Here is a 144,179-nt window from a genome sequence, read left to right on the forward strand (position 1 = left end):
GGGACCTAAGATTTTCATCGACATAGCTACACTAAAGCTATGTAGCGTAGGTATGACAAATAAAAGCCTTAAATCTTGGTATAAAAAAACATTGTCCGCGTCAGATTTTCTTTCTTTTTCAGTCACATACCTCCAACAGATAGTGTGTGGCTCTCTGTTTGACTCAGGCCTGTTGCAGAGCTCTCAGCGGAGCAGCTGTACTGTACGTCCCACTGTCAGAGCTGCTGATGGACATTATGACGTACGCAGCCTCATGCACGCAAGTTGGCTTTCCATCAAGAAACCAGGTGAACGTTGGTGATGGTACGGACATGGTGGAGCAGTAAAGCATCGTGAAATCTCCGACACGCACAGATTCAGGTCCTTTGATGGCCATGTTGTCAGGTCCGTCTGTAACACAGCAAAGAGTCACATAGAGGCCTTTTGTGGGCCTTAACCAATGTTGACTTTTGGCTAAAAATGTATTAGGTGTATGTATTGAGAACTCCAAATCCCATTGAAAGTAAGTAAAATGAAAGTATGTACACATTGTAGAAATACTATTAAGCTTATTTAAAGGGGACCTATCATGCAAAATGCACTTTTCTACGTCAGAAAACACAACCCTCTCTCTTTTCCTCCATTCCCAAATCTCTAAAAACGGGGCTGCAACGGGTCTGATACAGACTTGATTCAGTGCACACAGATAATGGGAACAAACACTTCATTTTATATATTATATAAAATATAAATTTACAAGTAAAATAAATACCTTTGTCATGATAACATTTCCGTCTCTATTCTTCTCTGTTTTCATTATTTAAACTGCTGTGCTGATCCTCATTGGGCATTTAGACTAGGGCTGAACGATTAATCGATTTTAAATCGAAATCACGATTTTAAATGATGCGATTATCAAATCGCAAAGCCTGCGATTTTCTTTTAACTTCTTTTTTTTTATCCATCCATCCATCCATCTTCTTCCGCTTATCCGTGGTCGGGTCGCGGGGGTAGCAGTTCCAGCAGAGAGCCCCAAACTTTCTTTTCCCTGGCGACATCAACCAGCTCTGACTGGGGGATCTCAAGGCGCTCCCAGGCCAGCGAAGAGATATAATCCCTCCACCTGGTCCTAGGTCTACCCCATGGTCTCTTCCCAGCTGGACGTGCCTGGAACACCTCCCTAGGGAGGCGCCCAGGTGGCATCCTAACTAGGTGCCCGAACCACCTCAACTGGCTCCTTTCGACGCGAAGGAGGAGCGGCTCAACTCCGAGTCCCTCCCTGATGACCGAACTTCTCACCTTATCCCTAAGGGAGACACCAGCCACCCTGCGGAGAAAACCCATCTCGGCCGCTTGTATCCGCGATCTCGTTCTTTCGGTCATGACCCATCCTTCATGACCATAGGTGAGGGTAGGAACGAAAATGGCCCGGTAGACAGAGAGCTTTGCCTTCTGGCTCAGCTCCCTTTTCGTCACAACGGTGCGGGAAAGCGACTGCAGTACCGCTCCCGCTGCTCCGATTCTCCGGCCCATCTCACGCTCCATTGTTCCCTCACTCGAGAACAAGACCCCGAGATACTTGAACTCCTTCACTTGGGGTAAGGACTCATTCCCTACTTGAAGTCTTTTTTTTAATAATTTTTTTTAATTTTTATTGTGTGTCAGTCATCCACACCAATCAGAAGTGCTGTGCTCCACATGTACCAGCCATTATTAATCAATCAGAAGTGGCTCATGATAGAAGGTGATAGACAGATTGATCCAATCACCTGCCAAGTGCTTCTGAAAGTGCCTGCCCTTTCCAAATGGCTTCCAATGGAGCTTTCCTAGATGGTTTCTGAGTCAGGTTAGTAATGCTCCATCACATGTTTCTATTACAGGGTGAATCTTAAACTGAAGCTTGACTTTAAAGCAACCCAACGAAAGTTTCATGTAAGTTTAGTTCTTTCACTCGTAGCTCGGGCTGCGGGGGTGCTAGAGACGGGAGCACGTTGATACGACCTTCCTCGCCGGAGTTATGGCCGCATTTTTACAATAAACTTCCGTTGGGTCGCTTAAAAACAAATATCGCAATTCGAATCGCAATCGCAATATTTGTCAGAAAAATCGCAATTAGATTTTTTCCCAAAATCGTGGAGCCCTAATTTAGACCTCTCTTTTGCAAACCTATGCTGATCAGATGTGAATTGTGTTATTGAGTTTTGGGTAGATGAGCATTAGACCCATAGTTGTGTTTAACGTCCGCCATTCCTACTATTACATTAATGACTTTGTATGGAGCCTGAGAGAGATTGCCATCTTATCTCAGGTTGTAGCACAAGTCCCTTTGCCATAAACTCACATTGGATGAAGAGATCCATCGACCGGCTGATTTCACTTGTGGCACCATTCGACGCGTTGCACCTGAACGGTCCCTGGTCGTAGCGGGTCACATTAAATGGGGCGAAGCCTGCGAGCTAGTTCAGGCAGTCAACTCGAGCACTTATGCTGCATTCATACATAACGCCCCTTGCCACTCTACAACCAACCAAACAGAGTCTCCTTAATATGCCGCTCTATTTAACCTGCAGATCTCTCTCCATACATTGCTTGCTGCTGCTATTGCAGCAGCAAGCAATGTATGGAGAGAGATCTGTACAGAGATGGCTACAGCCTGAGACGTCTCATATCTCAGAGTTTTCTCGTTGAAGGCCTGACAGCTGTAGCTTCCACTTTGATTTATCTGAACGTTCATCAGACTGAGATCTGGTCCAGTATCAGACAGCAGGTCTCTATTCAGAAACCACTTGAATACAGCAGAAGGTTTGGAGTCAGCTGAGCAGGACAGGCTGATGTTTGACACTTTCTCAAAGTATTCTTGTGACGGAGAAAGCTTTAAAAGGGTCTTTTCTGGCCCAACTGCGAGAAAAAGACATAAAATGGTATAATCAACGATATAATAACAGCAGCTTGAGCGAAACAGCTTCCAGCTTGGCTCAGTGTGAACGGGTCATTAATGTTAAGTGTGCCGTTTAAAAGCCGAGATGCATCATTAAACTTAATACAGCCTTCATTTACTCAGCACCAGCCAAACACTGCAGCTATCAAACAGCAAGGAGCTCAGTAAACACATTTAGATAAACTAACCTGACATGACGCCTGTAAAAAGTATAAATCAAAGCTGGGCTTGCATTGAAAAAACAACACATTGTGAGGATTTGTCTGATCTTGTAATTGCAATACGATATGATTTTTAGCCTTTACAGACCATTGACATATGATTTACGTATTTAACACACTACAGGAAAGGTAAACCCCCGAAAGCACAATAGGGCCCCTTTAAAGGTCTTTCTAGTGTTTTCATTCAGATGCTGTAACTTTAAAGAATACTCACAGCTGATGTCGAGGCTCAGGTCTGGTGTAGTTACTGAAATTATTGAACACATGACAAATGAACGGTCCCTGGTCGTAGCGCGTCACGTTAATTATATTGAGAGTGGATCCTTCATCAGTGATCTGAACTCTGTCGCTCAGTGTAACCTCAGAGCTGCTGTTCAGCCAGAGGAAGGAGAGGAAAGATCCAGAGGAGGAGCAGGACAGACTGACGGAGCTGCTGAACTCTGACAGATCTGTGCTGCTTGGTGTTATTACGACATCTGAGATGTGTGCTATGGGTGGAGAAAAAAAAAGAAAATGTTGGGATTAGAAAATAAGATTGCAATTGCAAGTAATTTGTTTTGACTTGTGTTGCCTGTTTCTGTAGAAAAGAATATCACATTCTGTAACAATTATGTGTCCAACAAAACAACTATACAGTCTTTAAATAACTACTTCTGACTTATTCAATTAATCACTGTTTAAAACTAAAAGCCTAAAGGTCTACTTATTTTAACCAACAGCATTACAATAAGTTATTCTCCCTAACCTACATTTGATTACAAATACAACAACAACACAATTACATCTCCAAGTAATTATTTCTGTATGAAATCAAATGAAATGTAGGCAACCAAACAATATCCTTGCAATATTGATATGGACGTATTTCATCAGAAAGATTGTGATATTTTTTTTCCTTTATATCCACAGCCCTATCTCCAACCTTTAAAGTGACTTGTTCACAACAAACACCCATAAATGCTACTTATTTTGGACCCAAATCAACAAGAAGTAATTCTCCTCAACTTACATTTTCGTACAGAGACAGCTACAGTCTGAGATGTTTGATTCATCAGAGTCTTGTTGTTAAAGGCCTGACAGCTGTAGTTCCCACTCTGACTCATATGAACGTTCATCAGACTGAGATCTGATCCAGTATCAGACATCAGGTCTCCGTTCAGAAACCACTGAACAAAGGCAGGAGGTCCAGAGTCAGCTGAGCACGTCAGGATGATGTCTGATCCTTCGTCATAGTATTCTTGTGACGGAGATATTATCAGATTTATATTTTCTGGCCCGACTGTGGAGGAACATTCAAAGTTATGTTTACCCATAGAAATATAAGGAAAAAAAACAAGGAAGAGAACATCACAGATAAGTGCTCGGCAATATTTTGATAATAATATTATATAAATATTGTAATACACGGCTAGTTGACATGTTAGAATATAGATATTGTGATATCATTATATGGCACAAGTGTTGTCTTTTTCTGGTTTTAAAGGCTACTTTACAATGAAGTTTTGTCATTTGTATTGTTTGTCTTTGCCCTCTAAGTCTTAGCAATATCACTGATATATAGTGTCTTATTTTATTCATTTTTACTTATTCACCTACATATTGTCCATACATTTACTTTGTTCTAAATATTTAAACTCATTTTTTACATACAGTATGAATAAAACATGCCTTATTGTATCCCTCCAAATGTGGCAGATAAATAAAGTTAATATTGAGGGAAAAGTACACATGAGATGAAGCTTGACTCAATGTTTTGTAAGAAGATGTTCGTTAGAAACTCACAGACGATGAGTAGGGTTACTGGATCGCTGGTGACCTCACTGACAGGATTAGATGCATGACAGCTGAAGGGTTCCTGGTCGTAGCGGGTCACATTAACTATAGTTACAGTGGAGTTCCCATCAGTGATCTGAACTCTGTCACTTCCTGTAACCTCAGAGCTGCTGTTCAGCAAGAGGAAAGAGAGAGGGGATCCAGAGGAGGAGCAGGACAGACTGACGGAGCTGCTGCTCGACTCCAAAATGTCTGTCGAGCTGGCATTTACCTTTACACTGGATACTGGTGCTGTTGGAGGAAAATATATTCATTATTATTTGGACATTTTAGGTAATGCAAACATTCCTAACAAGGGCTGGACATTATTCAATATGAGCATTTGTCCTCTATATAATTGATTTGCCCTTTTGTGTTGCTCTCCATGAGCTTTCTTCAGTTTCTTTGCATTAATTGTGGGAGTTGTGTTTTCCTTGGCTGTCTTCCCCCTGAGACAAATGTGTAATGAGCTCAGCTGGCCTCATTCTTTGGGAACATAACGTTGCTGAACCTAGACCTGACCAACTGTAGCAACCATTAACACTGCCCTCAAAGGCTTGTACGGTGGCACTAGGCATGATGATGGTTCACCACTATCCTTCCAGGTTTTATTAATGCGTTAACCTGATTTGAGTAGTTTCAGCAATCTTCTAAATTGTGTTCTTTGCTTGATAATTTGATAATTGCCAATAATGGCGCATTTCCACTGCAGCGGGTAGCCCCGTTTAAGCGTCTTTAATCGTCCTCAAGCGGCCAGGCCAGTTTTTGGTGGCCTTTCCATATAGCCTAGTACCGGCTAGCGGGTACTTTTTCCCTCTTTTTCCGGCCCCATAAAATCGTGGTTCTATCAGGCCAGGGCCAGGGCTGAACTAGTGACGTCAACACTCTCGACTGCTGATTGGTCAGAGAGAATCGTCACAAGATCGTGCGCGAGATCATCCCTAGCGTCGCATATATATATAGAAGCAAGCTTGCAGCATTTTTATACACAGCATTTTTGTTAACGGAGGAGCTACAAAAATGGCAACGTCAAAGAAAAGCACACCGTGGTCGACCGAGGAGGTGACGACGTTTCTACATCTCATTGGGGATGATAAAATCCAGCCGGAGCTCGACGGAACAACAAAGCCGATCGCCCCGCCTACACTGCATTGCTACCCCAGGTCCTAAACTGTAATGGAAATGCGCCACGGCCTCGGACGGCCAGCGAGGCAGCCCGAGGCTTGAGCGAGGACGTTAGGGACGCTTAAACGGGGCTACCCCACTGCAGTGGAAATGTGCCATAATTTGACCCTTCTGAAACTGATTAACATCCTTTCCCCGACCACAGGATATGTCTTCCGACATGGTTGCTTAAGAAATGACATGCTCCTCACCGCATCAGCGGGGGTTAAATAACTTGTTGCTAGCTGAAACATATTATTCACTGCAGTAATTATCCAATGGATGGCTCTTACCGATTTGCTTAGCTAAATCCAGGTGGTGAATTTTTTCTTTTTGGTAAGGCGAGGCAAGGCAAGGCAAGTTTATTTATATAGCACTTTTCAACACAAGGCAATTGAAATGGCTTGTTGAAGTTATGAAATCATCTTTATCTTAGAAGATTATATCCAAAAAAACGTACTCACCCAGTACAGTTACAGAAGAAGGCTGAGATGTCTCATATCTCAGAGTTTTGTTGTTGAAGGCCTGAGAGCTGTAGCTTCCACTTTGACTCAGTGTGAGCTCTGGTCCATTATCAGACAGCAGGGCTCCATTCAGAAACTACTGCAACTGGGGAGGGGGTTTAGAGTCTGCTGAGCAGGACAGGAAGAATGAATGAATGAAAACTTTATCACAGACTCAGGGTCCAGAAAAAAGACAAGACATTACATATAATAAATTACATACACAGCATAAAAATAATTTATAGTTTAAGAATAATTTAAATCAGTGTCCTACAAAGAGACAACTATACCAATGTCTCCACAGCTGCGATTGGTAGCGTGTAGTACTAAACCTTATGTTCAATAAGGCCAAGAGGATTTCATTATCAGAGTCATTAAGCCGGCAAATACATTTATACATAAGATTTCTTAAAACAGCTTGTAGAGTATTGACTCCTGCAGCCACAAACATTTCACTCTTCAGCAATATTCTCATGGCATCATTATAAACTACTTGAAGTTTCCGTAAACTTGCTTTTCTGTAGTTTGACCACAGATGTGCCGTATAGAGACATCTTCACTCCATCTGTACATGCACCAAACTTACGTAGGAGAATGTTTGCTTGTGCATACATCATGCGGCATTGCCTATAAATATCTTCATCATCTGTCATTTGTTCTGTAATAAAGTGTCCAAGATATTTTAACTTATTACAGACACTAAGATTAATATCAGACAATTTAAAATCAGGATATTTAAGACATTTATCCTCTTTGGTTCTAAAGATCATGACAGCACTCTTACTGGCGTTGTATTTGATGTCATGCTCCACACACCATACACAGAACAAACAGCAAGAAGCTGCTGAAGACCAGCGCTAGATGGACTCAGCACAACAAGATCATCTGCATACATAATATGGTTCACTAGAGTACTACCAATCATGCATCCAGTATTACAGGCTCTCAGTCGCTTGGACAGATCATCAATATAAAGGTTAAAAAGAACTGGGGACATAATTCCACCTTGTCTGACACCATTGCTAACCCCAAATGGGGCTGAGACCCTATTGCCCCATTTGACTTGCATAGTCTGGTGGCCATACCAGTAGACCAGAATTCTCACAATGTATTTGGGCACACCTCTTTGACTCAGTTGAACAAATAACTTCCTATATGATTAACACGATCAAAGGCTTTAGAAGCATCAATGAAACACATAAGAACTGATGAGTTATTACCTACTTCCTTTAAGGCGTATATACACAGGTCAGTGCCATGTTTAGCCTTAAAGCCATGGTTATCTGTTGAGTTAATAAAGTCATCTAATCTGTCCAGCAGAATTCTTTCTAGGACTTTTGACAGTATGCTGGCTAATGCTATGGGCCTATATATCTAGGCTTCCCACTTTACCAGCTTTGTCCTTAATAACTGGCACCAACAGAACAGACAACATTGAGTCTGGTAACAAGCCATGACTCATAAAGGCAGTAAAGCAGATGAAGAAGAGCTATCTTTACACTGGCATATTTAAGATGTTCAGCAGAAATATGATCTACACCACTGGCTTTGTTGTCCGACAGCTTGTTTATAGCTTGGCACACCTCATGTGGCATTATCACCATTGACTCATTGTTATCAATATCATCTACCCTATACAGTTCACTTTAGACACAGTTGAATAAGGTACTATAATGCTGTCGCCATAACTCCACAATGTTGTCTGTTCCGGATGTTCCGTGAACAGTGCATAGTAGAGATATTTTGCATTTATTAATAGCCCTCACTTCTTTCCAAAAATCCATAACATTGTTACTTAGCAGCTTCTTAGCCATGGAATCGGCCCTCATGGCTTGCTCATTTTTACAGATGAAGCGAATAGCATACTTGTATCTTGCATTAGTAAGCTTCTTGTACTCAAATACAGACCCTTGTCTGGGTCTGCCTGCCATAGCCCATGATTTGGTGGCTTCACAGGCTTCAGCATGATACTCAGCTACATACCTATTCCAGCCAGGCCTGATGTTATGTGTCTTATTGTTACTTTTGTAGTAAGGCTTACTGCCTTCATACAGAGCACTTACTATATCATTGTACATGGAGCAGATATCACCCCTATGCTTTGCATCCTTACAATTAACATCACTACACATAATTGCATCTCTAGGTAGATGAATATTAGTTAAGGATGTATCCGTCTGAGCATAATAGGATGTAATGTCTTCCTTTGTGAGGGTTGACCAGTCTAGTTTTTCTGTTTGAGCACTATTTACATTTCTGGTTAGCCCAGGTAGATGTTCGACATTTATTGACATAGCAACAGGTATATGATCAGTCGTTGCTGTCCCATACAGAATGCTCATACACTCAAGTGAAGCATGTGCATCAGCTGTACTAATACAATGATCAAGCCATGACGTAGTATGCCAGGCTTAAGAAGACATCTGACCCCTCCTTAAAGTAATCTTGTAATGGAGATTTCTTTAGATGTACAGTGCCTTGCGAAAGTATTCTTGCCATTTTTCCTATTTTCTTGCATTAAAACCAAAAATAATATAATATTTTGGGGGGATTTGATGGCAAGACCCCACACAAAGTCAGTCAAAATTGGTGAAGTGAAAGAAAAAAAGAGCACGTTTTAAAACATAACAAAAAATGTAAAACTGAAAAGTGTGTGCATATGTATTCACCCCCTTTGCTATTTAGCCCAAAAAGAGTCACACAATTATTGAAATTAAGTTCACCTGTGTGCAATCAAGTGCCTCATTATCTCTGTATATACAACTGTTGTAGAAGGCCTCTGTCTTCCATACCACAGCAAGTGGCCTTTCTAAGCAAGAAAACGACACCAGGAAGACTAAAGGGCTCTCCAAACAGGTCAGGGACAAAGTTGTGGAAAAGTATGAGACAGGGTTGGGTTATAAAAAAATCTCACAAACGTTGAACATCACGAAGCACCATTAAATCCATTATTGTAAAATGGAAAAAGTATGCCACGACAAGAAACCTGCCAAGAGAGGGCCGCCCACCAAAACTCTCACACCGTGCAAGGAGAGCATTGATCAGAGAGGCAGCAAAGAGGCCGAGGATAACCCTGAAGGAGCTGGTAAGCTCCACAGCAGAGAGAGGAGAATCTGCACACTCCACAGAGCTGGGCTTTATGGAAGAGTCGCAAAAAAAAAAAGAAAACATGTTTGGAGGTCGCCAAAAGGCATGGGGAAGATTCCCCAAACATGTGGAAGAAGGTCCTGTGGTCGGATGAGACTAAAATGTAACTTTTTGGCCATCAAGGTAAACGTTATGTCTGGCACAAACCCAACACCTCTGATCACCCTCAGAACACCATCCCCACAGTGAAGCAAGGTGGAGGCAGCATCATGTTGTGGAGATGTTTTTCAGCAGCAGGGACTGGGAAGCTGGTAAAAATAGGAGTGATGAATGGAGCTATGAAATACAGGGAAATAGTTGAGGAAACTGTGTTTCAGTCTGCCAGAGATTTGAGGCTTGGGCAGAGGTTCACCTTCCAGCAGGACAATGACCCAAAGCATACTGCTAAAGCAACGCTAGAGTGGTTTAAGGGGAAACATTTAAAAGTTTTGGAGTGGCCTAGTCAAAGCCCAGACCTTAATCCAATCGATTAGGTAAGACCTAAAGATGGCTGTACACGAGCGGAACCCATCTAACCTAAAGGAGCTGCAGTTTTGGCAAGAAGAATGGAAGCAAATCTCAGACCCCGGCCACACAAGGACGAAAACGGCTAAACGCATAGGATTAACGCAAACGCAAACAAGCTTCCGTCCACACGCAATAGTTATCCGGATAGTGTCTGTCCACACGAGACCGCTCCGTTTAGCTCCAACCGCTGGAGAAGCTGCAGTACATATGCAGGAGCCTGTACGTGGCGCTGTAACTTACTCCACAAAAGCAGCGAAGAAGCATGGTTGTCATGGTTGCCCTTCTGGTTATTCTCCGCGGTGGGGGCCGAGGGAACCGGGCAGAGTTTTTCGCCAGTCAACGTGTATTAAAGTTTAAACCTTCCGACAAAATTATAAAAGTGCCGGTCAAAGGTCTTCTTTGTTATTTATTGAGCTTTAAAACAAATGAATAACGACTCTATATAATATAATAATAAAAATACACGGAGCCTCTCTTTTTCCTCCCTCTCTTCGGACAGCGTCAGTGTCTGTTTCATGCAGCAGCTGATCCAGTAATGAGTGACCCGGCCGACAGTAAAAATACACATATTTATAACTAGTTTAGGTAGTTTGAGAGGTGTCTCCGTCCTGTCAGATTAGACTTCACTCGCGTTTATGTCCATATCGAGAGAAAGATAAATAATCTGAATTCAGTGTGCAGTTTACAGACGCGGGGGTGAGCAGCAGAGGTGGGGAGAGGCGGGGCTATTGCGCAATCATTATCAGAAAATGATCGCTGAAGCTGCAGTACATATCCACAAAAGCAGCGAGTAAGATCCCCCCGGATGTGTAAGTCTGCTGTAGATGTTGCACAAAGAACTGTAGCATGGTCAGTAGCGTCCGGAGCACGATAGCAACTCTGCGATCCGCCATTGTTGTTGTTGTTGGTGGCGAAACACATCAGCAATGGCGCGGGGTACGCGGAGGTGAGCAGCAGAGGTGGGGAGAGGCGGGGCTATTGCGCAATCATTATCAGAAAATGACCGTATAGGTCGCACACACGGAGCTGTTTGACCCCCCAGAGCGTTGCGTATGCCGTTCTATCCACCTTGGGACCCATTATCGTTTCCTCAGTCGTTTAGTGCCGTATGCGGTCGTCCTCGTGTGGCCGAATGGTCTATATGACACTAAACAGTAACGCAAACGGCCGTTTTTGTCCTCGTGTGGCTGCAGCCTCAATGGAAAGATGTGCCAAGCTTATAGACATGTGCACATACCCCAAGAGACATGCAGCTGTTATTGCTGCAAAAGGTGGCTCTACAAAGTATTGACTTTAGGGGGGTGAATAGTTATGCACGCACATGTTTTTTTATTTTTCATTATTATTTCTTGTTTGTTTCACAATAAAAATATGTTTTGCATCTTCAAAGTTGTAGGCATGTTGTGTACATCAAATAATACAAATTCTCCAAAAATCAAATTAAATTACATGTTTTTATGCAATAAAACAAGAAAAATGCCAAGGGGGGTGAATACTTTTGCAAGGCATTGTATATTCTCTGATCCATCTGATACGTTCATAACAAACGTAACGTGGGAGAAAATATGTTTCTTGAAGATATGTAGAAAATAAACGTATTTGAGATACGTTCATAACAAAAGTAACGTGGGAGTATCATATGCACGCAAAACTCGGCCTCAGATCTCAATGGGAATGGTTAGCGTATCATATGCACGCAAAATCGGACTTCTGCGTATCTATTGCACGCATTTCCAATGTGTAAAGTCGTGTCATTTGTACACAGACTGAAGAGAGTGGGTTGGTGAAGAACATTACTTATCGCCGACATTTAGATTTAAACAACAGGGAAACAGCTTCCAACAGAGAGAGAAATGTCTGTCGATAATTAATAGTTTCTCTTTGATAAATAAATGAATAAACATTTTAAATAGAAAGAGCTCACCTGAGATGACTTCCAGGATGATGAAGTGTATCACAGCTTTTTCCATGTTTTCCTGCAATAACATCAAACAACCTGAAAATGGGATGACAGTCCTTTAGCTTTGCTTTGCTTATTTCAGATAAGACAGAACAAGGCAGTACTTTGTGGGCGGGGTGTTACTATAATTCTGCCTCTAAAAGGTTTACCTTACCAGAACTGTTGTTGATCATTGACAGTGTACGCAACAAGCAATTTATAAATGATCCTTAATAATTCATTGAAAAGTTGCCTCTCGTAAAAGAGCTTGGTTTTTATTACGTCAAACAGCATGTAGATACCATGGTGCTGTGGAGTGATACCAGACATGATCGCAAGATTGACCGGGTGGCTTTTCTCCCACTTTTATAAAGTTTTGTTATTGCATCTTGCACCAAATATGTTTAAAATGACACAAAAAAATGTGAGTGTTTATTCATGAATTAACACATTATTATTTGGTAAACATTAATGTATACTGGAACATCAGGTAAATTAAAAAAAGCATTGTACTTCAGGCCATTCTTTTTCCAAAATGTAGGATAGTGTGGTGTCTAGACCTTTATTTTGGAAATTGGTCCATGCACAAAGCATTGTGGGGATTTAAACACCGCGGAGGATACACATCTGCAGCCTCGACATTTCCCGCAACGAAGTACGCCGCACGCCTCGGTAGAATTCCAAGTAGCCTGAACATTGGAACAGTCCTTCGGCGGGACTCGATGACGTAGTATCCTTGAAGTAGTGGCTCTGGAGCAGCCTTCCTCGACATTGAGAAACACCCAAAGTCTGCCAGTCATCCCTTGATCTTGCTAAGTATATTTTTGATAGACTCTTTGTGTTACTTTTTTGAAAATCCAAGTAGTTGTTTTGTTTAGCGTTTTTGATCTTATAGTTTATCAGTTTTGATCCTCCTAGTGAGTGTTTTGTGTTTTTGCCTTTTTATTAAATACTTTGTTAATCCTGACCTGTTTCTGGTATCGTGCATTTGGGTCCTGATCCTTGTGTCGTTCATAACAGATAGCAGGTTTCAGGAAAATCTCAATCATCTCAAGGCCTTTTTAAAATGAAGTATACACAACTATGGTTTAACCACTGCTTATATGGTGGCAGAAGCAGCAGCGTGTTTATACATTAAAATGTAAAAAGTGGAATAGAGAATTAACCATATCAAATATAAACAATATCAAATATAAACAATATCAAATATAAACAATATCAAATATTCTGGATAGTTAAAATGTTCTAGGAAAATTCCCAAATACTGCAGTAGCAGGAATATAGGCTCATAAATAACAAAACAAAATAATGAGCCATGCTTTGTGAAAATATCATAAAACTTTAATTTGTTCACCTTGAAGACCTGATGGCAAGTAGACAGCTTGAGAAATTCAGAAATGTATCGTGTTTTTAAAATAAATCGATTACAATGACGCAATCACAACATTTCATATTTTCAAAACGTTTCCAATGTAGCTGTGTTTAGGTAGTTTTGGCCGTTGTAGCGGGTAATGTGTGAAATGATTGGGACTAAGATATTAAAAAAATTGTTTGATTGTTTGCTATGAAGTTACCATTTTTTTCCTCTAGTGACACCAAATCCGAAATGTTTCATTTATCCTGTTAAACATCTTAAGATCGAGATGATAAATTGCCACATAATTAGTTTGACATTTTATTCTTACATCTTTTCTGTTACCACTCTTCTTTTACTTAAAGGTCCCATGTCATGGCCATTTCTACTGATCATATTCCATTGTTGAGGTCTACTAGAATAGATTTACATTGTTCAATGTTCCAAACTCACATTGGTCTCTCATACAGCATCTCTGTATGGTAAGTGTATTCTCTCTGTCCTAAACGGCTTGTTGGAGCTCCTGCCCCCCCCTCCCTATGAGCCCACTGTGCTCTGATTGGTCAGCTCGCCCTCTCTGTTCTGATGAGTCCACCACCGTTACAGCGGAACATCAGTGATTATGTGTTACAATGGCGTTTGTTAGCAACCAGAAAATGACATCAGTAATAACAAACAGATGAGACTGCTGTGTGGGGTCTGGGTGCCGTGTTGGCGGGACGTTGCGGGCATACTTGCCAACCTTGAGACCTCAGAACACCCTCTCAGACTTTCAGTCGTGCGCGCTACTAAAGAGACTTTCTACCATGGAAACCAAACAATGGTGTAGCTGTATTAAAGTCAGAGTGGAAACAGTCGTGAGTAAATCTGATTTTGTCAGAAATCGGGAGAAATATGACCCCGGGAGGAAACCGGGAGAGGGCAGTGAAACCGGGAGTCTCCCGCGAAAATCTGCTGCGCCCTTTGGGGCTCGAGGAGCGGACAGTGTGAGCTGTATTACCGGTGTCGTTTCCTGGTTGCTGCGTGGGGTCTGCGAGACAGCGAGACATCGCGGAACTCAGCCTGAGCACACACACACACTCACAGCCAGGCTGTTAGCCACACAGTTCGCCACACACTCACAGCCTGAGAAAAGATAAGGCTGACTGGCTGAGTGAGTGTGTGTGCCGGCGAAACTCCGCAGAGTAGCGCGGCTGAGAAAAGATAAGGCTGAGCGAGTGTTTCTCCGCGATCCCAACTCGTCTATTACCAACGTTCAGGGAGCTCTATGCAAGTCAATGGGACTCCCTGATAGTTGAAAATTGACGCCAAAGGTCCCCCCACTGCGTTTGATAGTGACGCCAAGGGATCCTGGTGTGTGAGGAGCTCCACGGATTGGTCCATTTGGACCAATTGTTCCATTTGGTCGTCGTTACATCACTTAGACCAGGAAGAAAGAAATAGAAAAAGAGAAATCTCCAACGAGGCGTTCTGGGGCAGCATAGACAGGTATTTTCTGTGTTAGAGTTTTACTCGCTACAGGGTGTACTTTGAGGGTTTTTGACTCTGCAGACCGTTCACATGCATAAAAAGCTACATAACACACAAGGGGACGGGTAATACATGGAAAAGCATGTCATGGGACCTTTGATTGATGGTATCAACTTTTTTATTTTCCTTTTCAAAACTAAATTCATAAACGCAAATAAACAAAAACAAAAAAAGGCCATAAGATAAAAGCTGAATCTTACACAAGAAATGAAAGATTTGTCTATTCATGATGTCGAAACTTAGTTCAAACATTAATTATTTTATTTATTCATTCATACTGGTCCTTACATCCTTTTTAAATATGTTTTCTTTTACTTTAATTAGGTTTTATACCAGCCTGTCTGACACATTTTAAATCCAGACCTGCTGCAGAACGTCTCTCATAGGGTTATGTTTTTTATCGCACATTGTCTGATTGTATAATCACATGCGCCATTGCTAGAGTCTGTTGATATGCTGTCCAGATAAATGTTATCACATTTAGGGCCGCTTTGTCTTTATGTTGTGAAGTTCTTCTTCCTCTGAACGGCCTGTTGGACGAGAAGTGAAAAGAGGGAAGTGTCAAAGAGCTTTGATCAAGTGTATGTTAGAATGAGTGCTCTGATAATGTGGTTCTATAGTGGTTCCTTCAGATTAACTAAGTTACATATTTCTACAGAAACCTTTGAACATACATATAACATATCTTAAAACGTACCTTTAGCACAAAGAAGACGGCTGAGTCTATACACTCTCGTATATCGCTGAAGTGTTCTCATACACAGCCTCTTCTAGTTCTAGGAGGAAAGAAAAGTGTTAATACATCTTATTTTTAATACATATGTACAATTTGATCACATGATTACTAACCTTTAATATCAGATTGTGGTTCAGCTTTGTTGTTGTTTCTGATTGTGTTACTGCTTTGTTGTTGTTTTCTAAAAAGCAATGATAAAATACAGACATGCAAACAGATCCACTCAATTCAAACTGTTACATTTTATTACACAGACTGCAGTTTAGTTGTTTCAACTTACTTTGTGTTATAAACGTAGTACCCTCCACCGACAGCTCCAATGACGACTAAAACAGCGATTACTATTCCAGCGATGCAACCACCCGAACAGCCTGGTGGTGCTAAAATAAAACAGGAGATAAAACATGACTTTTACATCATTCTGTAAACGGGAACTGTCTCTTCATCTCATCATCCCTGTGGATAAAAGGCACAAATAAACACATACTGTAAGAGCAAACAAAAGCTCACAGGCACAGAGAATTTAAATAGATAAAATCATAAGCACTTCTACAGATTAGAACAACATGTTGATTGTTTGATTTGAGTTTAAGATTTTGAGAGATGTTCCTTAATTCTGGTTATACAGGTGCCGGTTTTATAATAATGATAATGATTTGTTGGAGCCCGCTAAGATGTGTTCCTTCTGATTTGAATGTACTCTTACTACTATCTCGCTACCTGTATATGTTACGGTCAGTTCATGGACCGCTGATGATTTTCTCTCGGTTATATCATTAATCGCTTCACAGTAGTAGTTCCCACTGTCAGATAATTCAGCGTAATCTTTATAAATCACAGCAGAATTGTGTATCACTGTCCCTTTCAGCGTCCAGGTGTAAATGGCAGGTGGTACAGATTAATTAGCAGGTTAATTTAAATGTGCCTCCAACATGAATCTGACTTGGACTTGTGATTTGATTTGACAAGATATTCACAATAGTGGGAATTTATCTCTTCAAGTTTAACAAAGGTTTTCTCTATCTTTTTTTAATTGTTTTTTTACATATTTTAAAGGGGACCTATCATGCAAAATGCACTTGTGTACGTCTTTTATACATGAATATGTGTCCCCGGTGTGTCAGGGAACTCACCAAGTGTCAGAAAACACAACCCTCTATCTTTTCCTCCGTACCCAAATCTCTAAAAACGGGGCTGCAACGGAGCTGATTATTATTTGAATTGTTCTGACGTCAGAAAAGGGGTTCTCCACCTATCAGGGGAATGAGAGACCGCTCGAAAGCTGTAGTACATATGCCAGGCCTGTAAGTGGCGCTGTTGTCTGCCACAAAAGCAGAATCAGCCCTTGCAAAAACAGGGCTGGAAAAGAGCAAATAGAGCGAAATGAGGCATGGCTAAAATGCATGATCTGTTTGGTATTTTGAAAAAAAAACTGGTATGGCCCTACAGTACAATATATGTTTCAAATATAGCATGATAGGTTCACTTTAAAGCAAGTTGATTTGAGTACACCTTTCTTACCACACCTATACTGTATGCATTAAACCTCTCAATGCAAACTTACCCAGTACAGAAATAACTGAAGGCTGAGACGTTCTAGTCGTCTCCTTTTCTACTAATTCCTTAAGGCCAAATATCTGTTTCTTTATCTCCTAAATCGTCCTTTATATTAAACGGCTAGACACGTTGTCTGTCTGCAGGGCACGAAGCATAGGACTTTATTGCTTTTTTATTTATTATAAAGACACATTATTTTGAGTAAATATTTTAACCAACACATATTATGCTAGTGGACACTATCTTCAACTATTTCCACTAACCGTCCTATTTCAAACTTACCCACAGAAACAACTGAAGGCTGAGACGTCTCATATCTCAGAGTGTTGTCGTTAAAGGCCTGACAGCTGTAGTTTCCTCTTTGGTTTTGCTGAACGTTCATCAGTTTGAGCTCTGGTCCATCAGACAGCAGGTCTCCATTCAGAAACCACTTAAACTGGGCAGGAGGTCCGGAGTCAGCTGAGCAGGACAGGCTGATGTCTGATCCTTCCTGATGGTGCTCTTTTGTCGGATATTTTGTCAAAATAGTATTTTCTGGGCCATCTGAATTTAGCAGCAACAAGTTAGTATTCACAACTGCATTGTTATACATATACAAGGATATTGTTTGTATTATTTAAAACCCATGCGTGAATAAAACTAAACAAGGTAAAACCCACTTAAATCAGACAATTATCTAAACTCTGATTGCACCTAGATTGGATTTGGTAAATATACTGAGCATGCAGGTTAGTAACTCACAGTAGATGGTGAGGTCTAGTGGAGCACTGTTTCCCTCACTGAAAAGATTGAACACATGACACCTGAATGGTCCCTGGTCGTAGCGGGTCACATTAACTATAGTTAAAGTGGATCCTCCATCAGTGATCTGAACTCTGTCACTTCCTGTAACCTCAGAGCTGCTGTTCAGCCAGAGGAAAGAGGGGAAAGATCCAGAGGAGGAGCAGGACAGACTGACGGAGCTGTTGAACTCCACCAGCCCTGTGCTGCTGGAGGTTACTGTTACATTGGAGACTGGTGCTGTGGGTGAAGCACAACACATATCATATATTTGCCACCAGCTCATAAAGGTACTGAAGAATAACACCCTGCAGTAGCTGGGAATCAATCCAGATATATAAAAATGCCTGGCTGCACATTGCCACTAGAGGAGATACTCTTTCGCTCAAGGACCAAAAACACTATTTTGGCATTATACAAACTGTTATGCACAACAGAGAGACATTCAGATGTTGTTAATATGTTGTCAACAAGAAGTAATTCTCCTCAACTTACATTTTCGTACAGAGACAGCTACAGTCTGAGATGTTTGAGTCATCAGAGTTTTGTTGTTGAAGGCCTGACAGCTGTAGTTCCCACTCTGACTCATATGAACGTTCATCAGACTGAGATCTGATCCAGTATCAGACATCAGGTCTCCGTTCAGAAACCACTGAACAAAGGCAGGAGGTCCAGAGTCAGCTGAGCACGTCAGGATGATGTCTGATCCTTCGTCATAGTATTCTTGTGACGGAGATATTATCAGATTTATATTTTCTGGCCCGACTGTGGAGGAAAACAAAAAAATATATGGTTACCCATAAATTATAGGGAGTAAACGGCAGCAAAGAAAAACATCACACATAAGATCTGGGCAATATATTGATACTCTACCGAAATCATGACATTACTGCTGTGTTGCAGTAAAGTGGTGGAATTGTCTTAATGATTTATAATAATAATAATAATGCATTTTATTTATATAGCGCTTTTCACAACTCAAATACGCTTTACAATATGAGGGAGGGTGGACAAATAAGGACAGGCAAACAAGTAAGTATAGTAAAATAAAAAGGCAGTCAAGAGGAAGTTGATTGAGAGGGGGGGGGGGCTTATGGGTAGACGGAGTTGAAAAGATGTGTTTTGAGGCGGGACTGAAAGACTGTGAGGGACTCAGAGTCACTTAGAGTCACTCAGTCATTTATGTTTGTACTCACCAAGTCATTTTATCTACATTACTTAATTGATTAAATATCTCATTGTGTAAATATTTTTTGAAAGCACCATATGTCACCCGTAGATTATTATATTAATATCTATATTGAGATATTTTATAAACATCCATATCTCCCAACCATACTACAGATAAATAATGTTTTTTGTTGACTTATTACTTATTGACACCAGAAATGTTATTTCTTATAAAACTATTACATTTCACATACAGTATGAATAAAACAAAACAAAACAATTTAAAAGAAATATGCCTCCAAATGTGGCATAATTAATGTTAATATTGAGGGAAAGGGTACTCATGATGACATGAACCCTGACTCAATATAAATACTTTTTTAATTGTCTGGGATTTGAAGGAAAAATAAAGGTTAGTAACTCACAGATGATGAGTAGGTTTAGTGGATCACTGGTTCCCTCACTGACAAGATTCGTCACCTGACAGCTGAATGGTCCCTGGTCGTAGCGCGTCACATTATTTATAGTTAAAGTGGATCCTCCATCAGTGATCTGAACTCTGTCACTTCCTGTAACCTCAGAGCTGCTGTTCAGCCAGAGGAAAGAGAGAGGGGATCCAGAGGAGGAGCAGGACAGACTGACGGAGCTGAACTCCACCTGCTCTGTGCTGCTGGGGGTTACTGTTACATTGGAGACTGGCTCTGTGGGTGAAACACAAGTCATATTTGCCACCACCTCATCAATTCATACAACACTAAACAAGATGCAACATTTGAAATGTTCTCTCACCTTTTATGTTCAGTATTGTGGTCCCTGACTGTGGTCGTTCTCCAGGTAGTAAAATGGTTACTGAGTATTCTCCACTGTCAGTTAGAGACAGGTTCCTGAGCTCCAGAGATCCAGTAGACATGATAAAAGTGACCCTGTCTTCATACTCTGGTGCAGGGAAGTTGTTAACATTCCAAGTAAATATATCTTTAGCACCAAATTTCCAGTTCACTGATTGAAATGGTGTTCCTGGAGTCAGTGTTGTGGTGAACATCACTTTCCCTCCCACAGCTGCATTCAGACCGTCTGGCAGCACACCAGCTCCTTCAGTTAAACCTGGAGAGAGACAGAGAGATGGACCCACTTTAGAAATCATTCACAACACAAATCTGCAGCAGAAAAAGTAATATTTGTGCTGGAAGCTCATAAACAGTTTATCTGGACGTGAAAAGACCATTTTAAGTTTTAAGTAATCTTCAAGTTACTAACCAGCTGAAGTAGTTGACATGTTTACATGGCATAAACCCCTCCCTTATGTGAAGAACATTACTTATCGCCGACATTTAGATTTAAACAACAGGGAAACAGCTTCCAACAGAGAGAGAAACTTACTGTCTGTCAATAATTATTGGTTTCTCTTTGATAAATAAAGGAACAAACACTTTAAATAGAAAGAGCTCACCTGAGATGACTCCCAGGATGATGAAGTGTATCACAGCTTTTTCCATGTTTTCCTGCAATAACATCAAACAACCTGAAAATGGGATCACAGTCCTTCAGCTTTGCTTTGCTTATTTCAGATAAGACAGAACAAGGCAGTACTTTGTGGGCGGGGTGTTCGTATAATTATGCCTCTAAAAGGTTTACCTTACCAGAACTGTTGTTGATCATTGACAGTGTACGCAACAAGCAATTTATAAATTATCCTTTTATAATTAATTGAAAAATGGCCTCTCATAAAAGAGCTGAGTTTTTATTACGTCAAACAGCATGTAGATACCATGGTGCTGTGGAGTCACACCAGCCATGATGCAAAGATTGACCAGGTGGCTTTTCTGCACTTTTATAAAGTTTTGTGATTGCATCTTGCACCATAAATGTTTAAAATGACACACACAAATGCTCACAATGGGAAAACAATACCAGTATCGCTGTTGGGTGTAACTTTTCATAAGATGCTTGTTGCGTACACTGTCAATGATCAACAACAGTTCTGGTAAGGTAAACCTTTTAGAGGCAGAATTATAGTAACACCCCGCCCACAAAGGGCTGCCTTGTTCTGTCTTATCTGAAATAAGCAAGACACTTCACCCCAAATTGCTCCTGTGGGGATTGTCCACAGTACTGAATGTATGTAAGTCGCTTTGGATAAAAGCGTCTAACAAATGACACGTAATGTAATAAGCAAAGCAAAGCTGAAGATCTGTGATCCCCTTTTTAGGTTGTTTGATGATAATGCAGGAAAACATCCTGGGAGTCATCTCAGGTGAGCTATTTCTATTTAGTTCTAGTAACGACCAGGGGCGGATCTACCGGGGTGGCAGCTGGGGTGGCAGCTGGGGTGGCAACTGCCACCCTAGAAAATAGTAGGGGTGCACCGAATGGGAAATTCTTGGCCGAAACCGATACCGAAAATAGGAAACAGTTGGCCGAAAACCGAATGCCGAAAGGCCGAAAATGATTAATAGAAATATATATATATAATGTATACATTTTTTACCAATGTTGTTCAGCTACCTGATTATGGAAATAGACATGATTATGGCAAAACTTAACTTAAATAATAATCACTATTATGGGTCCATAAAACATTTATTCAGCACTTTTGAATGCATACAGTACATTTATATATGTCATGTATTATTGCTAAAAAACATTATATCGCAGTCTTAGTGTCGCCAACTCGTTTCTAATATGCAAAGACAACAAATGCGTCTATGATGTATTTTCGATCAGACGAGATCTCTCTCCCCCGTCTGTGTGCGAGGGGGCGGGGCAGTTTACACACACGCAGCTGCTACATGCAGCGGAGCACACTGCGGAGATGGTGGAGAGAACGCGCTCCGAGGTGTGGTTAAACGTTACCCGTCTCGATGTGGAGAATACTTGTTACCATAAGTGCAATAAGAGTTTAGCATGTAAGCACGAGCAATTTGTCTAAACATTTAGCAAAAGTGCACCGCATGCAGACGGAGGAATGTACCGGGTTCGACCGTCTTTCTAGCAGCTCTGTAGCCCCATCCACGAGTAACGTTTCCACGTCAGGTGTTATGTATGCTAGCAGCAACACACGGAGTTAACTACATTATACAAACATGGGTTAATGATTAGAGGTAGGCTAACTGAGTTATTTAGTTTGTTAAAATTTCAGCTATTCTGTTTACAGTCTGTCATCAGATTATTTAATACGATTTGTTAAAGGCTCAGGGCAATCTCGATGACAAAGGTCAATGTTCCCCCCCCTGTGAGCCAGCCGCGAGCATGGTCGCCGCGTCTTTATTACGTCATCACAACAACACGTTAGGTTACCAACGTAAGTCTGTTCTGACATTCGGTGATATTTTTTCGGTGCTAAACCTTTCGGCCGAAAGCCGAAAGGGCCTTTTTAACCATTTTCGGCCGATAATTTTCGGTGGCCGAATATTCGGTGCATCACTAGAAAATAACCTTGCCACCCCAGCTGCCACCCCAGTTGGCGTCTTTGTATTGAAAGAAAAGTTGTAACTCATCGGACATTTATGAGAGAAAATCTCTAATGTCCGAGTGCAAGTGAATGCATGCGAGCAGGGTCGGCGTCATGGGGGGTCATTCGCGGGCCATGCCCCCCCAAATGAGTCACTGTGCCCCCCCAACGCAGGGTGGGCAAGCCTTATTGCCACTTTGCCGTTTTTTTTTTTTTAATCATATAAGTTTAAAACGTTTCCACCAAAAGTTTTTTGTGTGAAATACATCAGAAATAAAGAATACACATTTGTATTCTTTATTTATTCTTTATATGAAACACAGCCTGAGGTGTGCTCACTGCTGCTCTCTGATTGGTGTGTTGCTTGACCAATGACCCCGACTTTTGTTTTGTTATCATTACGTGGCTGTGTGTTTAGATGAAAGCCCAGTGGCGATCTGTCCATCTGTTACACTGATTATACAGTAAAGCCATCGAAAATAATATGATATACAGTACAGTACAAGTACATGGGTCTATGTGTTTCATTCAAGCTCGGCTCTCTGTGTGTGGCACGAGCGCATTTTGTCAGTGCGCGAGCGGTAACGTGGAATATTGTTGTTAGCATCTGGTTAGCTAGCTATGCTAACGGATATAAAGAGCTGTTTCTACACCAAGGTGGAGGAGAGTCCTCTCCTGTCAGACTGAGAGGATCTTATAACGTCAGCTCAGTGAGGTAAAGGACTCTCAGTGTTTAGATAGTTCACTTTAGTGTAAGTTATCTCAGTGGGTCTCAAACGGTTTGGTGACCATTTATGTAAACAAGTATTTGCGAGGAATAGGCTACCTTTATATGATCATTATAGTCATTAAAGAATAAGAGAATACATGAAAAACGGGTATGACCTACTATAGGACAATAACACAAGAATACCATTTAAAAGGGGAGTGATTTGTAAAATATCCATAAAGAAAAAGTAAATCTGTGTACAGTTCTGTTTCATATGGATGTTGAGAGATGTATCCATAGATCTCTTCATTTTGCTCTCAAAGTGCACCAGATTGATGCATTTAACTTCAATATTTTAAAAATAATCTTCCCGGGGGAGCTTGCCCCCAGACCCTCCTAGAGGAGGTTAGGTCCACACCCACCTAAAACATGTTCACATGGATAGGATACTAAATACATTTGCACACTTTTCATATGGTGGCCTATGTCCATATGTTTCTGTTTTGGTGGTCGTGCCACAACCGTGCATGTATGCACAGGTCATAGGTGCGCTATAAAATAGCACTACACCCCTGCAATGTGTGTGAAAGACAATAAACTTTACAGCATGTTTTTTTTAATTGAAGTTGCGTTGGTGTTTGTGTGTTGGTTGTTGACGGCAGTATGTGCCCCCCCTTGGTAAATGATTGCCCCCCCATTTGATTTGTTCTAGAGCCGACCCTGCATGCGAGTCTTGTATCCCCTCCCTGGCGCAAGCTTGGAAATATGATTGGCGGCGATTTCCTTTGAACGGAGGGACGGCGCAAAACGAGAAGCATTCGGACTCAAGTACACTGAAGGAATGAGGTATTTGCGGTTTACAATGACAGAGAAGAGACTGTCGGTTTGGCTGTACTCAGCATTGAATCAAAACGCACTAAAGCTTTGGATCTTAATAAGTTTGTGAGGCGTTTTGCTGATCAAGATGGTAATTGCCGCATTCAGCTGTTAGGCATGCCAACTTGATGCTCTGCTCACGGATGAGCATAAACAACTGTTAAGATGATGATCTTATGTGTGTATCTTATATATATTTTTGCTTTGTGAAAAAACAGTTTTAAGTCCTGAGAAAGTCAAATAAGACGTAAAACTACACTGCCCAGCCAAAAACAAGTAACCACTTTGATTTAACTAGGCCAGTAGGTAAGGACTTTCCACTGGATAATAACTGCAGCGATGTTTTAGCTGAATACACGTTTTTTGATGCAGTTAGTCACTTCTTTAATGTTTGTTCTTTCTGATGTAAAGTCAAGGTTGTAACTGTTTGCAATAAAGTCGTGGGGCGCTGAACTGTTCCTTTGAATCTTTTGAATTTTGATACATGATTATAATTACTTGCCTTTCAAATTTGAAGGAGGGTGAGCAAGCATCTTGAGGAACATTCATCATTAACTCCTCCAAAAAATATAGTTTATTCAATAATAAATGAATATGTGAATCATAAAAGTGATTGACAGCTGATAGGAATAATATGATTGTTAATATTATCATATTCATACAGACACACATCGATGAGACAGTTAATTAATGTACTTATTGCAGCAGTCTGCATAGATTTGGTACCCCTGCTGGTCTAAGAGTGAAACAAACTCATTCAGTTATTGTTCAGTTAAAATTCATTAAATCATGTCTGCCACCTTATATATTTATATGTAAGGCTTTACTGATGTGCCACAATAATGTCACCTATGTTATTGAGTTAAAATATTAATATTGTGACTTTCCAAGTTAACATTGATCGTAGGGCTGTGCGATTATGGCAAAAATCATAATCACGATTATTTGGGTCAATAATTGATATCACGATTATTTTGACGATTATTCATTGACCATTTATTGAACTTTAAAACAAATAATATTTTACCAATAAACAAGATCAACAAATATGTTGGAGCGCACTTCCAAAACCATACTAAACATATATTAATATGATAAATAAAAATAAATTAGACCAAAATAAATTAAATCCAATATGTTGCAGTGCACTATCACAACCTACTGAAAACTCCTTAACATATAGCCAACATTTTGGTAAAACATATTCAACATATTCCACTCAGTTAAACGTTGAAGGCTGGCCAACCGTCATGGTCCAGAAGTAACAGGAAATAAATGTTGAACTACAATTTAAGACCAAATAAAAATGTTTAGGCCACCATGGCAAATGCTGGTAGGACTGCTCATGTCATCTCTTAAAGATTGTTCGCAAGAAATACCAGCCTGTTTACATGGTCTAGTTTCAGAGATGAGCAGGTGACGATATTGCCACCTGTACTGAAGACCCTCAGCCACGCCCCGACACAGGGGTGACGCCGGCCAATCACAAAGCTTTGATGCGTTCAAGTGCATTATTCTGGCACAGGAAGATTATGTTACAGGACATTAACGATAAAACAGAATATTGTTGTTCTATTTTTAGACACATCTTGCGATCGACTGGTTGGGCACCCCTGGGCTAGACCATAGGTCTGTTGTGGTAGCAAAGTAGGCAGCTGAAGCCACATCTCTCTCAACTTCCCCACGGTATTTGTCATATAGCGCAGGCAGCGCAGACCTGCTGAAATAATACCGAGACGGCATCGCGTAACGCTTGTCCAACGTGTTGACAAGTTGCTTAAAGCCCTGGTTGCTAACAGTGCTAACTGGGCACATATCTTTAGCCATGTGGAATGTAATGGCAAAGTACTTTCAAATAGTGGAAATAGTTTTACCCTTCTTTTTAACGAGTTGCTGCTCTTGTTCTGACATCTTCGCTCGCGCTGAACACTCACAACACATGTCACTCCCACGTGGCCGAGTGGGCTTTTAGGGAGGGGCGAAAGCGCACCCAGCAAAATAATCGTATTTTGTCAATTATGCTGTTTTCATAATCGTCGCAAGCCATAATCGTAATCGCGATTAAAATACGATTAATTGCACAGCCCTAATTGATCGATATGACTGCGATTAAATCAGCATACTTCTGCCAGGGGATGTCACGCCTCAAAATCTTCTGCCACCCTCTTGCCACCCCATGAATATTTGTCTAGATCCGCCCCTGGTAACGACTAAATTCTGTATCCAAAAACAAATGGTGAAGGCTGTCCTTTTAGAGCCCCTCTCACCCCTCACAAAAGGAGGGAAATGGTTTAGTCCTCCCCGCACTAGTTGTGGTTAAGCCCCGCCTCCCAGCCGGTGCGTCTCAGCCGCTCTCACATGAATGCAGGAGGGAAAATAACCCTCTGCTTTCGGCTTTTAGCGCATTTAAAAACGTTTAGGATTGAATTATATAAATAAGGGCTATTCAAGTGTTCGTACTGGAAAGTCGATTTACCTAAAAATATTATAAGATTTACGGACCACTCTTTCCCAATGTAATTCAATGAGAATTTGCGCCTGGCGAACTTCCTCAAGGTTCAAGGTTCAAAGCTTTTATTAGTCATACGTGCATAGCTACAGTGTAGTTATCACGATGACAATCTTAGGTCACAGGCTTCTCCAACAGTGCAACACAATAAAACAGATAAACAGAAAAAAATAGTGCAAGTAAATACAAAAGGAAAGATTGTAAAAAAGTGAAATAGTGCAAGTGATTGGAATGATATATTAGATACATAATTTCTAAGTAGCAGCCAGATTAATGTTATGATGTTGTTTCAAGTTCAGGTGTTTAACAGTCTTATGGCCTGTGGGGTGAAACTGTCCCTGAGTCTTGTGGTTTTAGTCCGAATGCTGCGGTACCGCCTGCCAGACGGCAGCAGACAGAACAGTTTGTGGCTGGGGTGATGGGGGTCTTTTGTAATCCTGAGGCCTTTCTTCCTGAGGCGCTTGCTCTAAACGTAGATAATTTAAAGAAGAAGTAGTGTCAGCTAATGATTTTGCTAACAAGAAGACCCCTCATGTGGGGAATGAACTCCAATATCATCAGTTCCATAAGATACATTAGAGTGCGAAGTTAGACATTCTTCATCTTTTTTCAATAACTGCAAGATCAATCATATTATCCAAAGCATAACTTGCAAATATTTTTCAGCTTTCTAAAGTTTAAATTATTTAGCTTTTTGGCATATATGCCTTTTGATTTTGTGTGTGTTATTGTTTATGCAAATAAACATGACTTGTGAAGTCTTGTTCAGTTGACTGTTATTATGCAGTATAGTAAGCCCCTCTCAATGTAGTGGTTAGAAAACTAAGATGGTGTTTTTTTTCGTTTTGTCTAATGAAAGCTTTAGCGCAAGTTCAATAAGGAAGACCTAACACGAGTCACTCACACGTCACTCTATGGCTCCCTTCCCCCCTCATTAAATACGAGGGTGTCACCCCTCAGCAGCCAATCGCTGCACATGCTAAATTCCTTAAATGCCTGCTCTTCCTCCCTGTCAGTTGTCATTGCAGATGATCACACGCAATGGTAGTTGCAATACAATACTCCTTCTCGTGAGAAAAACCGTAAGAAACAACTAGCTCAAGATGTCCAACTCGGACAATTCGGAACACGAACCTTATCTGGAAGTCTCCGATCCCGGTTCGGCTCCCCACAGCGGCTTATCAACAGAGGCAGACTTCCTCATCGCCCGGCTCCTGCAGCAGGGCTTTCCCACAGCCCCAGGCCTCACTCTCTCTCAGCTGCGAGAGCTCTCGGACCAGGTCTCCAGCGTAGCTCCCCAGTCCGGGGCAGCAGCTCCAGTCAGCTCCCCAGAGAGCAGGACGAGGCCGCAGCCGCGGAGGTAAAAAAAGGGCAGGAAGTCGAGCCCTCCAGGATCCCGTCCCCCTCCAAAAATCCACCCCTTCTCAGGCTCGCCAGGCAGGGAGTGTCACACCCCTTATGGAGAGTAGCGCGGCCGGCTCCCTGCAATCCCTGGCTAGCTCCATGATAGCTATCGATGCTCGCCTCCAGGCTCTGGAAGACTCCGCCACACGAGCATCAACTTCCGTTGCACTCAGGTACTAGTTTTAACGAAAATGTTTGCACTCACCCTTACACAGGGTTGGGTTGTAACGGAATACATGTAACGGTGTTACGTAATCAGAAGAAAAAGGAAAAAAATCAGTATATTCAGCTGGTGTTACATTTGAAAAACGAGTAATCTGAGTGCAGTTACTTTCGTAAACCTGAAGTGAATACTTATTGGAATTATTGGTGGAAAGTTTCCTCACAATATGTAATATTCATTACCGGCAGAACCGTGTGCACAGCGCTGCAGCGTATCTGCGAGCGAGAGATGCAGCGTGTCCGTGAGGCCCCGCCCCGCACGCAGATGAGAGAGAGTTATCTTTCAAAACATATTGGAAGGTAGAAACGGAGATGTTTAGATAAAACGTGGAAGATAACGTTTATGTAGCATTTATTTATTGTCGAAATGACGACATTTATAACGGGATCAAATCTAACTGAATGGCCTGCTGCTGCCGAATGCATGGGGAAAGTAACTGGGAAAAGTTTTAAAAGTTATTACATCGTTTCAGATAATAAATAATAATGATAATGCATTCTATTTAGGGGCGCCTTTCAAAGCACCCAAGGACACCTTACAATGCATAAACTTTTCCAAGGAAAGGTTTTAAGACAGTACAAAGAATGCAGTCTGGGTGAGTTTTTCTTTTTATGTGCGGTGCAGATGAGAGAGCTGTGCAGAATGACACTAAAATGTTGTGTTTGTGCTCTTCATAAGCCATTAAAACAGTCAAATACGTGTCTCCCGTTCACCAAAACATACCCATCTGTTATGGAAAAGAAAGTATTCTAAGAAGAAAGAAAAGATAAAAAGAAGAGGAAAGAAGAAAAAGAAGAGGGAAGAAAAAGAAAAGATGAAAAGAAGAGGAAAAGAGAAGAAAGGAAGTATTCTAAAAGTAATCAGCCACCGGTACCGGCGGGATTGTGGTTAGTTTCTGATGCGCAGAATAAAAATCTGGCCCACCGCATATTTTTACAGGCCCACCCTAAAGTACATTTCTGCCTACGCTACTGGTCCGCACAGCAGCAACAACCAATCACATGAATCTCTTGCCCCCGACACACAAAGCAATAGCAATGTTAAAACGAAGTAAACTGGAAGAAAAAAAAAAGAAAAAAAAAGTCCCCAACAGGCGAAAACCTACCAGTTTCACCCACTGTCTCTGCCTCCTCCCTCCATGCCATGCGTTTGGAAGCTGTAACGCACGCCACCGTGTGGACGGGCCATCACAGTGGCTCTGCGCCAGAAACATAAATAAAAAAAACAAAAAAAACAAAAACATTCTGGAATATCACCCCTCCACTCCCATTAACATCCCTCAGCTAGCAGCTGCGCTATCTACTCACCCAGATTCCGTGTTTGATGACTATCTACTGTCAAGGCTCTCCCAAGGCTTCAGGGTAGGGGTCCTCCCATCTCCCACAGTGACTTTCGTAGCAAGAAACTTACAGTCAGCCGCTAAAGAACCCAACATAGTTTCCCAGCTCATCGACAAAGAACTTCTCAAAGGATATATAATCGGTCCTTTTAGCACCTCCCCCTTCTCAGTGTTCCGTTCAAATCCCATCGGAATAGCCACACGTAAATAAAAGGCTGATGTTCGATCTGTCCGCTCCCTGCTACGGCCCATTCTGCAGCGTCAATAGCATCATCCCTCCAGATCAGTTCTCCCTTCACCATGCCTCAGTGGATAATGCAATAAAGATGATCAAGTTCACAGGGCACGGAGCTCGGCTCTCCAAAGCGGACATTACCGATGCCTTCAAATCATCCCCATTCATCCGTCTCAGTGTAACTTGTTCGGTATTAAGTGGGAGTCCAAACTCTATCTTCGCCGTTCGCCTGACCTTCGGGTGCAGAAGCAGCCCCCGCATCTTCAATTCCTTCTCGGAAGCGCTCTATTGGATCCTGCCGAACATCGTCAGAATCCCCTCCGTCCTTCACCTACCGGACGACTTCCTCCCCATAGACCCGCCACAGGACAGCTCAGGGATCTCACTGGCCAAGCTTAAACACCGCTTCAGGAGTGAGGTGTCCCTCTCTCCAAAGAGAAAACGTTAGGTCCCGACACACGCTTAGAGTTCTTAGGCATCATCCTCGACTCCATAGACATGAAGGCGTCTCTCCCCTCCGACAAATTGCAGCGCATCCGGGACATCACCAAGTCATACTGCGAGCAACAAGTTATCACAAAACAACAGTTGCTCTCCCTTCTCGGACACCTCAACTTCGCTATGCACGTCATCCCCCAGGGGTGCTCGTTCATCTCCCGCCTCCTGGACGCAGCATCAGCGGTCGACAACCTCCATGACTGCGTTTTCTTAGACGAAGGCTGCCGCTCAGATCTTCGGTTCTGGTCCCTCCTGCTCGCCCACTGGAACGGAGTTACTTTCTTTTACGATGGCCTCGTGCGTTCCTCTGACTCAATGAGGTTCTTCACGGATGCCGCCCATCCATGGGTTTTGGGGGTTTCTTCCAGGGAGAGTGGTTCGCAGGGTCATGGCCCCGTCAATTTCTACCTCAAGCAAGTTCTCATTAAATCCGGCCTATCACCCATATCATACCCGGGGCATTCCTTCAGGATAGGTGCAGCCACCTCGGCTGCTAATCAAGGTCTCTCTACCTCATCCCTACAACAACTAGGACGGTGGTCCTCCTCCGCCTTCACAACCTTCATTCGTCCGGACATCAGCGCCGTACGGGCTTCCCAAAGATCTCTTAGACCCTAACTATGGTATCTATGCATATAACTGGTGGTGGCTCATAAACACATTCATAAGTATACATGTCTCACTAAGGTACCTGATATTCAAACTGCATTCCCGTCCTAGTCCGCGGGCCCCGCCCACAGGGAATAACGTCTCGTCTCATGCGCACCTACACGTAACGGGCTTCATCTCCTGGACACAGGTATCCAAATCCCAGGCCCTTGCTCAAATGTGTCAGTGTAAAATGTATATCCTGCAAAGTCAGGCGTGGACTCGGGCCACCGTACACTTCGGTGTCGGGGCTCCAGGCCACAGTACACTTCGGTGTCAGTTACAAAACAAAGGAAATAAAGAAGGAGGAAAAAGTAAAGAAGGAAAAGAAAAATATATATCCTGCGAAGTCAGGCGTGGACTCGGGCCACCGTACACTTCGGTGTCGGGGCTCGAGGCCACAGTACACTTCGGTGTCAGTTACAAAACAAAGGAAATAAAGAAAGAGGAAAAAGTAAAGAAGGAAAAGAAAAAGATATATCCTGCGAAGTCAGGCGTGGACTCGGGCAACCGTACACTTCGGTGTCGTGGCTTCGGGCCACCGTACACTTCGCTGTCAGTTACAAAACAAAGGCAAAAAAGAAGAGGAAAAGAGTAAAGAAGGAAAAGATAAAGATATATCCTGCGAAGTCAGGCGTGGCTGAAGGCCACCGTACACTTCGGTGTCAGTTACAAAACAAAGGAAGTAAAGAAAGAGTCAAGAAGGAAAATATATAGCCTGCGAAGTCAGGCGTGGCGGAAGGCCACCGTACACTTCGGTGTCGTAGCTTCGGGCTACCGTACACTTCGGTGTCGTGGACGTTGGGCCACCGTACACTTCGGTGTCAGTTACAAAACAAAACCGTTCGACCTTCGGGCGGCGTAGTCAAGCCCTGCTAGCCAGGCAGGCGACCCGCAGGTCGTTTTCAGATAAGACCAGCACTAATTTCGGCAGTCAGAGTCTCAGCATGACCCGTAAGCTCCGGCAGTGATTACGGCCATTAATAGGGGTGTAACGGTTCACATAAGTCACGGTTCGGTTCGGTTCGGTACAACAAGAAAAAGCAAAAAAAAGTCCCAAATGCATAATTCCAGGTTTGTTGTTATTTATGTTTGAACAGTAGTGCAAGTTTCAGTTTAAAAATAAGGAACTCTGACATTTTGAATAATTAACTGTATTAAACAGTTCAAAACAAACCACACACAGTACCACACACCCTCAGATGGCCATATTATCTATAATGGCTGATGTCAAACAAAAAGGTTTCATCAAGCTGTAAAACTAAAAAGAATGTCTTGAAAATCATAAATAATAAGAAAGTGTTTGAAGCCGTTGAAAAACATATGCCAAAAGCTTCCGTTATTTATTTTGGTCTCTCGGCTCTCATGTCTATTGGCTTCTTTAAAAACAGCGGGGATCAGCTGTTGAACTGCGGCTGTCTTTTGCCGGGATCCGGTGATTGGCAAATCTGGGTGATGCCTTCTGATGTGATTTAGCATGTTGGCGTGTGTTGCCATTAGCATACCGCACCGCTGTAGAACAACGCCGACACACCGTCCTCGTCCGATCCACCACTCGCACACTTGATCGTTATTGTAGTCCACAGGGAACCCGACATGTTCCCACACAGCTGATTTAAAAGAAGCAGGTGGGTTCTAGCTCCTGTGTGTTATCTGAAATCGCCATACACAACTTTTCTTCTTCTTGTATTTTGTTTTTTTTGTTGTGTTTCTTCTTGTTCATTTGTTGTTTAAGGGCGGCTGGCAAACAGCTTTTAGGCGCAATACCGCCCCCTGGATTATATATAGTGTAATGTATACTGCCCTGAAAGACTTTTTTTCCACTCGTAAAAAAAAGGTGTATTCGTCGTGTGATTGCATGTGCCGAACCGTGACGTCCGAACCGTGACGGTACGGGACGAATACGGATACCGTTACACCCCTAGGCCCAATGCCGCTTACATATGTTAATCTATTATCTTTCATTCCCAGATCACCAGTCACCCCACAAGGTAAGCAACTCAGTTCATCTCAGTATTTCATACTTCACTGGTTTTGGGGATTTCATCGGAGCGGTTCTTTCCCTCCTGAATGATTATCCTGCAAACCGGGGCCTAATCGCCAAACACCATTCCATTCTCCTGTTGTATTATCATGGCAATCATTTCATTCATATGATGTGTAAACAATAAATATGTAATTCTTACATCACGTCTCTCCGGTTTGAAATTAAAGCTTTAGCGCAAGTTCAATAAGGAAGACCTAACACGAGTCACTTACACGTCACTCTATGGCTCCCTTCCCCCCTCATTAAATACGAGGGCGTCACCCCTCAGCAGCCAATCGTGCACATGCTAAATTCCTTAAATGCCTGCTCTTCCTCCCTGTCAGTTGTCATTGCAGATGATCACACGCAACCCGCCTCCACCCCTCTCGCCTCCTGTCTCCTTCAGGACAAAGCTAAACCTTCCTCCTTCAGACCGGTCTCACCTACTCATCACCACCACCAGTGTCTAGACCCCGGGGATTTCATCGGAGCGGTTCTTTCCCTCCTGAATGATTATCCTGCAAACCGGGGCCTAATCGCCAAACACCATTACATTCTCCTGGTGTATTATCGTGGCAATCATTTCATTCATATGACGTGTAAACAATAAATATGTAATTCTTACATCATGTCTCTCCGGTTTGAAATACCGTGGGAATGATACATACTTAAATCAACATGAAGAATGTTCTCTTAAGCATGACACTCCAAGCAAACCTCACTTAACCATAGTCAATTAATTGTAAACTACAGTATGTTGAGGAAAGGGTTGAAATGTGCACAGATTATTATTACTTTTATTATAATTTAGTTCTACTTTAGTTAATTAGTGACTTCCCTAATAACCGCTTCAGATGCATGTGTACAGTTGTTGGCTCAGTAGTAATTTGTTAATACATTTTAAAAGGTGCATTAGAGACATGGATCAAGAGAGGAAGGGGCCCAGAGATAGCTTATGTATAGGGCCCGGAGTTTTGTGCTACGCCCCTGGGTGGAGGTATGCCCATTATTTAAAATGTGTCAGAAGAAAAGACAGGAATGTGACGGTAAGGTGCAAACTGTGTCCAGGCCAGAAGCTGTTATCCACTGCTGCAAACACAACATCAAACCTCTCCAAGCACCTGCAGAGGCAACATGCTAACACGAAGCTAGTAGCTAAAGACCCCCGATCCAGAGTGATGATGTTCAGTGAGTGCCGACTCCGAACAAGCAGCAAAATCTAGAATTTTCACCGTTATTACGTAACTTGTGTTATGTCTTCCTTATTGCAATAGTAATTGTGATATATGTGCACATGTAGGCCTAAGTTTTAAGTTTTGGCTATAGGCTGTTGCTGAGTAACGCAAAAGTAATGTAAAGAGTAATGTAACGAAGTAATTTAACTTTTTTTTAAAGTAATGAGTAATATGTAATACATTACTTTTTTTGAGTAATGACCCCATCACTGCTGTTGGGGCTGGTAACATCACAGTTTGATACGACTAAACATTTAGGGATTTAATTATAAATTAAGACATGTGTTCAAAATGTCAAATTCAGAAAGCATTGTACTCCAGGCCATTCTTTTTAAAATGTAGGATAGCATATTTCAGGTAAATTGGGGAATGTCCAAAGGCCTTTTAAAATCAAGTATACACAACCATGGTTTAACCACTATTCATGTGGTGGCCGACAGGTACAAACACACTACCATGATAACAATACAAAACAAAAGCTCATCATATTAAGCTAAAATAATATCTTGCAATGTTAGACATACAGTACATTCAAGGTTAAGATCTTTCTATGTCATTATGTTTGACAAAATAATGAGCTATGCTTTGTGAAAAATATCCTAAAACTTCAATTGTTGCACATAAAGTAGACACCTTGAGAAATTTGAAAATGTATCATGTTGTATTTATAAATCGATTACAAGAACGCCATCACAAAAATGTATAATTTCAAAATGTTTCCAATGTAGCTGAGTTTAGGTATTTTTGGACGTTGTAGGGTCTATGGCAATGTCTGACTTTGATTAGGACTAAGATATTAAAAAACTGTTGCTATAAACTTAACATTTGAAGATCTTCTGATTTATCTTCTGGCCCTACTGTGTGGTTGAATTTGTTATGGTCAAATATCTAAACTTAAATGTCACAAATAAGAAAATGACTTCAGTGATCTATTGACTTTGTCTCTAGTGCTACCAGCTACCAGCTAAAGATTGGAATTATAAATTGCAACAAAATTAGGTTAAAATGTTATTCTGACATATTATCTGTTCCCACTGTTCTTTAACTGAATTCATGGACTCAAATTCCCTCTCAATTCCTTTTCAATACAACATTCTTAGTACAAATAAACATTAAAAAACACATACAAACAAAAACATAAAACGTCATTACAGCTGAATCTAACACAGGAAACTAAACATTTGTCTATTCATGATGTCACACCTTATTTCAAACATTCACACATTTAATTATTCATTCATACTGGTCCTTACATCCTTTTAAAAACAATTTAATTAGGTTTCATACCAGCCTGTCTGACATATTTACAATGGAAAATGGAAATGTTTCTCTGTTGTAGTCGACTGATCCACCACTCGATGTCACTGTTGTTATGTTGCATTAGTTGTAAGGTTGCAGAGTTCTCAACATTAACTTACCATAATGCTTTAAGATAAGGTTAGTTTATTTATATAGCACATTTCAGACACGAAGGCGATTCAAAGTGCTTTACAAAAACTGAAATCAATTATAAAACTAAATATATTGACCAAAAAGACAAATCATAAAAGAGATAGACATTAGTTAAACAGAGAAATTGTAAATACACATAATGCTGTAAGGAGTGCTGAAGTGCAATATTAAATCATATTTAAATGACCTCGGGGAAAACAGCATAAGAAGCAAGGTTTTACGCCTTGATTTGAATGAACCCAGGTTTGGGGCGGACCTCAGATTCTCAGGACACGTCGTAGTTTCCAGAAATTGTGTTGTCTGTTTTTACAATGGCGTTAGCTATTTTAGCAGTTAGCCTCTCCACTCAACTTCATCAACAAAAATGCTTATCACTGATGAGGTAAAAAAGTTAAAACGTCATTTTCTGCAACAATGTTTTCGTTAGTCTGGACTTAACACCAGATATTAAACTAAACATAAACACGCTTAACCCTTGTGTTGTGTTCAAAAGCTGTTACCGTTTATGGTGTTCGCAGGTCAATTTTGACCCATGATTTATCTCATTCCAAAACACACACAAAAAATGACTATCATCCAATATTGTTTTAACTACATCATAACTAACTTATAATGCATTCATAACCCTACAATCCTGTTGTAATGTAATGTTATGGCCCAAAACACATCACACCACATATTGCACACGTGCATGTGTGTGTTCAGGTTCAAGTGTTAGTGTACATATTCTTTGAGAAAGGTCGAGTTCCCGTGGGGGGAGGGGGGCAGAGGGAGGGGAGACCAGGTGCATGTTGCGAACAATTATTGTTACAGTGGATGAAGGAGGTGGGGGAGGGGTGTCTAAAGTCAAAGATGAATATTGATTGGGCCAAATTTGACCTCGAGTCACCCAAAACAATTCTGCTGGGTCTCCCCAGACCCCAACACCAAATTATACACTTTTAGACCTTCAGACTTGGCAAAAATGGTCAAAATCTGTTTTGTAGTGTTTATATAGCTGTTGTGGAGGATATCATGAAGCCTTGTTCCGATACAAAAAAACTAGAGCGTAGTTATTATATAATTTGAACTTGAAACGGGTCACGGGAGACCCGAGCACAACATATGGGTTAACTATCAAACTAGTTTCACTGCGTTGTTTAGTTTACATTTAAGAGGTGAAATTCATGGTATTACTGCACTGTAAATGTAGTGTTTGCTGACACATTAGAAAAAGCATTTAAAATAATAATGTGATAACATTTCAGGGCTGCTTTATCTTTATGTTGTGAAGCTCTTCTTCCTCTGAACGGCCTGTTGGACGAGAAGTGAAAAGAGGGAAGTGTCAAAGAGCTTTGATCAAGTGTATGTTAGAATGAGTGCTCTGATAATGTGGTTCTATAGTGGTTCCTTCAGATTAACTAAGTTAAATATTTCTACAGAAACCTTTGAACATACATATAACATATCTTAAAACGTACCTTTAGCACAAAGAAGACGGCTGAGTCTATACACTCTCGTATATCGCTGAAGTGTTCTCATACACAGCCTCTTCTAGTTCTAGGAGGAAAGAAAAGTGTTAATACATCTTATTTTTAATACATATGTACAATTTCATCACATGATTACTAACCTTTAATATCAGATTGTGGTTCAGCTTTGTTGTTGTTTCTGATTGTGTTACTGCTTTGTTGTTGTTTTCTAAAAAGCAATGATAAAATACAGACATGCAAACAGATCCACTCAATTCAAACTGTTACTTTTTATTACACAGACTGCAGTTTAGATGTTTCAACTTACTTTGTGTTATAAACGTAGTACCCTCCACCGACACATAACACAAACGAGTCATAACTAAAGGGCTTAGGAACATCTGGAGAATATATAATAAGAGCAGGCCCTTTGATGAACATCAACCTTTTGTAGGTTGAGTAAAAGAGGTTGTTAAACACAATGTCTACACCATTCCAGCTCCACATTTTCTGTCTGATATCTTCCAATGTGCTGATCCTGAATCTTCCTCCTGCCTGGTTTTTGAGTCAAGCTTTTGGGTCTAAACTTGGAGATACTGAGCCATCACCTTTCCCATACTTGTAATTGAGTATTACTATGAAAATAGGTTTATGTTATATACTTAAGATCTTTTCCACTTACTTTTTGTAACAAAGGAAGTAGCACACAATAGCAGCTACAACACCGAGGACGACTAAAACTCCGATTACTATTCCAGCGATGCAACCACCCGAACAGCCTGATTGGACTTGAATAAAACAGGAGAAAAGAACATGATTTTAACATCATTCTGTAAACAGGAACTGTCTCATTATCTCAAAATGCCTGTGGATAAAAAGCATATCACATTTCTCCCAATAGGATATTTAATAGCCAGTTATAAAAACCTATAACATGATTCTGTTAAGAGTTGTTTATGTTGTTTAAAATGCATTTAAAATTACCATAAGCCCTCAAGTCCAGGCTTATTTTCTTCTACAGTTCCTGTTCTATCGATGGCATTAAAAGAAAAGGTATAAAAGCACATAAACACAGTTAAAGCGCATTAGCAGAGTGAAAAGACAACAAAAATAGACCCTAAATACATCAGAAAAGCACATGCACAAGCACGGACAAACCTTACCGCAACGACAATTAGAAAAGGAAAACACACAACAACAATTAAAATAAGGAGAGCATGTCTGATTGTTTGAGTTGATGTTATGTTCCTTAGATCTTAAGGTACGTGCTGCCAGTTAGAAGAGTAGTTGTACTTTTACTGAAAGGTATTTTACAATCCCCTCTGCTAGTCCTTCTAGTTAACAAGATTTTATTTTGTTTAATAAAAAAGCAGCGTTCAGTTATTATGCTCCAAATATCTGGAACAAACTCCCAGAAACCTGCAGGTCCGCTGCAACTCTGACTACTTTCAAATCCAGGCTGAAGACTTTTCTTTTTGTCGCTGCTTTTATTTGAACTATTCATATCTTAGACTGCACTGTAACTTTTATCCATGTATTTTGTCTTTTAATGTTTATTTTATTATCTTTGCTTTTTAATGACTGATTTTAAATGCCATTTTCTTAATGTCTTTCGTTTTTTGTAAAGCACTTTGAATTGCCTTGTGTTGAAAGGTGCTATATAAATAAACTTGCCTTGCCTTAATGAATGTATTGAACGGAGAGGGGGCTATCATTTTTTTTAAAAACACATGTAAATTATCTGCAAATTGATCATGTTTTCTTAGTTTAAAATAATCAAAATTGATGACAGAAATTTGAGTTTTATTGCATTTTTTATGTTCGTACTGACTTTAATATGCTCCTACCTGGCCCTGGCTCTGGCTCATGTGTTACGGTCAGTTCATGGACCGCTGATGATTTTCTCCCGGTTATATCATTCCACGCTTCACAGTAGTAGTTGCCACTGTCAGATAATTCAGTGTTGTTTTTATAAAACACAGCAGAAGTGTGTATCTCTGTCCCATTCAGCGTCCAGGTGTAATTGGCAGTTGGTACAGATGCAGCCCAGCAGGTTAATTTAAATGTGCCTCCCACATGTATCTGACTTGGACCTGTGATTTGAACTGTTTCTGGTCCATCTGGAAAACAGATATTTGGAAGTATTTATTGTTCAAGTGGACTCAATAATCTGAACGTATCATTGTGAACAGTAGAGTTATAGTTTGTTACCTACAGTTAACTATCATGGAGTAGTTTGCTTCCTCGCTGCTGAGGGGGTTGCTGATATTACAGGAATAATCTCCTGTGTCGTCTTTACTCAGACTGCTAAAAGACAGCTCTCTGCTGTTGTCGGTGAGGGTCATGTTTACAGTCGGAGTCAGATCTAAGCCTCCCTTTCTCCACTCTCTGGTAAAGACAGAGCCAGCAGCGTCACAGATTAATCTGAAAGAGTTCCCCTCAATCGGCAGGTTTGATGGAGATGTGACAGAAGCGCCGGATACTTTCTCTGTTGGGCAAAAGATCACGTGAAGATATAAAAGCAGGAACAAAAGAAGTTGATTTAATGCCTGAGTTAATAAATATAAAAGGAACAGTTCCTCTTTATAAAATGCAAACATTGTTCTACTTCCCCCTGAATATATACGTAACATGCTGAGTGTCTGACTGCCAACAGTCTTTTTTAAATGCATTGTTTTGGACAACCTATCGCTCAGAAATATCATATACTCTATAACTATACTATATATACAACTATATTCTTAGGAAGATAGTTTGTCAGTTTCCACACTGACTAACAGAAAACGGCTTCATTATTTGCAGGATTTATTTTACAACTGAATCAAAACATTGGGAGTTAAAGGAATCAAATGTTATATTAAACTGCTAGACACTTGGTCTGTCTGAAGGGCACGAAGCACCTTTAACCAACACAGATTATGCTAGTGGACACTACTCTACTGTATCTTCAACTTTTTCCTTTAACCGTCCTATTTCAAACTTACCCAGTACAGAAACAACTGAAGGCTGAGACGTTTCATATCTCAGAGTCTTGTTGTTAAAGGCCTGACAGCTGTAGTAGCCACTCTGACTGATCTGAACGTTCATCAGACTGAGATCTGATCCAGTATCAGACAGCTGGGCTCCATTCAGAAACCACTTAAATACAGCAGAAGGTCTGGAGTCAGCTGAGCAGTTCATGCTGATGTCTGACCCGTTCTCATAATATTTTTGTGGCTGAGATATTGTCAAATGCGTTTTTTCTGGACCATCTATGTGGCATACGGGGAGTAAAGAAATGCATTAAATTAATGCTGGCAGCTTAAATACAATGTTACGTGACCACTTAGCTCAGTGTGAAGCCTCATGAAACCATCAACTTTAAAGCAATGTGCAGAATAACATGTATGCACATACTGTATGAGTAACTCACAGTAGATGGTGAGGTTTAGTGGATCACTGGTGCCATTACTGACAGGATTGAACACCTGACACCTGAAGGGTCCCTGGTCGTAGCGGGTCACATTAATTATAGTTAAAGTGGAGTTTCCATCAGTGATCTGAACTCTGTCACTTCCTGTAACCTCAGAGCTGCTGTTCAGCCAGAGCAAAGAGAGAGAGGATCCAGAGGAGGAGCAGGACAGACTGACAGAGCTGAACTCCACCAGCTCTGTTGGTTCTGAAGTTACCACAACATTGGTAACTGGTGCTGTGGGTGGAAAACACAGGGGGTTTACTTCAAATGCGTTTTTTCTGGACCATCTATGTGGCATACGGGGAGTAAAGAAATGCATTAAAGTAATGCTGGCATCTTAAAGACAATGTTACGTGACCACTTAGCTCAGTGTGAAGCCTCATGATACCATCAACTTTAAAGCAATGTGCAGAATAACATGTATGCACATATGAGTAACTCACAGTAGATGGTGAGGTTTAGTGGAGCACTGGTTCCCTCACTGACAGGATTAAACACATGACACCTGAATGGTCCCTGGTCGTAGCGCGTCACATTGACTAAAGTGAATCCTCCATCAGTGATCTGAACTCTGTCACTTCCTGTAACCTCAGAGCTGCTGTTCAGCCAGAGGAAAGAGAGAGAGGATCCAGAGGAGGAGCAGGACAGACTGACGGAGCTGTTGAACTCCACCAGCTCTGTGCTGCTGGAGTTTACTGTTACTTTGGAGACTGGTGCTGTGGGTTAAAAAACAAAAACAATGTTTAAAGCTGCAGGAGAATATAACACTGCAGTGGCTGGGAATAAACTTCATGATTAAGATGAGATCATTCATATTCATGGCTGCATATTGCCAACAAATTGTTTTTACCTATTATCTTATGACAATGGTTCAAGGACCAAAACGTTTATTTGAAGGATTTTAGAAATGCCATGCACAATAGAGGGGACTTTAATTTCAGTTTTTGTTAATGTTTTGTCAAACTGGCATTGATTTTATTAATCTGTTATTAATCTGTAATTTTTAATGTTAGTTCTTTATGATAAATGTTCAATATGATGAAGTTCAATTTGGCTAATCTAGAAAGAATACCTATATCACTGAATCCATTGTCTCTTAGTACATATTTAGCATTTGCTGAAATGTACGAGACGTTAGATGTACACCAAATAAATCTTCAAACTCAAAGTAACAAATATGTAATATATTGTTGATCACAATTTATGGAAATACCATTAAAATAAGCATATTGTTCATCAACTCAGTGGAGAAGTGACTCACAGTAGATGGTGAGGTTTACTGGATCACTGGTTCCCTCACTGACAGGATTAGAAACACGACACCTGAATGGTCCCTGGTCGTAGCGCGTCACATTATTTATAGTTAAAGTGAATCCTCCATCAGTGATCTGAACTCTGTCACTTCCTGTAACCTCAGAGCTGCTGTTCAGCCAGAGGAAAGAGAGAGAGGATCCAGAGGAGGAGCAGGACAGACTGACGGAGCTGAACTCCACCAGCTCTGTGCTGCTGGAGGTTACCATTACATTGGAGACTGGCTCTGTGGGTTAAAAAAATAAAAAAATATATATTATAAAGTTACAGTATAAGATAAACACTGAACCAGATGGGAATCTCTTGTTAAGATGACATAATGAACATTCATGGCTCCACATTGAACGTTTTTACCAGCTCCTTCCACAAAAAAGGAGCTGGTAAAATTAGAATTTTTCTACATTTTTATTTGATGATGGTGAAAAGAATAAAGGGCCTATATCATTGTTTACTTGCTCAATCGCTACACAGCATCTTCATTCAGCAGAGAAAGATATGCAACATGTGAAACTTTCTCACCGTATACGTTCAGTCTTGTGGTCCCTGACTGTGGCGGTGCTCCAGGTATTAAAATGGTAACTGAGTATTCTCCTCTGTCAGTTAGAGTCAGGTTCCTGAGCTCAAGAGATCCAGTAGACATGAAGAAGGTGATCCTGCCTTCATACTCTGGTCCAGTGTAGTTGCTACCACTGAAAGAAAATACATTCCTTACACCAAATATCCAGGTCACTGATCCAAAAGTTGTTCCTGGAGTCAGTGTTGTGGTGAACATCACTTTCCCTCCCACAACTGCACCATGACCGTCTGGCAACACACCAGCTCCTTCAGTTAAACCTGGAGAGAGACAGAGAGAGGGATTTACTTTAGAAATCAATCAAAACACAAAACTGCAGCAGGAAAAGTTATATCTGTTCTCTATGAAGAAACTCACTCTTTTAGAATTAGCTTTTGAGGTATTTCTAAAACCTAAGTTTAGCTGCAAGCAAAAACAAAACCTCAGAATAAAGTTCAGTGAAAATAATGCTTAAACCCCTTATGTGAGAAATGTTTCTTCCCACAGACATTTAGATTTCAAAGACAGGGGAACTGCTTCCAACTGAGAGAAAACTGACTGACTGTCAATAATTAAAGGTCAAACTTTGTTGAATAAATAACCAAACACTTTTAGCTGCTGTAGAGTATTAAATGCTAAGAGCTCACCTGAGATGACTCCCAGGACGATGAAGTGTATCACAGCTTGTCCCATGTTTTTCTGCAGCAACATCAGATCATAGAAAAGAGATCATACTTTAAGAAGGCTGATTTCCATATATGAAGGTAAAACAAGGAAGGAGTGTGTGCAGGTGGGGTTTTTTCCATTTGAATACCTCTGAAAAGTTACTTACCTGAACCGTTGATCATTTACAGAATATGCAACAAGCTACTTTGAAAATAATCTTTAATAATTAATTATAAAGGTGAAGTAAAAGTTTATGGTGACAAAATTACAACCAGAGAACATGGTGCAGAGGAATCACACCAGTTACATTTCACCACGGGTGTACAGTGGCTTTTTGCCCCTCTTGCTTTGACTAAGGACTTGTTCATAGTCGACTTTCATTTGGTCTCAACTACATGTTTCAAAGTTTAAAAAAAACATACATGTACAAATCTGGCAAAGTACTCAAAACAGCTTCTGTGATAGTTCCCACTACAGTGAGTATTTCATTTAAGAATGTCAAGGAGTTAAAGTCCTCTCAAATACAACATTCTTAAATGTAATAGACATAAAAAACAAACACCACTCCCTCAAATACAAATATTCTACGGAAATTGACTTTTATATTGGTCTCTAGGTCGGAGCAATAATCAAGACTTCATTAGTTTGCCATGATTGTCATGTTGGATATGCTCTTGCTTTTGTTTTCTGTGGGATAATATTAATACCACAGTAGTATATGCAAACATATTTACACCACTAGAGGACAATGTCTTGCAGCTTTAGAGCCTGAAGCTTCACTGGGTTTAACCATAGACTGTATATATAAAGGGTTTAACTCATTAGGCAGAAACGTTGTACCTCAACACGAAGGTAGTTCTGCATTTACTCACTGATATGTTGAGAACGGCAAGAGGCTCACATTTATCAGGACAGTCAAGTTTGATGGCTGACATTTCTGTGGCTGTTCATATCTCACAAAGATACATCAATGGATATGTTAGCTTTACTTTGGATAATCTCTCTGGTTTCTATAGGTAAGAATAATATATTTTGTTGAAGTTTTCAATCTTCTGCTATCTTTCCATTTTTCTATATTTTTTTTAACGTCAATTTATTGTTAAAAAGTTGTTAAAAATGAGTTAAGCTAATAATCTCGAGGTCTGCTTTTCATTATTGTGTTAAACGATAGCATCATAAATAGCAGACCAAACGCATGACTGATAAAAGTAAATGGCTAAAACAAATAATTGCTTTACAGTTAGCATGTGATAGAGGTAGTATTACGATTTTATTACTTATATGCATACAAAAAGTGATAACATGTTCATAGTATTTAAATGTAGCTGTTCTAAAAATCATATGAATCAAAATGTTGATTGATTGTTGACCCAGTGGCTTATTTTTCCAAAGACCTCTGTCTGTCTCTCTCCAGGTTTAACTGAAGGAGCTGGTGTGTTGCCAGACGGTCCTCTGAACGCAGCTGTGGGAGGGAAAGTGATGTTCACCACAACACTGACTCCAGGAACTACTTTTCAAATAGTGAACTGGAAATTTGGGGGTATTAGGGATATATTTACTTGGAATGTTAAGAACTTCCCTGCACCAGGGTATGAAGGCAGGATCACCTTCTTCATGTCTACTGGATCACTGGAGCTCAGGAACCTGGTTCAAACTGACAGTGGAGAATACATCGTCAGCATTTTTCCAGCTGGAGAACCATCAAAGACAGGGAACACAAGACTGGACGTATACGGTGAGAGAAAGCTCCACATGTTGCATCTCATTTAATGCTGACATTATGCGTAACAATTGAGCATGAAAACAGTTTATGAGCATGTTCTTCTTTGTACAATTGTGAGAAAATAATGAGTGAGAAAATGTTGGTTTTGTTGCGGCAGGAGCTTGTATGATGTTTAATGTTCAGCCATTAATAATCAACACCTCGTTAATATGAGATTCATTATCAGCCTCTGCAGTATTGTCTTGTACTGTAACTTTATAAAATATTTGTTGTGCTTCACCCACAGAGCCAGTCTCCAATGTAATGGTAACCTCCAGCAGCACAGAGCTGGTGGAGTTCAGCTCTGTCAGTCTGTCCTGCTCCTCCTCTGGATCCTCTCTCTCTTTCCTCTGGCTGAACAGCAGCTCTGAGGTTACAGGAAGTGACAGAGTTCAGATCACTGATGGAGGATCCCCTTTAACTATAACTAATGTGACCCGCTACGACCAGGGACCATTCAGCTGCCGTGTTTCTAATCCTGTCAGTGAGGGAACCAGTGCTCCAGTAACCCTCACCATCTACTGTGAGTCACTTCTCCACTGAGTTGATGAACAATATGATCATTTTTAATGGTATTTCCATAAATTGTAATCAACAATATATTACATATTTAATTACTCTGAGTTTGAAGATGTATTTGGTGTACATCTAACGTCTCGTACATTTCAGCAAATGCTAAATATGTACAAAGAGACAATGGATTCAGTTATATAGGTATATATTCTAGATTAGCCAAATTGAACTATAATAAAGAACTGACATTAAAATTACAGTCTGAAAAAACAGATTAGTTAAAGGGGACCTATCATGCAAAATGCACTTTCAAACATAAATATGTGTCCCCGGGAACTCACGCAGTGTCAGAAAATAAAACCCTCTCTCTTTTCCTCCGTACCCAAATCTTTTAAAAACGGGTGTACAACGAGCGGATACAGATTTCCATCCGAACTGACGTGTCCATCCGAGGTGACGTCGGCGGACCCACAGAAAGTTGATATCAGAAACAATGCCTGACGTATTTTGGAGGTCTTTGTTTACATTAGCAAGCCTCGCTAACAACTCAGAGCTAACCTGTACTGAACAGCATATGTTTAAAACGCAGGAAATAAAAAAAGAACTCGCCTTGTGATAAACCTGCAAGAGAAAAAGCATTTGAGCTCCATACTATTTCAGAAATAATCCTTGATGTGGTTTAAACAGGATGGCGTTTTATCACAACCAAATGTAACTTTATCTGCGGTAGAATTCTGATCAGGCATTAGCTCTGCCTCCTCTTATTTATTTATTTCAAGCTAAGGACCCAAAATCTACGTTTTTCTAACATGGCTGCAAAAGAGGGGTTTGAGCAGTATGAGGCATGGACACTGGGTGAACTGTTTGGTATTTTGAAAAAAATACTTCACAGACATGTTTTATAAAGGTATGGCCCTACAATATACTTTTCAAATATAGCAAATATAGCAAATATAGCACTTTAAATCAATGCCAGTTTGACAAAACATTAACAAAAACTGAAATTAAAGTCCCCTCTCTTGTGCATGGCATTTCTAAAATCCTTCAAATAAACATTGTTGATCCTTTTACCATTGTCATAAGATAATAAGTAAAAACAGGTTTTTTTTTTGTGGCAATATGCAGCCATGAATATGTATGATCTCATCTTGATCATGAGGTTTATTCCCAGCCACTGCAGTGTAATATTCTCCTGCACCTTTAAACATTTATTTTGTTTTTTAACCCACAGCACCAGTCTCCAATGTAATGGTAACCTCCAGCAGCACAGAGCTGGTGGAGTTCACATCTGTCAGTCTGTCCTGCTCCTCCTCTGGATCCCCTCTCTCTTTCCTCTGGCTGAACAGCAGCTCTGAGGTTACAGGAAGTGACAGAGTTCAGATCACTGATGGAAACTCCACTTTAACTATAACTAATGTGACGCGCTACGACCAGGGACCCTTCAGGTGTCGTGTTTCTAATCCTGTCAGTCATGGCGCCAGCAAGGCAGTAACCCTCATCATCTACTGTGAGTTACGACATGCTCGATTTTTTTACTTTCTTTGAATTGCTGTTTTGTTTTCCCTTACATTCAATTGGCCCATAAATTATTTATCTGACAATATTTCCTTTACAAGACTCACATGTGGAAAGGTCACACAGATGTTCATTTTTGGAAATCCCTTTTGTACAGATGTTTCTTCTGTGTATAATATATATATATATATACACATAATTCAGTTATTAATGCATACTAACTTTTTGATGTTTCTCCCCTAATTTCAGATGGCCCAGAAAATGTTAATTTGAAAATATCTCCGCCTCATAAACCCTATGTGGAAGGATCAAACATCAGCCTGAGTTGCTCAGCTGTCTCCAACCCTTCGGCCCACTATACGTGGTTTCTGAATGGGGGCCTGCTGTCAAAAGGATCGCAGCTCAATCTGACAAACAGTCAGACAAATCAAAGTGGAAGCTACAGCTGTCAGGCCTTTAACGACAAAACTCTGAGATATGAAACATCTCATCCTGCATCTATCTCTGTACTGGGTAAGTTTTGTGCAAAGAAATACAGATGGCAAAGATGCGTATCTGAGAATAAAGCATTAGATACGTAAAGGATAATGTGCAGGGGGCACTGCGCGTTGGGATCCTGCTCACTTTTTTTAAATAATTGATCGCCTCGCTGCACATTATCCCTTTTATTACAAGGCTACATATTACATACAAAATCATGACCCACAATATTGATTGATCGTATTGCCAAGAACAAATAAACATTTGGGGAAGAAAAATTAACAACAACTACATATGTTTGCAATTAAGATAGATCTGCAATCTTTGCTCGTACAACGATGGCTTAAAATAAAAATGCATGAAGAAGTACAAAATACTTCCTTTCAGGCTAGTAGCCGAGTGAAGATTGTGGCTTGATATGGTAGCTGACTGTTACAGTGGCTCAAAACATTTTCATCAGGAGAAATCCGCTGCATTTTCAAAAACGATGCACATTAAGAAAGATCTTCACCAACTTGACAAAACATGTGCAGCATTTACTAAAAGCGCGGAATAACCAAAATACTGTAAATACAAAATTCTGCAAATAAAAAACGCAAGAAGCTCAACGGAACACTAAATAGTGATGCACACAGTTGGGACCGGAGTGCTTGTTGACGTTCGTGGATCATAAAGTTGGACTGTCACTGTTGTTAGAAAGCAACCGTTGTCATTGCTTGATTCCTAACCTATCCAACCATGTCATTTAAAATAAACTGACAAGACACTTACAATTATCAAACAGTCTAACTCTGCTAAATGTCAACAAGTGCCCTGGGGCCTCATTTATAACACTGTGCTGTGGATTCACGTGGGAAGGTTGCTTACGTAGTAGACATTTAAAAAAATAGGTACAGAAATGTTCCGTCATTTTCCGATCCACAAAACATTGCGTACCGGCGAGGTACGCAATGTTTCTTGATGAGAAACTGTAAGAAATGATCGGGGAATCCCTCCGGAGTGGAGTCATGACGACTGGATCTGAATTATTTTGTGTTTGTGTTCCAGATGTCGATCAGCAACTATATATCCATAATCCACCAGTTAAAGGAAATACAACTAATGTGTTGTGTTATATTAGCTGTACAATTTACCACATATGGTGTTCTTAGTTTCCATACCTCCTGTGTTTTACGAGCGACTTATCAAGTAGGCTATTGGCGAACGGCACAAAACATGATTAAACGTGATAGTATATAAAACCATGCTCGTATCTACAACCTATAAAAAAGCAAAAGGGCGTCAGTTTAAAGTAATTCTGTCCTCCTGCTTACCGCATCATTTATGAGAATACATTCCTTAACAAGAGAACATAATCGAGGGGTGATCAACAACATATCCGTATTTATTTATTTCTCCAAGTTATGTTTTTGTGTGCACTGAGGAGTCTCAAACAGGCGTTTGTTTAATCATTTTAAGATTGGCTTTAATCAATGTTTGAAAATGAATTCTTCATATATGATAAATGAGAGGTAACATTTTATTTATGGTATTATTTCCACATATGTCTCTCCATTCTTCCTTCTGCCAACGGTGTCGCAGTTTCTCGTCTCTCCCGTTGTTGTGCTTAGTGCGTACGCATGGGTTAGAGTTTGCGTGGAGGACCGCACGTTTTCCCGTCAAGTTAGTTTTTTATAAATCGCAAACATTGCTTAGAAACTGGCGTACGCCATCTTTTGAGCGTATATCCCTTTATAAATGAGGCCCCTAGTCCCGGCTGCTATTTGCAGCATTTAGTTTATGCAGCTATTTCCGTAATGTTTTCGTGAATGTTTTTTTAAATGCTGTACATATGTGAAAATGTTTCTGCCATTGCATGTGTTTTGGCACATTTGTGTTTTTATATTTGCATAAATTCTGAAGCTGTTTTGGGCCATTGTGGTGTGTTTGCCGCTATCGGCCACCATAGATAGCAGAGGTAACTAAAGGGTTAGGGGTTAACACTTATAGTTTCATGTCTTGTTACATAAGAATAGACCATATTTGTTAAGTGTTATTATGGGAGAATTACTATTCTTGTGCTACTACTGCCTTATTTGGCCCATATTGAGCAGAGCATTTTAAGACCGAAACTCATGTACAACAACTTCCTTACTTGCAACAAATAAGCACTAATGAGAGGGTTATTGAGGAAAAACTCTCAACTAATGACCTATTACTTGTAGAATATGGTCATGTAGAATAAGGCATTAATAAGTGTTTTATAATGACTATTAAACAGCCCATATACTGCTAATATGCATGTTACTTAACAACTAGTTGATGGTGAATGTGTGTACCTTAATATAAAGTGTTACCCATTTTTTTTAATGCCATCAATAGAACAGGGACTGTAGAAGGAAATGAGCCTGGACTCAATGGTTTATGATCATTTAAAATGCATTTTAAACAGGGTGAACAATGCTTAACAGAATCATGTTATAGGTTTTTATAACTAGCTATGAAATCTCATATGGGGAGAAATGTAATATTGTTGTTATCCACAGGCATTTTGAGATAATGTGACAGTTCCTGTTTACAGAATGATGTAAAAATCATGTTCTTTTATCCTGTTTTATTCAAGGCCCACAAGGCTGTTCGGCTGGTTGCATCGCTGGAATAGTAATCGGTGTTTTAGTCGTCCTCTGTGTTGTAGCTGCTATTGTGTGGTACTGCTTTCATGACAAAAAGTAAGTGCGGAAAAGATCTTAAGTATTTAACATAAACCTATTTTCACAGTAATACTCAATTACAAGTTTGGGAAAGGTGATGGCTCAGTATCTCCAAGTTTAGACCCAAAAGCTTGACTCAAAAACCAGGCAGGAGGAAGATTCAGGATCAGCACATTGGAAGATATCAGACAGAAAATGTGGAGCCAGAATGGTGTAGACATTGTGTGTAACAACCTTGTTTACTCAACCGTGTTGATGTTCAACAAAGGGAGTGCTCTTATTATATATTCTCAATATGTTCCTAAGCCCTTTAGTTATGACTTGTTTGTGTCATTTCACAATGGAGCCGCACCTCGACACTGTACAACTTCAAAGTTTAACATTCTGTTTTTGCAAGGTATAAATATTTAACTGTGATGGAATACTGTATATGATATTCTCCTCCTTCGCGTCGAAAGGAGCCAGTTGAGGTGGTTCGGGCACCTAGTTAGGATGCCACCTGGGCGCCTCCCTAGGGAGGTGTTCCAGGCACGTACAGCTAGGAAGAGACCAAGGGGTAGACCTAGGACCAGGTGGAGGGATTATATCTCTTCGCTGGCCTGGGAGCGCCTTGGGATCCCCCAGTCAGAGCTGGTTGATGTCGCCAGGGAAAAGAAAGTTTGGGGCTCTCTGCTGGAACTGCTACCCCCAAGACCCGACCACGGATAAGCGGGAGAAGATGGATGGATGGAATATATGATTCACCACCATGAGTTAAAGTATGGTGAGACTCTTATGGCGGTTTTCCACTGCAGGGCCTCACACGGCTTAGTAGGCATAGGCGGCACGTGAGGCTCAGGTTTGGGAAGGCTAAATAACTTTTTTTTGTACCTGAAGCTGCCCGCCTCCGGCGTCTATAGAAAAGAGATAAACTCAGTGAAAGCACCGCCTGCTGACCAATCAGAGCTCAGTGTGCAGAGTTTAAATCTATCAAGTCATATTAGGCCTACAGGATAAAGGAAATACAGTTTAAACTGCCGTAGCCTATGCAGAGAAGACGCCGACGTGTCGCACTTGTCATTCATATCACATCATCAATCAGATCATCGATCATATAATATCACAATATTTCCTTATCTGAGTCAGCTTCTCGAGCCGTATCTGGCCGTGCAACACTTACATTGTCACATCAACCCGGTATCACGGCAAGACGTGAACATGTGACGATTTACCATGCTGGGAGACGTGAAGATGTCACGATTTCGTCCCTTCAAATGTGACAGTTATACGGTATTGTTAACCCATGTTAACCAGTGGAGAAATAACCAGAAATGCCAAGCAAATGCTACCCCGACGTAATGATTTATTTTTTAATAGTCACACTCGATTACGCCAATTTTCTTGTTTTCCCCAGCTGGTCGACACCTCTTTTAGCAGAAACAAAGGCTACATTAATGTATTAAATCGATGTTAATACACGCGTTTGGAAGTGTGGATGTGGAATTAACGGACGTGATGTTGTGCGATTGAGTTGCCAGGCAACAGCTTCGGTTCATGTTAATTTACAAACTCTTCAACTATAACCGTAGTTATATTTAAAAACATGTTAGAAGGCCTCACGAAATACTTTAATGCACAATGTAAATGTGAAGGAATGTGTGTATAACAAAATACATCGGTGATAAACGAAACCGGAAACAGACGTAGGCAAGATCCTCAGCTCGATGATTGGATGGATTAGCCGCAATGCATGCTGGGATTTGGTGTTTATGTGATGTGAAATCTGAAAACGTTTTTTAAAAATAAAATAATACTTTATTCCGAGTGTGCTTGCTTTTCTCTTTGAAAGTCATCACATAACGGCATTGTAATACACGGTTCGGCTGCATTAAATATTACACATCTGCCGTAGTTCTGTATTTATAGAGCCCTGCTGAGAAGACTTCTAGACAAACAGGAAGAACTGCAGCCAAAACTGAAAACGTGACGTAGATCATAAATATATCAGCAATTAAACAACATCTTACATTTCTTTTCACACAATACGTCTCCTTGCAGTATCAACACTAATTCGGCTGACTTTTATATTTGATCCAATTGGTAGATAGGCTGTATTTACACCATAACCGTGCAGAGCTGATAGAAAGGGACACCTGGTGGTTGAAGAACGTTATTGAATTTTATTATTTTATTATTAGATATTAATAGGATCCCTATAAAGTATATTCATTACTCGTTATTCTCTGCTAATAGTTAATTAAAGACTGTATATAATGACTATTTTGCACATCCCTTTCAAGATTTTCTAAGGTTTATTGACATTTCATATTATACACAACTACGGTGTAGTTATGCAATGAATGAAAAACTTGGGTCGCAGGTTCCTCAACAGTGCCTTACAAGACATCTATCAATGTGTGCCTCCATCATTAAACTGTCATTCTGCAAATGTCTTATACTATCTACATACATCTTACAAGAGTATAATACATATGTATAATATCAGTTTAATAATAAACAAATAAGTGCTTAAACATAGTTAACATTGCAGGAAAGCAATATATTAGACGTTAAGTACTTTGTCAGGCTTAATATTTATCTGTAGATACAAATGTCACTGTGTGTGCTGTGTGCTCTGCATGTGTGACCATTAAAGAGGGTTTCATCCCTCCCAGAGCCATATAATAGAATTATCTCTATATGGCGCTGATCTCTCCATATTCTTCTTCGATAACCCCAAAGCTTTTTTCTTATTCAAAAGAAGACCTTAACCTAAAGTTAAGACTTTCTATCAGCTCTACACCGTTATGGTGTAAATATAGCCTATCTACCAATTGGATCAAATATAAAAGTCAGCCGAATTAGTGTTGATACTGCAAGGAGACGGATTGTGTGAAAAGAAATGTAAGATGTTGTTTAATTGCTTATATATTTATGATCCACGTCACGTTTTCAGTTTTGGCGGCAGTTCTTCCTGTTTGTCTAGAAGTCTTCTCAGCAGGGCTCTATAAATAGAGAACTACGGCAGATATGTAATATTTAATGCAGCCGAACCGTGTATTACAATGCCGTTATGTGATGACTTTCAAATAGAAAAGCAAGCACACTCGGAATAAAGTATTATTTTATTTTTAAAAAACGTTTTCAGATTTCACATCACATAAACACCAAATCCCAGCATGCATTGCGGCTAAACCATCCAATCATCGAGCTGAGAATCTTGCCTACGTCTGTTTCCGGTTTCGTTTATCACCGATGTATTTTGTTATACACACATTCCTTCACATTTACATTTTAATTTACATTAAAGTATTTCGTGAGGCCTTCTAACGTGTTTTTAAAATATAACTACGGTTGTAGTTGAAGAGTTTGTAAATTAACATGAACCGAAGCTGTTGCCTGGCAACTCAATCGCACAACATCACGTCCGTTAATTCCACATCCACACTTCCAAACGCATGTATTAACATCGATTTAATACATTAATGTAGCCTTTGTTTCTGCTAAAAGAGGTGTCGACCAGCTGAGGAGACAAGAAAATTGGCGTAATCGAGTGTGACTATTAAAAAATAAATCATTACGTCGGGGTAGCATTTGCTTGGCATTTCCGGTTATTTCTCCACTGGTTAACATGGGTTAACAATACCATGTAACTGTCACGTTTGAAGGGACGAAATCGTGACATCTTCACGTCTCCCAGCATGGTAAATCGTCACATGTTCACGTCTTGCCGTGATATCGGGTGGTGTCACATATACTGTATGCAGAAGTATTATTTTAAGCAACACATTAAGTTGACGAAACACTCAAATGTAATTAAAGTCAGATCCACTCGTGTCTGGGGCAATGATATCATAAAACTGTTGTACGCATTCACCTTGCAGGTGCAACTGTCTGGCTTGTATCCTGGATTATATGTTTAAATCATGGATGTTTAAAGTTCATATTTGTCTAATATTAGTTTACTTTTCATTAATGAAGTATGACGCTGCGCTGTCAATACACTTGTCCCTGTTTGTGATTGGTCTAATGTAGTTAACCCCGCCCCTTTCACGTGAACGCGCTCTCAGCTGGAGAGAGAAACCCTGGCCGTTTCTCAATTGCGAGGATGCTTGCTTGGTAGCACATGTCTTCCGAGTCACTTGCTTCAGAAGCGAGGCAAGAATCCTTCCTGGCATTTGGAAAACGAAGAGTGGAACAGGCTAGCAAGTGTGCAGGTGTGCGTCATATGGGAGGCCCCGCCTTACATTTTCCGCCACAGATTTGGGGAAATTTAGACAAAAGTTAAACAAGTACAAACCACAGACTGCCTGTGTCATGGCGAATACAGTCGCTGGTTAATTTATGTCTGTATAGGCCGTTGTTGTGAGTGTGGACGGTCGGAGCATATACAATGTTAGCTTAGCTGATCTCCATTCAGAAAACACACATTTTAAAAGGTTTTTCGGCTGCCGTCTGTCTGCAGACTTGTCAAAGCATTAATTCATGGTTTTTACTAACCGGTATCAGTATATTGTTACTTCGGCATCATTTTGAAACGTGTATTACAATTAAATCACGGTCAAATATGTTCATTTTGTTGTAGTTGTAGCCCCCTTGCCAGCGATTCTCTCTGACCATTCAGCAGTCGAGAGTGTCTACGTCACTAGTTTAGCATATTCAGCCCGGTTGTTGGCCCGGTAAGAACCTCAATTTTGGAGGACCAGAACAAGGTGAAAAAGTAGCCCTGAGCCGGAACTACCCCTAGTGGAAAAGCAAAAAAAAGCGGGCCGGGTTTGGCACGGCACGCTTAAACCGTACGAGGCCCTGTAGTGGAAAAGCGCCATTATAGAGCTCTACATTACTGTTTGAAAGTCTATGATTGTAAATCATTCGTAACAAATACTTTCAGGACTATATATGCAGATCAAATGAAAGTTACAACTCTTATGAAGAAATAACTACTTTCTCTATCATGCATGCAATACCAACAACTAGATATATTGCTGATTGTATCATTATTGTGTTGCTGAGACTAATGACTAATGTTCTCTCTAAACAGAAAACAAAAGAAAAAACGTCCTGCTGAAAACACCAACACCAGAACGGGTAAGTCTATTACGTGTAACATGAGTTTGTGTGTTCACAGATGTATTTGTCCTTCATTGAGTTATTCTAAGCTTTGTTTATGTCTCACGCTATAAAGGAGTTGAAGGCCAGGACAACGGAGCGTACACAAGAAGTCAGGTAAAAGTAATCAGAGTCATTTACATGCTCTGCTGGTTACTAAGATAGTTTGTAAACACAGTGCTGAACATCAGACTTTGAACCAGGAATGAGATATTAAGATGACACAATGAAGAATAAGTGAATATGTGTCATTACATCAACATTATAGAGATAGCTTATCTTGTTAACGATTTTGGAATTTTTCCGTTTACCTCCTTTTTTTTGCATCAAATGTGATGTTTAGTTTAGTTTATTTGTTTATAGTGTTGTGGACAGTCCCCATTGATCAACTGTCACAAAAAACAGTAAATGGGGCAGCTTTAGCCCACATTACTAATTTCCAGCTGTTGTCCCCGGCCAGATGATAATAGACACTTTAAATCACAATACATCAACAGCATTAGTTATAAAAAAAAGATGAAAGACAAGTAGATACGGGTCAGTTTAGCAGCAGCCTTCTGCTTTGTATCGGCATGCACATATATCACGTTGTCATCGGCATATAGGTGTGTTTTCACATCAGGACAGACAGATGGCAGGTCAATAATATATAAGGTAAAAAGAAGTGGACCAAGTATTGAACCTTGTGGTACTCCGGTGCTTAAGGCTGGAGAGAGTTGATTATAGACGATAACATGCTGACGCCTACCACTGAGGTATGATTCAATCCAATGTAACTGTAAATGTAATCTTACATTAATTTTCTTTCTTTTTATTTTTCCTAGGAGTTGCACAACGCAGATGTCCGTTTTACCAAAAAGAATAACGGGGAAACAGTCCAGATGGGAGACCAGAATAAACCGTCAGACTACGCTGAGGTCAGAGTGAACAACAATCCTCGTGCTGCTGCGTCCTCTCTCCCAACCTACGATGCTCACCTACAGCGCAACAAGAGGCCGGCTCCTCACCCTGAAATCACCGAACCCTACGCTCAAGTCCGCAAGAACTGACCACACTGGATGAAATGGATAATGTGGGGGGGGGGTCTCACTGGAAGCAGCTAATATGAGAAACCTTCACTTTCCTCTCAGTTTTTCTTTTTTTGAATGGAGGACTCATTTGCCTTGAGTTAGCTTCTCCAAAACACTTTAGGATTAAAGAATGCTGATTTCAATATATGAAGGTAAAACAAGGAAGTAGTGTGCAGGCGGGGTTTTCCCATTTTCAATGGTTCTGAAAGGTTTACTTACCTGAACCGTCGATCATTTACAGGGTATGCAACAAGCATCTTTGGAAAAATCCTTAATAATTAATTAATAGGTTAAAGTAAAAGTTATTTGAGGGCTTCAGTAATCTATTTACGTTTTCTCTAGCACAACCTACCAATCACCAATTGGAACAACCAATCTTACAATTTATTTATCTCAATAGTTATCACTGTAATAAACCGTGTTTAAACTAATCTTATTGTGCAATATTAATTTGTACATTCTGTTCTTGTATATATATCATATTTTATTTACATGTATAATGTATATAGACTTCTTTTTTTTTACTCTACTGTACTGTATATGTCTTACTATGTTGCATTGTTGGAGAAGCTCGGGACATAGGAGTTCATTGCCATTTCTACGCTGTACACTTATGTGCACATTCGAACCTTTGAATTTGTGACTGAACTGCAGCACGTGAAAGAAAGTCAGAATTCTGAGATTTTCCGAAAAAACTGAATTATTTTTTATTAAAGCCAGAATTCTGACGTTTTTTCTCAGAATTCAGACTTCCATCTCAGATGTCCGACTTTCAGGTCACGATTGTCATGCGGGGATGCTGTTTTATCATTTTATCATCATTATCAAGTTTTCTTTGGTCAAACAACAAAACTGATAGATCTATACCAAATAATTATTTTTGCTTCATGCATTTTATTATTGTTTAAAAATTATGCAATAACCTGAAATGTCCTTAGTTTTGCCTAAATTAAATATGTATTTACTAAATCAGCTGTTGTCTGATTGTTAATACCACAGTAGTATTCATGTCTCTTTATCAACCATCAGTATGTCATGCAAACATATTTACACCACTAGAGGGCGATGTCTTGCAGCTTTAGGACATGTCTGCAGCTTCACTGGGTTTGACTCATTATGCAGACACTTTGTACCTCAACACGAAGGTAGTTCTGCATTTACTCACTGATATGTTGAGAGCGGCAAGAGGCTCACATTTATCAGGACAGTCAAAGTTTGTTGGCTAACATTTCTGTGGCTGTTCATATCTCACAGAGATACATCAAATGGATATTTTCGCTTTACTATGGATAGTCTCTGGCTTTCACAGGTGAGAATCTTACATTACTGCTCTTCCTATACCTACACTTCCTAACAATAACAATTGCTGAATTGGTAAACAAGTTGTTAGAAAGGAGTTTTGCTATTAATCTGGAGTTCTGCTTTTCATTGTTTGTGAATCAAAAGCATGACTGATAAAAGTGAATTGCTTAGAAAATGTTGTTTTATTTACAGTAAGACATTTGACATGTGATTGAGTAAATATCAAGATTTCTACTTTTTAACTTATACAAATAGAAATTGAATTTGTTTTGTTTTGTTTTAGACTGTAATGAAGGATTTTGTCCCAGGGCTTATTTTCCAATGACCTCTGTCTCTCCAGGTTTAACTGAAGGAGCTGGTGTGTTGCCAGACGGTCCTCTGAATGCAGCTGAGGGGGGGAAAGTGATGTTCACCACAACACTGACTCCAGGAACACCATTTCAAATAGTGAACTGGAAATTTGGTATTAGGGATATATTTACTTTCAATGTTAACAACGTCACTGCACCAAGGCAGGATCACCTTCTTCATGTCTACTGGATCTCTGGAGCTCAGGAACCTGGCTCTAACTGACAGTGGAGAATACTCAGTTACCATTTTAATACCTGGAGAACGACCACAGTCAGGGACCACAAGACTGGACGTATACGGTGAGAAAAGTTTCACATGTTGCATATCTTTCTCTGCTGAATGAAGATTTTGCGTAGCGATTGAGCAAGTAAACAATGATATAGGCCCTTTATTCTTTGCACCACTATCATGAAGGTATGAAATGTTGCTTTTTTTCGTAGATGGACCTTGTAAAAATGTTCAATGTGGAACCATGAATAATCAATATCTCCTCTTAAGATGAGACTTCAGCCACTTCAATGTTTTCTTCTATTGTAACTTTATAAAATATTTGTTGTGCTTCACCCACAGAGCCAGTCTCCAATGTAACGGTAACCTCCAGCAGCACAGAGCTGGTGGAGTTCAACAGCTCTGTCAGTCTGTCCTGCTCCTCCTCTGGATCCTCTCTCTCTTTCCTCTGGCTGAACAGCAGCTCTGAGGTTACAGGAAGTGACAGAGTTCAGATCACTGATGGAGGATCCACTTTACCTATAATAATGTGACCAGCTATGACCAGGGACCATTCAGGTGCCGTGTTTCTAACCCCGTCAGTGAGGGAACCAGTGCTCCACTAAACCTACTCATCATCTACCGTGAGTTACTAACCTGCATGCTCAGTATATTAAAAAAACTAAATCTAGTGGCAAACAGAGTTTAGATAATTTTCCGAGTTAAGTGATCTTACCTTGTTTAGTCTTGTTTTATTCACGCATGGGTTTGTATTTACCAAACAAGATCTAGTTGCAAAGACTTTGGATAATTGTCCATTTCTTCTGTTGTCTTTTTGTTCACGCATGGGTTTATAAAATATTAAAACACATTTTCCCCTCCTATTTGAATCCAGCACATCATCTCTGCACACTACCGCACAGTCTGAACTAAATCATTGTACATTGGACACCTATATTTAGAGACAGTGCATTGCATGCTCGCTATGTAATAGAAGTTCCTTGTATTTGTATAATAATGCAGTTGTGAATACCAACGTATTGCTGTTGTATTAACCCTAAATTCAGATGGCCCAGATATATCCGACAAAAGAACACCATCAGGAAGGATCAGACATCGTCCTGTCCTGCTCAGCTGACTCTGGACCTCCTGCCCAGTTTACGTGGTTTCTGAATGGAGACCTGCTGTCTGATGGACCAGAGCTCAAACTGATGAACGTTCAGCAAAATCAAAGTGGGAACTACAGCTGTCAGGCCTTCAACGACAACACTCTGAGATATGAGACGTCTCAGGCTGCATCCATCTCTGTACTGGTTTTGTATCTGAGATGATAGCATCTGATATGTAAGGGATAATGTGCAGGGGGCACTGCACGTTGGGATCCTGCTCACTTTTTTAAATTGTAAATAACCGCCTCGCTGCACATTATCCCTCTTATTACAAGGCTACATACTAAATACAAGATCATGACTCACAATATTGATTTAAAAATGATCGTATTGCTAAGAAAAAATCAAGGGGATCAAATACTTATTTCCCACAGTTAAATGTAAATCAATGTTTATCTTTTATATAATGTCAATTTCTTGATTTTGTTTTTGATATTGTTACCCTCACTGTTAAAATAAACCCACCATTAAAATGATAGACTGTTCATTTCTTTGAAGGTTCATTCAGCACTGAAGGAGATGCAACATTTGAAAGGTTCTCTCACCTTTTATGTTCAGTCTTGTGGTCCCTGACTGTGGTCGTTCTCCAGGTAGTAAAATGGTTACCGAGTATTCTCCACTGTCATTTCGAGTCAGGTTCCTGAGCTCCAAAGATCCAGTAGACATGATAAAAGTGACCCTGTCTTCATACTCTGGTGCAGGGAAGTTGTTAACATTCCAAGTAAATATATCTTTAGCACCAAATTTCCAGTTCACTGATTGAAATGGTGTTTCTGGAGTTAGTGTTGTGGTGAACATCACTTTCCCTCCCACAGCTGCATTCAGACCGTCTGGCAGCACACCAGCTCCTTCAGTTAAACCTGGAGAGACAGAGAGAGGATCTACTGTAGAAATCATTCACAACACAATACAGCAGCAGACAAAGTAATATTTGTGCTCTGTGGAAGCTCATAAACAGTTTATCTGGGTACCACAGACATTTAGATTCAAACAACAGGGAAACAGCTTCCAACAGAGAGAAACTTACTGTCTGTCAATAATTATTGGTTTCTCTTTGATAAATAAAGGAACAAACACTTTAAATAGAAAGAGCTCACCTGAGATGACTCCCAGGATGATGAAGTGTATCACAGCTTTTTCCATGTTTTCCTGCAATAACATAAAACAACCTGAAAATGAGATCACAGTCCTTCAGCTTTGCTTTGCTTATTTCAGATAAGACAGAACAAGGCAGTACTTTGTGGGCGGGGTGTTACTATAATTATGCCTCTAAAAGGTTTACCTTACAAGAACTGTTGTTTGTTGTGTCCCGTCAAAAGTGTTGAGTTCAGTCATGTTTCATGTTTTCGTTTAATCATTATCTGTCTTGTCTCCCACTTCCTATTCTGGTGTGTGTCTCCCGCCCTCATCAGCGTCAGCCTCTGATTGTTTCCACCTGTGCCCAGTTACCTTTTTTTTTATAGCCCCCAGCTTCCCTTTGTTCTTTGTCAGTTCGTCTTGTCCTGTCCCCATGCCAGTACTCTGCTCACCAGCGGATTATTTTCCTCACATAGTGAGCTATTTTCGTTGTGCCTTATTGGAGCCTTTTTTCACCTCGCTAAGAGTGTCGTTTTTCTTTTGTATACCTTTTGAAAATAAAGTATATTTCTTAAGGCCCTGACACACCAAGTAGTCACCAGAGAACTCGCCGACGCCGACTGTTGCGTCGGCGTGTTCTCCTGCGTCTTGGCCATGTGTCGCATTGGAACCAAGCCCCCAGGAAGTGCACCGGATTCTGATGAAAATATTTGTTGTGACCAAACGGCGGTACTACACTTCATTTAGGTTGCTGGGCCCGGAAATACTTTTTCCCATTGACTTACATGGGGAAAGAGTGGTCTGTAACTCGTCGGATAATTTTTTTAAAACTAAATAAACTACCCAGTATGAACGTTTGTATAGTCCTTATTAAAAACATTCGTTCCTCAAGTTGTAAAAAGGTGCTAATAACGTTATTCTGAGAGTTATTTCCCTCTGCATTATGAACGCGCATCTAACCCACGGGACCGCGCCGCCCGGCACGTTCATGTTACGTGTTCAGCACTACATGCGTTTATCTTTACCCATGGATGCACAAGAACGGACCCATATCGCCTTACTGCCCACGGAGCTGTAATAATGGATATATTGCACATGTTTGCTGTAATTCATCATTTGTAAAATATTATACTCCATGGGCTGTATGATTAAATCTTGTACCGTAAATGTTGTATTAAATAAAGTTAATATTACCGACGTTAGATTAACGTCCCTGTAGCTTATTATTGCACTAAGAAGCTTATTGCACTGTATATATATATATATATATATATATATATATATATACTGTATATATATATATATATATATACAGTGCAATAATTCTTTCATGCTAAATGAAGCTCTGTTGGATATCACTAGATCCTGTTACAGCGTAATATAAGTACATAACGATTGATGTGTACATTAGCATAATTACTAGCTAGCCGCTAGCTGCTAACTGCCGCCTCGTTAATATCAAATCCATGATAACAACAATCCATTACCATGCTGTCATGAATGCACGGTGCTGTTACGTGTATGCAAATTGACGTGCTTGATGTGAACGAGCATTTTGGTTAAAGTTGCGCATGCTCTATGAGTGCACATACGGGTACTTCTCACGCATGCTGGGTAATCTGTGACGTTTCACTCTCTCAAAAGTTGGGCCATTTTGTCATCATGCGCTAATGAGCAACTCTCATAGGAATGAATGAGGCCCCGCCTCCCACGCTGTATCCAGTTCTTATTATACATCCATGATTGGAACACACCGCAAAGACTTCAGCCGAGAACGTACGAACTACGCATGCGTGAGTGGCAATAACTCTCCTTACCAGCAGGCGGCGGTAGTGTGTATTCGTCATTCAAAAGAGGCAACAACCGGAAGACAGAGAAGAAGAACAGACTGCGTGATCTAAACAAACAACAAATAGCGTGTGCGTTCCATTTTCACTCTCGTCCATCGAAAACATGTTTCGTGCGGTACTGGAGCTATCAGCCATTGGAGTATTGCTTGTGGAAGACATTCTCAAGCAACCGTTTCGCTTCTCATGCACTGATTCGCTAGCTGAACAGCCAATCAGAGTGATTTCTTTGTCCGACTGCCTGTGGCCGACGCACGGCCGATTCAACATGTTGAATCGGCCGTGCGTCGGCCATGAAAGGCCAAATAAGGTGTGTCACGGCCGACGGTGCGGGACACACCAAATTGAGTTTGGGCGACAGGGCACGCTTCGTCGTCCGACTAACGAAAACGGCCAATTTCGGCATGGTGTGTCAGGGCCTTTATACTTTACCTCCCGGTCGTGGCATTTGCAGTCATTTTCCTTGTTTATCCAAGTTCGTGACATTGTTGATCATTTACAGTGTACGCAACAAGCAATGTATAAATTATCCTTAATAATTCATTGAAAAATGGCCTCTCGTAAAAGAGCTTGGTATTTATTATGTCAAACAACATGTAGATACCATGGTGCTGTGGATTCACACATGATGCCAAGACTGACCAGGGGTGAGGTGGCTCTTCTCCCACCTGGTTTGGACTAAGACCATCTTTATACTCTACCTTTATTTTCATTTCAGCAACACTTTTATAAAGTTTTGTGATTGCACCTTGCACCAAATAAAAATTACACACACACACATGCTCACAAGGGGTAAACAACAAGTGTCGCCTTCGGGGCTGGTAACATCAACGTTTCATATGACTAAACATTTAAGGGTTTATTCATGAATTAACACGTTAAACATTAATGTATATACTGGAACATCAGGTACATTCAGAAAACATTTTACTTCAGGACATTCTTTTTTCAAAATGAAGGATAGCATGTTTCAGGTAAATTGGGGAATCTCCAATCGTGTAGATCTCCAATTGTGTAGATTGTGTATACTTGGCAAATGGCAAAGTATACTTTGTCATTTATTGATATGGTGGCAGAAGCAGCAGTGTGTTTAGACATTAAAATACAAATACTTGAGAAGTGGAATAGAGAATTAACGATATCAAATATTCTGGATAGTTAAAATGTTCTAGAAAAATTCCCAAATACTGCAGTAACAGGAATATAGGCTTATACTGTAAATAACAAAACAAAATAATGAGCCATGCTTTGTGAAAAATATCCTAAAACTTTAATTGTCTCACCTTGAAAGCCTGACGGCAAGTAGACAACTTGAGAACTTCCGAAATATATCATTTTTTAAATTCGATTACAAGAACGCAATCACAACATTTTACAATTTCATTACGTTTCAAATGTAGCTGAGTAGTTTTGGCCGTTGTAGACAGTAGCGTGGCGTGGAAAAAAAATTAGGGGAAGCCAATAATACGTCCTTTCTTTTGGGTCGGGGGTGTGGTGGTCAATGTAATAACGTAACCAGATGAGTGATTACAGCACCCGGTATCATTTTACACACATTTGTATCAGATGCAGGATTTACACACACCTGTTATACCGACAGGTCCGCACGCACTCTCCAGCCGAAACTCTAATAAGCATTAATTCACAAACTAAATCAGGAGACCTTTAACGTTTTACGTCCGATTCGCTCCTTTGTTCCTCGCTGTACACAGCTCCAGTTTGGGCATTAGCCTGTCATCAGATTGTATTTGTTGTTGCTGCTGTAGCGGAAGTTTAGTACAATTATTTTTGATGAAATACTCCAAATCTCCACCCTCCATAATTGCACTTACGTCAGTTGCTTGCTACTTTCTAACGACGGTGAGAGTGGTGCAGTGGCGCTATCTATCTTCTATCGATTAGATTTATGATTCGAAAATGATAAAAGTAGGGTAGACATTTGGATATTATCCGACTGAACAAAACGTGCATTTATCTAACAGGTTCGTTTTCCACTGACCTTATTTCGAGCTATTTTCCTAAATCCTATGGAGAAATCCCATTGCGTTTTTGTCGAGGGAAGCCGAGCGCAGCTTACTTCCGGATTTTAGGATGCGTCACTGCAACACTAAATTGATGCGATTTGATTGGATTGTGAGGCAAGGGAAGCCAGCTGCCTTTGGCTTCACTTGGCATGGCCCTGACCAATCACAGGTTGGCAGGGGCATCACGTGAGCCACATCTGATTGGTCAATCCCTCAATTGCGTTGCGGCCCGTCTACACTACAGGGAAAAAGCTTGAAGCTGGGCGTGTCTGAGGCTTGGCGATTTTTTGCGAGCAACGCGGTTTGATTGGCTAGCTTGTACTGGCAGATTTGCATAAACGGGATTTGATTGGCTGACGAGCAAGCATCGAGCCTCAAAAGTTGAACATTGTTCAACTTTTGACGCCGATAGACGCTCGCGATGCTTGCAACGCCTTGCCATGCTACCCACAATGCAGTTCGGCGAAGTTTGAAAATATCCTACGTCACCCCATTCAAATGAATGGGCGAAGCGTTGAAAGCATTTTTTGACGCCTGTAGTGTAGACGGGCCGTGGAAGCTAGATTCGGCTGGCCTCCTCTCGCAACAGTGAGTGCAATCTACTGTTTCAGCATAACATCTAGAGGGGCGCTGTTTCACTCTTTGTAAAATACTCAATGAGAATGGGGGAGAGACGGGCCGGCAGCAACACACAGCAAAGGAGAAGTATCGAAACAAAACAAAGTGTTTTTATTTATTTATTTAAATTATAACAAGCCTACAATCCGAAAAAACAGGGGAAGCCTGGCTTCCCTTGGCCTCCGGGAGAAAACGCCACTGGTTGTAGACCCTCTACAATGTCTGAATTGATTGGGACAAAGATATTTAAACATAATGTTTGATTGGTTGCTATAAAGTTAACATGTAAAGATTTGTTTTTCTCTAGTGACACCAAATCCAAAATATTTCGTTTATCCTTTTAAACATCTTAAAGGTGGGGTAGGTAAGTTTGAGAAACCGGCTCGAGATACACTTTTTGTTATATTCCATGGAATGCTCTTAACATCCCGATAGCAATGAATATCTTTAGTGCTTCGACAAAAAATCCATAAAAATGTAATCTGTGGAAGCCGTGGCGCTGTAAAAGCACGACCAATCATTTTAGCCGGCCCGGCTAAAGTAGCTGGATGGCCTACCTGCCTGTCAGCCTTCCATCTGTGCACAAACTTATCTCGTGCCCTCATTGGTCATGTGCGCGTTCGTGTGTGTTGGAGGAGGGGCTCTGAAAGGAAGTGGCAGATTTTTTCCGGCTGTGTATTTTTAAATTCTAGCGCACTCGAGCTGGTTTGTCCAAAATTACCTACCCCACCTTTAATTGACGGTATCAACAGTCCTTTTCAAAACAAAATTCATAAACGCAAATAAACACTAAAAATACGCAGACAAAAAAGGCCATGAAATAAGAGCTGAATCTTACACAAAAAATGTAAGATTAGTCTATTCATGATGTCGATACTGGTCCTTACATCCTTTGTTTTTTTGTATGCTTTAATTAGGTTTTATACCAGCCTGTCTGACATATTTACAATTCGAAAATGTTTCTCTGCTGTAGTCGACTGATCCACCACTCGATGTCACTGTTGTTATTTTGCATTAGTTGTAAGGTTGCATAGTTCTCAACATCAACTTACCATACTGCTTTGTTTAGATAAAGGTTCGTTTATTTATATAGCAAATTTCAGACACAAAGGCGATTCAAAAAACAGAAATCATTTACAAAACGAAATAAATTGAACAAAAAGACGATTCATAAAAGAGATAGAAATTAGGTAATCAGAGAAATTATAAATACACATAATGCTGTAAGGAGTGCTGAAGTGCAATATCATATCATATTTAAATGACCTCGGGGCATAAAAAGCAAGGTGTTACGCTTTGATTAGAATGAACACAGGTTTGGGGCAGACCTCAGATTCTCAGGAAGCTTGTCGTAGTTTACAGACATTTTGTTGCTTGTTTTTACAATGGCGTTAGCTATTTTAGCAGTTAGCCTCTTGAAAAATATTATTGCTTGCTCATAAAGAAATGTTTAAGAATAATATGCTACCAGAAGGTCTTAAACTATGAAGAGAAGTGAGCTTCATGACAAGTGTTAATGGTGAGCAAAACATAAGGAAGGAAATGAAAGCTTTAGCGCAAGTTCAATAAGGAAGACCTAACACAAGTCACTTACACGTCACTCTATTGCTCCCTTCCCCCCTCATTAAATACGAGGGCGTCACCCCTCAGCAGCCAATTGCTGCACAGGCTAAATTCCTTAAATACCTGCTCTTCCTCCCTGTCAGTTGTCATTTCAGGTGACACCACGCAACCCGCCTCCACCCCTCTCGCCTCCTCCAGGACAAAGCTAAACTTCCTTCTTCAGACCGGTCTCACCTACTCATCACCACCACCAGTGTCTAGACCCCGGGGATTTAATCGGAGCGGTTCTTTCCCTCCTGAATGATTATCCTGCAAACCGGGGCCTAATCGCCAAACACCATTCCATTCTCCTGTTGTATTATCATGGCAATCATTTCATTCATATGACGTGTAACAATAAATATGTATTCCTTACATCACGTCTCTCTTGACATTAAAAATCGTGCATTTTAATCTGATCTGGTCCCTTATCGTAGCGCCTCACATTAATTATAGTTAAAGTGGAGTTTCCATCAGTGATCTGAACTCTGTCACTTCCTGTAACCTCAGAGCTGCTGTTCAGCCAGAGGAAAGAGAGAGAGGATCCAGAGGAGGAGCAGGACAGACTGACGGAGCTGAACTCCACCAGCTCTGTGCTGCTGGAGGTTACCATTACATTGGAGACTGGTGCTGTGGGTTAAAAACAAAAACAATGTTTAAAGGTGCAGGAGAATATAACACTGCAGGTGCTGGGAGTAAACCTCATTATCAAGATGAGATCATTAATATTCATGGCTGCTTATTGCCAACAAATTGTTTTTACCTATTATCTTATGGTTCAAGGACCAAAAATGTTTATTTGAAGGATTTTAGAAATGCCATGCACAATAGAGGGGACTTTAATTTCAGTTTTTGTTAATGTTTTGTCAAACTGGCATTGATTTAATTAATCTGTTTTTTCAGACTATAATTTTTAATGTTAGTTCTTTATGATAAATGTTCAATATGATGAAGTTCAATTTGGCTAATCTAGAAAGTATACCTATATAACTGAATTCATTGTCTCTTAGTACATATTTAGCATTTGCTGAAATGTACGAGACGTTAGATGTACACCAAATAAATCTTCAAACTCAAAGTAACAAATGTGTAATATATTGTTGATTTATACATTTAGAATAATTGAGAAGGGGTTATATCCACAGGGGCTCACCTTTAACTTTCAATAACATGTATCTGCTATGGACTGATGAGTATATGATCCTTGCATGTTAAATGACTAACACAAACCTTCAAAAATATGCATGTGCATTGTGCATGTGTCAGGAAGGCTCCCAAAGCAATCTGAGGGGCCTATCCTATTTTTGTATAATTCAATAGTAATGTGCTAATCCATTTATTTGAGTTGTCATCTCTCAGAACACACCTTCATTTATCCAGGTGAATCCCATTGAGATCATTGATCTCTTTTTCAAGGGAGACCTGCTCAGGTAGGTTCCACATGAAACGTAAAAAACATAAACAGAACAACAAAAGGACATTTTACAGCATCATTACAGGGATTTACAATTTACATAACTATCCACATAAACAGGTACCAACAGCTTCCGATTGAGTAGCATCCAACCAAGCTTTAAAAACATTTAGTGGCACCAGATTGTTCAGTTTCCATTTCAATTGCAGACTATTCCAAGTTAGTGGAGCTGCACATCTAAAAGCTGTCTTCCCTAAGACAGTCCTAGCAGTTGGCACATTTAATAAAACCACAGCATGCGATCTCAAGCAGTAGCCACTTACAATTCGCCGTGAGATCAGGGAGCAGATGTAGGATGGAAGTTTCCCTAACATGGCTTTGTATATAAAAATGTACCAGTGACTGTACCAGTGACTAACCAGGACAGCTCTCAAGGCCAAGGGTCAGAGAGAAAGGGTCACACTCTCCGGGTGCATAGAGCACCCCCAGCCACATGCAAGGAAGCACGAGGTCGTTCGAGATGAGAGGATGCTTCTCTTCACCTTTCTGTTGCTAGGGGACTCTTCTCTTCACCTTTCTGTTGAGAGGGGGTTCTTCTCTTCACCTTTCTGCTGAGAGGGGGTTCTTCTCTTCACCTTTCTGCTCGGTGGGCTCAGGCAGACAACCCTGCAGGACGAGCCAGGGCTTCAGAGGCCTCTATAATACAAGTTTCCGTGTTTCTTGGAGCAGTTTCATGTCTTCCTAACATCTCCTATCACGGGGGGACACCTGGATGCGCCACTGGGCATACGCAGTTGCACTGCTCTCAACATTGATAGCGTGAGGAGTACAGGCAGATGAGCCTCCGTTTCGGGAGGCGTGTGGTGCAGTGGACTAGTGCGTTGGTGTTCGGATCAGGGGAGCACAGGTTCAAACCCCAGTGCAGTCAGCATGTCTTTGTGTCCCTGGGCAAGACACTTCACCCCAAATTGCTCCTGTGGGGATTGTCCTCAGTATTAAGTCGCTTTGGATAAAAGCATCTAACAAGTAACATGTAATGTTTCACTGGGGGATTAACTACAGTGCTCATTGAATGGGCCACACAAAAGCAGAGCAATATGAAGGGATTAAATATGGCGCTCTGATGAAGAAGAGTTTGAGCCAATCAGCCCCTCAGTGCTAATCTACAGTATCAGGATGCCTTTACACACCAGACACTCAGAACGGTGTCATAAAGGGAGGAGGAGAACGAGTCAGGAAGACTGACGGACATGTTCTTCCAGCTCTCATACAAAGATGAACTTTGAATTGAATGACCAGATGTACAATTAATGATTGTTTTTTATATTTCCAATGACCAGACATGTGTTAAACATTGGTGATTAATATTTTGACAGATCAGATTACACTTTCGCACTAACATTAAAACAATTATATTTTCCGATGATAAGGTATTGAATAATAAGGTATTTCTACTATTATAACAGATACTGTTAATATCCTTAATCGTCCAGCAATCAGGCTTAACAACATTACTCTTTAATGCATTTTCCATGCACATACAGACCCAAAATTATGTTTCAAGTTCTTGATTAATTTAAGTTTTGGCCCAAAACAAATATTTATAATAAGTCATAAACCAATCATATAGCATATGTGATCCTCAAATTAGAGAAGTATAATTTAAAGAAATGTATATTCTATATTCAACATTAGATAAACACAGAAGAACCCTTTCAAAGTACCATAAGTAGATGTTCAGGTAAGTATGGCTAATAAGAATAATTAATTGAGTTAATTTGGTACAGATCAGTTGTAGCATTTAAAATGTGTGAATTAAAGTTTTAAGAATGTTTAATCCTTCCTTTCCAGGTTTTTACAAACGTTTTTGAATATTTTCCGATTTTGAAATGACATAATGATTGATAGTTTAAGTAATGTAATTCTGTTATCATGCCATAGTCTTTTGATTTAATATTTAATGAAGTAAGAGTATGCAATAATATAACTATAATGTTAAGTTTATAGACTGAATACATTAAAATATATAGCCTTTAAATCGAAATTTCAGATTCTTTATAGTCCTGTGTAATTGGTAAAATAGGTGTTTAGCTTCAGAATCAGAATATCTTTATTCTTACATAGTCTTAAAGGTAATAGGTTAATGAGAAAGATTAGAATTGACTAAATTGATAATACAAATGTATAATATTGATAATTGATAAATACTTGATAAAGTTCGTTAGGATTACATGATTTGCGTTATTCCTTATTCTGTGTTATTTCATTAATTTTGATATGTTATGCCTTTGGAAAAAGACGCTCAAAACGCTGATGGAAGATCATTTTTTAGGATTGTGATTGACTGTTACAATCTGAAATGTTTTATTAATATTTTGTTTGCAAAATTAGTAGAATCCCAACACCCTTTCTGAAGAATCTCATTTATTAGTGATTTGAACACATTTATTTTTGGGGTAGATTTTGTTTATCAAAATTGATAAAAAGGGAGAAACTGTTGGGGAAATATTTTCCTAGGCCCATAACTTTGACCCAGTTAATCAGTTTGTACTGACCTCACTGAGCTCAGGCACCTGTAGCCTTTGCTGCTGTGCTCTCAGTGTTCTGTCTCCCTGTTCTTGCCTGTTGGCGTCAGCTGATAGAGGTGTTATAGTGCTTTGGCTGTTTTATCTTGTTATGCAGCATGTTGATTATTCTATTAGAGATCTTCAGAATTGGTTTGGCATCTACTGTGTCAACTCGTGGCATACGATATGTCTTGTGAATTCTCCGGCCGAAGCTCAAAATAAACCATCAGTGTTTGCCATCAAAGTTCCCGCTCTCCCTGTGTCTCTGAATCCTGTCTCCATTGCTTCAGAAGTTTCCATCACAGGATTATATATTTCTAATTTACTGAGTCTCTTCTGACACACTTAATTATCACCGTTTAACTCAATTAAAACAATTTATGATATGCAAGTTTTATAGATTGATGTATCTATTGATATTTTCTTTTACATTTTGAAGTATAATGGGTTTTTGTTGTTGTTGTGGTTGTTGTTGTGGTGGTGTTATAATGTACCCCATCCATGCTAGCTAGCAATAATGACCTATATTTCAAGGAGATAAGAGACTGACTTTCTAATGAGCAAACTCGTTTTTGGATAACAATGCTGATGTCTTTTGACAGTGCTTCCTGATTTATGAAATTATACAAAAGGGATAACCAAAATTGCCTCAGTAAAAATGTTATTAATATGAATTTTCAATCTGTCTTTATCTAATGTTCACATTGCTCTGGAAATGTATGCCAATAAGCAGACTTTAAATAAGATAATTCCTCATTTGCATATTCAAACATATATTTTTTGAAAACTGATTATCTAAATTTAAGTAATCAACTGGGGAAGTTTCTCTGTGATATCTATGAGTTGATTTCTTTACCCTTTATCTGAGCAGGAGAACACGAGTCTGGTTATTTATCTTCTTCATTTTCAGATTAAATGATGTTTGAAAGATAGAAAAACAGCATGAGGAGAAACAGAAACTAAACACCACGGAGAATGCTTCATGACCAGATTAAATCTTTTAAAAAAAGTAAGAATCAACATGACAAGTGAGGCTGAATTTTGATTATATTGTGAAGATGAATGCAACACAAAGACTCAGAAACTGATATAAATATCTGTGAAACACCACACAATTGAAAACGTAAAAATTGAGAATAGACAAAGTGATGATTATGATTAAAAGTCTCTCAAAGTCGCTTAAAAAAGATCGATAAAACTTTAAAGGTCCCATGTCATGCTTTCTGGTTATTACCCGTCCCCTTGTGTGTTATGTAGCTTTGTATGCATGTAAACGGTCTGCAGAGTCACAAACCCTCAAAGTACACCCAGCGAGTAAAACTCTAACACAGAAAATACCTGTCTGTGCTGCCCCAGAACGCCTCGTTGGAGATTTCTCTTTTTCCATTGTTTACTTCTTGGGTATAGTGACGTATTTCGGGTATAGTTACGTCCGCAGAGCCGTTACGTTTGGACCACACACACACTCGGCGGGACACTGTGAGCCGGCTCACTTGTGTGTGGTCGGCGAGACGGCGAGACGGCGAGACAGCGAGACACCACGGAACTCAGCCTGGGCACACACACAAACTCCCAGCCAGGCTGCGGGTGTGTGTTTCGGGCTGGGTTTCGCTGTGTCTCGCTGTCTCGCAGACGGCCACTCGGCTCACAGGGAGGGGGGGGGGGGGGGGGAAGGAGCTCCAACAAGCCGTTTAGGACAGAGAGTGAATACACATACTATACAGAGATGCTGTGAGAAACCAATGTGAGTTTGGAAAATTGCACAATATACATTTATTTTAGTAGACCTCAACAATGGAATTATGATCAGTAGCAATGGCCATGACATGGGACCTTTAAACTTCACAATGGTTGTTATTCGAATATAATCTTTATTAAGTTTGATTAAACCCGCTCCAGATTTTAAACTACTCCTATGTGGAAATGTAAGACAGTATTATTCAGTGGTGGAATTAGTTGAAAGATTTCCATCCAATTTAGAGATACTTGTGAATTACTTAAATATTTAATGTTGAGTTATTCTACCGATTAATACTAAATATTTCACTAAAGCAGATAAGCTTGGAGAAAAGTCGAAAAAAATGTTGTGTTTATCTTCCTTTCCTCCAATGTATCTTGTGAACCGCTGAACTAATATACCACATAATACCACATAATAACTTCCATATATAACTGTACATGATGTCACACTGCTTCTCTTTAGTGGTCCATTCACAAGATGTCGTCAGCTTTGCCACCTGTAACCCCGACACCTGTGGTCAGCCAGCGCTGCACGAGGGGAGAGGTAACTGCAAGAGAAAGATCATTCTTAATTTATTATACTGGCTTACAACAATGTTTATTTTATAATTAGTTTTTTAGTAACTAGAATCTTTATGGTATTTCTCCCGGCAATGGTCACATTTACAAATATTGGTTTACTTGAACTCAAACTAGTCCCTCACCTGAAGCCTGTTGTTGTTGTTTTTGTTGAGCTTGTCTTTGTCTTTCCTGAATTCTCTCCCTTCCTGCTGCAGAGATTGACAGCGCCGCCATCTTACACACACTGATTCTCTCCTTGTTGCCTCCGGCTCCGCTGCCAGTGCTCCTGATCGGCCGGATGCTGCTGCTGATTACCCTCCCCCCTGTGCATTTAGTACCCCCCCGACCCAGGGGAGCCGCTTATCCTTACATCGGTTCGGCTGCTATTATGGTCGCTGCTACCTCCACTGCTGTTTTTAGATGAGGTCCCAGGACTTCCCATGCCTCTCCTGCCAGCTGGTGAACTGCTCAGCCACCCGGGGCTAGGGGCTTGTTGGCTGTTGGTTGTCCCCCCTCCACCTGATCGCCCTACAATCCCCACTGTGCTCCTCCATTCGTTTGCTGAGCTGTAAACTGGCGTTGAGTCGCTGCTGCCAGTGCTAGCGAATCTCCCAGAGCTGCTGATCCTGTGGCTCCCGGGCGAGCTGCTTAGTTTGCTTCCACTTCCTGAGTGACTTAAACTACCACCACTACCTACGCTGCTACTGCGCCTAACAACACTACCCGAGCTGAGCTTGCCACCACTACCAGTGCTGCTGAGCCTTCGTCCAGTAATTGTGTAGATGCTAGGCGGACTGATGACTTTGCCAACATTCACATTGACACTGACCCTGTCTGCATTACTGGCACTACTCAAACGTCCACTACTCCCACCATAAACTCTCCACTCTCCACTATCTCCACTGCCAAACCTCTGCACTCTTGGTGGGCTTGTTGATTGTCGCACTGCCATAAAAGGTCCTTCTACGCTGTCTGCATTGGGTAAGGTATTGCTGCTCATACGTCCAGAACTCTGACCATAGACTCTCCACTCGCCACTCCCTCTGAGACCAAATCTCCCTGTTCCTGTAGGACTTGTTGGAAGGTGCATGGCAGTGGACTGGCTGTCCCTGCTCTGTGGAATGGGTACACTATCACTGCGTTTTAGACTGCCGCTGGAAACCATCCACTCTCCACTCCCTCCACTTCCAAACCTTCCTGTGTCTGGTGGACTTGCAGGGATCCTTCCCACAGACAGACTTTCTTCACTCCCTGATCTGGGCAAGCTGCTTTCACGTCCATAAACCATCGATTCTCCATTCCCTCTATTGCCAAATCTTATTTTTTCTGGTGCACTTGTTGCAGGGTTTGAGGCAACTGAGCAAGTGCCACCATCAAGGCTGCCCTTTCGTCCAAGACTGCCACCATAAACTACCCACTCCCCAGTTCCTCTACTGCCGAACCGCCCTTTTTCTGTTCGGCTTGCTACAGGGAGCGTGTTGCCTGACAGGCTTTCTTCACTCCCTGTACTGGGGAAAGTTGTACTTGTGCATCCCAGACTGCTGCCATAAACCCTCCAGTCTCCACTTCCCTGCCTGAAAGTTCCCTCTACCCCAGTTGTAATGACAGCTTCCGCATTACCACTGACCCTACCTGATGAATTTGCAGCTGTGCCAACAAAACTACTAGCCATAATACTACCTCCTGAATTACTCTCCAAATCGCTAAAGGAAGATCCTTCATTGGCAGGGAGACTTACAAAGCTAGCTGACCTTACAAACACTTGTTCACTGTTACTTGTCTCCTTGGCAACCTGCCAATCATTGTTTTTCTGTCCCCTCACTTTACCATCCATACTGGCAATCTCTTTCTGGCCTACAGAGCCACACATGCCTCCTTCCTTTAGATTCTGAACATCTTTGTTATCTGCAATGCAAATTGTATCTTTGAAACTCTCCATGGGATTTCTCACATCTCTTACACTTTTACGATATAGGTCTCCAAAGCCAAGTTGTCCCTCTTTGTCTGCTATGATACGACGACCACCTGGACCTCCAAACTCCACGCCTCCACTGTTTTGAAACAATCCAAAACACAAACTGTCCCCATCTCTGACTGTAACGCTGGCTTTTATATTTCTGTCCTCTCCTGGCAAAGTGTGATCGCTACTAAAGGACGGAGACTGGCCTTCCTCTTTTGTCAACTGAACGTATTTCTCTACTGGTCTCACATGTGCAATCGCCTCAGTTAGATTCAGACAGACTTCTTTGTCTTTTTCTTCACCATTTGGACTCAGACACACCTCAACCTCAACTGGACTCAAACATATGTCTGGATGATTTGGACTCATAAGAGAATCAGAACTTTTAACATCCCGTTCTGGATCAACTGGGCAAAATACTTGATCTGTCATGCTCATTAACACCTCCGTCTCATCTGGGCTTAGACATATTTCTGGACTCAAGCATGCAAATGGCTTTGTTGGACTCTGAATCTCCTCATGGTCAGATAAACACAAAGCCACATCAGAATCTGTTAGACTTAAAATCGACTTTCTTGATTTTGTGATTTTCAACACTGCTCCTTGGTCTGTTATATTAATGATCTCGTTGTCCGACTCAGTAGGGTACATTTTTTCCTCAAGGGTATCATGGAAACCAACCAAAACGTTCCCTTCTAATTCAAGGTCCTTCAAAATCTCTCTACTTGGAGATTTACTTTCAAGGTTGTAATTGCTGTCTTGGCCACCAGATGAAGCAGTTGCATTGCTGGACTGTGTATCTGCTTCTTCCATTACTTTTCTTCTTTCGGCATTGGAGAATGTACCTTCTACTTTTACTCCTTCTTCTTCATTATTTTCTTCTGTTTCTACATCCATGTCCTCGATCAGGATTATCTCAACAGAGACATTACCCTGACCCTCCTCAGACCCATGCATGTGAAGTACAGAAATAATGGATGCTGTAACGACAACATCCCCTTCATCCCCATCAGCTTCTGTTTGAGTCTCCAAACTCAAAGACACAACTTTGGCAGGACCCTGGTCAGTGCAATCTTTGGGAGCCAAGGTCATAGATTCTGGTTCCTTCTTTACATCTGCAGTGGCCTCTTTGCTGGGATCGGTTGTTGCTGAATGTGGTTCTTGCTTTGCTTCTTGTTCTGCGCAAATAATGTTTTTTGGGCCCCTTGTTTGAACGTGTGTCCCTGTTTTATCAGCCTGCAAACCAACTGCGGTAGTTTGTTTATTGGTAAAAGGTTCTGTATTTTCTTGAACAGCAGCACTCTTTGCAGAGTGTGTGTCAAGAACTAATGTGGTGTTTCCTTGTGGAGTATTAATCTCCAGTTTAGAAGCAGTAATATCAGCTACTTCACAAGAGACCTTACCCTGATCCTCCTCAGAAGTAAGAATGTGAGATCCAGAAGCAAACAATGCTGTATCTGCAACAGTCCCCGCATTTTCTTCAGCTTCTGCTTGAATCTCCAAACTTAAAGATATGACCTTTGTAGATTCTGTCTCTTTTTTTACCTCTGTATCAGTTCCTTTACCGGGATCAGTTGATGCCAAATGCTGTTCTTGCTTTACTTCTAGTTCTACACAAGAAACGTTTTTGGGGACCTCTGTTTCAACGTGGGTCGTTGTTTGATCAGCCTGCAAACTAGTTCCTGTGTTTATTTGTTTAGAAGTAAGATCTTCTGGTTTTGCCAATGCTGTGTGTTCTTGTGCAGTACTTATCTTCGGTTTAGAAGCTTTGCCACCAGCCCCTTCTTCTAAAACGTGGCTGATCTCAGTACTGACAATGGATGAGTTCTGCAGCTCACAATTTTTAGTATGGACTTTATGCTCCACAGGACTGCCCTTTCTGTCCACTGTTATGCTGACGGTGATGGATTCGCTCTTGGTTCTTTTTGGAAGAGCTCCTGTGCCCTGGTATTCAGGCTTGTGGAATAATCCTGTCAGATTTGAAGTGTTAATCGATTTTATTGGTGAGTTTTTTGATTGCTGTTGTATGACATTGTGTGTGTGGCCTCTAGAGACAGTTTGAACCCCCATCATCCTGAGATTTCCTCCCAGAACGCTAAATGTATTTATTGGTGTGATGTTTCTTTTGTAGGCAGGTGGGCTGGTTTTAGCACAGAAAGGTGTGACGTTAGCCGCAAAGATTGACTGAGGACCTGAGACCCTTTGAACAGGAGATATAAAGACATAATATTAAAAAAAGAACTTACAAAACAACATGATTTGCAAACTAAGTTTCAAACATTATATGTGACCTGCTCTATCGAAATCAGTTGGAAGTCGCAACGGCTCATTTAAAAATAAACGTGGATTTGCATGAAAAAATAGTTTTTCGGGGTTCGGGTGTTTTGTTTGATTTTAAATAAACAAAGTGTTGGCTTTTAGAATCTGAAACTTTTATTTCCAAAATCATACGATAAATACATGTTTGAAGCTTGTAAAGGGAAGATGGCACCTCTCACTCACACTCTGCTGTTCTTCAGCGCCGCTCCCCTCCCTCCGGCTGAACTAATGAATGTAAGGCGTATAGTAATCATGGATAACACGGCAGGGTCCGTGAGAGTTTGTTTTCATCTGATTTTAATTAAACAAAGTCTTGGCTTTCAGAATATTAAACTTGTTTCGGCAAATTCAGATGATAAATACAACTTTGAAGCTTGTGACGGCATAATTACAAGCGGAGAACGGATTAACTTTACGTCACAGCAGGCACAACAACAGCCGGTGTTTCTCGTGAGTGTTTTCCCCGGGAAACAAACACAATACACACAAATGCAAAAATACACAAACACACACACACACACACTCGCGAGCTTCCCCCAGACCAATAATCCAAAATATCTTCCCTCCGTAGTATTTTGATCATTTATTAGCTGCTAATAATCAATCAGACCAATGGATTCCAGAGAAGAGGAAACTTTGAAGGCCTATTTCTCAAAATGATGACTCGATATTTTGCTAAATATTTGGAGTACAAAAACAATCCTGATATCGATTTCCAACAGTGTATACAACTCAAAATGTGTCTTCGGGTCAATGCGACTGATTTCGATAGAGCAGGTCACATATAATTGTCTTTATGTCCTACCCTTGTATGCTTGATGCATCCAACAGCCTCCTGTAGTCCTCTATCTGGGTCTCCAGCCTGCTGTTTACCTCCAGCAGCGCCTGATGCTCTTCAGCCTGCTGAGCTGCAAACTGCAGCTCTGAGTCCAGGTCTCTGCACAGGACGTAGGCTTTCTGCTGCAGGTCCACCAGCTGCAGGCCGAAGGACTCTGTCTGCTGCAGACTGGAAGCCTCCAACACCATGTTCTACACAGGCAGACACATACGGTCAGTGGTGGAATGTAGTGAAGTACATTTATTCAAGTACTGAGTCTAATGGCGCTTTTCCACGGCATGTTTTTTTTTGCTTTTCCACTAGGAGTAGTTCCGGCTCAGGGCTATTCTTCAACTTTTTTCTGGCCCTCCAAAATCGAGGTTCTTACCGGGCCAACAACCCGGCTGAATATGCTCTTCTAGTGACGTAAACACTCTCGATTGCTGAATGGTAAGAGAGAATCGCTGGCAAGGGGGCTACAACTACAACAAAATGAACATATTTTACCTCGATTTAATTGTAATACACGTTTCAAAATGATGCCGAAGTAACAACATACTGATACCGGTCTGCAGACAGACGGCAGGCGAAAAACCTTTTAAAATGCGTGTTTTCTGAATGGAGATCGGATCGAAAAGGCTAAGCTAACGTTGTATATGCTCGGTCCACACTCACAACAACGGCCTATACCGACATAAATAAACCAGCGACTGTATTCACCATGACACAGGCAGTCTGTGGTTTGTACTTGTTTAACTTTTGTCTAGTTTCTGAACAGATATGAGGAGCTGTGAGCTCTGAGTGCTAACAGCTAACGGCTGATGTTTTGTTTTGTGGTTCGCTTTGAAGATGACGTCACGGCAGTTTTACGCAGTGTCGCTCCACCCGTCGAACAGCCGATCACCCCCCCTACACTGCGTTACTATAGTTACTACCCCTGTTACTAAACTATAATGGAAATGCAGCATAAAGTGAGCCTGGCTACCAAGTCCTGCAGTGGAAAAGCGCCATAAGTGTAGTTTTGGGGTAGGCTACTTTATACTTTTTCTCCACTAGATTTTTAGGAAGTAACATGTCCCCCACCATTATACAAGATGTTTCTGGACTAATATTACTGCTGCAATATGTTGCATTTTAATGCTGTTTATGTTTTAAACTTCTTTATATACTGTAAGCCAGTTTAGTCTGCAGCAATGCAACGTTTATAAGATCATCACATGTGTGTGGCTTTGTCCTGTTGACAACCACATATCTAACATAACACATGCATTCTAATGACTATATCCTAATCACAGTCAGTCTCTGTCTCTCATCAACTCAATTTCTACACAGTCAATACCAATGTTTTAACTTCAAGTGTCTCTAACCAGATCCTGCAGCTGTGTGAGCTCCTCCTCCAGACCTCCTGCTGTTCTCCACAGCTCCTCAACCTCAGCCTGCACAACCTCTGACCCTGCTCGAGGGTCAAAGGTCACCGCTGGAGAGCTCAGCAAAGACATCTGAACACAAAAAACCTAACATTAATAACCCTTTGTAATAACCATTGTTAATGCCATTGTTAATGAGTACTTATTTCATTTTTGAACAATAAATAACTATAAGCTCAAGTTTTTTTTAACTATCAAGTTAGTATTTATTACAAATGTTATTATAAAATGTTCCCAAAACTCCACTAAGTTTAGAACTGTGATAGAACATTAGAGCTCCAAAAAATTGCAGACAGAAAAATATATATACTTTTTATACTATTTTGATCAATCAATTAATCATTAAAGAAATGTTTGCAAACATTTCAGAACTTGTTGTTTTCAGCTTTTGCAAAATAGAGAATGTTTAATAATTTTCGGACATTGTATAAGGCAACAATTTAAGCTACTTAAAAAAGTGTATATAAATTCATAATAAAATGAATATGCAACCTCTTCTTCTTTGGGTTTAAGCTGGTTGGGCCGGTGCTGCAGATGTTGATGTACCTGGGTGTTGTAGCACTGCTTCTGGTGGAGCAGCGTCTCACCGGCACTCCTCAGGTGCTCCAGCTGCTGGATCAGATCTGATGACCCCGTCGTCTGTATCTCCACAGCAACACCCCCTGACGCCTGGGCGAGGAGACCCCGCTTGTCCTGGACAGGTAGACAGGAAACAGCACGTAAACTTTCATGTGAATAATCTATCACATACCTGTCTCTGATATATTATAAACAAACGTTATGTTGTATTCTGATTAAAACTTTGTATAAATATAGGCACTCGTAAATAAATAATGCATTATAGTATTATTATATTGCATTTCAATGTTACAATGCATCACTATCTTCCTGTTAGCATCACTTTCTTTTTACAATGCCTTATTTCCTTTTCAATTTCCATTGTATTCTTTTAAAATATAATAACAATCTAAATAGGATGCATTACATTATTATATTTTTAGGTTGGTAATGCTTCACTATCTCATAATTATGCATTTAAATAATGTAATAATGCAATCCTGTCAAAATGTACAAGACGGTTTCTACTATGCATTATTTATTACTTTTATAATGCATATTTTTCTTTGTATTACTCATCATGTTATTTTAATAATTATATAATAAGTATCATTATATGATTATAAGTCTTTAACAGTCATTTTTATTTAAAGTAAAGTAAAATATATATAATTATTCCTAAAAAGTCAGTGAATTAAGCCATTAAGTTTTACATTTCTGACCTCATAATGAAATACTTTATCATGTGTTATAATGGTTCTAAAACATTATGAATGTTTATGAGTGCTTATAACCATAATTAAACAAATCTATTATCCAATTGTAATCCATTAAAAGTATGTTTCTAATGCATTATAGATATTCTCTTCTGATTCTGATCAGACATGGGCATCATAGAAAGTCCTACTTTGATTTTAATTGTGGTACATGCTGTGGTACACTGTTTCCACAACCCATGTTAACTTGTCACTTGAACTTATTCCACACTTTATAACTTAGATCAGTGCTTCTCAAACTTTTTTCAGTAATGTACCCCCTTTGAAACATTTTCTCAGCCAAGTACCCCCTGACCGATCCCGAACATTTGTGATCGAAAAAGCCTATATAAATAATTACAATATAGTGATGTTCCCTCAGTGTGTGATGTATTAACTCCTTCGTGGTATGCATTACAACAAACTAAGGATATTTTCATTTTATGCATGAAAAAAAATAACATAACACTTTTATAAAAAAGATTTTTCCAAGGAGTTTTTCAATTTAAGTCATATGTTATTGTGAAAAACTATAAAATACAATACACACATTTGACATGTTTATATGAGGACCCCCTTGGTGGTTATAGGAATGTTTTATATAAAATTGTGTTTTCTATTTAACTTATTTAACTTAGATTATTTTTTTAATTAACCTTTTATTTTATTTTATTTTTTTATAAATCTCACGTACCCCCTGCAGTACCCCAACGTACCCCCAGGGGTTCGCGTACCCCCATTTGAGAATCACTGACTTAGATGATGAACAAATATGTAAATATACTCTTATTTGTATTCATCTCCTATTTTCATAGTCTTTTATTATTATTATCATTATTTCCTTGATTTTATGTTATTTATTATTTATTTTAGATTTTATTGATCTGTGTGAATCTTTGCTGTACTGTTTTTTTCACGCTTACCCTGAAAGCTGCTTTGTACAACTGAATCTTCCCTCGGGGATTAATAAAGGTTCATCTTATCTTATCTTATCTTATATAATATATGGTGTTGTTACCTTATGGTGTAATATATGGTGTTGTTACCTGATAGTGTAATATATGGTGTTGTTACCTGATAGTGTAATATATGGTGTTGTTACCTGATAGTGTAATATATGGTGTTGTTACCTGATAGTGTAATATATGGTGTTGTTACCTGATGGTGTAATATATGGTGTTGTTACCTGATAGTGTAATATATGGTGTTGTTACCTGATAGTGTAATATATGGTGTTGTTACCTGATAGTGTAATATATGGTGTTGTTACCTGATAGTGTAATATATGGTGTTGTTACCTGATAGTGTAATATATGGTGTTGTTACCTGATAGTGTAATATATGGTGTTGTTACCTGATAGTGTAATATATGGTGTTGTTACCTGATGGTGTAATATATGGTGTTGTTACCTGATGGTGTAATATATGGTGTTGTTACCTGATGGTGTAATATATGGTGTTGTTACCTGCTGGTGTTGTCTCTGCAGCTCCGTCAGTCGCTCTGTGAGGTCTCTCCACAGGTTGTGGAGCTCTGGCAGAGTGGGCAGCAGCCCCTCCTGCAGCAGCCTCATGTCACCGAGCTCCGCCTCCACACTACCACGATGCACACGCTCCTTGTCACACCTGTTCACACAGCAGGGCATGATGGGAAATCTCTTTATGAGCATGTGTTGAAAGTTTGTGAATTACTGTTGAAACCTGAATCACTTTAATTTTGGATCAATCAGAATCAAGAAAACTGTATTTATCCTGGATTGAAATTGTGTTTTGTGATCAGAGGATGAAATATTTTAGAAATATTGATATGAAGAAAAACAATAAGCACATTGTACTAACATATATAACAACAATACATATTTTAAAATGTGTGTATTACAGTATATACAATAATATAAACATTAATATATGAATGGATATTAATAATTATATTATCAATGCTGTGTTTCTGAGATATGAATGAAGACTATTTTATTTTATTTGTCTTCTTACAAATTAAAAATGTTATGCTGAGATATAGTTTAAGTATTTGCACTCTTTAAACTCAATAACCTGTGGAACCTGTGATCTACAACAGCATGCTCTTAGTTTGATTTTGTTGTTATGTTCAGTAGGGCTACAACTAACGCATATTTTAATCATGGATTGATCTGTAGATTATTCTCTAGATTATTGGCGGTGTGTAAAATGTCAGAAAAAGTGAAAAAAGTCCAAGATTTACAAGTAAGAGAAAGGCAGCAAATCACCATATTGAAAAAGCTGAGAACAGCCTTTAAAGAATGAAAATAACTTTATTGATTTATTGATTAATCATTGCACCTTTAGTGTAAATTGGATGTACCTGGCGCTGAATTTGAAGATGGTGAGCTCTGCACCGAGCAGCTGCAGCTTCACCTCAGCCTGGGCCGAGAGACAATCACTGATCTGAGAGAGAGAGAGCCAGAGTGATCAACTATATATTATTTCACATAAAACGTTACATTACATTTCATTTAGCTGAGGCTTTTATCCAAAGCAACGCGCTATACTACTACTATCTTGCTAACTGCAATCAACTATAAAGAAAATAAATGAAGAACATCATGCAACCTGCAAGAATATTGTCTGTTTTGTGTAATAACAATCGTTTGGGAAAAACACATTGTTGCTCTAGGACAGGGGTTCTCAAAGTTTTGATGAGTGAGGGCTAATTTAGGTACCCAATATTGGATTGAGGGCCGCCCAAGAAAAAACGGAACACAAAATAATTCCAAAACAAATCCTTTCTTTATTGTACTAACCAATTACCGCAACTCGCGAGATGCCTAGTTGCCATGCAACCAGTAGTCTAGCAAACTTTCCACAAGCTGTCATTCATAATTTAGGAATGACAACCCAGGGGGCGCAGTTTTACCATTCTTAAATTCCATTCTAATTCTTACTAGATACGAACCATGGAGGATTAAAATATAACGCATGCATTTCAGCGTGTCACATTAACTATCGCGGGCCACCAGAAACATTTCCGAGGGCCGCCATTGGCCCGCGGGCCGCACTTTGAGAACCCCTGCTCTAGGAGGAGATTCAGGTGATAAGGTGGGCGGGGGTTACCTTGGTTGGTGATTGGCTAATGGTTACATAATAATAATCACAAAGTGGCCAAAATCTGATCAGCTCATTTTCAGACAGAAAGAGAGATAATATTTTTTCTGAAACTTTTCTAATGTCTTTACACAGAAGGGACACTTAATCATGTATAACAGACATGAACATTTGGATTTTGCATAATAGGTGACCTTTAAAGAGTTGTTTTCACTGCAAGGCTCTGCGCCCAACCTAGCAGTAAGCAAAGAGCAAATTGCACATCATGTGAAGGCAGCTTAAGAACTCACAGGTCATTTTAGAAGTTTTTTTTCATGACTTTGGAATTTGGGACTGTTATTAGAAATGATGCTCCCATGCTTAGTCAAATAAACAAAAAGCAGGGTTTGCTTTGACTTGGGACTTATTAGACTGGAGATGGTCTACTTGGATGTCTTGACTTGTGACTTTTTTGTCATGATTTGGATCTATTTTGGAACTCGCTATCTTGACTAAGGACATTTTGGTCTTAAGTTCAACGTTTTTTTAGCTTGGGACCTGATTTTGGTTTATTGTTACTGATTTGGGGCCTGCAAAGGTCAGGTTAGAATGAGTTTGGGAATATGGGAAATCATTTTGGACTGTGTTTATTTGGGACTTGCTGTCTGGACTTTCAGACGTATTGCTCTCGACTCAAGTGTTTTTAGATTTGTTGGAAATAAATACTAGTTATAATAATAATTTGAGACTTTCTTTCTTGACTTGCTTTTCATGATTTGGGACTTATTTGGAACTCGCTGACTTGATTTGTTGGTCTTAATTTGCGATGTTTATGTGTTGCTTGGGACCTGATTTGGGGAATTGTTCCTGATTTTGGACATGACTTTCTGACTTGTTGGTATTGACTTGAGGACATACTAGATTGAATTGGGACTTTAAAGCCAATTCATGATACTGAGCATCGCCTTGACTCTGTCCTCTGTTGGCGAAAACTAGAACTGTCACAGTCTGCTCCCTCACTCACCTATTTTCTGCATTAGCATTTCTTAGTCACCTGGTAGTCACACCCTGTTTCTCTCTCTCACTCTGTTACACCCATCAGCTCCATTAGTATTTCGGCCCACTTCACTCTCACCTCAGTGCCAGATCGTACTTCGCAGCATGCCAGTCTTTCCCGCATTTCCTTCCAGATTGCTCTCCCGGTTTCGACCTCGTCTGCCTCTGACCAGCCTGCCTCGCCTGTTTCCTGACCCTGCCTGTCCCTGGATTATTTTGCCTTGTCTGCTCCCTGACCCTGCCTGTACCTGCATCTCCCGTCTTGCTTACTCCTGGAACCTTCGCCTGTCCCCGACCAGCCCTTTGCCTACTGCCTTCCAGTTTGTCCCCGACCAGCCCTTTGCCTATAATCAAGCTGGTTACCGACTATTCCTGGTTTCCCGTGTTTTGCATTTTGGTTCTCAGCTCGTTTGTGACAAGAACTATAGTTACAGTAGAATTAAAGTCAGCGTGCGTGGTGACTGGTGACTTACAGACATCAGATTTGAAGAAGTTTGTCTTATTAATAAGGGGATTAATACGTGAAGTGGATAATTAATACATATAATAATAATAATAATAATAATAGATTTAATTTGTTAGCGCTTTTACAGGTGCTCAAAGACGCTTTACAGATATAGTGAAGATAAAATAAAATAAAGGAACAACAAATAAATATAAAGTTAAAGTCAAATAATACAAAAACAATCACACATTAAAAGCCAGATTGAAGAGGTGAGTTTTTGTAAGTTCTTTGAAGGTGGTGAGGTCAGTGCAGTCTCTGATGGGTTGTGGGAGTGAGTTCCAGAGGGAGGGGGCAGCGACGGAGAAGGCTCTGTCCCCCCAGGTCCGGTGATTGATGCGGGTGGGGATGGATAGGAGGTTGGCTTCTGATGAGCAGAGGCAGAGGGAAGGGGTGTGGTGGTGCAGCAGGACTGTGAGGTAGGGGGGGGGGGGGCTGATTGTTGAGGGCTTTGTGAGTAATCAGGAGGACTTTGAAGTTGATTATTTGACGGACGGGGAGCCAGTGGAGGTTCTGGAGGACGGGAGTGATGTGGTCTCGGGAGCGGGTGTGGGTGAGGAGGCGGGCAGCAGAGTTCTGGATATGTTGGAGTTTATTGAGGAGGTTGGATGGTATGCCGTAGAGGATGCTATTGCAGTAGTCGAGTCGTGAAGTGATGAATGTATGAATCAGGGTTTCAGCAGCAGAGGAGGAGAGTGATGGGCGGAGACGGGCAATGTTTTTGAGGTGGAAAAAGGCGGTCCTGGTGATGTGATTGATGTGGTGGTTGAATTTGAGCTGACTGTCGAAGATGACTCCGAGGTTGCGGATGTGAGGGGGGGGAGATAGAGTGTGGCTGTCAATGGTGAAGTTGAAATTCTGGATGTCTTTGATACGGGATGGGGGGCCGATGATGATGATGTCTGATATGTTCAATTGTTGCTTGAAAAAGGATAACCGCTATTCGTGGTTTATTTGCTACCAAAGTTATAAAACTGTGGTAAATATGGGTCAAGATGATCAAAAAAAGTTGATGAAGGTGACTTTTATTTATGATGGGAAAGTTACTAGAATATATAAGTGATGAATACTGCCTCAGGCTTGTGGAGGGCACTATCCAATGAAACACTTCTCACACTCACCCCACCTATTCAGGATGTTCTTTGATAAATGATCAGATCATGTTGAAGTTCAAGTTTAATCTCTGACTTTTGAATCGTGACATTTTATAGTCAGACTCGTCTCAACCTGTCTAACCTTTAAGCAGAAGCAACATTTCCTGAAGAGTCGGCGCCGGAGGAAGATGCTAAACCTACATTCCCCTGCAAGCTGCAACAGGCCCGACTTTGGCATTTACTTCATTCAAACAGATTTTTACTTGGCATTTACTGATTGTAATTTGTTTCAATTTATTTTGAGTGGCTTTTGAATGGACTATATTAGGTCCTTATTTTATCTTTCTTTAGTCTTTATCTGTTTTTTTGTTTTTTTTACTTTGGCTTTTTTTGGCATTCATCTGGTTTTTATTTGACCTTTCTTCTTGCCTGTAATCAGTCTATATTTTTCTTTTATCTGGTCATTCTCTCATCGTTCTATGTACTTTATTTAGCCTTTTACTTGAATTGAAGTTGCTTTTATTTGGTCGTTATTTGCCTTTTTTTATCTGATCAATATTATATTTATATCTGGCCTATATTTAGCCTTAACTTGTCTTTATTTGGCCTTCATCTAGTTGTTGTCTTGTTATTTTATTTGATTCCATATTATTATTTTAAAAATATTTTACCATATTTTCTTTACTTTTTTCTTATTTTTTTACTTACTTTACTTTTTATTGTATTGTCAGTAAATCAACATCATTATTATTATTATTATCATCATCATTATTATTATTAACATTATTATTTATTTTGTATTTCGTTGTTTTGGGTTTCTTATGGTAGTTAATTGATTAGATCAGATTGCTGTAATTGTTATTTAATTGGATCATTAGTGTTTCTCTGTGTCACCTGTCCCTGCAGCAGGGACACTGCCTTCAGGTGTCCGTCCAGCTGTCTCAGTTCTTGGGGACACTTCCTGTCCAGCTCCTCCTGGATTTGACACTCCAGCCTCTGATTGGCCACCTCCAGACTCTGGACCTGCATCCACCAATCGGAGGTGAAAAGCAATGTTATGTAATATTTAAAAAACAAATCGAAGTTGTTATTCATCACTCTACATACAGTACAAATATCACAGCCCTGTGGAATCCAATGAAGGACAAAAATTAAGTTGCAGAATGGAAAGATTTTTTTGATTTAATTTACATATGTGTACTTCAGCTAATAACCTATTAGGCCTACACAGTTCTTCACAGGAAACTTCAAGCTTAAATTCAAAAGGAAAAAATATCGTGGAGAAATATTATTAATCCCCCATCATTTCTAAAATGTAAACACCCAAATAAATAGGGCATAACCTGTGTTGCTGTGAGCCAAGCTCCAACATTCGGTGCTCAGTCAAAGAAGAAGTCTGTTGAGAAATTGCTAATTGTATTTTATCCTTCCCCTTTAAAACAATAATTTAAAAAAACACTTATAAATCCTAATGGTTATAGTGGCGTTATTGCTGCTGCGAGATACATTGGAGAGAAGAGTGGGAAGGTTTTGGAATATTTCCACCTGAAGCATCAAAGAATAAAAAGTTGATGCACATATATGTAGAAATAATCATACAACTTAGATCAGTACAAAGCTCCATAGCTGCAGTTAAATAGTAGTGTTTCTGTGCTGCAGCTGAAGCATCTTAGGAGACATTTTGTTTTATGTTCATTTCATGCGTCTCCTACCTGCTGCAGGTACGAGGCCAGCCTCCTGTTGAGCTGCTGCATGCTGAGCCTCTCTGTGGACAAACAGAAGCTCAGGCTGTTGTCCGGCGCCCCGGCTGCAGGAACCGTGCTGTAATGCACCAAGACTCCAGGTCCATGATGAACACGGTAAGCCACCCCTGCATTGGATGCTCTGCCTGCACAGAGAACCTGTGACATCTCACCACTCACTTGTGTTCACTTCTGAATATCACATTTAAACTAATCTGTCCTCCCTGCACCTTTAAAGTGTCTTTCTCTGCACAAATACAGGTTTAAAGGTTGGTTTCTGCCTCGTGCTAATGCTGCACATCTAAATCTCTTCTTTCAGCAGCTGTCTAGACTCCAGTCTTTGCGTGTGAAGTGTTTCTTTCACAGGTATGTCAGGTCTTGATGGAGCTCAGATTTAATCATCCTAACCTTTAAATCATGACATTTAGAACCAGTTCCACACAATGCAGCCCTTCCCGTTATTAGCGTATTGTAAAGCTTGTGAGAAAACAACATTCAGGTTTTCACTTGTCCAGCAGATGTTCTGAATCACTGTGTTCTGTAACCGGAGTGCCAAAGGACACCTGGCAGATCAACCCAATCTCACATCTAAACGTGTAATAACTACGTTGGTCCACAAATTGGGACGTAGTATTTCTACAAAAACGCCACTGAAATTGTAAGATCCCTACGTTTTTTGTCACCATTCATTTCCAATGGCTGGCGTCTATGTCGCGTGATCTTCACATTTCTCTCTGCATACAAAAAAAAACATGGCCGACCTTCGTTGTATTCTCGGTGTAAAATGCCTATTTTAAGGTTAGTTTGGCCATTAAAATGCGGTTTGATATCATTTGATGTGAGAAATATGAGTTGTTATTTCAGATGATGTGTGCAGTGGATGTACATGATCTTTAGTTTGCTAGTTATTACGAAGGTTACTTCAGAAAATTGTGTACATACAATGTGTTCATTGTCACCAAGGTGGTTGCTAGGGACACTGCTATCGATATTATTTCTGTTATGTTGTGTAACTGTTTAATGGTGTTATCTTTATTGCTACCCCCTTCCCCGTCAATTTATAGTGTTGGTCCACAGCGCAAACGTATTAGTTTAACAAAATCTGCATCTACAATTGTGGCATAGATATGTTATTTTCCCCTGTGCAATTCTCCAACCCAGTCTCACATCTCACATCACATCGTCATAAACAAATACCGGAAACAGACGTAGGCAAGATCCTCAGCTCGGTGATTGGATGGTTTAGCCGCAATGCACGTTGGGAGATGGTGTTTATTTTAAAAATAAGTCTCAGTCTTATTGTGGAATTGTAACACTAACATCAGTTAATGCACACACATCTATTAGGGAATATTATTTTATGCTGAATAGCAATTATGTTTATTTTGTTGTTATATTAAAGACAGAGAAACACAGATTGTGTCAATGTTATCATTTTATATTTGGAATGTTGTTGTGTTATGTAAAATAAATGTGAAGTACCTCTTTTAAACATGGAATCTTTTTTCTATTCAACAAAGAAACACTTCTAACTAAAAACTGCTTCTTAAGCTGTCCATGTTTCACTTTACAAACAAACAATATATACAGTAACAAATAGGATGCATGATTTATTTAAGTGTCATTTTATTGAATTATTGAATATTTTGTGAAGCACTTTGTAAAGTGGGTTTGAAAAGTTGCTACAGTACAAATACAACATGTATTATTAATTTTTTTTTAACAATAAACCATAATGTCTACTTTCAATACTTTAAGTAGGCCTACATCTGGCAGATAATATTTTCAGAATATGTTTATATTGTTGTCTTATTCCTTTTTGTTACACTAAATTCGTATATGGACAATAGAGCTGCAATAATTAGTTGACACTAATCTAATGATTCTTGCATGTTAAATGACTAACACAAACCTTCAAAAATGGTAATGTGCATGTGTCAGGAAGGCTCCCAAAGCAATCTGAGGGGCCTATCCTATTTTTGTAATTAAATAATAATGTGCTAATCCATTGCTTTGAGTTGTCATCTCTCAGAAAACATCCCTATCAGGTGTTAACCCGATAACTAGGACAGCTCAAGGACAAGGGTCACAGAGAGAGGGTCACATTCTTCGGGTGCAGAGAGCACCGAGCCACCTGCAAGGAAGCACGAGGTCGTTCGAGATGAGAGGATCTTTCTCTTCACCTTTCTGATAAGAGGGGGTTCTTCTCTTCACCTGTCTGCTCGGTGGGCTCAGGCAGACAACCCTGCAGGACGACCTAGGGCTTCAGAGGCTTCTATAATACAAGTTTCCGTGTTTCTTGGAGCAGTTTGATGTCTTCCTAACCTCTCCTATCACGGTGGGGACACCTGGATGCATCACTAGGAATACGCAGTTGCACTGCTCTCAACAGATAGCAGAAGGAATGCAGGCAGATGAGCTTCCGTTTCACTGGGTGGATCAACTAGACTCACTGAATGAGCCACATAAAAACAGAGCAATTGGGGGGTTAAAATATGGTGCTCTGATGAAGAAGAGTTTGAGTCAATCAGCCCCTCAGTGCTAATCTACAGTATGAGGATACCTTTACACACCAGACACTCAGGCCCATTCCCAAACCGCCCCCTACACCCTACCCCTCCGTTTGCGCGTTCACACGGAGGGTCCACCATATTGAGGGCTGTTCCAAACCAACGAGTGTGGAGAGGTGTGGAGGGGGAGTGAAAGATGTTTGGAGTTTTATTTGAGTTATTAATTTACATTTTTTGTCTAAGAGATGCTGATATGAAACCATTGTTACATACAGTTACGGCATTTCCTGTTTCTGCCGGAGAGGGGGGGGCCGTCCCAAAGCTTGCTGCTGTATTTACTCCCTCCATCTGACAAGAAGGAGCCTCGTTGAGCTGCGAGTGTGGCTACAGACGGAGTTCACTCCGTCACGGAGGGGTAGGGTCGAGGGAGTGGTTTGGGATTGGGCATACATGTCATAAAGGGAGGAGGAGAACAAGTCAGGAGGACATGTTTTTCCAGCTCTTGTACAAAGATGAACTTTGAATTTAATGACCAGATGTTTACAGATGTACAATTAATGATTGTTTTTATATTTCCAATGACCAGACATGTGTTAAATAGTGGTGATTAATATATTTTTGTCAGGTACTTCCGGTCTGAGTTGTAGAGGGTCTATGCCAGGCATCCTCAAAGTCCGGACTCCGGTCCGGATCCGGACCGAACCACAACTGTCTCTGGACTCTGAGCAAATTATACTTTTCATATGTATAATCTGTATTATCTGTGTTATCTGCGAGACATCGCCACAACGCAAATGATCCGCTATGTCCATAGACTGCAAACAGCGCTCTGCATGTCCTGTTCCACTGTCTGTGTGTGTCTGTCAACGCATTGGTCCAATCACATTCAGCATCCAGTCAGCGTTTTTTCTCCCCAAACAATCTGCGAATCAGAGGCACAGTAGGGCGGGTCTTCGCGGAATGTGGGTGGGAAAAATGTGTGTCTCGTCTCTTTCAACCTGTCTGAATCAGAGCGAGAGTTTAAAAAAAAAAAATTCAGAGCGAGAACTAACAGCTCATCTAGTGCCATCTGTACTGTAGTTAGTAGCCTAGTTTCACCTACCGGGGTGGCAACTGACACCCTAAAAATAGGCCTTGCCACCCCAGCTGCCACCCCAGTTGGCAGCTTTGTTTTGAAAGAAAAGTTGTGGCTCATCGGACATTTATGAGAGAAAATCTCTAATGTCCGAGTGCAAGTGAATGCAGCACAAGATGCACGTCATGTAACCCCTCCCCCGGTCCTGGCGCGAGCGTGGACATATGATTGGCGGCGAATTCATTTGAACGGGACGGCGCAAAACGAGAAGCATTCGGACCCAAGCACTGAAGGAATGAGGTATTTGCGGTCTACACTGACAGAGAAGAGACTGTCAGTTTGGCTGTACTCAGCATTGAATCAAAACGCACTGAAGCTGTTGATCTTAATACGTTTGTGAGGCGTTTTGCTGAACAAAATGGTAATCGCCGCATTCAGCTGTAATAGACATGTCAACTTGATGCTCTGCTCACGGATGAGCATACAAAACTATTAAGATGATGACCTTACGTGTGTAAATATATTTTGTTCTTTTCTTCTTTTTCTTATGTCCCCAAAAAACTGTTTTAAGTCCTGAGAAAGTCAAATCAGACGGTGTGTAAAACTACACTGCCCAGCCAAAAAAAAGTAACCACTTTGATTGAACTAGGCCAGTAGGTAAGGACTTTCCACTGGATAATAACTGAAGTATAAAAGAATGCATGACTGAAGTGATGGAGACCATGTTGAAGGCAAACAAAAAGAGGAAATAACAGGTAAAATCAAGCAAATCCCCCTCTCAGATTCCACAGCAACCAGAAGAACAGAAATACTGGCTGGTGATTTGATTAATCAGCTTTGTGATGGAATAAAAAATGCACAGTGCATTTCCTTAGCTGTGGGTGAGTCCACTGACACCACTGACAATGCTCAGTTGCTGGTGTTTGTGAGTTTTTATGATGAGGCAAAGGGGGAGTTTGTTGAAGATGTGTTGGGCCTGACGAACCTCAGTGGACACAGAAGGGGGGGAAGACATTTATAAAGCAATAATGGGAACGCTGAATGAAAGAGGGTGCAGCTGCCTTTATTTTTGCAACCTCGTGTTAAGAATCTTGTTGCAATTGTTTAAAAGTTTGAATGACCGTAATAAACGGACCTTTGTCTTATTGAAACATTTATTTTGGACCTTTAAGATTTGTATTTGAGTACCCCTGGTCTATGCTATGGCAATGTCTGACTTTGATTGGGACTGAGATATTTAAAAAACTGTTTGATTGGTTGCTATAAACTTAAAATGTGACAATCTTCTGATTAATCTTCTGGCCCTACTGTGTGGTTGAATGGTCAAATATCTAAACTTAAATGTGACGAATGATACAATGACATCACTGATCTATTGACTTTGTCTCTAGTGCTATCAACTACCAGTTTAAGATTGAAATGAAAAATTGCCACAACCTTCGGTTGAAATGTTATTCTGACATATTTTCTGTTACCACTGTTCTTCTACTGAATTAATGGACTCAAATTCCCTCTCAATACCTTTTCAATACAACATTCTTAGTACAAATAAACATTAAAAAAAAACACAGAAGACAAAAACAAAAAAGGCCATTAGAAAAGAGCTGAATCTTAAACAAGAAATTAAAGATTTGTCGAACCTTAGCTGAAACATTCAGACATTTATTTATTCATTCATACTGGTCCTTACATCCTTTAAAAAAAAACTTCAATTAGGGTTGATACCAGCCGCTCTGACATATTTAAAATTCACAAATGGAAATGTTTCTCTGTTGTAGTCGACTGATCCACCACTCGATGTCACTGTTGTTATTTTGCATTAGTTGTAAGGTTGCATAGTTCTCAACTTACCATAATGCTTTGTTAAGATAAAGGTTAGTTTATTTATATAGCACATTTCAGACACGAAGGCGATTCAAAGTGCTTTACAAAAACTGAAATAAATTGTAAAACAAAATAAATCGAGCAAAAAGACAATTCATAAAAGAGATAGAAATTAGTTAAACAGAGAAATTGTAAATACACATAATGCTGTAAGGAGTGCTGAAGTGATTTGAATGAACCCAGGTTTGGGGCGGACCTCAGATTCTCAGGACACGTCGTAGTTTCCAGAAATTGTGTTGTCTGTTTTTACAATGGCGTTAGCTATTTTAGCAGTTAGCCTCTCAACTCAACTTCATAAACAAACAATGCTTATCATTGATGAGGTAAAAAAGTGAAAACGTCATTTTCTGCAACAATGTTTTCGTTAGAGTGGACTTAACACCAGATATTAAACTAAACATGAACACACTTATCTATCTAACTAGTTTCACCACGTCGTTTAGTTTACATTAAAGGTCCCGTATTTGACTGTTTTTCATCAACATATCATAGGTCTCAGATATATCCCGAACATGTCTGAAGTGTTTGGTTCCAAACACCAAACAGATCATTGTAGCATCCCATAATCCCCTCTGTTTCAGCCCTGTTTCAAAAGCGCTGATTCTGTGTCTGTGACTTTAGATGAAAATAAGGAGCCCCTCCCCACGCCCCTCTGAGAGACATTTGGTTAGAAAGAACTCAATGGAGCTCTAGGAGGAGATTCAGGTGATAAGGTGGGGGGGTGGGGTTACATTGGTTGCTGATTGGCTAATGGTTACACAAGCCAACAAATCGTTACAACATCATAAAGTGGCCAAAATCTGATCAGCTCATTTTCAGACAGGTTTTTATAGAAATGGATCAAAAAGAGAGAGAATCTTTGTTCCTGAAACTTTCAGAGTCTCTTTACACAGAGGGGACACATGTTGATGTAGAAGAGACATGAAGAAGAGGGGACACATGTTGATGTAGAAAAAACATGAAGAAGAGGGGACACATGTTGATGTAGAAGAGACATGAAGAAGAGGGGACACATGTTGATGAAGAAGAGACATGAAGAAGAGGGGACACATGTTGATGTAGAAGAGACATGAAGAAGAGGGGACACATGTTGATGTAGAAGAGACATGAAGAAGAGGGGACACATGTTGATGTAGAAGAGACATGAAGAAGAGGGGACACATGTTGATGTAGAAGAGACATGAAGAAGAGGGGACACATGTTGATGTAGAAGAGACATGAAGAAGAGGGGACACATGTTGATGTAGAAGAGACATGAAGAAGAGGGGACACATGTTGATGTAGAAGAGACATGAAGAAGAGGGGACACATGTTGATGTAGAAGAGACATGAAGAAGAGGGGACAGATGTTGATGTAGAAGAGACATGAAGAAGAGGATTTTGCATAATAGCTGACCTTTAAAATGTGAAATTCATGGTATTACTGCACTATAAATGTAGTGTTTGCTGACACATTAGAAAAAGCATTTAAAATAATAATGTGATAACATTTCAGAGCCGCTTTGTCTTTATGTTGTGAAGCTCTTCTTCCTCTGAACGGCCTGTTGGACGAGAAGTGAAAAGAGGGAAGTGTCAAAGAGCTTTGATCAAGTGTATGTTAGAATGAGTGCTCTGATAATGTGGTTCTATAGTGGTTCCTTCAGATTAACTAAGTTAAATATTTCTACAGAAACCTTTGAACATATATAATATATCTTAAAACGTACCTTTAGCACAAAGAAGACGGCTGAGTCTATACACTCTCGTATATCGCTGAAGTGTTCACATACACAGCCTCTTCTAGTTCTAGGAGGAAAGAAAAGTGTTAATACATCTTATTTTGAATACATAATGTACAATTTGATCACATGATTACTAACCTTTAATATCAGATTGTGGTTCAGCTTTGTTGTTGTTTCTGATTGTGTTACTGCTTTGTTGTTGTTTTCTAAAAAGCAATGATAAAATACAGACATGCAAACAGATCCACTCAATTCAAACTGTTACTTTTGATTACACAGACTGCAGTTTAGATGTTTCAACTTACTTTGTGTTATAAACGTAGTACCCTCCACCGACAGCTCCAATGACGACTAAAACAGCGATTACTATTCCAGCGATGCAACCACCCGAACAGCCTGGTGGTGCTAAAATAAAACAGGAGATAAAACATGACTTTTACATCATTCTGTAAACGGGAACTGTCTCTTCATCTCATCATCCCTGTGGATAAAAGGCACAAATAAACACATACTGTAAGAGCAAACAAAAGCTCACAGGCACAGAGAATTTAAATAGATAAAATCATAAGCACTTCTACAGATTAGAACAACATGTTGATTGTTTGATTTGAGTTTAAGATTTTGAGAGATGTTCCTTAATTCTGATTATACAGGTGCCGGTTTTATAATAATGATAATGATTTGTTGGAGCCCGCTAAGATGTGTTCCTTCTGATTTGAATGTACTCTTACTACTATCTCGCTACCTGTATATGTTACGGTCAGTTCATGGACTGCTGATGATGTTCTCCCGGTTATATAATTCCTCGCTTCACAGGAGTAGTTCCCACTGTCAGAGAGTTCAGTGTTGTTTCTATAAATCACAGCAGAATTGATTATCGCCCCGGTGTTCGGCATCCAGGTGTAATTGGCAGTTGGTACAGATGCAACCCAGCAGGTTAATTTAAATGTGCCTCCCACATGTATCTGACTTTGACCTGTGATTTGAACTGTTTCTGGTCCGTCTGGAAAACAGATATTTGGAAGAATATAAAACGTGTTCAATAGTTCCTCAATAATCTGAACGTATCATTGTGAACAGTGGAGTTATAGTTTGTTACCTACAGTTAACTATCATGGAGTAGTTTGCTTCCTCGCTGCTGAGGGGGTTGCTGATAATACAGGAATAATCTCCTGTGTCGTCTTTACTCAGACTGCTAAAAGACAGCTCTCTGCTGTTGTTGGTGAGGGTCATGTTTACAGTCGGAGTCAGATCTAAGCCTCCCTTTCTCCACTCTCTGGTAAAGACAGAGCCAGCAGCGTCACAGATTAATCTGAAAGAGTTCCCCTCAATCGGCAGGTTTGATGGAGATGTGACAGAAGCGCCGGATACTTTCTCTGTTGGGCAACAGATCACGTGAAGATATAAAAGCAGGAACAAAAGAAGTTGATTTAATGCCTGAGTTAATAAATATAAAAGGAACAGTTCCTCTTTATAAAATGCAAACATTGTTCTACTTCCCCCTGAATATATACGTAACATGCTGAGTGTCTGACTGCCAACAGTCTTTTTTAAATGCATTGTTTTGGACAACCTATCGCTCAGAAATATCATCTATACTCTATAACTATACAATATTTATATATTGTATATATATATATATATATATATATATATATATATAACTATATTCTTAGGAAGATAGTTTGTCAGTTTCTACACTGACTGACAGAAACAGAAAACGTCTTCATTAATTGTAGGATTTATTTTACAACTGAATCAAAACAGTGGGAGTTAAAGGAATCAAACTTTTTCAGGTACTTTTCTTTCCATTTGTTCGAATGTAATGGATTCAAAGATTAAAGAAATAAAAACTATTTAAATGTATTTACCTGTTGTTATTAAAAATGTAGGAAACACATCCAGAACATATCAAGCATATGATCTTGCTAAAGTATGATTTATTGTACTTGTATCTATATTAGTCTCAAAATACACACAATAGTAGGAGTTTATTGCTTTAAGTTAAACAAAGGTTCCTTTTTTTAACTGATATGTTATAAGGAAAAGAGATTTGAGTAAACCTTTCTTATCACATCTGTATGCATTAAACCTTTCAATGCAAACTTACTCAGTACAGAGATGGATGAAGGCGTAGACGTCTCATATCTCAGAGTTTTCTCGTTGAAGGCCTGACAGCTGTAGCTTCCACTTTGATTCATCTGAACGTTCATCAGACTGAGCTCTGGTCCATCAGACAGCAGGTCTCCATTCAGAAACCACTTGAAAGCAGCAGAAGGTTTGGAGTCAGCTGAGCAGGACAGGCTGATGTCTGATCCTTCCTGATGGTGTTCTTTGGGCGGAGATATTGTCAAAATAGTATTTTCTGGGCCATCTGAATTTAGCAGCAAAAAGTTAGTATTCACAACTGCATTGTTATACATATACAAGGATATTTGTTGTATTATTTAATACTCAATGCGTGAATAAAACTAAACAAGGTTTATCTTTTTAGGTAAATATACTGAGCATGCAGGTGAGTAACTCACAGTAGATGGTGAGGGTTACTGGATCACTGGTTCCCTCACTGACAGGATTAGAAACACGACACCTGAATGGTCCCTGGTCGTAGCGCATCACATTAACTATAGTTAAAGTGGATCCTCCATCAGTGATCTGAACTCTGTCACTTCCTGTAACCTCAGAGCTGCTGTTCAGCCAGAGGAAAGAGAGAGGGGATCCAGAGGAGGAGCAGGACAGACTGACGGAGCTGTTGAACTCCACCAGCTCTGTGCTGCTGGAGGTTACCGTTACATTGGAGACTGGTGCTGTGGGTTACAAAACAAAAACAATGTTTAAAGCTGCAGGAGAATATAACACTGCAGTGGCTGGGAATAAACCTCATGATCAAGTTGAGATCATTCATATTCATGGCTGCATATTGCCAACAAATTGTTTTTACTTATTATCTTATGACAATGGTTCAAGGACCAAAACGTTTATTTGAAGGATTTTAGAAATGCCATGCACAAGAGAGGGGACTTTCATTTCAGTTTTTGTTAATGTTTTGTCAAACTGGCATTGATTTAATAATCTGTTTTTTCAGACTGTAATTTTTAATGTTAGTTCTTTATGATACACTTTCATTATGATGAAGTTCAATTTGGCTAATCTAGAAAGTATACAACTGAATTCATTGTCTGTTTGTACATATTTAGCATTTGTTGAAAACGAGACGTTAGATGTACACCAAATAAATCTTCAAACTCAAAGTAACAAATATGTAATATATTGTTGATCACAATTTATGGAAATACCATTAAAATGATCATATTGTTCATCAACTCAGTGGAGAAGTGACTCACAGTAGATGGTGAGGTTTACTGGATCACTGGTTCCCTCACTGACAGGATTAGAAACACGACACCTGAATGGTCCCTGGTCGTAGCGCGTCACATTAACTATAGTTAAAGTGAATCCTCCATCAGTGATCTGAACTCTGTCACTTCCTGTAACCTCAGAGCTGCTGTTCAGCCAGAGGAAAGAGAGAGAAGATCCAGAGGAGGAGCAGGACAGACTGACGGAGCTGAACTCCACCAGCTCTGTTGGTTCTGAAGTTACCACAACATTGGTAACTGGTGCTGTGGGTGGAAAACACAGGGGGTTTACTTCAAATGCGTTTTTTCTGGACCATCTATGTGGCATACGGGGAGTAAAGAAATGCATTAAAGTAATGCTGGCATCTTAAAGACAATGTTACGTGACCACTTAGCTCAGTGTGAAGCCTCATGATACCATCAACTTTAAAGCAATGTGCAGAATAACATGTATGCACATATGAGTTACTCACAGTAGATGGTGAGGGTTACTGGATCACTGGTTCCCTCACTGACAGGATTAGAAACACGACACCTGAATGGTCCCTGGTCGTAGCGGGTCACATTAATTATAGTTAGAGTGGATCCTCCATCAGTGATCTGAACTCTGTCACTTCCTGTAACCTCAGAGCTGCTGTTCAGCCAGAGGAAAGAGAGAGAGGATCCAGAGGAGGAGCAGGACAGACTGACAGAGCTGAACTCCACCAGCTCTGTGCTGCTGGAGGTTACCGTTACATTGGAGACTGGCTCTGTGGGTTAAAAAAACAAAACATTTTATAAAGTTACTGTATAAGATAAATACTGAAATGGCTGGGAGTGAGTCTCATGTTTAAGATGAGATATTGATTATTAATGGCTCCACAGTGAAAGTTTATACACGTTCATTCCACCGAAAATATGAACATTTTCTATATTTTTATTAGATGATGGTGCAAAGAAGAAAAAGCCTTATATCATTGTTTACTTAATCAATCGCTACGCAAAATCTTCATTCAGCAGAGAAAGATACGCAACATGTAAGAATTGTGTCTTACCTTCAACATTCAGTCTTGTGATCTCTGTAAAATTAGTAAAATGGTAACTTTTCTTACCGTATACGTCCAGTCTTGTGATCCCTGGCTGTGGTCGTTCTCCTGGTGGTACAATGGTAACTGAGTATTCTCCACTGTCAGTTAGAGCCAGGTTCCTGAGCTCCAGAGATCCAGTAGACAAGAAGAAGGTGATCCTGTCTTCATACCCTGGTGCAGGGAAGTTGTTAACATTCCAAGTAAATATATCTTTAGCACCAAATTTCCAGTTCACTGATAGAAAAGTTGTTCCTGGAGTCAGTGTTGTGGTGAACATCACTTTCCCTCCCACAGCTGCGTTCAGACGGTCTGGCAGCACACCAGCTCCTTCAGTTAAACCTGGAGAGAGACAGACAGAGGGACCCACTTTAGAAATCATTCAAAACACAATACAGCTGCAGACAAGATCATATCGGTTCTCTCTAACGAATTCAAATCCAGGTCCTCTTGGTACAACAAACCTAATGACTGTTTTCAATGTTCTGTTATAGTTTTAAAATATTTCTTAAACTGCAAACATTAATAAAACATCTGAATTAAGTTAAGCTGATCTTCAAATGACTAACCAGGTTTCACAGCAGGTTTGGGTTCTAAACCCGTTATAGACATTAGATTTAAACAACAGGGACACTTCTGTCAACTGAGAGAGAAACTGACTGACCAATGATTGATGGTTAAACTTTGATGACCTAACACTTTTAGCTGCTGAAGAGTATTACACGGTAAGAGCTCACCGGAGAGGACTCCCAGGATGATGAAGTGTATCACAGCTACTTCCATTTTGTTCTGTAATATCATCAAATCATAGAAAAGAGATCACACTCCTTCATCTTGCCTTTCAGATTAAAGAATGCTGATTTCAATATATGAAGGTAAAACAAGGAAGTAGTGTGTAGGCGGGGTTTTCCCATTGTAATGCCTCTGTAAGGTTATTTACCTATACTGTTGATCCTTTACAGAGTAAGCAACAAGCATCTTTTCAAAGGTCCTTTATAATGAATTAGTATGATGTCCAAATAACACCATGGTGCTGTTGAATCAAACCAAATGTGTCAAACATCTAAACTGTTAGCATGTTGCCATGAAAAGGGTCAAATTAGACAATTTCTTCACTGATCTATTGCGCAACCTGCAGGTCTATCTTTTCATTTATCCTGTCTAATGTTTTATGCCACAAAATTAAATTGAAATGTATTGTTTAGATTATTCAAAATTTGTTACCACTTTTTTACTTTATAATTTCACAGACTCAATATCCTCCTATACAGAATTCTTAAATGCAAATAAACATAAAAAGCAAGCAGACAAATCTAACATATGTATGTATTTATTTGCGCAGATGTGTGCTTAACATCCTGTTTTTCTTTCTTTAATTTAATCAGATTTTTTTTTCATCTGGAAAAAAGGGATTTCTTTATTTATTTGAATTGTGAGAAAGAATTCAGAATTCTGGCTTTAAAGTCAGAATTCTGAGAAATAAAAAGTAGTTTTTTTAAATATTAGACGGTAAAGCTTTTTGTGTTTTTACAGCATGAATGTTTAAAACCAAGGCTCTTATTTTGTATGGCCGGAATACTACATGAAATGGAAATATTATACATGCCCTGTGAATGTATTATAATGATCTTTAAATGGGAACAATATTCATGTAGTTTGCCATAACTGTCATGTGGAATTGCTGTTATATCATTTCAAGTTTTCTTTGCAGCAAAATTGATAGATCTATATACATATAACTTAGTTTCTTTCATGCATATTATTATTGATAAACAAATATGCCGTAAGTGGTTATGTACAAAGTGTTGCCTAAAGTAAATATAGGCATAGTAAAAACAGTATGTAAATCAGCTGTTGTCTGATTATTAATACCACAGTAGTATTCACGTCTCTTTATCAACCATCAATATGGCGTGCAAACATATTTACACCACTAGAGGGCGATGTCTTGCAGCTTTAGGACATGTCTGCAGCTTCACTGGGTTTGACTCATTATGCAGACACTTTGTACCTCAACACGAAGGTAGTTCTGCTTTTACTCACTGATATGTTGAGAACGGCAAGAGGCTCACATTTATCAGGACAGTCAAAGTTTGATGGCTGACATTTCCTCTGCATTTGATATCTCACAGAGTTCCAACAATGGATATTTTCGCTTTACTATGGATAGTCTCTCTGGCTTTCACAGGTAAGAATCTTGGTTTTTAAAAGTGTTTCCATCTTCTGCTGTTAGGTTTATGACTTCTTATATTTTATAATAATGCTGAATTGTTTTAAGGTTTTTGGAAAGGAGTTGAGCTAATAATCAGGAGGTCTACTTTTTATTATTTTGTGACTCAAAAGCAGCATGGTTAGCGGACCAAAAGCAGGACTGATACAAAGTTAATTGCTGAAACAAACATGAACTTACAGTAGCCTAAAGCATTTTGCATGTGATTGAGGAAATATCAAGATGGATGTCTGATGTCTCAATGGTATCTTGCTAATTTGATCTAATTTGATCTCATTGTAAGACTAAAAGAAAAGAAAACACTTTTTGCCTGTAGAATTCAATATGGGAATGAAGTCTACTTGGCAAAAGTTTGATCTTTTTTAAATGCTTAAGATTTACAAGCATCCACATTTATTGTAAATTGTTATCAACAGCTAGTTGATGCTACTGTACAGTATTATGGAATACATCATTCTGTGTTTTTGTTTTGGTATTTTATGAAGGATTTTTCCCAGGGCTTATTTTGCAGTGACCTCTAACTGTCTCTCTCCAGGTTTAACTGAAGGAGCTGGTGTGCTGCCAGACCGTCTGAACGCAGCTGTGGGAGGGAAAGTGATGTTCACCACAACACCGACTCCAGGAACAACTTTTCAATCAGTGACCTGGAGATTTGGTGCTAAAGATATATTTACTTGGAATGTTAACAACTTCCCTGCACCAGAGTATGAAGACAGGATCACCTTCTTCTTGTCTACTGGATCTCTGGAGCTCAGGAACCTGACTCTAACTGACAGTGGAGAATACTCAGTTACCATTGTACCACCAGGAGAACGACCACAGCCAGGGAACACCAGACTGGACGTATACGGTAAGAAAAGTTTCAAATGTTGCATCTCTTTCTAGGCTGAATAAAGGTTTGGCGTAGCGATTGATCAAGTAACCAATGGTATAGGCCTTTGACTCTTTGCACAATCATCCTCAAATAAAAATTTAGGGAAAATCGCTTTTTTATGGTGGAATGAACGTGTATAAACTTTCAATGTGGAACCATGAATAATCAATATCTCATCTTAAACAAGAGACTCACTCCCATCTGCTTCAGTATTTATTTTCTACTGTAACTTTATAAAATGTTTTTTTTGTGTTTCTCCCACAGCACCAGTCTCCAATGTAACGGTAACCTCCAGCAGCACAGAGCTGGTGGAGTTCAACAGCTCCGTCAGTCTGTCCTGCTCCTCCTCTGGATCCCCTCTCTCTTTCCTCTGGCTGAACAGCAGCTCTGAGGTTACAGGAAGTGACAGAGTTCAGATCACTGATGGAGGATCCACTCTAACTATAATTAATGTGACCCGCTACGACCAGGGACCATTCCTGTGTCAGGTATCTAATCCTGTCAGTGAGGGAACCAGTGCTCCTCCACTAAACCTCACCATCTACTGTGAGTTACTGACCTGCATGCTCAGTATATTTACCTAACAAGATCTGAATGCAAACAGAGTTTAGATAATTGTCATTTTTTTCTGTTGTCTTTTTGTTCACGCATGGGTTTATAACATATTTAAAACACATTTTCCCCTCCTATTTGAATCCAGCACATCATCCCTGCACACTACCGCACAGTCTGAACTAAATCATTATAAATCAGGAACCTATATTTAGAGACAGTGCATTGTATGCTTGCTATGTAATAGAAGTTCCTTGTATTTGTATAATAATGCAGTTGTGCATACTAACGTATTGCTGTTGTATTAACCCTAAATTCAGATGGCCCAGAAAATACTATGTTCACAATAAATCCGACAAAAGAACACCATCCGGAAGGATCAGACATCGTCCTGTCCTGCTCAGCTGACTCCAGACCTCCTGCTCAGTTCACGTGGTTTCTGGATGGTAGCGAGCTGTCTGATGGACCAGAGCTCAAACTGATGAACGTTCAGATCAGTCAAAGTGGAAGCTACAGCTGTCAGGCCTTCAACGACAAGACTCTGAGATATGAGACGTCTACGCCTGCATCCATCTCTGTACTGAGTATGTTTGAAAATAAATTTAAAAAATGGGTGTACTTGTGACTATAGCATCAGATGCAATGCACTTCCACTTTTGAGAGTGCTGCAATATTTGCTTGTACAAGGACAACTGAGGCTGAGAATAATAATGTATAAAGTCGCACAAAGATACTTCCTGGAGAGGTCAGCAGCACAGAACAGATGTGGCTGGCAGATACAACTAATACACACAATGCAGGACAATCATAGTTAAACACATTGATATAACAATATGGAAGAAATATTCTGTTAACAGAAATCACCTTTCAAATCTCAAAAGAGTTTTTCAGTGATACAAAAATTATAAAATTGCCATTCAGAGTCAGTTTTAGGATAACAAAAACTTGAATTGTTGTATAACCAAGGTAAATGTTGCCGTGGCTATTTGGACAAGATATCCTGTAAGGTCAGCCAACACCGGTAAATGTTGCACCAGGTACGAGGCTTGGTGCAACATTTTGCAACAGGATAAGATAAGATATTTAAACATGCTTAATAATTTGGTGACCAGCTTTACTGATAATCTATGCATCAACGTTGTTAGACGAATGTACTGGTAAAAGACCATCAGTAAAAACTGTAAAGTATAAACTAAGAATAACTGCAGGATCACAGGTAAATGAACATTCCCATGTTTACATGTTTACGTTCAACGCCATTATTACTGACCATGGAGAATTAAACATTCAAAATACTCCACTCTACTTCTTATGCAAAAAGCTGGTCAGTGTAAACCCCCTGTGTTTTCCACCCACAGCACCAGTTACCAATGTTGTGGTAACTTCAGAACCAACAGAGCTGGTGGAGTTCAGCTCAGTCAGTCTGTCCTGCTCCTCCTCTGGATCCCCTCTCTCTTTCCTCTGGCTGAACAGCAGCTCTGAGGTTACAGGAAGTGACAGAGTTCAGATCACTGATGGAGGATTCACTCTAACTATAATTAATGTGACCCGCTACGACCAGGGACCATTCAGGTGTCAGGTGTTTAATCCTGTCAGTAATGGCACCAGTGATCCACTAAACCTCACCATCTACTGTGAGTTACTCATATGTGCATATATTTTATTCTGCACATTGCTTTAAAGTTGATGGTATCATGAGGCTTCACACTGAGCTAAGTGGTCACGTAACATTCGCTTTAAGCTGCCAGCATTTAATGAATTTCTTTACTCCCCGTATGCCACATAGATGGTCCAGAAAAAACGCATTTGACAATATCTCAGCCACAGAAATATTATGAGAACGGGTCAGACATCAGCATGAACTGCTCAGCTGACTCCAGACCTTCTGCTGTATTTAAGTGGTTTCTGAATGGAGCCCAGCTGTCTGATACTGGATCAGATCTCAGTCTGATGAACGTTCAGATCAGTCAGAGTGGCTACTACAGCTGTCAGGCCTTTAACAACAAGACTCTGAGATATGAAACGTCTCAGCCTTCAGTTGTTTCTGTACTGGGTAAGTTTGCGTTGAGAGGTTTAATGCATATAGGTGTGCATATGAGTGTGATAAGAAAGGTGTAATCAAATCAATTGTCCTTAATATAAAATATCAGTTAAAAAAGGCAGAAAAATAAAACCTTTAGGAACACATGCAGAACATATTGAGCATATGATCTTGCATCACTATGGTTTATTGATGGATTCTCTATATTAGTCTCAAATACTCACAATAGTAGGAATTTAATGCTTTAACAACAGTAAAATCATTTCAATTAATTCTTTACCCGAAAAAGTTTAGTTCCTTAAACTCCCACTGTTTTGATTCAGTTGTCAAAGAAATCGTACAATAATCAGTTTTCTTCTCTGTTACTCAGTTAATTAACACACTATCTTTCTAAGAACATGTGATGATATATACTTCTTGTATAGATGATATTTCTGAGCTATAGGTTGTACAACACGTTGCATTTTTTTTTTTTAAATGACGGCAGTCAGACACTCAGCATGTTATATTATTCAGGGAGAAGTAGTAAAATGTTTGCATCTTCTAAAAAGAAACTGTTCCTTTTATATTTATTAACTCAGGCATTAAATCAGCTTCTTTTGTTCCTGCTTTTATATCTTCACGTGATCTTTTGCCCAACAGAGAAAGTATCCGGCGCTTCTGTCACATCTCCATCAAACCTGCCGATTGAGTGGAACTCTTTCAGATTAATCTGTGACGCTGCTGGCTCTGTCTTTACCAGAGAGTGGAGAAAGGGAGGCTTAGATCTGACTCCGACTGTAAACATGACCCTCACCAACAACAGCAGAGAGCTGTCTTTTAGCAGTCTGAGTAAAGACGACACAGGAGATTATTCCTGTATTATCAGCAACCCCCTCAGCAGCGAGGAAGCAAAGTACTCCATGATAGTTAACTGTAGGTAACAAACTATAACTCCACTGTTCACAATGATACGTTCAGATTATTGAGTCCACTTGAACAATAAATACTTCCAAATATTTGTTTTCCAGATGGACCAGAAACAGTTCAAATCACAGGTCCAAGTCAGATACATGTGGGAGGCACATTTAAATTAACCTGCTCGGCTGCATCTGTACCAACTGCCAATTACACCTGGACGCTGAATGGGCCAGTGATACACACTTCTGCTGTGTTTTATAAAAACAACACTGAATTATCTGACAGTGGCAACTACTACTGTGAAGCGTGGAATGATATAACCGGGAGAAAATCATCAGCGGTCCATGAACTGACCGTAACACATGAGCCAGAGCCAGGGCCAGGTAGGAGCATATTAAAGTCAGTACGAACATAAAAAATGCAATAAAACTCAAATTTCTGTCATCAATTTTGATATTTTAAGCTAAGACAACATGATCAATTTGCAGTTAATGTGTTTAAAAAAAAATCTCTGGCCCCCTCTCCGTTCAATACATTCATTAAACAAAAACAAAATCTCGTTAACTAGAAGGACTAGCAGAGGGGATTGTAAAATACCTTTCAGTAAAAGTATACTATTCTAACTGGCAGCACGTACCTACAGATCTAAGGAACATAACATCCCTCAACTCTTTTAAATCTATAAATCAAATCAAACAATCAGACATGCTCTCATTATTTTAATTGTTATGTGTTTTCCTTTTCTAATTGTCATTGCGGTAAGGTTTGTCCGCGCTTGTGCATGTGCTTCACTTGTGATGGCTCTATTTTTGTTGTCTTTTCACTATGCTAAATTGCTTTAATTGTGTGTATGTGCTTTTATAAAAAAATGTTTGATGCCATCGATTGAACAGGAACTGTAGAAGAAAATAAGCCTGGACTTGAGGGCTTATGGTAATTTTAAATGCATTTTAAACAACATAAACAACTCTTAACAGAATCATTGTATAGGTTTTTATAACTGGCTATGGAATATTATATTGGGAGAAATGTGATATGCTTTTTATCCACAGGCATTTTGAGATAATGAGACAGTTCCTGTTTACAGAATGATGTTAAAATCATGTTCTTTTCTCCTGTTTTATTCAAGTCCAATCAGGCTGTTCGGGTGGTTGCATCGCTGGAATAGTAATCGGAGTTTTAGTCCTCGGTGTTGTAGCTGCTATTGTGTGGTACTTCCTTTGTTACAAAAAGTAAGTGGAAAAGATCTTAAGTATATAACATAAACCTATTTTCATAGTAATACTCAATTACAAGTATGGGAAAGGTGATGGCTCAGTATCTCCAAGTTTAGACCCAAAAGCTTGACTCAAAAACCAGGCAGGAGGAAGATTCAGGATCAGCACATTGGAAGATATCAGACAGAAAATGTGGAGCTGGAATGGTGTAGACATTGTGTTTAACAACCTCTTTTACTCAACCTACAAAAGGTTGATGTTCATCAAAGGCCCTGCTCTTATTATATATTATCCAGATGTTCCTAAGCCCTTTAGTTATGACTCGTTTGTGTCACAATGGAGCCGCCCCTCGACACTGTACAACTTCAAAGTTTAACATTTTGTTTCTGCCAGCTATAAATATTTAACTGTGATGGAATATATGATTCACCATGAGTTAACATATTGGGAGACCCTTATAGAGCTCTACATTAATGTTTGAAAGTATATGCTTGTAAATCATTCGTAACAAATACTTTCAGGACTATAGATGCAGCTCTTACACTGAACAAAAATATAAACGCAACACTTTTGTTTTTGCTCCCATTTTTCATGAGATGAACTCAAAGATCTAAAACATTTTCTATATACACAAAATAACCATTTCTCTCAAATATTGTTCACAAATCTGAAAAAATCTGTGATAGTGAGCACTTCTCCTTTGCCGAGATAATCCATCCCACCTCACAGGTGTGGCATATCAAGATGCTGATTAGACAGCATGATTATTGCACAGGTGTGCCTTAGGCTGGCCACAATAAAAGGCCACTCTGAAACGTGCAGTTTTGCTTTATTGGGGGGGTCTGGGGGGGTCCGAAAACCAGGCAGTATCTGGTGTGAGGGGTAGGGGTAGGGTTAGGGTAATGTTGTGAATCGAGTGGCCCATGGTGGTGGTGGGGTTATGGTATGGGCAGGCGTATGTTATGGACGACGAACACAGGCCACTCGATTCACAACATTACCCTAACCCTACCCCTAACCCTAACCCTACCCCTCACACCAGATACTGCCTGGTTTTTGGACCCCCCCGGACCCCCCCAATAAAGCAAAAATGCACGTTTCAGAGTGGCCTTTTATTGTGGCCAGCATAAGGCACACCTGTGCAATAATCATGCTGTCTAATCAGCATCTTGATATGCCACACCTGTGAGGTGGGATGGATTATCTCGGCAAAGGAGAAGTGCTCACTATCACAGATTTTTTCGGATTTTCGAACAATATTTGAGAGAAATGGTTATTTAGTGTATATAGAAAATGTTTTAGATCTTTGAGTTCATCTCATAAAAAATGGGAGCAAAAACAAAAGTGTTGCGTTTATATTTTTGTTCAGTGTATGAAGAAATAACTACTTTTTCTATCATGCATGCAATACCAATAACTAGATATATTGCTGCTTGTATCATTATTGTGTTGCTGAGACTAATGACTAATGTGCTCTCTAAACAGAAAACAAAAGAAAGATCGTTCCGCTGAAAACACCAACACCAGAACTGGTAAGTCTATTACGTGTAACATGAGTTTATGTATTCATAGAGGTATTTTCCTTCATTGAGTCATTCTAAGCTTTGTTTATTTCTCACGTTTTAAAGGAGTTGAAGGCCAGGACAACGGGGCGTACACAAGAAGTCAGGTAAAAGTAATCAGAGTCATTTACATGCTCTGCTGGTTACTAAGAGATGTTGTAAACACAGTACTCAACAACAGACTTTGAACCTGGAACGAGATATTAAGCTGACACAATGAAGAAGAAGTGAATATGTGTCATTACATCAACATTACAGTGTAGATTATATTGTTAACGATTACCTCCTTTTTTCTTTTTTTGCATCAAATGTGATGTTTAGTTTAGTTTATTTGTTTATAGTGTTGTGGACAGTCCCCATTGATCAACTGTCACAAAAAACAGTAAATGGGGCAGCTTTAGCCCACATTACTAATTTCCAGCTGTTGTCCCCAGCCAGATGATAATAGACACCTTTTTAAAATCACAATACATCAACAGCATTAGTTATAAAAAAAGAATGAGAGACTAGTAGATACAGGTCAGTTTAGCAGCAGCCTTCTGCTTTGTATTGGCATGCGCATATATCACAGTGTCATCGGCATATAGGTGTGTTTCCACATCAGGACAGACAGATGGCAGGTCAATAATATATAAGGTAAAAAGAAGCGGACCAAGTATTGAACCTTGTGGTACTCCGGTGCTTAAAGAGCAACTTGCAGGTTAGAGACCCCAGTGAATACATGTGTAGGAAAATGATGTATACACTAGATTTTCCAAAACATATACATAAATATACACTACAGTGACATCTGGCGTCGTTTTTGTAAGACATTTTTACTTCCGCATAAAAAAAGACCACCCGCGTGTGACGTCACATGAGGGAGAGCGGCCGGTCTAATGTATTCATAAACATGGTTCACAATGCTAGTTTTGACACAGAAGAGGTTGAAAATGTATATTCGTATGCATATGACGGACCATAACCTTATAATTATGAGCCTGCTAGGCGGCCAAGAGACCAGGAGCAGCCAAGGATTAGAAGAAATAACGGCCATTGGCGAGAAATGGAGCTGTGGTGTGAGAAGAACCAGTGGAGAACAGGGCAGCTGTCTTGGTGAGTGACCGGCGTTAGCTACAGTTAATTTTAGCTAACGTCGGTCACATCACAACATTGTAAAGTTAGCTGTTATATATCAGGCTATAACTAAAGTAGTATTGATAATATAGTAACGTTACTGGCAGGACTGTTGAGACTGATCCATAACAGAAACTAATGCGCAAGTATCAGCCGTATCTCGCGTTACCTAATGCAACTCCGCACTACGTCTTAGGCAGCGTCCACACGGCGGCGTGTGTTGAAGCTTACCGGTGGGCGTGTCTGAAACTCGACCAACAACCAATCACATTAATCTCCCGCCCCGGACACACAAGGACGCGGTTTGATAGGCTAGAGCAGTGGTTCTCAAACTTTTTTCAATAGTGTACCCCCTTTGAAAAAAAAATGCAGCCAAGTACCCCCTGATCAGCGCAAAAACAATTTGTTAGGGACAAAATGCCTATATAAAGAGGTACAGTACAGCCTTGCACCATCAGTGTCTGATTTATTAAAACAACAACCTTGTAACTGGGAAACAATCCATCACCAAATTCATGGCAAACCAATTTCAACATCATGCAGTAACACTGAGACGACATTAGTTGCATTGAACTGATCTTTTTAATAATATACATTATACATATATACATTTCAATACAATGTAGTGAAACATGGGCTTGTTCCACTGAGGATCTTTCATTCTGACAGGGAGGCAAACTGCAGTTATTACACTTAGTGTTTTACTTTTCCTAAATTGGTATATCTATTTATTTATTCATTTAGGGGCGTGGGGAATGAAGAGAGAAAAATATATGAGCATTTTATGAGCATGGGATTTTGACCCCTCATATAAACATATGCATAATGCTGCGCTATACTTTGCGGCCACACGCCAAGCAAGGCTTATTGTTTAGGTCCTTTGATAAGCAGGCAGTCATATAATATATTATATATAATATTATACTATATATACTATAATATAATTAGCTAGAACTAGCTAGATCTGATATATTTGGACATAAACACTGTTTAGAGTTTTGGTGGTCCTGATCATTTATTCCGGTAAATTATTCTGACCTACTAATTGACCTTTCCGAAGTTATTGAGTCTATGTAAGTTTGCGGCTTGGCTCAGATCCACCAACGTCAGCAAGATCTCACCTCTACTAACTTCCCGAAGAACCAAGGTTTCAATTAACTGCTGTTTCAATTCAGACAACTCTTTTTTAATCTGTTTAAGCGATCCCGAAGGATTTTGATATCAGTAAATGGAGTGTGCTCCTACCTAAGTGTGTGTGGCAGGGTGCAATCTTACCTTGGAAGCAGGAGAGGAGGGCACAGGTGTCTTTTAAATTATCCCAGTCCAAAAGGTGGGATCAGTTTATTTGAAGAAAAATAGGTCCAAACTAATACAGGGTTTTTACCTTCTCTCTTACAACATTATAATCATCCTAACAAAAAACCGTGCTGTGATCATGTTCAAATGAAACTTTAATTCACAGTCTTACATTTATTACCAAAATGTTTTAATTCCAACTGCCCATTTCAGTTGTGACATTTTAAAATTCTCCCGATAGAATTTAGAGGTATTTCCTCGTAAAAAGACCGGTGACAATAAAAAGCGCATTCAACTTTTTCATTTTTACCAACTCAATTCACATCAGTTTCATACCGTTTTTTCCGACACAGACGGCGGATTAACATTCAAAAACCCATACCTGTCCGCAAAATTCGGGGGGCAAGATTTCCCCACAGGTCGCGGTATTTATAATATTCATACACTTTTTCCGACACAGACGGCGGATTAACACTCAAAAACCCATACCTGTCCGCAAAATTCTGGGGGCAAGATTTCCCCACAGGTTGCGGTATTTATAATGTTCATACACACATCTCTCATCAAATCATTCCACTCAGCCAACAACCAATACATTCGAGAGATATTTACCCCGTCTGGAAGGACCTTACCGAGAGCTATTAACCCAGCTCTGAAGCACACAGCCTACCGGGAGAGAGTCTACCAGGGGTCAACCCCCCTCTCTCTCGCTCTCTCAAAAAACCAGTCTCTTTATGCTAAAAAAACTGGATCCTAAACCCAAAAAAACAAACTCCTCCTCTTCACCCAATTCAGTTGAAAACTGCGCATGCGCACTAATGTACAAGGCTAAACATGTCCCGACATGTTCCACAGCTGTTATGGGATAAGACACCCTTTCATATGAGGTAAAAAGGACATGAACTCTCTTTGGCCTCTAATGTTTCTCCCCTTAGTGTGAAGCCCCCCCTCCCTGTGGACTGCTGCCAGAGGAGAGGAAGAAAACTCAACCTAAACAAACCACTTTGTTTTGTTTATACTGTAACTATAGAAAACCTAAAATATGAAGCATTTTCATTGTGGGTTATAGAAGAATATAATTGATTATATTTGATTGTAACTAACTTTCGTTTTTAAGTATTAAACATACTATGAAAACTCACAACACACGAGTGAAGTATAACTGGACGCGAGAGAGAGATCAGAGATCAGATCAGCTGCTGCTGATGGAGAACACGCAGCTCTGCATGATCACAGCTCCGCCGCTGTGACGGAACGTTGAGTGGAACAAAATTAAATACACAAAATTAGACCTAACACACTTAGCTAGTGTATCTACTCTGGAACTAGCTAAACTAGTTATAAATATGTGTAGGCTATTCTGTACTGTCGGGTCACTTATTACTTATTCAGCGAGCTGCACGAGACTGACGGGCTGTCAGGAGAGGGAGAGGAAAAGAGAGCACCCCGTTTACTTTCCCCATTTTATTATCCAGAATTACTGTAAACCTATGAATAAAGTAGTTCATCTGCTATTAGTAGTTTGTTTGAATGCATTAATTATGTTGTTTTTTTTTATTAACATAAAATAAATCTCATGTACTGCAGTACTCCAACGTACCCCTAGGGGTCCGCGTACCCCCATTTGAGAACCACTGGGCTAGAGCTTGTACTGGCATATGATTTGATTGGCTGACGCTTCCGTCGAAGCTTCAAAATTAGAACATTGCTCTTCTTTTGAAGCGAGCAACGCGATCATAGCGAAGCGACGGAACCACAATGCAGTTCGGCAAAGCGTGATGTCACCCCATTCAAAGGGAATGGGCAGAAGCGTTGAAGCTTCAATGCACGCCGCCGTGTGGACGGGCCGTAACGGTGCTGTGTACCGGAGGGGAGAGAGAGAGAGGAGCTAAGGGGGGGAGAGAGAGTGCAACGAATGGGGAAGAGAGAGAGAGAGAGCAGCGAAGGGGGGGAGAGAGAGAGAGAGCAGCGAAGGGGGGGAGAGAGAGAGAGAGCAGCGAAGGGGGGGAGAGAGATAATACGGTTTCCTGATAAACTTTTTGTTTGATAGGCCTCAGCTGTGGAGAGTATGTGCTGCAGGGAGGTGGATGCACCTCGCACAACGCACCCAGGAACAAAAGCTAGCTCCGGTCCTTTTCCTGTTAGGGAAACTGTGGACTCGATGTCCTGACAGGCTGGAGTCTCACCATGATTACAAATTGTGAAATGCAATGTAAAATTACCAAAAAAATACCAGCTCACTAAATCACAACCACTCAAACCAACTACAAACTACTACCGCGGATTGGGCAGAGAAGGAGTCCGAGAAAGTTGCTCCCCCATGTGACGTAATATGACGCGTTTGACGTATATGGTGTTTGAAAAAAGCAGTTTTTAGTAGCAGAGCTCAAAACGTCTCCTTTCCCCTCTGAATTCCTGCCCTTATGTCTCGTAAAACATATAAAATCCTGCATTAACTTTTTTAATTCTAGTTTTCAGGCAAGGTTAAGCATAAATCGAGTAAAAAAAAAACCTGCAAGTTGCTCTTAAAGTCTAGAGCTGGAGAGAGTTGATTATTGACGATAACATGCTGACGCCTACCACTGAGGTATGATTCAATCCAATGTAACTGTAAATGTAATCTTACATTAATTTCCTTTCTTTTTATTTTTCCTAGGAGATGCACTACGCAGATGTCCATTTTACCAAAAAGAATAACGGGGAAACAGTCCAGATGGGAGACCAGAATAAACCGTCAGACTACGCTGAGGTCAGACTGAACAACAATCCTCGTGCTGCTGCGTCCTCTCTCCCAACCTACGATGCTCACCTACAGCGCAACAAGAGGCCGGCTCCTCAGCCTGAAATCGCCGAACTCTACGCTCAAGTTCGCAAGAATTGACCACACTGGATGAAATGGATAATGTGGGGGGGGTCTCACTGGAAGCAGCTAACATGAGAAACCTTCACTTTGCTCTCAGTCTTTCTTTTTTTTAATGGAGGACTCATTTCCCTTGAGTTAGCTTGTCCAAAGCACTTTAGCCGGGGTTAATGATCAACCAGTTTGTCACAGTTATTGCCGTGACTGAGGTCAGACTGCACAATGTTGGCTAGCTAGCTCGCAATGATAACAATAGCTTCCTTGTGTACAGTTAATTAAAAGTGCCATAGATGAGTGGAAATGTACCATGTGCTAATCTGGTGTTAGCTTTAGCATAATGTTTGATACCGGTGTGGTGCCATGTTGGACTCCTTATGCATACTCAGTGATCACATCTATTTTATTTTTATTTTGCATTGATTCTCTTTAATCTGTCATTTGTGAACTATAATGACATTGTTATGGCGGAAAGATTAATGATATGTGTTGGTCCAAAGGACTAACTGAAAGATCAATATAGAGATTAATTTCATGAAGATAAAGTTTAACTTTATAATGGGGAGGTGTGAAGCCACAACAATCCAAAAAGCCATCAACGAAAACAAGATATAGCTTGTTCTCCAGTTCCACTTGAACCACGGAAGAAATGTAATTTGATAGCTTAAGATCAACCTGCAAGGTTAATGACGGATATCTTTATGTACAATAAGTGCCTTACTGTAAGTCTGCCTCCAACAGACATGCGGAAACTAGCTTTTTAAGAAATGTGTCAATAATTCCCGCAATCGATGATCAGGGTAATTCAGGAAAAGATTGACAGTAAATGTCAATAAAAGTTGCTGTGTGATAAAATGATAAGGTGCTACTGTATATCTGTCAGCATGTTTCCCCGAAAGGCCTGCAGCCAAAAGGGAAGTGAAACTAGTAGAAAATAGACGCACATTTGCATTGCTGCAGACTCTCGGTTTCCTCAACTCAATGCAAATCATAGCATGTTCTGTTTCGCGATAGTTTCCAAAACAATAATCAGAAGACATCAAAGTAGTCTGTTTCACTCAATGCACAAGACTTTCTATTTCACGGCAGTATTCCAGGTCCTTGAGCCCCCCCCCCCCTCCACAGGTCCCATCACCAATATGATGAAATTCATATTTGTATTTAAGATTAGATAAGAGGTACTTTATTGATCCCAAATTGAGCATAAAAAACAAGGCATTGCACATAAGTAGGAACTAAGAGTAGAATTAAACAATTTCTTAAATTTAAACATCTCAAAATATAAATAAAACAGTATTAAAAAGTAGAAAATATACAAGTTGACAGTGAGATAAAAAAATCTATAACAATCTGACAAATAAAACACTATTAAAGGGTCGATTTTCAGTTAACACAATAAATAATTTAGTTCCAAACTCAACCAGACTTGTTCAACAACATGCTTTTTTAAAATTGTTTTCGTCCTTTATTTCAGTTATATAAAATGTCAAACTATAGCTAGAGTCCAAACACAACTTTTTCTGATGAATGCAAGTGCCAAACTGTTGTTAACAAATAATCCATCTGGAAAATTATGCATTTCAACCAGATTTCAACATCACCTGTTCTTATTTCGCTTTGCTCTGTTTCATTATTTAATCTCCTGTAAAATGTGACGATAAATGCTGAGTAACAGTTTTGTGTTACATTTGCACATATTTTAAATGCAGCAACTCAATTTTCCCACCTCTGCAACAATGTTATTTAAGTGTTTTGTGATAATTCAGTAATCTAAGATTATTCCCAGGAGCTTTTTCTCTTGGACTTAGTCTATAGATACATTATTTATGTAAATATGTAATTGAAAAGAAACAATTCTAAGTTTATAACAAATCAATGTGTTTTGTTTTTTAGAAATATTCAGTGGATTTTCACATTATCTCAGGCCCTAAACACATTTTATTTATATTTGTTAATAGAAAAGAACAGACTGTTTGATATGGTGGTTCCCATTGAAGTTACCAATGTATGTTTGCTGTTGGTATAGAAGATGGTAATGCCATAAACAAGGACTTACTGTACTGTATGATTTATTTGACAAATAAAAGGATTATTTGATCCATCGAGAGTTACTTTTATTTCTGAAGACACTAAATCATTGATTGGAAACTAATCAATGAGCTGAAACTCACTAAAGCCCTGAGGGGAATGGTAGATTTGGGTAAGAAGTCTCAGTAGATCCATAAGGAGCTACCTTTTTTGCAATGTTATCCTATTGTCATTTAATTGTTAGTATAAAAGTATTGATGACATCTGTTTCATTAAATACAGAAGGGTTGCACAATTTTGAAAAAATTATAATTGCAATGATTTTGGCTGATAAAGCTATTAAGATATATATTTTTTTATATTAAGATAAGATGTCAATGTCAAACACTCGTGATAAATCTGGAAACCTCAGCCTGTTTACGAAAAGAATTAGGGCAATTTATTCACATTACCAATTTTGACCCAAAGTTGCTCCCGAACTACCAGTTTATCATGAATCACATGGCAGTGAAAAGGCTTTGACATTGACTTCAATCAGCGGACATCAGTGAACAGCCATAACTACCTCCACTGTAACTGCTGTGATGCACCCGTTGGCTTTAGGTGTGGTGAAGATGGAGGAAAGGCATTTTGCCCAACAAGCGATAGCCAGTTTCTTGAAGTTGCACAGGAGTGAAGAAGCTCTTAGTGACGGCAGCTTCTCAAAGTTTTAGCAAAGTGTCGGAAAATTGTGGGACTTAATAATTCAGAAATCATGTAATACTAAAGGTTCAAAACCCTATAATTTCTCTTGTCAGTTTTTCATGCTTTTCTGAACCAACACACATGTTTTATTTACTATATACTGGTAATTAATAATGATTAATTACAGATTATTATTGTGATAATGCGAATAAATGTTTTAATCGATTGACAGCATTCCTTTTCATTTTTATTTTAAGTCTTTAGAAAAGTTCTTAGTCCAGGACTTCCTTGCAGCACCATGATATTTCATTTAGAATATTTTCACATATTTTGCCTTTACTAAACAATGCGCTCGCTTCGATTTGGATATTGCACTTGTCAATTTTTGTTAACATTGCAATACATTCTGCAGCCCTTTGCATCTGATCGCAACAAATACATGAAATAACCAGTATAGAAGGAGCCTTTCTTAGTTGTGTTGGTGTCTTGAAAGAGCGGGCCCTCAGTCTTGAGTCTTCAGCCGGCTCCACGTTAACCCAGATCAATGCAACAAGACCATATAGCCTACACAAGTTATATTTTAGTTACTCCCTTTTTTTAAACTAAGGGTAATGATGAATGAATGAGTGTTTGGCGAGTGTCCCCTCCCACATTAGTTACTCATTAAAGTGGACCAGACTACCCGTCAGTTATTCACACGGTTCAGTTCACCTGCATTGTAAGCAAGTATTGTACCACACCTTAATCATATCAAAGCGAATCCCTGTCATTGTTCAACCTTAAATGAAGTTGAGGTATTTGATGGCTTCAAATACCATTAAAAATAGATTTTAAAATATATTGGAATTTAATATATGGCGTTATGAATGGATTGTATGCATACTGTAAAGGGTATAACTGTTACGGTGAGTGAAGCAAGCAGGACCCAAACGCAGATAACACTGAAAAATCCTTTATTTCAAGGCTAAACGTCAAAACCCAGAACACTCCCCGGTGAACACAGTCACATACAAACGACGAACTGACAAAGACAGACAGAAAAACCAGAACTTAAATACACACAAGACTAATCACACAAACAAGACACAGGTGAGGAGGGAGGAGAAACCACAGAGGCACCAGGTGAACACAATCGGGTAATCAGGGAGGGAAAACAGACAGAAAGCAACAGGCAGGAAACGGGGGTGAACAATTTACAAAATAAAACAGGAAACCCAAAGATAGAAAAAGACAAGACAAAACAATAACAGAGACAGATCGTGACAGTACCCCCCCCCTCAAGGGACGGATCCCAGACGTCCCAAAACAAAACTAAAAAAGTCCAAAACCTTAAGCAGGGTGGGTGGAGGGGGTCCGGAGGAGGGACGCATCACTAAGCCACCAGGGTGGGTGGAGGGGGTCTGGAGGACGGGCTTGGGCTGACAGCCCAGGGGCACGGCAGAGGACCAGGAAGGGGTCTCGGGCGGACGGCCCGGGAGCAAGGCAGAGGACCAGGAAGGGGTCTCGGGCGGACGGCCCGGGGGCAAGGCAGAGGACCAGGCAGGGGTCTCGGGCGGACGGCCCGGGGGTAAGGCAGAGTCCAAAATGGGGGTTATGGAGGGGCGAAGGCCACCGCGGGCGAACTCAGGGGGCCGAGCATGAGGGCGAGGACTGCGGCCGGAAAAGTCAGGGGGCCGAGCATGAGGGCGAGGACCGCGGCCGGAAGAGTCAGGGGGCCGGGCCCGAGGGCGAGGACCGCGGCAGGAAGAGTCAGGGGGCCGGGCTAGAGGGCGAAGACCGCGGCTGTCAGGGGGCCGGGCTCGAGGGTGAAGACTGCGGCTCACAGAGGGCCGGGATCGAGGGCGAAGACCGCGGCTCTCAGGGGCCCGGGCTCGAGGGCGAAGACCAGAGAGCTCCGGAGGCCGGGCAGGAAGGCGCTGACGGGACAGTGCCGGAGACCGGGCAGGACCCGGTGTCGGAACTGGTGGGACAGGCCTCGGCAGGAACCCCCACGGAAGAGGGCCAGGACACGGGATTTGCAGGATCCCCGGCAGGAGAGCAGTCGGCGGGGCCTCCAACGGCACAGTATATAGGATTGGCAGGACCCCCGGCAGGAGAGTAGATGGCGGGACCTCCAACGAGACAGGACAAAGGGTTGGCAGGACCCCCGGCAGGAGAGTAGTCGGCGGGACCTGCAATAGCACAGGACAAAGGGTTGGCAGGACCCCCGGTAGGAGAGTAGTCGGTGGGACCTCCAACGAGACAAGGAGCTGGCAGGACCCCCGGCAGGAGAGTAGACGGCGGGACCTCCAACGAGACAGGACAAAGGGTTGGCAGGACCCCCGGCAGGAGAGTAGTCGGCGGGGCCTCCAACAGCACAGGACAAAGGGTTGGCAGGACCCCCGGCAGGAGAGTAGTCGGCGGGGCCTCCAACGGCACAGGACAAAGGATTGGCAGGACCCCCGGCAGGAGAGTAGACGGCGGGACCTCCAACGAGACAGGACAAAGGGTTGGCAGGACCCCCGGCAGGAGAGTAGACGGCGGGACCTCCAACGAGACAGGACAAAGGGTTGGCAGGACCCCCGGCAGGAGAGTAGTCGGCGGGGCCTCCAACAGCACAGGACAAAGGGTTGGCAGGACCCCCGGCAGGAGAGTAGACGGCGGGACCTCCAACGGAACAGACATACGATTGGTAGGACCCCCGGCAGAGGAGTAGTCGACGGGGCCTCCAACGGGACAGGACATGGAGTTGGCAGGACCCCCAGCGGAACCTCCAACGGACCAGGACATTGGGTAGGGACTTGAGACGTGACTCGAGAGGGGAACCAAGGGGGAACTCGAGACGTGACTCGAGAGGGGAACTAGAGAGGGGACTAGAGGAGGAACTAGAGAAGGGAACTCGAGAGGGGAACTAGAGAGGGGACTCGAGGAGGGAACTAGAGCAGGGACTAAAGGAGGGACTAGAGCAGGGACTAAAGGAGGGACTAAAGGAGGGAACTCGAGAGGGGACTCGAGAAGGGATTCGAGAGGGGACTAGAGAGGGGACTCGAGAAGGGATTTGAGAGGAGACTAGAGAGGGGACCCGAGAGGGGACCCGAGAGGGGACTCGAGAGGGAACTCGAGAGGGAACTCGAGAGGGAACTCGAGAGGGAACTCGAGAGGGCACTCGAGAGGGCACTCGGGTAGGAACTGGAGAGGGCACTCGGGTAGGAACTGGAGAGGGCACTCGGGTAGGAACTGGAGAGGGCACTCGGGTAGGAACTTTAGAGGGGACTTGAGTCGGTCGGTACGCCGACAGGACATGGGGAGCTGGCATCGTCTGGGGAGCCAGCAGGAGACGAGGTGCTGGAGTCGGCCGGTACGCCGACAAGACTCGGGGAGCTGGCGTCGGCTGGGGAGCCAGCCCTGTAGCCGAAACTGGAGTCGAGCCCATGGCTTCCGGGGCCGGTACTGAAGCCGGAACCATGGCTGCGGGGTTCGGAATTGAAGCCAGAATCATGGCTGTAAGGTCCGGTTCTGGAGCCGGAAACATGGCTGTAAGGTCCGGTTCTGGAGCCGGAATCATGGCTGTAAGGTCCGGTTCTGGAGCCGGAAACATGGCTGTAAGGTCCGGTTCTGGAGCCGGAAACATGGCTGTAAGGTCCGGTTCTGGAGCCGGAAACATGGCTGTAAGGTCCGGTTCTGGAGCCGGAAACATGGCTGTAAGGTCCGGTTCTGGAGCCGGAAACATGGCTGTAAGGTCCGGTTCTGGAGCCGGAAACATGGCTGTAAGGTCCGGTTCTGGAGCCGGAAACATGGCTGTAAGGTCCGGTTCTGGAGCCGGAAACATGGCTGAATGGGCCGGCTCTGGAGCCGGAATTGAAGCCAGAATCATGGCTGCTGGGTCCGGCGCGGAAGCCTGGACCCTGGCTGTGTAAGCCAGGTAATCCAGTATGGACGCAAAGCTGCGTGGGCCGGTACTGGAGCATGGAGGCATGGCTGCTAGCTTGGCTTTGCGCCTCCTTCTCTTTGCAGCCGCCGGAAAGCTCCGTGGACCTCCATAAGCCAGACGAGTTCCAGCATACGACTCCTGGACAGGAGCAGGAACTGGGGCAGAAGCACTGGTTGACTCCAGACGGAACACACCGAGACGTTTGTATTCAGCAGGCTGGAAATCACACACCCAGAGGAAGTTCAAAATCCAGCCAGGCAAGAATTTCACCAAGTCTGGTTTCTCCATAGACAACCGGTGCGCCTCTACCAGAGCGGCCTCCCTCTGCAGAACACTGGACGCTCCCTTCCACCAATCATAGCAGCAAGCCAAATAAAAGGAAAAATGTTGTAGTTCCACCTCAAATGGATCATCTGCTGGGTCCATTTCTTGGTCGGTTCGTTCTGTTACGGTGAGTGAAGCAAGCAGGACCCAAACGCAGATATCAATGAAAAATCCTTTATTTCAAGGCTAAACGTCAAAACCCAGAACACTCCCCGGTGAACACAGTCACATACAAACGACGAACCGACAAAGACAGACAGAAAAACCAGAACTTAAATACACACAAGACTAATCACACAAACAAGACACAGGTGAGGAGGGAGGAGAAACCACAGAGGCACCAGGTGAACACAATCAGGTAATCAGGGAGGGAAAACAGACAGAAAGCAACAGGCAGGAAACGGGGGTGAACAATTTACAAAATAAAACAGGAAACCCAAAGATAGAAAAAGACAAGACAAAACAACAACAGAGACAGATCGTGACAATAACGTTCCATTAGGACTGACCAAAACAAAAACCACCCCTTCATTTACAATCTTACGAGGCTGTAGCTTTTCATTCAGTAAAGCCATAAATTAAGGTGTTGTTTTGAAGGTTTTTGGTCAGTTTAGGTTGTGGTTTTTTACCACATAATTGTATAAACTCTGCATATAACTCATAATTAATGATGTGCTCTTTTTAAACGACAATGTTTTAGCGATGAGATTCCAATTTTTGAAATTGATAGATAATTATAGTATCTCTGGCTACCATAATGAAATCCTTAATGCACTATTACGGAGTGTTTTCAGGAGTAAATTAGGGTTGAATTAATAATTTATCTTGAATTAGCTACTGTTTGTTTCACCGTTCAACCTGAGCTATTTCTTTACATGTCTCACAAAGTGACATTTGAATAATGTTCGACTAAAGAATGAATGCATTCTATGTAACTCTCATGTCACATTTGTATTAAATTGAGTGTTCATTCAGATTAAAAACTATATTGTACTGTATATACGCTGTGTACTGTATGTGGATATCCACCCACATAAACAGTGTTTCTTTTTCTCACGTACGTAAAAAGCAAAGAGGGCTTTGTTTTTCTTATTTGCAAAGTTTATGGTATATTCCCTGAATAGAAAGAACATGGAAATAATCCAATGGCACAGCAACGTGTGGGTGTCTATTTGTATTGTGGGTGAATTTACAATGCCTAAAGTCAACAGTGAAGGGGACATTTTGGAGGTTGATTCAGTTCAGTGGAAATATGAGACAGTCTTATTGTGAAGAGGCACCTCTGTTACTCATAGTCATTGTATAATCTGTTATTGACCATTATTGTGTGTCATTAGTTTAAAAAAGTGATAACGGAAAAGTAAATTGGACGAATATTTGTAATCCCCCTTTAGCTTATGATGATATCCTGACTTTCTTTCATGTTACCTGCTTACTGTAAGTGTGAAATGAATATGACAAGAACCTGCAAATATAAACTACTGAAACATATATAAAAAACAAAGATCATGACGAGAAGAAAGGGGGGGAAAAGAGCTGTAGGCAAATACTATGCAAACACCACATCCATTTCTGGGAATGACACTGAATTTCAATTACTAAAATAAATTCAAAGTTCAACGTGAATGAATAAACGTTACGTCAACCAGCTGTAATCAGAAACACAATCTTCTCTAATGGCGGTGCACTAAAACTCTACCAAGGGTTTGCATGAGTGAAATAAATGCATTGTTTAGGGATGTTTCCTTCGTCTTTCTATTTTCATTCTCACATAAACAGACTTTTCATAAACAAACATTTGACTGTTTTGCCTTTCGAAGCATTTCACCAGAGAAGTCCCGCCTGTTCTCCAGTGATAACAATCTTTTAATATAATAAAAAGCAATCATTACTGTAATACATGTTGTTATAGTAGGACATGTTTCCGTAAGTGTACCTCCTCTAGTTCAAAGTACATCTAACATGTATGACAGTACTCAAATGTCACATCCCGAAGGCTAAAAAATGATTTTTAGTTTAGTGATCTGAGTGAGAAAAAGGCAAGAGGAGTCAAACATTATATTGTATAGATTTAGGCGGTTAACAGATCGTACACCTTAAAGCTTTTTTACATAATTTTAGTTGGCTTGCTGAGAAGCTGTTGTGTAACTCAGGCCATTGACTAATTTCCTGTATTTTATTTATAGGCTTTATTTTAAAGAGTATAGGGAACTGGTATTTTGTTTTGTTTAGTATAGACCAGAAATAAACAATAGACACAAGTCTATGATGCAGGGGTGGGAGAAGTATTCAGTTCCTAACTTAAGTGAACAATACATTAATGTCAAAGTACTATATTACAAGTAAAAGTCCTGTGTTTAAAACCTCACTCAAGCATAAATACAGAGGGCTTAACAGCAACATTTACTGTTACTGTTAAAGTACTCATTCTGCCTCAGTCTTTCATATCTTATATCATAATATAAATGACATTATTGGAGTGAATAGTGTTGTTTACAGCTGTCCTTATCATGCATTTGATAATTGTTTACCTTTTGTAGATTAAACAGTTATTCCACTGGGTTAATCTTGAAGGATTCATCACCTTAAAGGTTTATAACATGTTTTTTAATGCACAATCTGAAAAAGTACCTAAAGTGAGGCTGTGGCGCAGTGGGATATAATAGTTTTCCACAGTATTGAATGCATGTAAGTTGCTTTGAATAAAAGTGTCTAACAAGTGACATGTACAGCATGTCAGATATATCAAGTGGAGTAAAAGTTCTATATTCACCTTTGAGATATAATGGAGTAGAAGCATAAAGTAGTATTTAATAATGGAAATACTTAAGTACCATTTTGAGTTAATTGTACTTTACTTAAGAGCAGCACTTGAGTAAATGTACGTGCTAACTCTCCTCCACCGGTATGATGACAACATAACAAGCTCACAACAAAACAGAAACAATTGGACTAACACAAAAATACATTTAAAGGATCACTCCAACATTAGAAATAAGTACGTTGATCTCACACACACACACACACACACACACACACACACACACACACACACACACACACACACACACACACACACACACACACACACACACACACACACACACACACACACACACACACACACACACACACGCCAGAGTGTGTTTCTTCCCTTTCTTCATGATGTGTTGGGCCACCCCACAGTGGTCTGTGTCAATATAAATCGGCTTTGCAATAGGTATGCATTTTCTAAGAATCCTTGAATTCAAATAACTTCTCCATTGAGTTTTAAATATTTATATATTACCCGGCAGAATAATTGTATGTATTGTCTGTAGAATATTTTCATCCAGAACCGCAAACAATATTTCCAAAGATGTTGATTTAGAAAACATATTGTGGACAGCTCTGAATAAAGTCCACACACTTGCAAGATTTGGACGTTAGAAACCCGAATGCAACCGGTCCTCCTTCTTCCTCAAAAAGGAGGGACTTTGAATGACAAACTTCTGTTATACAGCGCCATCTGGTGTTTGATGCAAGGCTGAAAACAATGGTGCACATTCAACAGGGATGTTTGTACCTGCCATGTCACTGTTTCTTTTTTATTTAAAATAACCTGTATTTACTAAATAAGATTACTAAAAACAAAAGTCCTACCGCCTTAGCACTTGCAAAACTGACAACTTACGTACTTAAATCTAGATGTCCCCTTGTTTCCTAAAGATTGCTTCATCATGTAAATTCTGATGTGAAGCAAGATGATGGGTGTGACTGACATATATATATTTTTTGGATCAGTTCAGAGTATAACTACCTGCCTATAACTCATAGTTTGTATTAAAATAAATCAGTTTTTTGAGAGCTTAAACACACAGAGGAGTCAGCCATTACAGACATTACTATGACCCCCTCCTGGAAGACTCAGGCCATTGACTAATTTCCTGTATTTTATTTATAGGCTTTATTTTAAAGAGTATAGGGAACTTGTATATTGTTTTATTTAGAATAGACCAGACAAATACAGCATAAATACATAATTAAATGTCATTTAAAAACTGGCAGTACTACCACATCAGTGTCAACTGTGCGTATTGACACCTTGCTATACCCTTCCTTCACAGCATCTCCTAGGTGCAGTAGGATGTGGTTATCCTCCTCATGTGTGCATGGTTCAAATACTGATTATTTGTTTGCCAGTGTTGAGGGCTGTCACACTGGTTGCCAGGAAGGAGAACAGTCCAGTTTCCAGGAATGACACTGGATGGCTCAGCGTGTCTATGAACTCCCTTCCCTCTCTTGCTGCGTGTTTCAGCCATCAGACTTTTGGGGAAATATTCATCCCACACGACATCGACTCTGCTAACACGCTCCAGCTGAGAGCATGTCAGTACGGTGAGAACACTTTCTGCACATAATCAAAAAATGTCTTAGCAGAGCATGTTCAGAAGAGCATGATGACCTGTACTGTGGGGTGAGATGCATTCTCTTATAAAGAAATCAGGTCCTCCAAACAGCCCACCAATCTGACTTGGTACCAGTTCTCAGCTTGCCCATTTGTGACAATGATGGTGGCCTTTCATGAGTCTTCTTGAGCATGGGGCCTTCAGGCGCTGCAGGATTTGATCCATGATGGTGTCGTGTGTTACCAATAGTTTTCTTGGTGACTGTGGTCCCAGCTGCCTTGAAATCATTAACAAGTTCCTCCCGTGTAGTTCTTGGCTGATACCTCACCTTTCTCATGATCATCAATACCCCACGGGGCGAGATCTTGTGTGGAGCCCCAGACCGAGGGCGATTGATTGTTGAGTGATGCCCATTTTAATTTTTTTTCATCTCCGAATAATCACACCAACAGTCTCCTTCTCACCGAGCTGCTTTCTGATGGTCTTGTAGCCGATCCCAGCCTTGTGCAGGTCTACAATCATGTCCCTGAGGTACTTTGACAGCTCTAGTCTTGCCCATGGTGGAGAGGTTGGAATCGGATTTATTGATTCTGTGGACAGGTGTCTTTTATACAGGTAATACGTTGATATTAGGAGTACTTTCTTAAAGGAAGAGGACTTATTTAACCGGTCTGTGGGAGCCAGAATTCTTGTTTTTTGCAAGGGGATCAAATACTTATTTCCCACAGTTAAATGCAAATACATTTTGATCTTTCATATAATGTAATTTTCTGGATTTTTTTTTGTATTCTTACTGTCACTGTTAAAATAAACCTACCATTAAAATTATAGACTGTTCATTTATTTGTAAGTGGGTGAATAAAAAAAATTGGCAAGGGATCAAATATTTATGTCCTCCACTGTAGGTGTCATACTGGTCCTGTCCAAGTTTCTCAATCTGGTTCAGAGCGTCATTGACTGCTGCATCGGCAAGATCTCTAGTATCCAGTACAAAAAGATCTACAATGCTCTTTTCACAGCATGGATTGCCCATGTCTTCTATAGCACAGTTAGTGCTTTAACATCTCGTGCAAATGCCATTTGTGCATGTGTGGTCTGCTCATGAGGTCTTAAACTCGTTTTGTTTATTTGACGCTCTTTTTTTTTTACAGTTTTATGTTTACCTTAAATGTACAAAAAATATATCTTAAAGTCTTATAATAGTAATACACTTTTATATTATGAGTTACATATTTAATTACAGATAATACTTTTTATTTTACGTACATCTGCATGTATTTTCTGAAAGTGCAAAAATACTGTAAATATTATATAGTAAATTTTATGTTAAAAAAAATGAAATAAACGTTATTTGTTGTTATTGTCAAAATACTTAAAATAATGTTTTGGGTTGTTAATTTATAGTTAATATCTGTCATTTTACAGGATTTTGCAAGTTATTGAAAAAAACGTGATAATTACTATAAAAATGTAGTTATTTCCTGTAAAATTACGATCTTTTTTTACAGTGCATGCCTAAGTGTTTTTCAGCGACTTTTTGATGCTCCTTGTGAAAGGAAATTATTTTTTCCTAATCCTGCTTGTTTTTCCTGTTCCAGATCCACATACTCCAGCCGCTCTGCCTGCCACGTCCAGCCTCCCCTACAGGTCAGCCCAGCTCCACGTCCTCCCTCTACGAGTTCTTCGTCAACTCCTTTTCAGTGTCGTGGACAAAATAAAGCCTTTTTTGACACTTCACCACAGTCTGCACGGTTCTCATCTCCAGTCACTTCTCGGGAATCTTTATAGTTAAATGGTTCAGTGTGTTATATTAAAGCTGTTGATGTTTAATAGAAAATAGAAAAAACATGTTTTCATAATTATTTTAGATTCTGCAGTGGAATTCTAATTTGTACATATATTTTCTAAATACATTATTTCAGGGCTCTGATTTCAGTCATTAGGTTGTTCTGTGAGATATCAAACTGAAGGTGTTTAAGAGGAAGAAAAACATGATTGTTGTTTTATTTTCTTATAAATATAAAGTAAAAAATATGAAAACATAACATTAAATATAAAGTAAAGGAAGGGGCAGAAAACCCACTGGGCTTATTCGAAGCCTCCACCTAAATAATGTTGAAATTGACAATGTTACACAGAACACAAGTTTAATATACAACAAATAATAATCATTAAATAGTGATGGCAAACATTGAATAATAAAAAAAAGAAAGTGTAATCTCTATTTCTGCAGTTAATGCATTCTTAAAGAATCCTATTATGAGATTTGAATCCATATGGTTCAATTATGAATGTAATGTTTACACCAGCCTCAACGCTGTGATTTAAAGTATGATTATCCTATATCTTCTTGACTTAACAGGAGTATAACCTAATTTGTGAGCGAGGCCTGTGAGAAAGCTTTTTCCTCTATAAGAATACCAATATCCTCCTCCTCTTCTTCAGGTGCTCCAGGTGTGCAGGCCTGGGATCAGATCTCCCGGGACGGGCAGGTGACGGCTGGTCTCAGTAAGACGTTCACCTGCTCCTCTTCCTGCAGCCCGGACTGCGTCTTCAGCTGGTCCTTAAAGGGCCTCACGGTCAACGGGAGCTCGCTGACGTGGACTCCTGATGGACGGGACAACACGCTAGAGTTACAGTGCAACGTTCTCAATCCACTAACAGGAGCCTCAAGCAGCATCAGCTCCATAATCGACATTAGGAGTAAGTACAGCTGGTTCATCAATGTACCAGGTGTGCAGATGTGGAAGTACTTAATATCACTTATTTAAAGGTCACCTATTATGCAAAATCCACTTTTTCATGTATTTTATACATCAACATGTGTCCCCTCTGTGTAAAGAGATTCTGAAGGTTTCAAGAAAAAAGATTCGCTCTCTTTTTGTCCTGATCCATTTTTATAAAAACCTGTCTGAAAATGAGCTGATCAGATTTTGGCCACTTTATGATAGCCATAGCGATATCACTTTATGATAGCCATAGCGATATCACTTTATGATAGCCATAGCGATATCACTTTATGATAGCCATAGCGATATCACTTTATGATAGCCATAGCGATATCACTTTATGATAGCCATAGCGATTTTTTGGCTTGTGTAACCATTAGCCAATCACCAACCAAAGTAACACCCGCCCACCTTATCACCTGAATCTCCTCCTAGAGCACCAATAGGCGCTTTCACAGTATAGTTCCGATAGTTCTTGAAATGTCGCGTTCACACCAAAAAAATCCGGAACTAGACCTTAGTTCATGAGAACCTTTTCACCCCCTTTTTAGTCCCTGCTAGAGAGCAGGTACTTTCCTGGAAAAAAGGTTCCCATTTCAAGTTTTGTGAAGCCGCCATTGTATTTGCTGGCATTAGCATTATTAGCATTAGCCCAGCGCACCAACGGAGAGAGACTAAGTTATGGCAACACAAAAAAAACATAGGAGCGGTGGAGTGATGAGGAGGTGTCGGCGTTCTGGCGATTTACTCGGAAGGCTTCGGGCGGCAGTATACGCCGTGAAGTTGTTTGCGGCCTGCCAGTAAACCCAAAGCAGAAGAAGAAGAAGTGACTTCAACGGCTTCATTTGCCTAATCCTCCCTCAGGGACTTATTCCGGTGTGAACGAGATCTGCTCTTTAGTTCATCAGAACTAAAGAGTTCTGATGAACTAAGCACGGCAAAGTACTTGGTGTGAAAGCGCCTATTATTTTTAACCAAATATCTCTCAGAGGGGCGTGGGGAGTGGCTCCTTATTTTCATCTAAAGTAACAGACAGAGGGTGTTTCTCAATGTCAAGGAAAGCTGCTCCAGAGCCACTATTTCAAGCATACTACGTTATCGAGTGCCGCCGAAGAACTATTCCAATGTCCAGCATACTTGGAATTCTACCGAGGCCGGCGTACTTCGTAGCGAGAAATTTCGAGGCTGCACATGTATAGACTCCACGGTCTTAAAATCCCCACAATGCTTTGCGCACGGACCAATTTCCAAATCTTTGGCGGAAATCACGCTCCATTTAAGGCGAGGCCTCGCATATGACGAACACCTGCACACCTGTTCTACAATTCTTCGTTTTCCGAGGCTAGGGAGGATTCTTGCCTCGCTTCTGAAGCAAGTGACTCGGAAGACATGTGTTACTAAGCAAGCGTCCTCGACATTGAGAAACACCCAGTGAATCAGCACTTTTGAAACAGGGCTGAAACAGAGGGGATTATGGGTAATGCTGCAATGATCTGTTTGGTATTTCAAGCCAAACACTTTCAGAGACATGTTTTCTATATATCTAAGACCTATAATATATTGATGAAAAACAGTATAATAGGGGACCTTTAAGTACTGTACTTTTTCTACTGTACAATTAAATAGTACTTTATGTTTATATCATTTCATGCAACTACCAGATTAAATCCCAGATGAATTTCTTCTAGTCACCTCAGCTGACACTAATCTAGTTCATTACTAGGGTTAGCATTACAACACACTGCCGGTGGACAGATTTTGATGCAGCAATAGTGTCGCTACCATGCATTAATGTAACTTTTCTAGGTGTAGGTGAGATCAAATGAATGTTGAGTTTGAATATGGGTGTTGTCCAAGCAAGGTAGCCAGAAGTAAGGGGTTGGAAAGTGGGGAAAGGCCATTTACCCTCCCCTCAGTTGCAACTTCTGTGATCTCTTTGCAAGATGGTCTGTAATCATATGGGAACATTGTGTCAGATGCAGTTAGGAGAACTCCACTGCATTTTAAATATGTACACTACGTTTTGGCACACTAACAGGATTCTTTTTTTTAATATAGATTTTATTCAAAGTGCACCAGAAGTCAAGATTATTTTTGTGCCGGTCTAATCCTACTGTTTGCTCCACACACTTTCAACAAGCTGCAGAGGCTTGTTATCACACACGCTTATCTTGTTCAATCCTTTTAAATCAATTTGAATACAAAAAACTGTGAATGCATGAGGTTTCTTTGAATTGAGGCTGTTCCTCATGTTGGTGTGCTTGTCAATGTTGTAAAATGTGTGATTTTCTTATGGCTTTAATTATTTTATGTGTATTTTAGTCTGGTTATCCTTTTAAAAAAGAGCTTGCTGTCGAAGGTAAAACACACTTTGAGTTCATTTTGCCATACTTCTTTATTGTTGCTTAAGTAAAGGATCTTGCAAAACTGCAACTGACTCTGTTGAAGCAAAAGTTGCAGAGTTTAAGTTACACATCATTTCACAGTATTATCTCTGATGTGTGTACTTCTTCTTTCCTTCATGATATGGAAATCCTCTCTTCCTGTTGCAGATCCAGTGTCTGTGCAAATCAGTCCTCCAAACAATGTCCCAACTCTAAACCTGACCCTGGATCTGCTGTGCGATGGTGCTCCACCTGGAGGCTTCTCAGGCCCATCGCAGCTGTCGGACCCGGATGTCTGGTACAAAGACGGACAGAAAATGACTCCACGACGTGAACATATATGAAACAACGTCACGCTTCACTTTGACTCGCTGATGCTGGATTCTACATGTGTGAGATTACGGTTCACCAGAAAAGAGTTTTCAGCCGGCGTTATCTGCTCAGCTGTAAGTATTACTGAAGGGAAGAATAGATAAAAGGCAAAGCAGGCAATGCTATTGATGAAGTACATTTCAACACAAGGCAATTCAAAGTGCTTTAAAACACATTAAAATCATTAATATATATATTATGGCGCAAAAGGAACACATTACAAATTACAGCCAAGATGATTTTTAGAAAACATGCAAAATACAAAAAGACCAGTTTAAAATACAACAATAAAATCTACAGTCCAGTAAAAGATATGAACATGTATTTGATTTTATTTAAAGCAGTGGAAAAAATTAAAGTCTTCAGCCTGGATTTAAAACAAGTGTGAGCTTTAGCTTACTTGCAGATATTTTTGGGTAATTTGATCCGGATATATGGAGCATAAAAACTGAACGCTGCTTCTCCATGTTTAGTTTTGACACAGTGCTTTATAAACCAGCAGTAGCCCTTTAACGTACATTATTTTGAGACAGGAAGCCAGTGTGAAGACCTCAGAACTTGATTAACGTGATCTAATTTATTTCAGTTAATGAGGATTCGAGCAGTCCTGGATCCACTGCAGCTGTCAAAATTAACTTTCTTAACTTTTCTAGTTGATACGTGGAACGTCAGCATCAGTGGACCTGGCACTGTGTTTCCCGGCAGATTGAGTGAATTCACTTGCTTCACGAGCTGCACCCTAAACGTGGACTGTAGCCTACGGTCAGATGGACGTTCAGGCAGGGTTTCCCCATCAGTACCTACTTCTCAGTAAACCAGAATAAGCTCAAGTGGACTCCCTCAAACCCTGGTACCTTCCAGAACTTCACCTGCGCTGCAGAAAATGCAGCTGCTGGACACTCCGCTGAGGCCACAAAGATGGTAGAAGTTAAAAGTACTGACCAGTGTTTTATCTTGTGTCACATGAGTGTGAAATGACTTGTTGTTGGGAAAATACTGAATGTACTCTTCCAATATCAGAGTAGCACATGATAACAAAGGCCCCACGTAGTTGTGTGCGTAACAGGATGTATGATTACCTAGAAGAGCGTCAGGACTGTTTTTGATATGATAGCTATGTGACAACGATTAACATGATGATTCAGCCTCTATGGAGATAGACATGACTGTCATGTTTATTGATTACGTGGGTTTTAGCTAATCTGAACTAAACATCGTAAACTGCTTTGAACCGGTATTCCTCCATCTTGTGACTGTGTAACTCCCTCTCTTGTATATCAGCTTGTGAAGGACACTGTTCAGGAACTAAGTTGTACCAAATGCTCTGCATGTGATGACTATACTTCCAGTCTTGCAAGGATAATAAATACATGGATCCTGATATTGAAGCTCAAGCCGGTGACGAGTGATATTTTTCCTAACACTTGTTAACTTCAAAATGTTTACTGATTTGTCTTCTTTCCTCTAACACAGGTGTTCCTGTCTCTGGCAGTGCAGCTCAGTGGACCTTTCACATTGATGCTGAGCTTGGGACTGCTGTTGCTTTCTGATTCATAAAGCTGTTAAATTGTATTACCTTTAAAGTTTAAATGAGTCTATTTGTCCTATCAAAATTCACTTCTTTGCCTTTATCTTTCATTTTTTTCATTTTTTTCTATAAATACAGTGGTTCAGCAATTCCAATACATTTCATTCATCAATCATATTTGCTCCTGTGGGTAATGTCCACACACAGTAATGACTCTTACGTGTCCAGGGGCGGATCTACCGGGGTGGCATGGGGTGGCAACTGCCATCCTAAAAAATAGCATTGCCACCCCAGCTGCCACCCCAGTTAGCATCTTTGTCTTGAAAGAAAAGTTGTGGCTCATCGGACTTTTATGAGAGAAAATCTCTAATGTCCGAGTGCAAGTGAATGCAGCACAAGATGCAAGTCTTGTAACCCCTCCCCCGGCCCTGGCGCGAGCTTGGAAATATGATTGGCGGCAAAAGCGCAAAACGAGAAGCATTCGGACCCAAGCACGGAAGGAATGAGGTATTTGCGGTTTACAATGACAGAGAAAAGACTGTCAAGTGTCGCTGTACTCAGCATTGAATCAAAACGCACTAAAGCTGTTGATCTTAATAAGTTTGTGAGGCGTTTTGCTGATCAAGATGGTAATCGCCGCATTCAGCTGTTATAGGCATGCCAACTTCCCAGCTAGCGGGGAACGTTCTCACAACTTTGGCTAACGTTACCTGTTGGTTCTAATAAGGTTTTAAAGAAACGTTTTAATCTGATGTTCAAGGAACCTTTTTAGGATGTTTATTTTTTCAAATAATGTTCCTATAAGGTTTAAGGTTAACTAAGACATAACGTTTTAACTGCAACATTCAGAGGATGTTTTGAGGATGTTATTGAGGCCTGAGATGACAGAAAGTTTATTTCTAAAACGTTTTAATGTGATATGTTAACAAAGGCGGAACGTTTTGCCTCCAACATTCTAAGGATGTGTTTTGGACGTTGCTAGGTAACACATTAAAGATGTTCTTTATAAAACGGTCCCTCAATGTTACATGAAAACCAAAGAAGAACATTTTGAAAGCAACATTTGGATAATGTTTTCAGGGGGTTATTATATTTTTATAAAATGTTCCTGTGATGCGAAATATTAACAGGGTCATGGTCAACGTCAGATTTATTTGTAGTGCGCTTTAAAAAACAAACTTTCTGCATTTGTTGGAAAAGGATGTTTAAAAGAAATCTGATGTCACCACATTTTCGTTTTTAGAAAAAAACAAGCACGTAATTCATGATATTGCACGTTTGCATGTCTGAGTTCCCAGCTAGACATTGTTGGTTCTAAAAACATTCTGAGAATGTTACCATTCATTGTTCTAGGAATGCTTTCATCGAGAAGTTTTATTTTGGTTCCTAGAATGTACTTCTGAAAGGTAGGATAACGTTCTCTAAAAACATTCTTAAAATGTTTGGTGATAACATTGTTCGAACATTATACCCCAAGTGTTTTTGTTGTTTATGCAAATATCTCTATGGTCATATGGATCGAATAACACTTAGAAAACCAAAGACAGAAATATAGAAGAATGGACCGACTATCACTGCCCGTCCCTGAAACCCCTGTTAGTGGGTTAGTGATTTTTTATTTTTCTCCCTTATATTCATTTGTATGTCAATTTGCACATTTCATGGTGATGCTCAGCCTCTCCCCTTAACTCCTAACAGTCATCATGTCAACCACAACACAGAGAAATACTGTACTGATAGAAATGTGTGTGTAGTTGTTGATACATTGCTGACAGAGGGAACTACATTTGAATACAGATTTAAGAAATATCAGTTTTTGAGCATGTCATAAGCATGTTTTGTCTTGACTATACAACTATATTATAATAAAATAATATAGTATTTATATTATTGAATTGATTATGATTATTAGTAGAAGTTGTTTATTTGCATTAATTATATTGTAATCTTTTTGAGGCTAGTATTTGGCAGGAAATGCAGACGTATTCACCTGTAAACGCATACTGAACGACATACATGCACAACCATTTACCTCACTGCATAAAAAAAGCGTTTTGTATAATAATAAACAGGAATTATATTTGCAAAGTAGCCTACTTTGTTTCCAAACACATTTGTTTCCACTCCTGTCGGTTGGGGGGGGGGGGGGCCTCATCTCACAATGTCGCTTGGGGCCCCAAGTTGGCCAGGGGCGGCCCTGCAAGTAGGTAATAGTGTTGCACGGTGTACCGATACTTGAAAGACACCGCGATACCCTGCCGTTAAAAACGTTACGATTCCTCCGTTTCATTAGTATCGGTACTTTAAGAATGACGGGGAAAAGTACTCCGGTGAGAAACAGTAGCGTGGCGTGGGGAAAAATGTAGGGGAAGCCCATTTTTTGGGTCGGGGGGGGGTGGTCAATAACGTAACCAGATGAGTGATTACAGCGCCCGGTATCATTTTACACACATTTGTATCACACAGATGCAGGACTTGCACACGCCTGTTATCTAACCGACAGGTCCGCACGCACTCTCCAGCTGAAACTCTCTCCTTATTAATTTAAGCATTTTACTTATTAATGTATGCAGACAATCACACAATCTATGTGATTTTTGGATTTACCGTGCCTCTCAATTGCCCGTGACAGGTTGGCAAGGTCGATGAATCCTGAAGTTGCCCAAGGATTGTTCAGGGAGCACGAATCCTTGTCAAAAAGAAGACATGGCCAGCAAAATAGACGCTGAAGTTTAGCGCTTCCAGTTAGCCACTCCGTGCGGACATAATTGTCCTCATTGAACGTCCGATTCTCTCCCTTTTTCCTCTGCGTACACACAGCTCGAGTGCGGGCATTGGCCTGTCATCTGATTTAATTTGTAGTTGCTGCTGTAGCGGAAGTTTAGTAAAGTTATGTTTGATTAAGTACGCCAAATCTCCACCCTCCATAATACTTCATTTGCTTGATAATTTCTAACGGCGGTGATGACAGTTACAGTATTAAAACTGATGTTGATGTGATTTGATTGGATGGCAGTGTCCAATCAAATCGCCAGCCGCCAGCCGCCTCTGAAGGGAAGCAAGAGGCGGCTAGCTTCCCTTGGCATGGCCCTGACCAATCACAGGTTGGCAGGGGCATCACGTGGGCCTCATCTGATTGGTCAATCCCTCCATTTTTTTTCACCAAGGGAAGCTAGATTCGGCTGGCCTCCTCTCGCAACAGGGAGTGCAATCTACTGTTTCACCATAACATCTAGAGGGGCGCTGTTTGTTTCACTCTTTGTAAAATACTCAATGAGAATGGGGGAGAGCCGGGCCGGCAGCAACACACAGCAAAGGAGAATTATCGAAACAAAACAAAGTGTTTGTATTTATTTATTTAAATTATAACTACAATCCGAAAAAACAGGGGAAGCCTGGCTTCCCTTGGCCTCCGGGAGAAAACGCCACTGGTGAGAAAGCGCTGTTTTAATAAGAGCCGTGTGTGTTCAGCGCTCTGCTCCGTGTCTGAAGTCCCTCCCCTCTCAAGCACGCTCTAAGTGCCTCCCCTCTCTCGTGCACGCGCTAGCTGCCAGAGCATGTGAGAAAACGAAAAGCATGGCTGCAAGTGGGAGTGTAACTGCCGCTGCGCCTCGGCTTGTTGACAAAAAAGACGCCAGAAGTGAAAGTATTTTAGCTATATCTCTGACAGTGAGGGCAAGCCTACGGACACCACGAGGCCTATCTGTAAGAAATGTTTTAATTGTATTTAATACGAATTATTGTCATTTATTTTATTTATTGTTCTCATTCTTTAAAAGTGTGTGTTATGGTTCTGGTTATGGTGTGAAATAAAGCACAATAATTACATTTAAGACTGTTTCCCTTTTTTTAAGAAAAGTATCGAAAAAGAATCGGAATCGCAATTCTTGACTTGGTATCGAAACCAAAATGTTGGTATCGTGACAACACTAGTAGGTAAGGACTTTCCACTGGATAATAACTGCAGCGATGTATATGTTTTAGCTGAATACACGTTTTCTAACCCTAACTGATGCAGTTAGTCACTTCTTTAATGTGTGTTCTTTCTGATGTAAAGTCAAGGTTGTTTGCAATGAAGTTGTGGGGCGCTGAACTGTTCCTTTGATTCTTTTGATATATGATAGTAATTACTTGTCTTTCAAATTTGAAGGAGGGTGAGCAAGCATCTTGAGGAACATTCATCATTAACTCCAAAAAATATAGTTTATTCAATAATACATGAATATGTGAATCATAACAGTGATTGACAGCTGATAGGAATAATATGATTGTTAATAGTATCATATTCATACAGACACACATCGATGAGACAGTTAATTAATGTACTTATTGCAGCAGTCTGCATAGATTTGGTACCCCTGCTGGTCTAAGAGTGAAACAAACTCATTCAGTTATTGTTCAGTTAAAATTCATTAAATGATGTCTGCCACCTTATATTTCAAACCGGAGAGACGTGATGTAAGAATTACATATTTATTGTTTACACGTCATATGAATGAAATGATTGCCATGATAATACAACAGGAGAATGTAATGGTGTTTGGCGATTAGGCCCCGGTTTGCAAGATAATCATTCAGGAGGGAAAGCACCGCTCCGATGAAATCCCCGGGGTCTAGACACTGGTGGTGGTGCTGAGTAGGTGAGACCGGTCTGAAGAAGGAAGGTTTAGCTTTGTCCTGGAGGAGACTGGAGGCGAGAGGGGTGGAGACGGGTTGCGGTCATCTGCAAGTGACAACTGACAGGGAGGAAGAGCAGGCATTTAAGACATTTAGCATGTGCAGCTATTGGCTGCTGAGGGGTGACGCCCTCATATTTAATGAGGGGGGAAGGGAGCCATAGAGTGACGTGTAAGTGACTCGTGTTAGGTCTTCCTTATTGAACTTGCGCTAAAGCTTTCATTTATATTTAAGGCTTTACTGATGTGCCACAATAATGTCACCTAATGTTATTGAGTTAAAATATTAATATTGTGGCTTTCCAAGTTAACATTGACTGCGATTAAATCAGCATACTTCTGCCAGGGGATGCCACCCCTCAAAATCTCCTGCCACCCTCTTGCCACCCCATGAATATTTGTCTAGATCCACCCCTCTACATGTCTAATATGTGTAATGTGTAATTGTAAAGCGCTTTGAGCACCTGTAAAAGCGCTCTAATAAAAAATGTAATGCATTATTATTATTATTATTATTATTATTATGAAATGCTTTGAAAATGATTACAATGAAATCAAAGTGTACAAAAGAGAAGTGAATGTGTTTCAAATATATTCAATATAAACCTTAAAACTGCATGATGGCTATTAAAATACAAATGCAGCTTTCTGTCCCCAGAGTCAGAACTAAACATGGAGAAGCAGCGTTCAGTTATTATGCTCCAAATATCTGGAACAAACTCCCAGAAACCTGCAGGTCCGCTGCAACTCTGACTACTTTTAAATCCAGGCTGAAGACTTTTCTTTTTGTCGCTGCTTTTAATTGAACTATTCACATCTTAAACTGCACTGAAACTTTTATCCATGTACTTTTTCTTTTAATGTTTATTTGATTATCTTTGCTTTTTAATGACTGATTTTAAATGCCATTTTCTTAATGTCTTTCGTTTTTGTAAAGCACTTTGAATTGCCTTGTGTTGAAAAGTGCGATATAAATAAACTTGCCTTGCCTTGCCTATACAATAATAATATAATTTATTTATATTGCATCTTTCAAAACAGAGTTACAAAGTGCTTTCATATAAAACAGAACACATTTAAAACTACACAAAGAAAAAATGAACTAGAAATAATTGAATAATATTAAAACAAAAATTCTAAAAAATAGTGAATCTAAAAGTGAATTTAAAGTAGAAAGACTTTGCAGACCTGACAGTATATGCATGACAATATATTCCCTTTTACAAAAGAGTGTAATTTATGTACAGAGAATGTGATTTTATAATTGTACCTGTTACCTGTTTATTTTTTACCTGGTTACATTTGACAATAAAGGGTATCTGTGCATGCTTTCTCAGTTTATCTGAATTCATTTTAAAGTAATGGTATAGTAATCTTACCACAATCTAACATATAATCATTCAAGTTCTGGTTTTAGGGAATATGTAGTTAGAGTTGCTTCCAGTTGTCATGTTTCCTGTTACTGAGAGACGGTCCAGTGTTTCACAATCAGCTGTCGTCACATCCTGTTGAAGTTATTTCGTCACAAAGTGTAATTATTGTCTCTGATGGTGACATGACTCTTGGTGTTTTCCTTTAGCATCTTGAGACATCGCCTCTTTAGTTAACCTCTGATCTGGAGGTGTTACTGATTAACTCGCAGGCTGAAAAGATTTTCTGTGCAGTCAACGTCTATATGGAAAATACCATACTCATTTATACTGATGACTAGTTAGTGACTCATCAAAGTCCCTCCTTTTCCTCTGAACCTGAATAGATGGGATTAGACATTACGCAGAGCAACAGATGAGGGAGACAGAGGCCTCGCTGTGATTTACTCGAACAGTACTCCTGTGACGCAGCAATATCATTCATCCTCTTTCTGGTTTTGTTTCTGTGTCTTTTTCCTTAAGTTATATTATCTGTTTCATATCATTGCCATGTAGTTTGAGTAAAAAAGGGAAGGAAAACAATGACGTTTATTTAAAAACACTATAAAAAATCTTTGCCATTCCTCATCAGAGCAGATTTCATGGACAGAAAGCAGAGGCTTGTCACTTTCTGTCCATGAAATACTTTACATTAATACTGAAACTGAGGTTGCAGTAAAAATTAAATGATATATATTATAACATTTTGGGCAGCTATGTTTACTTTATGTACAACTCTAATACATGTTCTGTGTACTTGCCCATCAGCACCCTTGATAATCAGTGAAACTGTATGTATCTTGAGCCCCTACACACATAGAAGGCTTAATACATTTTATGTAGATAGATAATTGGAATAAAAAACAAACAATTGTGCTTGAACATCTTGTCCTTTTTTTTCTTTCTTTGCTTTTATTTGTCCGGTCTTTTCCTGCTTGTATTAACTCTACTTATCTTTTGGGCTTGGCCTGCTGTTTGCTTTCCAAAGGAAGATAATGGGGCTATCAGTTACAAAATAAATGAGCTTGATATTGAGCTATTTTTATAACTGCGCGGTATTTGTTTTATTGTTTATACCTCTGAAGAATGTTGACTATAGTTTAGATAAGTTCAGTTTGGTTTGTTTAACACAATACAATACAATACAACAGTACAATGAAGATTAAGTCCAAAGTCCTACTTCACGGTGTTCCTTAATGAAAATAGCAAAAGGCGATTAGGCAATATCAATCCCACACTGGAAAAAATGCTGCTCCAAAAACGAGTTGAACAAATTGTGAAAACAAGGTGTTTCACTTGAAATAAGTGCAAAAATCTGCCAATAGAACAAGTGAAAATTAGCTTGGTGAGATTGCTTGAAATAAGGAGGGGTATTTAGATAAATCAGATCTTGTAATTAGCTGGGGGAACTTATTTTGAACTATATTTGACCAGAATCAGGAAATGCCGTGTTTCAATATAAGCCACATATGCTCAAAAGTGTTCTGTTTTCTGATGTTAGTTGGTTCCAATGAATATGTGAAAATTAATTAATTTAATCTGAGATACAACTCAAAATAAGATGTTTTGACTTAACAAGATGATGCATTGTCTAAAAACAAGACCTCGATATCTCACTGCATTGTTACTTCTGAAGTTATGATGTCTTATAGCAAGTGTCAAGACATATTCTGACTAGATGTTAGACACATATACGTGGCAAGATTTCAAGTTTTTGTCGTGAACAGCAAGCCAACACAATAAAAATACTCTATCATTACTCCTAAAATCACTTCAGGGCAATGAAATACATACAAATGCTAACTAGGGGGTTAAGCTTGCACTTCCAAGTTTCCCATAATCCATTATTTGACCTGAAAGCATTAATCACACATTTGGATTGTGATGAGTCATTCCACCGAAACATCAATAAACCCACACGTACATTTACACTTGAATAAAAGCAAGGCGTTGTGAGAAAGAAAAACTCAGACCCCTATAAAACAGGTGCACGTAATCCTGATCACGGTCACCACAAAGCACGATCCTCCTTTCTTTTAGGGAAATGTGGTTCTTCTGGTCGGGGTGTTGGATTACACGACCAGGACATGAGGGCATCAAGCAGTCACCTGGCAAAGTCCATGGCAGAAATTATTAACCATTTGCATTCACATTTGCAACATTATTTTGCATACCACATTATTATGAGTTATGACAGATAAACTCACAGACAGAGAGACTTGTATCATGTTTTGGTAACACTTTATATTAAGGTACACAAATTAACCATCAACTAGTTGTTAATTAGCATGCATATTAGCAGTATAATGGCTCTCTATTAGTCATTATACAACACTTATTAATGCCGTATTCTACATGACCATATTCTACAAGTAATAAGCCATTAGTTGAGAGTTTTTCCTCAATAACACTCTAATTAGTGCTTATTTATTGCAAGTAAGGAAGTTGTTGTACATGAGTTTTGGTCTTAATATGCGCTGCTTAATATGGGCGTAATAAGGCAGTAGTAGCACAAGAATAGTAATTCTCCCATAATAACACTTAACAAATATGATCTATTCTTATGGAACAAGACATGAAACTATAAGTGTTAATTGTGTCTAAATAACTCAAAATTAGGTATTTATATCTTATAATATGTTTTGGGGTATTGACAGTTCAGCTACCAATAGCAAGGTGATATTGACCTGTATGTTTCATATTTGCACATTTATATTTTTGTAAAATGTGTACTGAAGGTTAGACCCGGGTACAGGAAGTAGGAGAACGTGAACGGAATATAATGGCAGTAGACATCCATGAGTACACTGCCACTAATGTTCCCTATGCAACCTGAAGAGTAAAAGGGTCAAGTCCGTCAGAAAGCAATGACTGTAAGTGTAAGTCTTACACTTACACTGTAAGGATTAGTAACATGTATTGTGTTTATGTGATGACATGTGGAGATGTTTAAACTCAATGAGAAAATGCGTCAGCATTCGCGCTAGCGTTAGCATACATGCTAGCGTTAGCCATACTAGCCTGTATACATGCTTATTGTACAGCTAGCATTAGCTATGTTTACCTTGTTTACACTAAGCGGTCCTAATGTGTTCATCTGTGTATGTTACACTTGCATGTATGAGATCATTAAGTGCCTTGTAACTTCTTTTTTATAGTTTCACTCCGTTTGAATGTCACTGGACTGCAAATAAGTCAATAAAGGAGCATGGCTGCTCATTCCCTGGCTCTCAAAAGAGTTTGGCTGGCTGTTTAATCTATGTTCACACTGAGACAACACAGAGAGAGAACAGTACACCTATTGTGTAAGAACATACAAGCAGGTCACACAGTATGATCACAAATACATAAACTCTGTTAAAAATCAGTTTTTATTAAAAAGTACAGGCTGCATATGTGTTCTCAGCCTTGGAGAAACTTGACATGTTTTGGTACATGTATGTGTCTGAACCTCTCTTTAGTGGTTCATTAATAAAACAGATATTTCAACGTGTGCCTACTTTGTTCATGTACTGTTGAGGTTAATTTCAGTAGTTGTGTGCTATAATGTATTTACAAAGTGTGAAGAGGAGGCAACTTTAGAATAGGGAACCTGTTCTGGTAAATTAGAGTCAAACTAATAGCTTATTGGTTATGAACAAGACTTCACTTTAGAATAGGGAACATGTTCTTAGATATAAATAGCTAATTTTGAGTTGTTTAGACTTAATTAACACTTGTAGTTTCATGTCTTGTTCCATAAGAATAGATAATATTTGTTAAGTGTTATTATGGGAGAATTACTATTCTTGTGGTACTACTGCCTTATTAGGCCCATATTGGGCAGCGCATATTAAGACCAAAACTCATGTACAATAAGTTCCTTACTTGCAACAAATAAGCACTAATTAGAGGGTTAATGCGGAAAAACTCTCAACTAATGGCTTATTACTTGTAGAATATGGTCATGTAGAATAAGGCATTAATAAGTGTTTTATAATGACTAATAAAGAGCCAATATACTGCTAATATGCATGTTAATTAACAACTAGTTGATGGTTAATTTGTGTACCTTAATATAAAGTGTTACCCATGTTTTATGTCTTTGACCAGCTGCCTGTGACTTGTGCTACCTTTTTCTTTTCTTTTTTTGGACAATGTTTTTATTAACATTTTATACAAAGGCAAGGCAAGTTTATTTATATAGCACCTTTCAACACAAGGCAATTCAAAGTGCTTTACAAACATGAAAGACATTAAGAAAATGGCATTTAAAATCAGTCATTAAAAAGAAAAGCTAATGAAATAAACATTAAAAGAAAAAATACATGAATAAAAGTTACAGTGCAGTTTAAGATATGAATAGTTCAATTAAAAGCAGCGGCAAAAAGAAAGGTTTTCAGCCTGGATTTGAAAGTAGTAAGAGTTGCAGCGGACCTGCAGGTTTCTGGGAGTTTGTTCCAGATATTTGGAGCATAATAACTAAACGCTGCTTCTCCATGTTTAGTTCTGACTCTGGGGACAGAAAGCTGACCAGTCCCTGAAGACCTGAGAGATCTGGATGGTTCAACATTTAGCAGGAGGTCAAAAATGTATTTTGGGCCTAAATCATTCAGTGCTTTATAAACCAGCTGCAGCAGTGGTGTAGTGGGCGTTGGACGCGGGGGTACGCCGTACCCCCACTTATTTGGAGCATGATCTTTTTTTTAAGTCTAATAAATATACAATCATTGCCAGTGTTATCAGTTGCAAGTGTGTATTTGTTGTAATAATGACGAAAACATAATACATTTCACAGTAATTAAAATAAAAAATAAAAACGATTTCCTTAAAGTATGATTCATACTGACCCCGCGGTCACTGACCATAGTCACTGACACACCCACGGTGAGCCAGCTCGCCGCGCCCGTCGATTTTGCGGCAGCTCTTTCCCTCAAGAACACTAACGAAAAAGCTCTATAATGGCAGGCTAACATGTTTTACTTGACTTATTTTCTAAAAAGAATATAATTCACAAGAAGAAAGAGGCTAGCAGCACCGAAGCTACAAGTGAAGCTGCGAGTAATACATCATCAGAAGAGCCGCCTAAAGACGTGGATAATGCTAGCTAACGTGCACGTTAGCTGCGCTAGCAACGTCCCCCTGGCTAGCTCAAGCTCACCTTTCCCAGAGGTATGGACGGAGGAGATGTGGCGGAGGAAACAAGAGGCTACCCGTGGATAGACTGCAAAGCTGGGAAACTGTGCTGCAAA

General features: G+C 40.1%; 5 protein-coding genes and 1 long non-coding RNA gene across 11 annotated transcripts; 1 reads left to right on the forward strand and 5 right to left on the reverse strand.

Annotated features, from left to right (window-relative positions):
* Positions 1 to 163: 163 nt before the first annotated feature.
* Positions 164 to 8,548, reverse strand: LOC117549594 (carcinoembryonic antigen-related cell adhesion molecule 5-like). Its single transcript, XM_034221622.1, has 7 exons — positions 8,413 to 8,548; positions 4,921 to 5,202; positions 4,148 to 4,417; positions 3,375 to 3,626; positions 2,618 to 2,904; positions 2,321 to 2,435; positions 164 to 390 (listed from the first exon to the last, which is right to left on the reverse strand). The coding sequence occupies exons 1-7, from the start codon at positions 8,546 to 8,548 to the stop codon at positions 164 to 166; spliced, it is 1,569 nt and encodes a 522-aa protein (XP_034077513.1).
* A 7,558-nt stretch (positions 8,549 to 16,106) lies between these two features.
* Positions 16,107 to 60,667, reverse strand: LOC117549565 (carcinoembryonic antigen-related cell adhesion molecule 5-like). Its single transcript, XM_034221583.1, has 12 exons — positions 60,622 to 60,667; positions 60,265 to 60,384; positions 53,102 to 53,111; positions 42,678 to 42,865; positions 42,109 to 42,384; positions 40,465 to 40,644; positions 20,127 to 20,441; positions 19,763 to 20,038; positions 18,663 to 18,932; positions 18,129 to 18,407; positions 17,670 to 17,930; positions 16,107 to 16,210 (listed from the first exon to the last, which is right to left on the reverse strand). Exons 1-12 carry the CDS (start codon positions 60,665 to 60,667, stop codon positions 16,107 to 16,109), a joined length of 2,325 nt encoding a protein of 774 aa, XP_034077474.1.
* LOC117549570 lies at positions 37,109 to 37,616 on the reverse strand. Its single transcript, XR_004569502.1, has 3 exons — positions 37,555 to 37,616; positions 37,403 to 37,481; positions 37,109 to 37,235 (listed from the first exon to the last, which is right to left on the reverse strand). It is a non-coding gene; the product is annotated as an uncharacterized LOC117549570 (long non-coding RNA).
* On the forward strand, positions 57,659 to 116,617 carry LOC117549564 (carcinoembryonic antigen-related cell adhesion molecule 5-like). 3 transcript variants are annotated; one of them, XM_034221581.1, is made up of 12 exons: positions 57,659 to 57,804; positions 102,637 to 102,951; positions 103,240 to 103,521; positions 103,848 to 104,111; positions 104,886 to 105,161; positions 105,314 to 105,580; positions 106,211 to 106,483; positions 106,579 to 106,851; positions 107,598 to 107,700; positions 109,171 to 109,217; positions 109,314 to 109,354; positions 114,316 to 116,617. In XM_034221581.1, the coding sequence occupies exons 2-12, from the start codon at positions 102,699 to 102,701 to the stop codon at positions 114,538 to 114,540; spliced, it is 2,304 nt and encodes a 767-aa protein (XP_034077472.1). In that variant the 5' UTR covers positions 57,659 to 57,804; positions 102,637 to 102,698; the 3' UTR covers positions 114,541 to 116,617. The 3 variants fall into 3 exon arrangements, with proteins under 3 accessions (XP_034077472.1, XP_034077470.1, XP_034077471.1); XM_034221579.1 differs by lacking the exon at positions 57,659 to 57,804 and adding an exon at positions 101,916 to 102,059; XM_034221580.1 differs by lacking the exon at positions 57,659 to 57,804 and adding an exon at positions 101,916 to 102,059 and having other exon boundaries at positions 106,579 to 106,845.
* LOC117549595 (keratin, type I cytoskeletal 50 kDa-like) lies at positions 78,055 to 88,429 on the reverse strand. Its single transcript, XM_034221623.1, has 7 exons — positions 88,232 to 88,429; positions 87,414 to 87,542; positions 83,149 to 83,231; positions 82,277 to 82,433; positions 80,044 to 80,190; positions 79,438 to 79,569; positions 78,055 to 78,282 (listed from the first exon to the last, which is right to left on the reverse strand). The coding sequence occupies exons 1-7, from the start codon at positions 88,427 to 88,429 to the stop codon at positions 78,055 to 78,057; spliced, it is 1,074 nt and encodes a 357-aa protein (XP_034077514.1).
* Positions 94,999 to 100,716, reverse strand: LOC117549566 (carcinoembryonic antigen-related cell adhesion molecule 1-like). Of its 4 annotated transcripts, none has more exons than XM_034221584.1 (11): positions 100,609 to 100,716; positions 99,899 to 100,213; positions 99,281 to 99,556; positions 98,796 to 99,071; positions 97,980 to 98,258; positions 97,562 to 97,825; positions 96,555 to 96,827; positions 95,757 to 95,856; positions 95,590 to 95,657; positions 95,437 to 95,515; positions 94,999 to 95,271 (listed from the first exon to the last, which is right to left on the reverse strand). In XM_034221584.1, exons 1-10 carry the CDS (start codon positions 100,670 to 100,672, stop codon positions 95,463 to 95,465), a joined length of 1,968 nt encoding a protein of 655 aa, XP_034077475.1. In that variant the 5' UTR covers positions 100,673 to 100,716; the 3' UTR covers positions 94,999 to 95,271; positions 95,437 to 95,462. The 4 variants fall into 4 exon arrangements, 3 of the variants coding, with proteins under 3 accessions (XP_034077475.1, XP_034077476.1, XP_034077477.1); XR_004569501.1 differs by having other exon boundaries at positions 95,024 to 95,271; positions 96,551 to 96,827; XM_034221585.1 differs by lacking the exon at positions 96,555 to 96,827.
* Positions 116,618 to 144,179: the final 27,562 nt, after the last annotated feature.

Source organism: Gymnodraco acuticeps, unplaced genomic scaffold (assembly GCF_902827175.1).
Source record: "Gymnodraco acuticeps unplaced genomic scaffold, fGymAcu1.1, whole genome shotgun sequence".
In the NCBI taxonomy this organism is placed as follows: Eukaryota; Metazoa; Chordata; class Actinopteri; order Perciformes; family Bathydraconidae; genus Gymnodraco; species Gymnodraco acuticeps.

Excerpts from the sequence above, each read along its gene's own strand:
- LOC117549565 (XM_034221583.1), bottom strand. The coding sequence starts at position 60,667 with ATGGAAAAAGCTGTGATACACTTCATCATCCTGGGAGTCATCTCAG. Across the intron at positions 42,385-42,677 it reads CACAAGACTGAACGTATACG|AGCCAGTCTCCAATGTAATG; the intron begins GTGAGAAAGTTT and ends TTTAACCCACAG. Across the intron at positions 18,933-19,762 it reads ACTAAACCTACTCATCATCT|TCGGGCCAGAAAATATAAAT; the intron begins GTGAGTTACTAA and ends TTTCCTCCACAG.
- LOC117549566 (XM_034221584.1), bottom strand. The coding sequence starts at position 100,672 with ATGATATTACAGAACAAAATGGAAGTAGCTGTGATACACTTCATCATC. Across the intron at positions 95,857-96,554 it reads CTACTCCATGATAGTTAACT|CACCACCAGGCTGTTCGGGT; the intron begins GTAGGTAACAAA and ends GTTTTATTTTAG. Across the intron at positions 95,658-95,756 it reads TACTACGTTTATAACACAAA|AAAACAACAACAAAGCAGTA; the intron begins GTAAGTTGAAAC and ends ATTGCTTTTTAG.
- LOC117549564 (XM_034221579.1), top strand. The coding sequence starts at position 102,014 with ATGGATATTTTCGCTTTACTATGGATAGTCTCTCTGGCTTTCACAG. Across the intron at positions 105,581-106,210 it reads TTCAGTTGTTTCTGTACTGG|AGAAAGTATCCGGCGCTTCT; the intron begins GTAAGTTTGCGT and ends TTTGCCCAACAG. Across the intron at positions 106,852-107,597 it reads TGAGCCAGAGCCAGGGCCAG|TCCAATCAGGCTGTTCGGGT; the intron begins GTAGGAGCATAT and ends GTTTTATTCAAG.
- LOC117549595 (XM_034221623.1), bottom strand. The coding sequence starts at position 88,429 with ATGTCACAGGTTCTCTGTGCAGGCAGAGCATCCAATGCAGGGGTGGCT. Across the intron at positions 79,570-80,043 it reads AGCAGTGCTACAACACCCAG|ATGTCTTTGCTGAGCTCTCC; the intron begins GTACATCAACAT and ends TTTTGTGTTCAG. Across the intron at positions 78,283-79,437 it reads TCACACAGCTGCAGGATCTG|AACATGGTGTTGGAGGCTTC; the intron begins GTTAGAGACACT and ends CTGCCTGTGTAG.
- LOC117549594 (XM_034221622.1), bottom strand. The coding sequence starts at position 8,548 with ATGGCAGGCAGACCCAGACAAGGGTCTGTATTTGAGTACAAGAAGCTT. Across the intron at positions 2,905-3,374 it reads TAATTTCAGTAACTACACCA|ATACCATTTTATGTCTTTTT; the intron begins GACCTGAGCCTC and ends ATATCGTTGATT. Across the intron at positions 391-2,320 it reads GATGGATCTCTTCATCCAAT|ACGGACCTGACAACATGGCC; the intron begins GTGAGTTTATGG and ends GCTGTGTTACAG.